Raw genomic sequence first — 123,549 nt, 5'->3', positions numbered from 1 at the left:
ACCCGTTCCAGCAGCTCTACATCCTTCTTCAAATGAGGCCTCCGGACCTGTATACAGTACTCAAGATGTGGCCTAACCATTACCTTATACAAGGGAATAATCACCTCCTTATCCCTGCTAGAAAAATTCCTGTATATCATTGACAAGACACCATGAGCTACTCTTGCAGCTCGTCTGCACTGCTCAGAGAACTTCATATCTGCCTGCACAATTACCCCCAGATCCTTTTCATTCTCCACCACTGTCAGTGTAGTACCGCAGAGTTGATACGTTGCTCTGGGGTTACTGTTTCCCATATGTAGTACTTTACATTTGTCAATATTAAACTTCATTTGCCACCTCTCACCCCATCTGTTCAACCTTTCCAGATCTGTTGCAGCAGCATAGCGTCAGTAGTGTCCTTAACGACCCTGCCAACCTTTCTATCATCTGCAAACTTGGACATTAAACTTGATATCCCATCATCAATATCATTCATAAACACCGAAAACAACAACGGACCCAACACTGAACCTTGAGGAACTCCACTAATAACATTAGTCCACGTTGAGCAGTGTCCATTGATTACCACTCTCTGTCTTCTGCCACTCAACCAACCCCTTATCCATAGCAGCAATTTGCCTGCAATGCCACACTGCTCCAATTTGTGCAGCAGTCTTCCATGTGCAACAGTATCAAAAGCCTTTCTAAGATCCAAATATATAATATCAAAGTTATTCCCTACATCCAGTTCTTTTGTGACTACATCATAGTATCCAATCAAATTGGTCAGGCAAGACCTGCCCTTAACAAAACCATGCTGCGTCTGAGCTATAACTGAATTCTTGTCTAGATGATCCTGCAGTGCTTCTTTAACCAGTGCCTCCATTAATTTACCTGGAACAGAAGTTAAACTAACAGGTCTATAATTACTTGTGTCAGCATTTGATCCTCCTTTGTGGATTGGGGTTACATTTGCACATCTCCAGTCTATGGGTACCTCCCCTGAGTCCAAAGAAGCTCTCATAATTATGGCTAGGGGTTTGCATACTTCCTTTGCTGCCTCCTTTAATATAACTGGATAGATCCCATCCACCCCAGGTGCCTTTTTTATGTTTATCCTCAACAATCTCTCCTCCACTTCCCTCTCAGTTATTACAAAATCATCCAGATCACTGCCAATGTTTACTTTACCTACATCATTCTCCTTCCTGAATAACTCCTCATGTGTGAATGTAGATGCAAAATACTCGTTTAGATTGTTAGCCACCTGAGCAGGATCCTCAACTGTTGAACCATCAATATCCAGTGGATCAATCTGATTCATCCATTTCCTTCTCGAGTTCAAATATGTAAAGAACTCTTTTCTGTTTTTCTTTGCATCCTTTGCCAAGGATTTTTCGTAGTCTGCCTTTGCCTGCCTAATCTCCTTTGTGACTTGGTTACAGACCAACTTATATCTATCATTGGATTCCATGTCACCCATTCATTTGTATGTATCCCATGCATTTTTCTTCTCTGCCACATGTCTCATTAATTCATCTGACAACCATTTAGGCCTAAACCTTGAACAATATTTCTTAGTTGGTATGTAAAGCCTGGTAGCCTCCAAGATTAGTTCCTTGAATGCTTCCCATTTTGAGTTTGCTGTTGGTAACATCATCAGTTGGTCCCACTGTATAGAATTTAAAAACTGTCTCAGACCATCATAGTCGCCTTTACGAAAACAAAAACCCTTCCCTTTACCTCTGATGGTAGTTACCTCCTTGAGTAAATCCCACTTCAACACACCGTGATCACTGCCACCTAGTGGTTCATTTATCTGCAGATTCTTAATGCATGAAGAATCACTACTGATAATCAGATCAAGAGTATTGCTCCCTCTTGTTGCCTCACGAACATGCTGATGTAGAAAACAATCATCCAATAAAACCACAAAAGCCTTGCTAGTGTGCGAGTGACCAAACCACAAATTCCAGTCAATATCTGGGAAATTAAAATCCCCCATTATAAGACTCTCTGATTTACTGGCCCACTCTATTTCCCTGTACAATATCTTATTATACTCATCAGAGTCATTAGGCCTATAGCACACTCCTACTCTCAATTTTGATTTCCCTATGCTTATGTCACACCAAACTGACTCGACACTGCCCTGTCCATCGATGTCGACTGGCTTCACTTCCTTGGACATTATGTGTTTCTTAATTAATTCTCTGTACTCGTTCCAGCATCTCTACATCCTTCTTAAAATTAGGCCTCCAGACCTGTATACAGTACTCTAGGTGCGGTCTAACCATTGCCTTATACAAGGGAATAATCACCTCCTTATCCCTGCTAGAAAAATTCCTATATATCATTGCAATACACCATGAGCTACCCTTGCAGCCCGTCTGCACTGCTCAGAAAACTTCATATCTGCCTGCACAACCACTCCCAGGTCCCTTTCATTCTCTACCACTGTCAGTGTAGTACCACAGAGTTGATACGTTGCTCTGGGGTTGCTGTTTCTCATATGTAGTACTTTACATTTGTCAATGTTAAACTTCATTTGCCACCTCTCAGCCCATCTGCTCAACCTTTCCAAATCCTGTTGCAGTAGCATAGTGTCAGTAGTGTCCTTGACAACCCTGCCAACCTTCGTATCGTCTGCAAACTTGGACATTAAGCTTGATATACCACCATTAATATCATTTATAAATACAGAAAACAATAATGGACCTAATACTGAACCCTGAGGGACTCCACTAATACTCAAAGAGGTAACTACCATTAGGGGTAAAGGGAAGGGTTATTGCTTTCGTAAAGGCGACTACTATGGACTGAGAAAGTATTTAAATTCTATACAGTGGGACCAACTGATGATGTTACCAACAGCAGCAAATTCAAAATGGGAAGCATTCAAAGAACTTATCTTGCATCCAGTTCCTTTGTAACCACATCAAAATATTCTATCAAATTTGTCAGACAAGACTTTCCCTTAACAAACCCATGCTGTGTCTGAATTATTACTGCAGTCTTGTCTAGATGATCCTGTAATGAATCTTTAACCAGTGACTCTATTATTTTACCTGGAACAGAAGTTAAACTAACTGGTCTGTAATTACTCGTGTCACCTTTCAATCCCCCTTTGTGAATTGGGGATACATTTGCACATCTCCAGGCCGTGGGGACCTCCCCTGAGTCCAAGGATGCGCTGATAATTATGGCTAAGGGTTTGCTTAGTTGCTTTGCTGCCTCCTTTAATATAACTGGATAGATTCCATCCACCCCATCTGCCTTTCTTATGTTTAACTTCAACAACTTCTCCTCCACTTTGCTCTCAGTTATTACAAAATCATTAAGCACCCCTCTACAATTTGATAACCTTCTGCCATTTTCAAACCTTAATAACTGCTCATGTGTGAATGTAGATGCAAAATACTCATTCAGTGTTTTGCTATGTGTTTGCTATCAGTCCAACCATCGATATCAAGTGGACCAATCAGATTTACTCCCTTCCTTTTAGTGTTTATATAAGTAAAGAAATCCTTGCTGTTTTTCTTAGCATCTTTTGCCAAAGATTTTTCGTAAAATGCCTTCGCCTGCCTAACCTCTTTTGTGGCCTGATTATAGACTAGCTTATATCTTATGGCTTATACCATCTGACTTCGTTTCTGTTTTTTTTTTTTTTTTTTGCCTTACTCAGGGAGATAGCCACATCTCAGGTACTCAGGATGGCAAGTCATCGTCGTTTAGATAATTCTTCAAGCAGGTGAGCTGTTGGCCGACTTGAAGCCGGACACTCACAGGGTGAAATGACACGTTAGCTTAATATGTTACGCAGTCTCGTCTCGGCACTATGGAAGCAGTTTCAGGAGACAGGAACCATTACAAGAAGAGCTGGCCAAGGTCGCCTGATGGCAACGTCAACCAGAACAGCCTGCAATCTGGCTCTAACAGCATGAGAGAACTGTACGATGTCCTGTCGCTTGAGGTTACGGTAGGCCACAGGTGACACACTGTCCAGTTGAAAACATTTCCAACTGGACAGTGTTCCGAAGGCACAATTCAAGTGGACTCTTCAAGGAAGCCAGTGGTTTGTATCGCATTAACTTCAAACCACAAACATTCGTCGAAACAGATGCCATGAACATGTGACATTGAGCCCTGGCAAATGGGGAACAGTTCTATTCTCTGATGAGTTCCATTTTAGACTACAAACAGATTCTAGACATTATTGGAACTGGAGACAACGATCAAAGCGGGTAGCATCCCTCCAACATCAGAGAAAGGGCCACTTACAGTGCAGGTTGTGTTCTCGAGTGGGCAGAATAATGATCAATACGGCTGCACCTATCTTGATGGTTTTCATAGGGATATCATAACTGCGAGAACAGATCCTCGGACCTAATATGAGATTTTTTTTAGGGGATGGATTGGCCTAGATTTTCATTTTATGCTCAACCAAGGTATTTATATGTCCCAGATAGAGAGATTTTTCAGCTCCTCCTTTACTAAGGATATATATATTTTTTCTTTTATTTTTATTATTATTATTTTTTCCATTTGAAAAATTTGGCGTCCTGGGAAAGGGCCCTTCTAGTTCGTGCCTTAATCGGGCACTGTGCTCAAATGGTGAAAGAATATCTTGAAACTGAAAATATCCAACGACTGCCGTGGCCAGCACGATCAGCGGACTTAAATCCGAACGAACAGGTGTGGGACGGATTGCACTGCACGCCGACAGCCGTCCCTTTGGTAACTTGGTGAGCTAAGGGCTGCGCTGGTTAAAGAATGCAATTTGTTGCCACAGAATCTTATGGACACCCTTGTAGCAAGCATGGTTCATCACTGCCAGGGATCTTAAGCAGTACTGATATCATGTGACCATAATTCGAGCATCTTGTATCGACTTCAGTAATGTGACCTTTTTGTTAATTCTTATCTGCATCACGAAGTATGGAGATACAAAATCTAATAGGACGAATTGTGGCAGTACATCGAAGCTGACTGAAAATGACTGTCACCTAAAAATATAAAACTAGTACCAATAGAATTTAGTGCATCTCAAGCAGTCCAGTTGTAACCGAACAGTTCGGCGAGAACTTCATCAAGCTGAAATGTATGGCAAAGCCGCTATTGCCAAGCCACTCCATAGCATTAGTAGGCGTATGATGCAAGAAGGCAAGCATATGAAGCATCAGCCCAAAAAAAAAAAAAAAAAAAATCCCATTTCACTCATCCATTCTCTCCAAACGTTTGTCCAGTTCTTCGTTCAATTTATGAAATCCATCAACTACCACAGCAACAGATAGAAGTTTGCTCCAGAAATCAACCACCCAATGGAAAAAGGCAAGTTTCTGCACATCTATTCTAAAACTCCCCTTTCTCAATTTGAATTTATACCCACCTCAGGAGAGTGTGTTTAGTGTCAAACGGCATCAGAGGTTTCTCCCATCCGAAGAAGAGGAAGAATCCCAGCAGCGTGTGTGTGGTATGGTAGTTTATTGGTGCATTAGCTGCTATTGCTGTAGTGCGCCTATTCGAAGGAATATTAGAAAATAATTAATAATGAAGCCAATTTAAATTAATTTCAGTTCTGAAACCTATTCATAAAAGATGATACACACCAATTTGTTTTAAAAAAGCAGAAAAGTTCGTTAACATTTGCGTCCTCTCCAATGATATGATGTAGTGTCAATGGTTCTCGACGATTAGCCAGATTTTGAAATATTACAGCTCGATGTTGTTGATACTGTGAACAGTCAATCAGAATGTGTTTGACTGTTAGATGTTCTAAGCAGTGTGGACACTGAGGAAGATCATCGCCCATTAGTAGATGGAGGTGAGTCAGATGGGTGTGTCCTATTCTCATTCGTGTGAGTACCACTTCTTCCCACCGCACTGTCTGATTGCTCGAGTGCCAGAACTTTGGGTCTTGTTTCAACTGGAAAAGTTTGTTATTCGTTTGGTTATGCCATAACTCTGCCCACTGTGCATGGCATGCTGCTTGAATTAAGATATTATAATCGGGTGCTGGAATAGGGAAAGAGGTTAGATTTAAACTTGGACTTTTTGCAGATATATCGACCTTGCTACCTACGCCTGAATGTGCTGGAATTCAGCAAAACTTCACTAGATATGAGAGCAGAGGGGAAACACTGCTGCTGCTGCTTCAACAGTTGAAAGAGATTTGGAACCATCCGTATATATCGGCAAGAAGTCAGCACAGGTTTGAATATGGCTAGCATGGAGTTGTTGCACAGTCAGTGCCGGTAGACGATTCTTTCCCCATTGAAGAAAATAGGTATCACAGGTCCGTTGAGGAAAGGTGGTCCAATGTGGATGAGAGTAATTCTTTATCTGTTGCCTATTGTGGAGAGGAACATTCCAATTCGTGTGATATTTCAAGGAGCCGTAGGCCAGCTGGTCGTATTTTACTTGGTTTATTTCTGTAGGGATTGATTAGTGGCTGAATAGGATGCGAAGAGCAAGTCTGTATTTAAGTAATAACAATTTTCTACGAAGATGCAAAGGGGGGGGGGGGGGCTCATGGGCTTCAATGTATAGACTCTGAGTTGTAAATGCCCTGTATGCACCAATTGCAATCTGCAGTGCATTATGCTGAATAGGATCCAGCCAGCGTAGCACACTCCTTCGGGCAGAATCGTAAACTGGAGCATCATAATCTAAACGGGATCTAATCAGTGCTCTATATAAGAGCAGCAAAGTTGTACGATCTGCTCCCCAAGAGAGGGCAGATAAAGCTCTTAGCATGTTGATCTTATTAAGACAAGCAGTACCGAAGTTGAGCTTACTGTCCAGGATTAGTCCCAAGAATTTCATATTGCCGGTAATCGGAATGGTGGAATTTGAAATCCGAAGTTCAGGATCTGTATGCAATTTGCGTTGACTACAAAAGTGGATCGCAACTGTTTTCTGTTTGGAAAGACGATATCCATTGAGCTCAGCCCACTTTTGTACTTTATTGAGGGTCATCTGCAATTGCCTTTCGATAGTCTCATGTTCTGAGAATGGCAAGAAATAGAGAGATCGTCAGCGTAAAGGTAGGCCTCCACAGTATTTCGGAGTTCTTTTGTGATTCAATTCTAAGGGCAAACAGGGTTGCACTCAAAACTGATCCTTGCGGTACTCCTACTTCCTGCGAGAATGTAGCAGAAAGGGAATTTTGATATCTGACCTGAAAAAAAAATTAAATTATTATTATTTGATTATTTTAGGGTTGCCCATAATTAAATACATTAACCCGTATTTGTGTCTGTAAATTGCGTATGTTTGAGGGCCTCCGTAGCCGAGTGGTCAGGAGCGGGAGTGCAGTAGCACACACTCTTTGAGTAGACCGGGGTTCAAGCCCCTGACTGCTGAATACGGTCGATCTGCCAACTCGCTCTGGACAAGCGTGGCAGATTATGGTCCGTTTCCCTCAGCATGAATTGTTGAGACGGCTTCCATCCTGCAGTGGGTTGATAATGGCTGCACTTTACTTTTTTTTTTTATGGTCGATTAGCCTGTTTTGCTGGACGAAAAAACCCCAGTGACTGGGGAGAAAAACCTTGCTACCTACGCCTGAGACCGACTAACTCAGCCACGGAGTGAAAAAAGCCCATTAAAGTTCCTCGCGTCATCGACGGGATACGAACTCAGGCCTTTTCCACCCGGTGTGGGGAGGACGGTGACGAACCACTGTGCTACCGCGCAGACTTCTGACCTGGAAAGATCAGCTCATGAGGAAGTTCCTAATAAATATGGACAGGTTGCCTCGTAGACCAAGATTATATAGGTCACTGAGCATGCCATACCGCCAGGTAGTATCAAATGCCTTCTATATATCAATGGAGACCACGACAAGGTGTTCGTTTTTCACAAAGGCATTGCGAATTTCAGATTCCGCCTTGATCATCAGATCTAGGGAGGACCTGTTTTTGCGAAAACCATGTTGACAATTACTCAGTAGATGATGAGTTTCAATGATCCAGGTGAGTCGACTGTGGATCATTTTTTCAAGAATTTTACCAAGGCAACATGAAAAAGATATTGGTCTGTAACTATTAGGACTGGAGAGATCTTTTCCAGATTTCAAAAACTCCAAAACTGTAGCATGGTGCCAAGAGGTTGGATAAATATTTTCCAGGAAGATCCGGTTAAAAAAGACTAGAAGCAGTTGTAAGTTTTTGTCATCGAGATGCTGCAGCATGACATAATATATGCCATATGGCCCATAGGCACTGTTTCGTGTTGTTCTGATGGCCTGTATAAGTTCACAATATTACAGAGGTTGATTATATGGAAGTGATAGTGAGGTTCGAAAGTTGATAGGTCTCTGTTCGGTGGCGGCCTTAATTTTCTGGAATTTTGGAGTGTAGTTTGAGGCAGCCGATATTTGAGCAAAGGTTTTGCCCAAGGCATTGGCTATATCTAGAGGAGCAGAGAGTTCTTGCCCATTGCAGGAGAGAATTGGGGAAGGAACAGTTGGAAACTTCCCAGAAAGCTAATTCTTTTCCATATTAGTCTGGAGTCAGTGTTTCTGTTGATAGTTGATGCAAACCTAGTCCAAGAATCTTTCTTGGCACCCTTTTGAATGTAACACGCCTTTGCCCTTAGCTTCTTGTAGCTAATTAGATTATCTGCGGTTGGAGATCGACGGAATAAATTAAATGCTTTATTTTTTTTTCCTTCTTTGCTTTTGTGCACTCTTCGTTCCACCAGTAGTTGAAATGCCGTCGGGACGGGGGATTTGATAATGGAGTTGGTACTTAGCTGCAACTAAAAGGCGGGATGTAATATTATCAGTAACTTCATCTAGGGGCAGTAGTTGAATAGTTTTTTTGTCAAGAATGATTGCGGACTGAAATTTGGCCCAATTGGCCTTAGAGAATTTCCATTTCCGGCAGGGCTGTTGTAATGGTGGTTGTGTAGTCAACAGATTACAAACAATTGGAAAATGATCACTGCCCATGGGATCATCCAGAGCGGACCATTGCATGACTGAAAACAGTATCGGGGAGCAGATCGATAGGTCAACTGCGGAAGTCTGTCCAATAGGTAACTGTATATGTGCGTGCGGGAGTTACTATTAAGAAGTGTGAAGTTTTGTTTTTCTAGTAAAGTTTCAATCATTCGGCCATGTCTGTCTAATTTAGATGATCCCCATAGAGGATGGTGGCCATTGAAATCCCCTAGCAAGCAGACAGGGGAGGGTAGCTGTCTTAAAAGCTCTTCAAGGTCATTATAAGAGAAAGTATGATTTAATGCGATATAAACTGAAACAACAGATAAGAAGGGAGGAGGGGTTATGCTATCAATTAAGAAACACATAAAATTCAAGGAAGTGAAGCCAGTCGACATCGCTGGACAGTGCAGTGTCGACTCAGTTTGGTGTGACATAAGCATTGGGAGATCAAAATTGAGAGTACGAGTGTACTATAGGCCTAATGACTCTGATGAGTGTAATAAGATATTAGACAGGGAAATAGAGTGGGCCAGTAAATCAGAGAGTCTTATAATGGGGGATTTTAATTTCCCAGATATTGACTGGAATTTGTGGGTTGATCACTCACACACTACCAAGGCTTTTGTGGATTTATTGGATAATTGTTTTCTAAATCAACGTGTTCGGGAGGCAACTAGCGGGAGCAATACTCTTGATTTGATTATCAGTAGTGATTCTTCATGCATTAATAATCTGCAGATACAGGAACCACTAGGTGGCAGTGATCACAGTGTGCTGAAGAGGGATTTACTCAAGAAGGTAACTACCATCAGGGGTAAAGGGAAGGGTTATTGCTTTCGTAAAGGCGACTACGATGGTCTGAGACAGTATTTAAATTCTATACAGTTGGACCAACTGATGATGTTACCAACAGCAAACTCAAAATGGGAAGCATTCAAAGAACTTATCTTGGAAGCTACTAGGCTTTATATACCAACTAAGAAATATTGTTCAAGGTTCAGGCCTAAATGGATGTCAGATGAACTAATGAGATATATGGCAGAGAAGAAAAATGCATGGGATACATATAAATTAACATGTGACACAGAAGCCTATGATAGATACAAGTTGATCTGTAACCAAGTTACAAAGGAGGTTAGGCAGGCGAAGGCAGATTACGAGAGATCCTTGGCAAGGGATGCAAAGAAAAACAGCAAGGAGTTTTTTACTTATGTAAACTCTAGAAGGAAGGGGATGAATCAGATTGGTCTGCTTGATATCGATGGTTCAACTGTTCATGATCCTACTCAGGTAGCTAACAAACTAAACAATATTTTCCATCTACATTCACACATGAGGTGTTACTCAGGAAGGGGGGAATGCCATAGATGAAGTAAACACTGGCAATGAGCTAGACGATCTTGTAATGATTGAAAGTAAAGTGGAGGAGAAATTGTTGAAGATAAATACAAGAAAGGGGTGGATGGGATCTATCCAGTTATATTAAAGGAGGCAACAAAGGAAGCAAGCAATCCGTTAGCCATAATTATGAGAGCTTCCTTGGACTCAGGGGAGGTACCCACAGACTGGAGATGTGCAAATGCAACCCCAATTCACAAAGGAGGATCAAAGGCTGAAACAACTAATTATAGACTTGTTAGTCTAACTTCTGTTCCAGGAAAATTAATGGAGGCATGGTTAAAGAAGTACTGCAGGATCATCTTGCTATGATATACAGTTATAGCTCAGACACAGCATGGTTTTGTTAAGGGAAGGTCTTGCCTGACCAATTTGATTGGATACTATGATGCAGTCACAAAAGAATTGGATGCAGGGAATAACTTTGATATTATATATTTCGATCTTAGAATGGCTTTTGATACTGTTGCACATGGAAGACTGCTGCACAAATTGGAGCAGTGTGGCATTGGTGGCAAATTGTTGCTGTGGATAAGGGATGGTTGAGTGGCAGAAGACAGAGAGTGGTAATTAATGGACACTGTTCATCGTGGACTAATGTTGTTAGTGGAGTCCCTCAGGGTTCAGTGTTGAGTCCATTGTTGTTTTCTGTATTTATAAATAAAATTGATGATGGTATATCAAGCTTAATGTCCAAGTTTGCAGACGATACAAAGGTTGGCAGGCTTGGTAAGGATCCTACTGACACTATGCTGCTGCAACAGGATCTGGAAAGGTTGAGCAGATGGGCTGAGAGGTGGCAAATGAAGTTTAACATTGACAAATGTAAAGTACTACATATGGGAAACAGCAACCCCAGAGCAACGTATCAACGCTGTGGTACTACACTGACAGTGGTAGAGAATGAAAAGAACCTGGGGGTAATTGTGCAGGCAGATATGAAGTTCTCTGAGCTGACGGGCTGCAAGAGTAGCTCATGGTGTCTTATCAATGATATACAGAAATTTTTCTAGCAGGGATAGGGAGGTGATTATTCCCTTGTATAAGGCAATGGTCAGGCCGCACCTTGATTACTGTATACAGGTCTGGAGGCCTCATTTCAAGAAGGATGTAGAGCTGCTGGAACGAGTACAGAGAAGGGCAACAAGGTTAGTGAACGGAACGAAGGGTTACTCTTACGAAGAAAGGCTTAAATTTTGGAAATTACAGTGTCTGGAGACTACGCATCGGCGAGTTGATCTGATAGAGGTGTACAAAGCGTTGAATGGTTTGAGCATGCTCAATGCTGATGGGATACTGCCTCTTGCTCAGAATAATCACCCGAGAGGGCATAAATTCCAATTGTGGAAAGACAGATGTAGGATAGTTGTGTGGAAATTTGGCTTTAGCCAGCGGGTAGTTGGTTGGTGGAACAGACTTCCATCCCTTGTGGGAGTTGATAGCCTAAATAAATTTAAGGCTCAGCTGGACAGGTATTTCGAAGTAACGGAGGGGTGAAGTGGAAGGGTTTTTTTTTTTTTTTTTTTGGTTGATGCTGCGTAAGCTTGCTTTCTTGCATCATATGCCTCTATTAATGCTAATGCTAATTGTTAAAGCGATCTGAGTAATCAGACGCACAACAACGGCTTCGAAGAGCGATTTGTCTAGCCGGAATCTTTGAGCTAATCAAAATGGCTACACCACCACGAACAGAATCGGATGTTTTCCGATCTCTTCTATAGATTGAATAGTTTTTTATGGAAATGGAGGTTTGAGGAGTTGAATCCGTTTCTGGCAGGAAGAAACCAACTGGAGAGTAGCGATTAATTAAGTATTGAAAGTCGTCAATGTTGCCACGAAAGTCTGCAAAATGTAAGGCATTACTTGAATTTAGAAGCTGTACCTGACGTGGCTGTTTTATGGCATTCAGGCTTCAGTTTATCTCTTTTTGGAAAGTAAGGGCGACCGGTGTCCATCTCTTCTTCTGCAAAAATTTCCAGAATCAGATATTCCTGTTTGGATGGGTACTCTGCATCCACCAATGTGTCCTGAATAATCTTTTTTGAAGTCAAAACTAGCATTATTTGTAGTAGTGGCTTTCACTGGCGTAGATTAAGATTTTGCTGCTATTGTGAGAGGCTTATTATTATTATTTGCTTGGTCTGAGTGCTTAACGGCATGGACTGTTGCTGAGAGAGGACAACCAGAGCCCAGTGAGATTGAAGTGTTTGAAGGAACGATAACATCGGTTTGTATGGCAATGGTTTGATATTTTCTTGCAATATTGACATAGGTACGGTTAGGTGTACTGGATGCAATTAATTTTCTTGCCTCCGTGAATCACTCGGCTTCCAGCAAGACCGCACAATACCATGTGAATCCAGAAAACCCTGGGTTTCGAATGATCTTCTAGCAGTTAAATTAGGACAAAAATCTAGTGTTCTAAATTTACTCTGGGAAGTAAAGAGCAAATTGCAACATCTAGACGCACTGTGATTTTCACCCAGAGAACCTCTTAGATAAGGGGGCCCCGGAGTGACCGCATTTAATGGTTCTTCTACAAGTTTGTTTAGTGAATTGCATGTAACTAGAAGGAATGGTCAAGACACAAAATAGTAACAAACAAAACAAGGTTTATTAAACATATAAGTATACAAATGAGCACAATAGAGCTGGTACATAGTTTGAATTAAACAGTATGTGATTGTTAGGTAAATGAACTGAATACAAGCATTATCTTGCTGTTAGCAATATTATTCATGTGGCTTTTCCACTAATTCTCTAGCAAGTACAAAATGATTGGTGTTTGTCAACACACATAACTGTTCAAAATGAGAACAGGGAATTATATTAACTTAATAGTGTAATTAGTATTTTGACAACTAAATTAATAAGTCGCATTATCTATTAAAACTAAGTACTAAGAAAATGATACAACAATTATCTGGATATATATATATGTGTACATGTGAGGAAAGATGTCTTATAAATGCATTAAAACGTATGCAAATGGTAGGTTCGGCTTTTGGGTAATTTAATACAGTTTGTTCTTAAACAAGAAGGGTTGACTTACCCGAAAATATTCTGCACCGCCTAGGTGGGGGGGGGGATTATCTGGATCTGGATCAGACGTCAATATGGTTCTTTTTTCATCTTTTTCTAGTAATTATTATTTTACTTCTTCACACAATGACAAAAATCGGCCAAAACTCTCACTGCTCTCCTCTTCCTGTCATGAACCCATGAACTTATTATTCGTTCTTTCCCTCTCCAATATATACCTCCGCATCCCCTCTCTGAGCTCCCTAAGAATTGTTCTGATCTCACAAGTCAACTGTGTGTGGGGGAAATAAATGGATATTGTACCATGCACGGAGTGTCGAAGTGACAGCTAATATGTTTATAAAGGTCTCGTTACGCAAGACCTTTATGTGAGCAGGTGACGTTACTAGTATTATTACGGCGACCGCACCCATGGGGTGATTGAAAACGAAAGTAAAAGTTTAAGCTCCGTCGTAGTGACACTTAAGTATATAGGGCTGTGGCAAAAGTAAAGGGCGTCTTGAGGTACTGAATACCTCTTAAGGGAAAAAAAAAAACTAACAATGAAAATGTTTTTTCATAGATAACTAACTCTGTTTTCAACATTATATTTCACATTTTTTTCCTCCATTTTCCACTTCTCACATGTCTTAGAGTAGGCAGGATGGTTGCCTTTGCAGTTGGGGCATATCATTTCTTTCACCAAACAATCACTTTGAATGTGATCTGAGAATCCACAGTTGGGACAAACTGGGTTCCCTCTGCATGTCGTTTGAGAGTGGTGATACGTTTGGCATTTATCACATCTACACTGATTTGGTATGAAAGGATGAGTGAGGCAAAGTAGATATCCAGCTTTTACTGGTGAGGGCAGGCTTGGACTGTTAAAGGTGAGAATATTTCTGGTAGGTGTGAGAATATTGTCTCTTTTTATCATAATTCTTTTTACAGCAATTACATTTTGTTCCTGAAGCTCTTCTTTAATTTCTTCCTCCATCACATTCATCAGGTCCCAACTAGATATTACAGCCTTTGATGTATTTAAGGTTGCATGTGGAGTTACTTTCACTGGAATACCAGCGAAAGTTGTCTTTTTTTTCGTAATTTTTCAGTGCCTGCAATTTAGAGTTTGAGTAATTTAATACAGTTTGTTCTTAAACAATAAGGGTTGACTTACCCAAAAATATTCTGCACCGCCTAGGTGGGGGGGGATCTGTATCAGACGTTAATATGGTTCTTTTTTCATCTTTTCCTAGTAATTATTATTTTACTTCTTCACATTTAGTAAGTCCCTTCGCATTCAATAAGTAAGTCCCTTCGCATTCAATAAGTAAGTCCCCTGATTGCAGTCTCTTAACCGTTTTGGGAGACCCTGCAATACTTTCCAGGTGTTTTTGAATTAGAAAGGGGGATAGCTTACTGAGAGGCTGTTCAGATAGTGAATGCATTATTAAGAATGCAGGTAAGTCTGTCGCCGAGGGATTGGTTTTCAACTTCTTTGCTTGTGACGAATCATGGTAATTTTCTGTGTTTGGCCGACAGCTCTAAAGTTGGAAACATATTTTGTTCCATGTTGGCTCCTTTTAGCCCCTGGCAGATGAATCTACCCAAATTCGACCCACGAGTGAACAATCTGCTCGTTTTAGATACCAGGCAAATGAGAGCTCTCTAGTGGCCGAAATATTCATAAAACATTCAACAAAGAAATCTGAGTGTTATTATGCTCACTCAAAATTTGTTCTGTCAAGGTTCTCAATCAATTCAGAACTATCAGCTTGAATTATATTTGGTTTACCCCCCCTCCCCCCAAGTCTCTCATCAAATCACACATTTAGCCATGCAGGTGTTCCCAGGCCGATCACGTCCTGGAAGATATAAAGATGCAACACTACCACTCATATCTGCTTTTTGACTTCTGTCAGAACAGACACCAGATTACGCCTCCATACACGTTACCAAACGAAGGAGACAATTGCTTACATACCTTCATAGCTAGATTAATGCATCACACTAATTTCATCAAGTATCTGTGTGCTCATCCCAAACAATTCCCCTATTGAAGAATTCAACTCCAAGCCAGATAATCTGCTGTGAAATTTGATCCATGGAACCGTTCATCACTCCCCAAGAAGAGCACAAGCTTGAGCGAAAGCTGCGAACCCTCATAGATAAAAGGTTGCGTTTAAAACCCAACAGAAATACACCAGCAAGGCAGTGTTGTTTCCTCTTTTCGGCAGTCTCATACCTTTAATTACAAGCTTATTAAAGAAATGAACGACTCTCTCCACCAATTTCTACTAGTCACAGCTCCACTGGAACAGCACTCTTATCTTTAGATGAGATGTCATCAATTTGAAGGGCAGGATCTGCTTGCAGAATCCAAATTTAAGGTGTATCAGCACTTTTCATACTTACGCTTCAAAACAAATCGCCTCGATGCCCAACATTCAGCATGAAGAGCTATTGTAGTGCCGGAGATAGAGAGAGAGAGAGAGAGAGAGAGGGAGAGAGAGAAAGAAAGAAGGGGGGGGGGGGGAAACGGAAGCAGAAATTTGCAGCACTCACTTTGTCGGGCCGCCTAAGAAGCAAGCGTAATTGGATTGGAATGTATGATTTTCAATAAAGAGACTGTTTTTTACATATTTTTATTTGTGTTGTAAATGTTGAATTACATTGTTTGCAGACATGCCTCTACAAATTTAGAAAAATATACACTGTATTTCCACTTTATTAGGTACACTTACCTAGTAGCATGTTGAGCCTCCTTCAGCCTGAATTCGTATAAGCATGGATTGAACAAGGTGCTAAAAACGTGCAGGAATTGAGTGCCATGAAGACATGAGTGAAACGCAGTTCCTTGAGATTCTACGGAGGTGTAGGCCTGCAGCAAATAGCCTTTCCTGCTCATCCCAAAGATGTTCAATAAGATTGAGATCCAGGGACTAAGCGGGCCATTGCAACAAAGAGTCAAAGTCACGTTCCTGGAACCATTCCATAGGTGATTCGGACTTTGTGTGCACCGGTACATTATCCTGCTGGAAGTAACCATCTGACTGAGGATAAACTGTCAATATGAACGGATGCACTTGGTCAGCAACGATGTTGTGGCATTCAGACGTGAAACATTCATCACATGATGCACCAGGAACTTTGACTTGTCAGACCAAGCAACTGTTTTCCAATCCTCGATAGTCCAGTGCTGCTGTCGCTGTGCCCACAGGTGTGCTCTCTTGTTCTTCATTGATAACAAAGGTACGCAATGTGGCTGTCGTAGCCCATTCGTGACAAAGTGCAACTAGTGGTCCATTGTGATATTTTGTTCTACCCACCATTGTGGCCTGTCTGTTTGCTTGCACAATTCCAGCCATCCTCCTCTGACCTCTCTCATCAACACGCAATTTTCTTCCACAGGAGTGCCATTGAGAGGGTTTTCTGTTCATTGAACCATTCTTGATACACCCTTGAAATTGTGGTGCATGAAAAGTTCAGAACTGCCATATCAGAGATACTTTGTCCAGCACGTATTGCACCTACTACCATGCCATGTTCTAAGTCCATTCAATCACCCCTTTTCCCCATTCTTGCTAGTTTGTACGTTAACTGATACTAGAAAGGTTGTTCTGGTGCATTTACATCCACAACTGTGGTCATGTGACTTGCAACATTGTGGGACAAACCATTTCTGTGCACAGCTGGGATGCACCTAATAAAGTGGCAGAGCAGTGTATAGCGAAGGCCAGGGATTCTGGATATTGAATTAACACTTTGTTATAAGTCCATTTCTTGTTTGGTAAGAAAGAAAGCAATATCCACTGGTGGTAGTCGGGCAACACTGTCAAAGTGGCTTTCAGTTTTTCTGAGAAATATACACACCCAGTGTGCCTTGCAGTATAAAAAATCAGTGTTCACGACAGGGTGTTCAAATTCGGAATGTAACGTGTTGTTCTCAGGAAGGTGATGCAAATTTCATTCGAATACGCACACATAGATCTCACATACTCGGTGACAGCGTTCTAATCTGGAGTTAAATCGAATGCATAAAGCACATTGTCTTCTGTATAATCCAAGTATGAAATATCATTCCGTGTCGAGGTTTCACTTGTTTTAAGCTGTAAAAAGCACAGGTAGTATCTTGTGTCCATGCTTGAAATTCAGCATTAGCGGGAGGGAAGGATACTGAACACCATTGGCTGTCAGAAGCAAGTAACAAGTGTGAAAAATTATTAAATGGGTTAGTTTTAAATGTGCCATTGAAGCTTTCGCTGGACACAATACCCATGATCTGACTCAAATATTCTCGGGTAAAATCGCTCCGGGAACGGAAAAATAAGTAAAATTAACCCTATTAATCAGGCAAACAAGTGGAGGATTTCCTAGAACATACATGTGGGCAAGCTGAATCTTGTGTATTTTTGCCATAGAGTCGAGCGGTAGAAGAAAAAATTTGGAGGAACTGAGAACCATTCTCAGGTGGAGTGATAAGTTGTCAATGATGTATTTCGGTTGATGGCACAAATCTAGTCTGAGAAACCAGTAGACTTTGACAAGAACTTCACCCACATCAGTCTTGAAAAATGTCCTACATCACATTGTCTTTAACAAACAGCTCTGTACTGAGTTGAGTTTTTAGCTCCATCGTCAAAGTTCAAAAGCGTTTCTAAATGAGCACGATATGTGTCTCAGGCTGAATTGACGAGTTTAACTTGCACTAAAAGATCAAAGTGACTAAACAAGGAGTAGAAGAAATTTTAACTAAAAATAAAAACTTTACTGCTTAATTTAAAAGTTAAAACGTTTACAAATGGAAATTATAAACTTTTAAGTATTTTTGGAAAACATTCTTATTTGCTAATTTAAATACACTTTATTTCCTGGGAAGGATTCAAAACACAAATTTGTACAAGTCAGATTTTTTTTCAACTTACGACCATTAATAACAGATGGAGCCACAGACAAACACTAATTATTGTAAAAATTCTAAGTTTAATGGCCACAAACAAGTCTGGTTTTTGTTTCAGCTTTCAATCAACAGATGGAGCCCCAGAAGTACTTTGTTTTTGTGAAAATTCCAAGTTTAATGCCTACAAACAAGATGGTAGCAGAGGTGGCCTCCCCACCATCTGCTTTGCAGATGGGCAGTGGCAGCCCCACGCAGTAACTTTTAAAAAAACAAATCCCACAATTCACAGGTGAGCCTAATTAAACATAAAACATTTTGCTTTTGACATCACAACTGCTACACTCAAATGTCACCTGTAACCCGAAACTATAGGGGGGGGCCCATCAGCTCTGAGGGAAAAAAATTGAAAAATACTAACACCATCTAGCAAGAAAATAAAACTAATAACAAGTCATCTAGTGAGCAAAATAAAATGCGTGCCACCTAACAGTAGAAAATGCAATTTCCCCCCCACACATCAGTTCATATCCTATCCCATTACTAAATACTGTAATATATTAATTTCTGAGAACAGAACTTGATCCAATTTTAGCAGATTCTAGGCGCTATTTTATCAAGAAACGCCTGACCCTAAATACTATGCCACTTGTACTAGATTTGGTTTCTTAATTCCCAATTTCCACTGTATACAGGTTAGTAGTATAAGGGTGGGGTATAAACTGACTTCGGCTCTATGAATTTGCCGACAATTTCCGTTCGGTTGCGGACGCCACCGTAGCCAGGTGGGAAGGAGCAGCAGTGATTAGACTGGGGTTCAAACCCGTCACCACCAAATAGGGAGGATACGGAAAGGTCAGGGAATGACCACCGCATATTCCCGGAGCAATATGGCCTTAGTTGCTAATGCTCGTAAAAAAAAAACCAAATAACAACCGTTCGGTTGCTGCCGCTGAGGTCGCCTGTTTTGCAGCATTGGTTTTCGAGCGATCGCAGGCGAGGCTTAGCTGAGCCGGGGGAGGAAAATTTTATTAGTTCTTGTTTCGCTCACTAGATGGCGCCACTTATTTCCGATTTTAATTTGCTACTTTTTATTTTTCCAAAGTTCGAACCCATGTCATCGTTACTGGCGAACTGGTACTTATCCCCACAGCTACAATAAAAAGTGTAAATGTGCCTATTATACTTGAGTGTGTGTGACGTCAAGAGATCTGTATTTTGCAAATGAGCGTTGTTCTGATTGGTTGAGGGGTATAAACCGGCTTCGGCTCTATGAATTTGGCAGCAGTTTCTAGTCGGGTTGATGTAGAAATAGTCTATTTTTGCTGCATTGGCTTTCATGCAAGCATCGATGATATGAAAGAGGACTGCTGTTTGGTTGAGGATTGAACGAGTGCGCTGATTGGTTGAGGTGTATGAACGAGCAGTTTTTGAGGATTAAATGTATATTTTGGCCCGATATGGTGGTGCCATCTATAGATCCTTTCTGTAAATTGAAAAGTGAGAATCTGAAATTAAGGATTTTATTTAATTCTATGTTTTGATGATTAAATATATAGTCATACCTCAGTTAATACGTCTGAGAATGAAGCCTCGATATAACGAAATCCGCAATGTGAAGCCTCCATTTAACAAAAAAAAATTCCAATTTAAGGCCAATGCCCAACAATCATCTGATTGGTGACTGACGGTACGGCAGCTCGTTACGTATTCCCGAGCTGCAGCTGTGTCTGTTATAAGTTTTGCTCGTCATTCGCTAATTTAGTTGTTTACACTTAATAGGGTGTGGCGCATTGCAACAATCCGTATGTCAGTTTTCTTGGTATGCCAGATCGTGATTTTTAACTGTCCCCCATTTCCTGTACATGACTGACGTTTCAGTGTGGCACATTGCAACAATCCACCTAGGTTCTTTGATAGCATATTTTGTAAATTTAAATAGAAATAATTTTGTTTTAGTTAAAAGGTCAGAATAAAAAAAAAGCAATTTCTTTGGAAAAGAAAACTAAACTAAATATTGTACATGTTGAAAGCGGCGGAAGAAAATCCGATGTGGCACAAATCATTCTTTAGGATTACTGCAATCAACTTCAACAACCATACTAAGTCAATCAGAAAAAAGAAAACAGTATGCTCAGAATTGTAGATATTACAGCAACCAAATTAACTCACTTAAGGAATCCAATTTTAGAAAAAATGGAGAAAATGCTAAATAGGTTTCAAAAATGTAGATGAAGAGGATGTTAGAAATTTATTGAATGCAGAAGGAACTTTTTCAGTGGAAGATTTAGAAAACCCTGTTAGCAAAAAAGACAATGAACACCGAGTTAAAGAAGTTCCTGCAGAAAAAGTGTTAACAACCAAAGATTTAAAAAAGGTGCTTAAATGACGTTGAAAACATTTTAAATTTTTAGTGAAAATGATCCTGATTTAGGAAGTGCTATTGTTAAGCGATCAGTGTTAAATGCAACAACTCCGTATAGGCAATTGTTAAATGAAAGAGAAAAAAAACAAGCATAAACAATCAACTTTAGACTCATATTTTAAAATGTGATTTCACTTTGTATGCAAGTTGACTGTTTATTTAATAAAACTTTTTTGTTCGAAAAAAAGCTTTTCATTCTTTACGTAGGAACGTATCCCTATTCTGGCCATAGTATTTTTACCTCTGAAAATGAAGTAATTTCGTGGAACGCATCCTATTCGTAAATCGAGGTATGCCTGTATATAATTTTTACCCATAGCTATGTATGGTTGTATGGTCGTTCCATCTGATGGTCCTATCTGCAAGTTGAAAACTGAGAATCTGAAATTAGGATCAACAGATGGTGGCAACATCTGTTGATCCTATCTGCAAGCTGAAAACTGAGAATCCGAAATTAAGGATATTATTTAATTGTTTTGATGGTTAAATATATCCCACCAACTAACCATGGTATAGTGGCTCCATCTGCTGACACTATCTGCAAGCTGAAAATCTGAAATTAATGATTTCAGTTAATGTTTTTGGTTATATATATATATATATATATATATATTTACCCATAGCTATGTATGATGGCTCCATATACCTCTACAAGTTGAATTTGTTTCCCAATGTTTAAAGACACATTGTCTTTGAAAAACCTGAAAAGTAAATGCCTTGTGTATACTTATTTATTTACCGTCTTCGTGAAACGCTGGCACCATCCAAGCTGCAACTTGAATTTTTACTCTGTATTTGAAATAATTTAATGCCTTTTACATTTCTAAAAGTAACTTCCCCCAAAAAAAAAAAAAAAAAAGTTCTAATTTTTCCATTAATCAATAACCTTATTTTCTAGTATCTAAGAAAAAAAAAGAGACAACTTGACAGCAGCATCAACAGCTCGCATATGGCGCAGAGAAAACCACCAGCACTCCTGGCCGTTTTGTAAGTAAAGAGTCTCCATCTGGAAAACAACAAAAAAAAAAAAAATGTTAGAAGATTACAATGATCCTCGTATTGTGGGAAGCTTCGTGGTGTTAATGCATTACAAAAACATACAAAACTACCCAGGCATGTCGTGAATGAATACTTGTCATCACAGCCTGCTTATGTGAGACACAAACCTCAAAGAGTTAATTTTCCTAGAAATCAGATAATAGTTTCAGGACTACACCATACGTTTCAATGTGACTTAGCAGAAGTTTCCAATCTGTCTAAAGATAATGGAGTGTGCTATTTGCTTGTTTGTATAGATGCCTTTTCAAGATACACCTGGGTGAGAACACTTAGAAATAAAACATCAAAGCAAATAGTAATGGCATTCAAATCAATTTTCAAAGAAGAAATGCCATTCAGTCTTAACAGCGACCAAGGCAAAGAATTCACAAATAAGGATGTGAGAGCATTATTTAAGTCTCTTAACATTAATTTCTATACTACTAGATCAGAAAAAAGGCTGCCATAGCTGAACTCTGAAAGAAAAAATATTTAAATGGATAACTTATTCTGAAAGTAAGAAACGTGCACGTTCTTCCCGACATTGTAGCTACTTATAATCGAATGCCACATCGAACTATAGAATGCCACCAGCCGACGTCACTTTGCATAATGAAGAAACATCTACATGAAATTGTACTTGAAAAAACCCAAAGAACAGATTCCTAAATTTAAACTAGGGGATCGTGTAGTTCTAAGTACAGGTTCTCATCTTTTACGCAAAGGATTCTGGGGTAGTTGGAGTCATGAGATTTTTACTATATCCCAAGTATTGAAACGAAGACAGTTGTGCACAGAATCAGACATAACGATCAAAGGCACCTTTTATGAACAACCACAACTTGTTAACATCCACAACACATTGCCTGTCGACGTCTATCTTATTGAAAAAGTACTTAAAGAACGCCGTGTGGGTGGAGAGCATCAATTACGTGTTAAGTGGTTAGGATATCCCCGCGTCCTACAACAGTTGGGTTTCGGCTAAAGATGTTCTTAACCCTACCAAGTAATGCACGCATGGATTTCCATCCCCAGAATACACAGTCTAATTTTACTATTGTCTTACCCGATGCTATTGCTCTCAAAGGCAAGTGGGAAGTTGCACTGGCTGAAATACTTGTTTCTAAGTCCTGGGACAATATTTCTGAACGATGGGCTGAATTTGCAACTCTGCAGAAAGAACCGCCAGCCAGAAACCCAGAGGTTTACATATTGGATGGCGAGTACGAAAATTCGACTAAATTGATTGACCGTACGTGTAGTCGTAATGCCAATTTAGAGCTTAAAGTAGTAGAGACAGAATTCAGGGCGAGATTCGCAATTAAAGTTAAGAACGGCTATGAGATGCGTATGGCTCTCTGAACTTCCGAAATTCTAGGACTGGCCCATAAAGCTAAAACCAGGAGTGATGTTATTGACAAACATAGAACTTTCAAAGGCGAGTACACCAGAAAGTGGATACATAAAAGGTAAAATTATGTTACACCCAATAAAGACTGAGTGTTGATAGGAAGCCTGTGTTCATAGAACCTTCAACTCATGATGTTCACAAGTATAAAATTCCTTATGGTCATTACAATAGCATCTCCAAAATCCTACAGGCTATGACAGAAATTGCCCCCGAAATTAAGGGGACTGTAAATACCCATGGCTTTGTTTCTTTCGAAATAGAAAGCGGTGTGCATCTTTGTTTCCCTGAGACAGGACTAGGCGGGCTGCGCAGTTTTGACTGTCTGCATGGTGATTTCGAAGGAACTGTGAGATTTCCGTGCGATTTATAGTAACGTGACCGAAGATCAGATCGTGGGTGACACCAAAGCACCTCTTTTGCGAGTAGTAATGTTCGGAAGCAGAGGTGAATTCTCGCATTTGGATTATTACCCTGTGCTTATCTCAAGCATTCATTCCGTGACTATTCAAATGCACACAGACAGCGGTCAGATTTTTCCATTCAGAGGAGGGAAAACTAATTAAGCTGCATTTTCGACCCCCAATGAACGCTTTACGTGGAATACACTGTGCAGGCAGGGGGGGTCCCTATTTTGCAGGAGCAGCGATCCAGAAAGTTCAGGGGGCTAGGCAGTATATTCAGATCTGCATTTACATTTCTCTCTCCACTTCTGAAGCCTGTGGCTAAGTTAATCGGTTGCCAGGTGCTGTCCGCAGGTCGTAATATGATCGATGATGTCATTTCGGGAGCACCCGTGAAACGATCATTTATAAATCGAGCTTCCGAAGTGGGACAGGCCATAAAGCAAAAAGTCTGTAATCAGAACGGAGGCAAACATCAAAAAAAATCAGAACATCTTTCAATGATGAGGATGTCAGAATTAGATTTGTTCGCACAGCCTGCCACTAATCTGTGGGTCAAACGACTTTCGTACGTTACTTTCTTGCCTTTAGCATTAGTAGACACACCGGGGCCAATAGAATTTTCCATTCGGGGAACGTCGGAAGAATATCTGGACCTGTGAAAAATTTATTTGCGACTCAAAGTACAGTTAACCCAAAGCGATGGTAAAGAACTGCCGTCGAATGTGAGTGTTGTCAACTTTTTCCACTCCGTGTTTTGTTCAAGATAAACTAATCAATCCAAGCAGTTACACCTACGCCTATAGAGCTTATTTAGAAACGCTTTTGAATTTTGAGCATGGAACAAAAAGATCCCAACTCAGTACAGAACTGTTCGTAAAAGACAATGTTTGCGATGTGTCACAAATGTTTTCTCAACTCGACGTATGTAGTTCTTTTTGAAAACCAATGTATGAATATACGAAGTATAATCTTTTCAAAACCAATGTATGAATATACGAAGTATAATCTTTTCAAAACCAATGTATGTACGAAGTATGAATCAACGTATGTAGTTCTTTTCGAAAAACAAAACTGTGGAACTTCTGGGTCGTCTCAGACTAGATTTGTGCCACCAGGCCAAATATATTATTAACATGTCACTCCGTCTGAGAATGGTTCACAGCTCACCCGAGTTCTGTCTGTTGTCTCTCGACAATACAGCAAAGGTTCACATATGTGAAGCCTGTCTTTTTGTGCGTAAAGTTAAACTTAATCCCAACATACAGCTAGCCCACACGAGTGTTCTTGAAAAGCACCCACTTGTTTACCCCATTAACAGAGTTAACGTTAATTACTTCTCAGTTCCCAAAGGTATGTCCGACTCTACCAGAGACAATATATATCTAGGCCAGATCCACGCCCGTCTAATCATCAGTATTGTGTCCAGTGATAGTTTCAACAGCTCCTTCAAAACCAACCTATTTAATTTTACCCATAACCTGTGCTATTTACTTCTGACGGCTGATGGGGTCCAATATCCTTCCATACCGCTCACACCCGATTAAAAGAACGGACATTATACCAGATCATACCTGTCTCTTTTTACATCCCTAAACAAGTGGAATTCAGATTAGAAATGACATATCACTTTTGGATTATACAGGATTATATGTGCTTTATGCCTTCGATTTAACCCCAGATCAAAATGCAGTAGCTGAACACATAAGCTCAACACGTCCAGGCGGTGCTCACCTTGAAATTAAATTCGCAGCACCTCTTCCCGAAAACATAACAATAATCTTGTATGCCGAATTCGAAAACATTCTTACTGTAACTAAAGGCCATGCAGTTCTCATAGACTATGAACACTGAACAGATTTTGAGTTTTAGAAGCAGACAGTGAATCGAGAAAACTTTTGATCGGTGTCTGTGCACTGAGAAAAATTACCATCAAGAATAGAGAGAAAACTGGCCCTACCCGCCATCAATACTGACTTCCACACTTACCAGGCATTGGGTGTGTATTTACCTAGGGAAAAAAGGAAGTCAATATTTCGATAGCTTTGCAAGACCGACACAGGACATTGCTTAACCAGAAGAGTAAGAAATGGACTTATAACAAAGTGTTAATTCAACATCCAGAATCTATAGCGTGTGGACTACCACTGTATTTTTTTCCTAACTCATAAATGTAAAGGCATTTCTATGCAAAATATTGTAAACAAATATTATTGTAAAGATTTGTGGACAAGTGATGCAATTGCCACATTAGATGTAATTAAACACTTACTTCCAAAATAAATTTATTTTTTAAAATGTTTTATAAAAAAAAAAAAAAAAATCCACTTGTGCTTGTTCCTCAAACGACAAGGAGACATCAAGGTTGTATAACTTTGTTTGACCAGTTTGCGGTGTTTTATGACTTTACCCTCGGGCTTTTGTTGCTGTGCTTCAGAGGGAATGCTGGGTAACGATGCAGTGGAGCTTGGTACAGTGGCCTCACTTTCGCTTCATGCCGTAGAAGTCGATTGTTTTGCCACGTTAGTTTTCAAGCCGAAATATGACTGCAGAATCTGAAGATACATTTTAACTTTAGACTCGGGCGGCAAATCGTGCCTTTTTAAGATGGCAGACATTTGCAGAAAGATTCTCATTGTCTGATCAAGCTTGTAATGAGCGGTGTGATGATACATGCTAACAGGGCGAACGAGGCACCTCCTTGCTGATGAATTAATTTCCGCTTGTTTTAAACATTTTTAACATTATTTAAAACAAGTTTTAAACTTGTTTTAAACATTATCGGCTAGTGTTTTAAAAAACACTAGCCGATATATATATATATATATATATATATATATATATATATATATATATATATATCGGCTAGTGTTTTTTGTGCTGTAACCTGGTTTTCACTCTGTGAAAGGAATGTTGCCTCTGATTACGTTTTTGCAGATCTCACAGAGTGAATTGATTTGGGTGGGGTTTGAGGCTTTCAAAAATGGCAGTGGCCTGTTTGGTTGAACTCCCAACAGATACTTTATGAAGTTAGTGTTGCGTTTTAGACATCCAGCCATTTGGCTACATAAATGACAGTAGATCCCTTGTTTGGTAGCATGCGTGTGTGCACAGCCTCACTCTATCATCGGTATCCTGACAAAAATCAAACAGTAGATATGAATGCGGATCGTGTGTGGCATCTTTATATGTCAACGAGAACACGTGACCTACCGGGGAACACTTGACTTGCTAGATTTGAGATTTGTCTAAAGTCGCGGGGTTTTTTAAAAACAATCAGTTAGTACGAATTCAAACTAATAGTGTGGAACTGAGTACCTTGAGAGAACAAGTTTTGCGTTGTCTAAAAGCTGTAAATTGTTTACTCTTGGATCGAATTCGGGGATGTTTAAACCTTCTACGAACTCTATTTGCGGGTAACACCGAAACTTATCTTGAGGCTCTGAATAGCAATAGACGATTCTTTCAGGTGGCGAAATTAAATTTCCACTATTTTCTAACAGTGACAACACAAATGTCTTTCCACTCTGTGTTGCTCCTGAGACTATAGCTGTAAAGGGGTGTTTCATCATTGTGTAAGTGATTGTGCACGAGTCTGGACCTTGTATTTGTGTTCGCTCGCATGTGTACAGATGCAAGAGGCAGGACTAGCAACGGTAAAGATAGAAGGTGACGCCTCCAGAAAAACGAAGCATTGTCCCCTTAAAAAAAAAAAAAAAAAAGAAAGCTGCGAGAATTGCTATGAAAAAGATGTTTTTTTTTTTCAGGAAACTGTCTTTCCAAAGAACCCAATCGGGACAACAAGAAAAAGGGTTGTGTGCATTCCCATACATATAAGCACACCCGTCACTTCGTGACAGGTGGGAGGGGTGCCGCGATTCCCAAGTCCCATCACGAACATGACATCAGAGGGAATAGGATGGGGAAGTGCGTGCCCAATGGACCTCACCAACATGCTGAAAAAAAAAGATGCCACCAGGGGTAGCCACTGAAAACTGCTTAGTGTCAAAAACATGAGGATTTCACTGGGATTTTTTTTGTAACGTTGACAGTTTGATTTCTAGGTGGTTAGCTTTCACTGCATCTTGGAAATCCATAAGGGTAAGTGAGTGTGTCGTCTCCAACCACACGTTTAGCAAAAGTAAATCCAAACCTTTTTTGTGACAGGACTCAAAGAGACAAGAAGTACGTTCGTCCCTCCGGACAGAAAACGGTACTTCGACAGAAACATGTTGGCCTTTTGCTGCAGCTGTCATAACATTCAGGTTGACTTACCTTCACGTTTTTGGCATTAAGGGTCACACCCTTGCATTTGGTCACCGTTTTACCCCCTCGGGTGCAGAAGGAGTAAGATTTGGGACCCGTCGAGCCAAACTCGACAATATGATCTCCAGACAATTCGTTTGTGAGCTGTCCAAACGAGTGACCGATAAGTGGACGTTCGTCGACTGGTTTCTGGGTGTACATTATACTATCAGTATCACAATAAATTAGGCGATGGCTTAGAGGGGCATTCCTTGTAGAGCTTCATTCAGCCAGAGGAAGCGACGAAAGAGCCAATGACTGCATTTCCCTGATGGTAGGGTTCATCCGTTCTCTTGATCGGTGCGAATGCAACTTGCATTATTTCCTCCGACACTAACATGGCGTTGTCTGATTTTGGTATCATCCATGAAAAGCTCTACAATGCTTTCGTGTTACATACTTTTGTGCTCACCCTATTGGTTCTCATTGCGAGCTGGCCCCATAGAGAATCAAGGCACAATTGTTCAAGCACTCGTTTAGCGGAGTTCACCTTTATTTCATGCCTATCCATAGAGATACCTTCTCTAGTTTTAAAGTCAGATGTACATGTCAGGTTCACCCCCCTCGGGCCAACCAGACGCCTCTTGTTTGATTTTCAAGGTGTCTATGTAGTCACCAAATAACGACTTATGGCTCTCTTCGAAATGCCAAACTTCATAGATGCTATTAATTTATAACCGCTCACAACAGCCAGGTGAAACTCAGGCGTGCACCAGATCCCCAAAAAAAGCTCCGATCCTCGTGATTACAAGTGGGCGCCATCTACTTGGCAAAAGCACCGCATAGTGGGAACACTATGCTTGCCATTGGAGCTTATTGGGAGGACGGATAAGAACTCCTTTTCAGGCACGGTCACCCATGCGTGGATGATACCTAAGTAAGCATTGTGACTATAGTCAAAGTTGCTTAGAATGACTTTAGGGTGACTGCGGGGAAATACCCATGGATACAATGAACAGAAATCCACATAGTGAATCTCCTCGTTATCCGCCACCTGGTGGTAAAGTTTAAAACAATCAACCCTACCACCTCTGAGAGCACTACGTGGAGTAATCGATTCGTGCGTTATGAACGCTGCAACAAAATTTGGGTCGTTTTTCTGTTGGGTGTCAAACTGGCATTCCCATACGGAAACCACATCATATCCTTAAGACCTAATGAATGCCTCACGGTCCATGGTTTCAGCTTATAGAATGCACATTTTCTTGTTTCTGTCTGTAGTGTTAGACCGAAAACACTTCTTGCACCGTGATAGTGACAGCCGTAAAACTCCCATGCAGTGTTACAACAAACCGTCTAATAAAAAAGTACCTACCCTGTGATCGGCTGCCATCAGTGGTACGTACACCAGCTAGATTCGCTGCAACCTATAGCATTGCATCAGATGTGCACGTACCACAAATTAGTCCTTTGGAAGACCTTGATATCAGCTGCTTCACCCACGCTGTTTGCTTGAACGACAGTTTGTTACTGAGGCCAGCCGATATACGTTATCTGAGTGCTATTTGCTATGTAAATACAGGGTGATTCACTACCAGTGCAACAAACTTGCAGGTGTAGGGGGCACAAAGACGAATAGGAATCACATAGCATTGCAGGGTCCGAAATGCCTTCGTCGTGCGGTAGAGGACGTTGAACAGGAGGTCGCGTGAACAGCGATCCCGCTGGAAGTCAGCATTGGCGAACCATTTCTGTCGAAGATACCAAGTAGCAAAAGTCCTCTGGAGTGGATAATCCGCAGGCTCCAATGATTGGACGCGTTGCAGATGGTATGAACTCATTTGATTTGTTGACAGCATCTTCCATACAGTGGATTGGGAAATACCCAATCAGTTGGCCTATCGCTCGAGTACTCTTACTCTGATTGCCTTCTGTAAGATGCAGGACATTCTCCTCATTGTCTGGCATCCTCGTAATTCACTCTCGATTCATGGAATCTCTCATGAAACCTTCTGTGCACACGTGCAAAAATAGTATGAGGCTTTGGGCGATGTTCTGCTGGGATACCCTGGGTCCAGTCATCCATGTGCCGGGCTCGTTGACGTCTACCACCTACCTAAACATCATTGCTGACCAGCATGCCTGTGCGTGAAACATTCCTGGTACAAGCGCAGAGCGGCGTGCCCGTTACAGTCTGCCACTCCATACAGGAGGTGCATGTCGGCCAGTTCAATGTTTGAATACTCATCCGTCCAACTGCCTCGGGAACCGGTTCTCAAATGTTGACTTCCAGCGGGATCGCTGTTCACGCAACCCCCCTGTTCAACGTCCTCTACCGCATGACGAAGGCATTTCGGACCCTACAATGCTATGTGATTCCGATTCGTCTTTGTGCCCCCTACACCTCATGCAAGTTTGTCGCACTGGTAGTGAATCATCCTGTGTATATATATATATATATATATATATATATATACATACTTACATCCTCATCAATAACTTCAACATCATCTAATATAGATGGGCTCTTTGGATCCAAATTTTCAGCTTCATGTTTCCCCGAACCTTCCATGAGCAAGACCTCTTGAACACCCCACCTGATTTTCGGTACATGGGGCATTAGCCTGCTCGGCACCAAAGAACTCCGCATTCTGAAAGAGTAATGGTTAGAAATACAATTACAAAACAATAACTGTATAAAGCAATTTTTTAAAAATCTAAATTAAAAATTTTTCAATAATGAAAAAAAAAACACACTTGCATACTCCAAACTTCTGCAGAATTCAAGCTCAGCCTCTATCATCCGTGCTTCCTCATAGTCCTTGAGCTTAATCACTGCCTCTAACAACTCTGAATCAGCATCAACAGCAAAGAAAACATCTTGGCTAGCCATCTTTGGACAGTTAGACTATGAAAAAAAAAAAAAAAAACCATGTGAGAATTGTGACCATATTGACCTCTTTTAAAGCAAACTCGTGGATTGAAACAACAGTTCACGACAACCAATCAATGTTTAGAATCAAGGGTTTGTGAACATCACAACCAATAGGAAACTACCATGCCAGGAGAGTGAAAGTGTCATCAAAACGATCAACAGGAAACTCTTTTTGGTACATCACACGAACGGCAAATTCAAACACGTGTCATAAGTTTGACACTTTGAAAGTAAAAACAACTTGCAGAAAGGATCAATTGTAGACTTGGTGTTGTTAATGACATCATTAAGAGTTGGGCGCGATATCGGAAATGTTTTGTTTACTCTACAGTTAAAGCATGGATTGATACTATGGCACTATCACTGAGTTCAAACATCATGTGATCATAAAACAGTCACTTTCTTTGAAGTTAAACTAGCCTTTGTTTTATCACTCTACAATTAAAGCAAGTCTTGGGATTGATACTGACATGATCGACGAGTCCAAGCATCACGTGATCATAAAGCGGTCACCTTTGAAGTAAAACTTTGTTTTATTGCCCGATGTGCACATTGTTAGTTCCTGGTACGTCACAAGTGATTGCGTTTGTAACCGCGTGACTAGATTCGGTGCACATGAAGCGGTAACATTTGGACTTCATTTGCAGTTTAAAACTTTCTCTGTGCGGTTGTAATTTTTCCACTGCTGTAATTTTTCCAAAATGTCTTGTTCTGAAAAGTTTGACGAAGAAAACAGAATGTTGTTTTCTATAGACGTTTGAGCCATAGCAGCACAGTGTATGTTTCTTGTTACAAACTCGAACCACGTTACGGTTGAGACAGCAAATGCACACATGTGGTTATCGAGAAGACAGTGGACTGAATTCAAAGATAAAATGTCCGATATCTTGCTTTCCGTTAGAGCTAAAGCTAAAATGCAACTGCATCGGCTCCGAATCAATACAGAAGACGGTACTTGCGACTTCTATTGGAAATATTTCTCGCTAGAGCCTGAGGTATGCTTAACCCTACATCTTTCTGAACTTGTCTATTAGAATCATAGACAGATTCTTTTCTTCAACGCCTAGCAAACGAAAAGCCTGCAATTCTGTTAATGCAAACAGTTATAATGGAGCACCTTGACAATGTTAGAGAATGTATAAAGAACGATGTGTTTTTAACTTCTTACGATGTTACTTTTAACGATGTGTATGCTTATTACATAAGAACTGCCGAACCATATACAAGTGTTAAAATTATTTCTGCTAAGTGTTTGAAAGAAGGAGTAGTCACAGAGTTCAACGTTTATGGTTTGTACAATGCTGTAATTTCAATGATCGAAGAACTTCAAACTGCCTATACGTTGAAATATACAATGTATGTTCAGATAAAAAGAAATGTACCTATGCAAGTGTTCGTGTTAATTTTTTTTTTTTGATTTGTAACTAGTTCTGTAAAACTTATCAATAAAATATATCAATTTGTAAAATAGTCTTGTCTTTTTAGCCTAGCAAACGAAAAGCCTGCAATTCTGTTAATGCAAACAGTTATAATGGAGCACCTTGACAATGTTAGAGAATGTATAAAGAACGATGTGTTTTTAACTTCTTACGATGTTACTTTTAACGATGTGTATGCTTATTACATAAGAACTGCCGAACCATATACAAGTGTTAAAATTATTTCTGCTAAGTGTTATCAATTTTTAAAATAGTCTTGTCTTTTTTTTTCTTAGATACTAGAAAGAATCTAATTTTTCCATTAATCAATAACCTTGATTTTTTTTTTTTTTTGGGAAGTTACTTTTCGAAATGTAAAAGACATTAAATTATTTCAAATAGAGTAAAAATTCAAGTTGCAGCTTGGACCAATAGATGGTGCCAGCGTTTCACGAAGATGGCAAATAAATAAATATACAGGGTGATTCACTACCAGTGGAACAAATTTGCAGGTGTAGGGAGCACAAAGATGAATAGGAATCACAGAGCATTGCAGGTTCCGAAATGCCTTCATCATGCGGTAGAGGACATTGAACGGGAGGTCGCGTGAACAATGATCCTGTTAGAAGTCAGCATTTACAAACCGTTTCTGTTGAAGAAACAAAGTAGCAAAGTCCTCCGAATTGAATAATCCGCAGGCTCCAATGATTGGATGCATTGCAGATGGTATGAACTCATTTGGTTTGTTAACAGTATCCTCCGTACAGTGGACTGGGAAATACCCAATCGTTGGCCTATCGCTCGAGTACTCTTACTCGGATTGCCTTCTGCAAGACGTAGGACATTCTCCTCATTGCCTGGCGTCCTCGTTGTTCGCTCTCGATTTATGGTACCTCTCGTGAAACAACCAGTCTCATGTGATCTTCTGTGCACACGTGCAAAAATCGTATGATGAGGAGCATGCCTGTGCGGCACGCCCGTTACAGTCCATAGCTCCATAAGCGAGGTGCATGTCGGCCAGTTCAACGTTTGAATACTTGTCCATCCTACTGTCTCGGGAACTGGTTCGCAAATGCTGAGTTCCAGCGGGATCGCTGTTCACGCAACCTCCCATTCAATGTCCTCTATCGATGACGAAGGCATTTCAGACCCTGCAATGCTATGTGATTCCAATTCGTCTTTGTGCCCCCTACACCTCCTGCAAGTTTGTCGCACTGGTAGTGAATCACCCTGTACACATCAAGGCATTTACTTTTCAGGTTTTTCAAAGACGAAATATGTCTCAACATTGGGAGACAAATTCAACTTACAGAGGTATATGGAGCCATCATACATAGCTATAGGTAAATATATATATATATATATATATATATATATATATATATAACCATCAACCATCAAAAACACATAAAATTAAACATCCTTAATTTCAGATTCAGTTTTCAGCTTGCAGATAGGTTCAACAGATGGTGCCACCATACTACTTTGCATAGCTGTGGGTAAATATATATATTTAAGCATCAAAGCGCACAAAATGAAATAAAATCTCATTAATTTCAGATTCAGTTTTCAACTTGCAAAGAGGACCAGCAGATGGAACCACCATACAAACATACATAGGTGTTGTATGGTTATATATATATATATATATATATATATATATATTTAATCATCAAAACACAAAATTAAATAAAATCCTTAATTTCAGATTCTCACTTTTCAACTTACAGAAAGGATCGATAGAAAGTACCACCATATCGGGCCAAAATATACATTTAATCTTCAAAAACACAAGAGTGCTTGTTCATACCCCTCAACCAAACAGCAGTCCTCTTTCATATCATCGATGCTCGCATGAAAGCCAACGTGGCAAAAACAGACGATTTCTACGGCACCGACCCGACCAGAAACTGCCGGCAAATTCATAGGGGCGAAGTCGGTTTATATCCCTCAACCAATCAGAACAAAGCTCATTTGCAAAATACAGATCTCTCGATGTCACACACACACACTCTTAACTATAACAGGCACATCTACATGTATTATTATAACTAAACGGGTAGCCATGGGGATAAGTACCAGTCCGCCAGTAACGATGACATGGGTTCGAGCCTTGGAAAAATAAAAATTAGCAAATTAAAATCAAAAAATAAGTGGCCCCCTCTAGCGAGCGAAATAAGAACTAAAAATTTTTCCTCCAGCAACTCAACAGCTAAGCCTCGCCGGTGATTGCTCGAAAACCAAAGCTGCAAAACAGGCGACCTTGGCGGCAGCAACCAAATGGAAATGGCCGGCAAATTCATAGAGCCAAAGTCGGTTTATACCCCAACCTTATACCACTCAGGGCGTCTCAAAAATACATGGCATAACTTCAGGAATGAGTTCCTAATATGTAGACAATAAAAATTTTTTATCAACATAGTTCTGGAAATGCTTGGTTCCAGAGTTATTAACAGGAATGTCTTATCTCCCGCAGGTGAATTCCTTCATCACAAGGTACTGACAGAATCCGGTGGTTTTCCATTCCAACCATGTACTCAAATCAGGAGCAAGCGGATATGCACTTTATGTAGTTTGGCAAACGGCAATGCTCTGGAGGTTTGTCATTTGTACCACAAAAAGTTCCCAGAACGAAGATGTACAGACAGGAAAACGTTTGACGGTATCCATCGCCGCCTTTGTACCTTTACCAGAGGCAGGATTCGAACCCACAACCGTTGGGCTGCCAGGCAGGCACTTTACCCACCTGGCTAGCCCAAGTTAGACTATTTGGAGAGTGTTGCAAGAACACCAACTGTATCTTTACCATCTGTACATGCCTCGTTACCCTGCGAGAGTAATGTTCTGTCAGTGGTTCATGCAGCAGTGTGGTACAACTCCTCACTGTCCTGCCATAGTGATATTCACAGATGAAACAGTTCACACGAGACAGAATCCAAAACTTTCACAATCAGCATGTATGGGTCGAGGAAAACCCATCTTCCATCACACCACCACCAACGGTTCAGCCTCAACATCTGGGCAAGTGTTTTTGGTGGTGTAACAGTTATTTGCACCTCATGTACTTCCAAACTCACACGGCAGGCATACAGAAACTTTCAGGAAAACAACATACCGTATTTCCCCATGTATAAGACACACCTTTGGGGCCTGAAATTTGAAAAAAAAAAAAAAAAAAAAAAAGTATTACATAAAGTTATTGAACTCAAGTTTTATTCATCATAAAATTCATACAACTCATCACTGTCAAAACTCCCATCCATTAGCTTGTCCTCATCTGTATCTGATGACGAATCCCTCTTCATATATTTCCGTCCTCATTTCCATCTATGGCATTTGAAATGCCACACTTCTTAAATGACTTGACAATGATCTCAATCTTGATATTATCCCAGGATCTTTTCACCCAGGTACAAACTTCTCCTATAGTTGGTTTCTTCACTCTTCCTGCTGGTGTCAAATTGTCCCCAGAAGACTTCATCCATTGGTTCCATACGTCTCTCATGGCAGCTTTGAAGGGTTTGTTAATGCTGACATCAAGTGGTTGGACCGGGATGTCAAGCCTCTAGGTATGACGGCAAGTTTTGTTTTTTGCTCTGCAGCAGTCTTCTTTGTATTTTTTATGTGTGCCCTGAACTGATCAAGCACCAATAGGGCTGGTTTGCATAAGAGCCCACCTGGTCTCCTGCTCCAAACCAGATCTTCATCCTATCCTGATTCATCCAACCCTTGTCACAAATGTGGACAATCACTCCTTGAGGAATGTCTTCTTTTGGCATTGTTTTGCGTTTGAAAATCAGCATAGGAGGCAGCTTGGTTCCGTCGGCACAAGCTAGAACAACTGTATATTGGCTCTTTTCATGTCCACTTGTCTTCACAGTTAGTTTTCACCCCCTTCTTAAGTGCCATTAAACTCCCATAAACCCTTCTTATCAACAGTTGTTACTTGGACGTCAAATTGAAGGGGGACTTTGTCCATATTTGCAATCTGTCCCAACTCAAACTGATGTGTCTTCCAACATTGAATGACAAAACGATGAAATTCAAGGACCGTCTGTTCATAGCTTTCAGGCATCTTTTGGGCAAGTCTGGTGCGTGCTTAGTCCATTCCGTTTCATGAATCTGAAGCACCAATTGTCCTCCTTTGAAATCAGTAACTTCTTTTTCATCAGCAATTCTTCTTGCCTCATGCTGAACCATCTTTGTGGACACAGGAATTCAAATTGCCCTTTGCTCCTCAATCCATATCTTCAATTCCCTCTCTAAATTAGGCCATTTTGCTGACTTGCCTCTAATGGCCTTCTGCCGTGGCGTTTTCAGTAGGGTTTCTTCTTCCTGTAGCCAGTCTCGGATTGTTTTCTCAGTTGGAGGAGGACCAAACTTACGTTCAGCAGCACGATTTCCATTCACTTTTGCAAACTGGATCACTTTTAACTTGAATTCAGTACTGTACGAAATCTTTTCTGAGCTATTTCTGGGCCTAATATACCGGTAACAAGTGTGAACAATGAGCACAAAGACAACAAGCGCGAAAAAACGGGAAATGCAAGTAAAAAAAATCTACAATCACTGTATAAGATGCACCCCATTTTTAGAAAAAAAAGGTGCATCTTATATATGGGGAAATACGGTACCTGATGTCTTGGACGACATGCCACTGATCATTCGTCAACAAGCACACATTCAGATCTAGGGGTCAAATTTAAATTATAGGGGGGATTGAGGTTTAGAATAGATTGTAGGAAGTTTTCTGGAACAAGTTGCCCTGAAGTAGTTGAGCCTGACAGTTTGAATAAATTCAAAGGTCAGCTGGATACTTACCTGTGTGAGGAAGGAAGCATTTTTGTTTCGTTATCTACTTTTTTTCCAGTGTAGCAAAAGCCTGTGGCTTCCTTGCACTATAATGCAAATACTATTACTATAATTACACACAATGAACTAGGTAACACAGGGATGCTGTGTGCGTGTGTGCAGCATCTCTGTGTAGAGGCCATGGTAATCTACACCAGTACAAGTATCATTGAAAATTCAATCCTGATGTCTATAGACTAGTCCAATTATCAAATTACATCTAGGTGGTCCTGTGGCTGAAAACAGTTGAAAGGGGCATTTCACAATTCACAGCTTTCTTTTCATGGATTATAACTAATGAACCAATTATACCAATTGCAACACCAGTGAATGAAAAGGCTACCATTCCTGTCAGCAAAAGTTACAGTGAACTCAGAAATACAAAGTGGGCCCTGGAAAAATATTGCTTGGCCTGATGAATTCTAGTTCCTGCTGTTTTGCACTAAGAGGACTAGAATATAGCAAAACAGCCCAACATGCCATGTTTCAACAATGCAGGCCAGTGGTGTAACAGTGAGAAGCATGTGGTGCACCTGGGCCCCTTGATACAACCAAAACATGGATGCCATGTTTTATACATTTTTTTCTGACCAGGCAAGACTTTCATTACTGCAGTGCTTTGTGAATAGGCTCTTCTCAAAGCCAGTGAAATGAGTGAATTCAGCCTACTGCAATGGCCTCCCTACATCTATCTGAATCCAAATTAACAATTATGGGATCAAGCAGAATGGCTTTTCAGAGCAGATTTGCACCCATCCATTTTATAACTGTGGAAAGCAAATGAGTCAATATGAACCAGAATCCCCATTGTATATTTTATGCAAATCCAGACTGCTTTAAGGGTTAAAGGAACCAACTAGCTATTACGTTTACCTAATAAAGTGGCCACTAAATGTATGTATTGTGTGACTAGTTTTCAAACACTTCAGCTGCAATATTATTTACTTTGTACTTATAAAGTAAATAACATTCCAGAAATCAGCAGCACTACAGCAAAAACCTATAACATACCTACATTCTATGCAGGAACAAAAATTCCTGATACAGAAGCTTTCCAAGAATCAACATTAACCATACAACCTGAGTCCAATATACTATAATACAGTGCTCCTGAAACTCTACCTAATTGTTGATTCATGTAGAAGACTAAAGAAAATATTACGTGAAAAGAAAGGTACCTACCATGGCAGAATCCATAATTCAAAAATGCCCACCCATGTCCTTTCCTGCAGGGGCACTAGGGACCAGCACTTTAATACTTTTGACAGGTTCATCACACTCCAGAAGAACATCTAAGGAAGCCTACTTCCTAAAATCTTTCCAAAACTCAGCAATAAAAAATAAAAAAAAAAAAAAGGTCACCTTCCACAGCACCTATTATAATCTACCACATGCAGAAATCCTGCAAAGGTCACAAGATTCCAACAACCTTAAACAACTAAATCCATAGATTTATTCTCCTACTGTAACCTCATCACTTGCCCACCTAGTTATAAGCAAAATCCCCAGTAATAGTGATATATCCCGGTGCCCAAAATCTGTCTCAGAATAATCTCATTGGCTACACAAAAAAAAAAAAAAAAAAAAATCAATGCCCATACACAAACTCATTTCAAAAAACTCCACTCCAGGATTGCATAAGTAGGTAAGCTTTTCTAACTTAGTTTAATTAACTCAGTGTTTCTCAACCTTTTCGTTGTTGCAACTCTTTTAAAGACACTAAAAATTTTTGCAGCACACTACAATCAGAATTATACTCATATAACATATATATTTTAAATATCTATAAATATTATTAATAAAATTTGTAAATAAAAACAAACAGATTATAATATATATATAGTTTTACAAACTAGAAATTATAAATATACCTGTTGGGTATATTTAATAATACATTTATTATTTGTTTTAAATGTTTTAATGTTTTTTTTGAACATACTTGAATTGCATGAAATTTAAAAGAAAATATATAAAAAATTAACATAATTATATAAAAACAAACAAATATACAATTATAACATTTTAATCAGTGAGACAGTTAGGTTTGATGGGAAGCACAAATATTTTTAATATGAGTATTTATTGTGGATAGGATTACTCTCAGCATCTTCTACAGACTTTTTTTTGTTTAATCTCGTTTAAAGCAGAAAACCCTGTTTCACACAAGTAGGAAGTGGAAAATGGCATTAAAATTCCAATTGCTTTTTTTTTGGAAATTTGTGGATATTCAAAATGAATATCCACGACTGCAGGGTGCCTGGGAGAGACCCTCAAGTTTGGTCTTCGTAAAGTGTAATTATTGTAAATTGGATACTGTATATTGTGATTAGAACTATGTCAAATGTTATCAAATTTCCCATAATTATTCTAACCCAAAGTTGAAACCAAGCAACTGTAACCTCACTGGCAACTTCTACAACTTTAATTAACACAATTAGTTTAATAATAGAATTTTGTAAAACTTTCTAGAAAATTGTACCTCAAACAAATGTACCTCCACAGGCCTGAAGACAGGAAACATTGAATTTCCAAAATGCAGCCATAATTGTTTAAGTGTTTGGCATTGAGGTGTTTCAACAATAAATTACTTAAATTTACCACTTGATATAAGAGAGTAGTCTCAATTAATTATCTCGCAAACTGATTAGTGGCAGTTTTAAGTCAGGAGAAAACTCAGCAATGTTTGTAGATGGTTTGCTCATTTGAAAAGAATTATCACTAACATCTGTGACCATCCAAGAAGAAGAAGACCAAAGCCTATGTACACTGAAGAAAACAGCAGATTTTGGAATGATTCAAGACAGAAACAATTCACACATATGCAATAATTCTAAGAAAAGTGAAATAACCAATTTAGATATTACATTATAGGAAAATATGCTGAAAATGGATACCCAACCTCTTAAGAGAAATGATATTCTCCAGTTGGGAGATCTGCCAAGGCCTGTTTCAGGAGTGAAATAAATTTCAAGATCCTGGTAACAGGAGGATGATACCTAGATCTTTAATTATAACCCTTTTTAATTATAAAAAGTTATGGTCACAGTTTTGGGCCAGAGAAGGCCCAATTTTGCATGGATTTTTTGAGACTATAAATAAAGATACCGCCAAATAAGTGGTAAGCTTAATAGAGCTGTAAAACAAAAAAAGGAATGCTCTAACATGCCAAATCACACTGCATCATGATCAAGTCAGGCCAGACACTGCCCATATGACAGATAATTTCAGAGCTAGGGTGGAGTTTTGCCTTATCCTGCATGATGACAGTCTGATTTTTTCCTATTTGAGCATATGAAGAAATAGCTTTATGAAAAAAAAAAAAAAAAAAGTTATGAAGAGGTGAAAAACAGCTGAAAAATCCCATGCTGTTCACAGCCTGACTTTAACAGCAGGGTCCATCCTTTAAGTGGCAAAATGTATTAATAAACAAGGTGGATTACACAGAATAATGTATACATGCTTCCCAGCATTTGTTGAAAATATATAAATTGACTTTGTTGTCTGTATACTTTTATGGCTAAAGCATCTTACAGACTGACCCTTGTACATAAATATTAAAATTAATAAAGAAAATTATTCTAGTCAGTAATGGAAATATTCAAAAAAGGCTTTTTTTAACAAATGAATATTATCATCTAAATACAAAAAATAAATAAATAAATAAGAGCCAATATAAGTGTTGTTTTAAAGTTGTGCTCAAGCATTCTAGATGTATTCTTGGTTCAAAAATAAAAAAATAAACTGTCAGAAATGTGTTTCTGAACACTTACAGAGCTAGGGCTTTTTAAATTTTGAGAGTTGACTGGGTTTTTGAATGACAAAAAAAAATCAGATTTGTACCTAGTAAAATACCTATTCATACCAAGTAGATGTTTGCTAATTCTTGTTTATTTTATTTTTTACCTCAAATCCACTGCATTTTAGACTACTCCGGCTATGATCATTCAAAATTTATAAGAAAAGTTTCAGCACTTCTTAAATTTTCTTGCTGAAAACACAACAGTATAAAAGTATGTTATTTTTATTCCTAAAAGATGGCAGATCGTCTTTCAAAACATAAGCTAAACTTTTATGCTAACAGAGCTGTTATTCTTGATTGCATGTGACAGTTCCATTATATTAGTGCAACCAGTGCTGACATAATGGTCAGCAGTTAAATGCCATGCATCTGACAAAACAGGGTGTGAATTCCAAAATATTTAAAGTATGACACAGAAAAACTTTAGATCACAGAAAACAAATGCTATGCACAATATAAAAAATTTTTGAGTGCCAGGAATTTATTGTGCTCAGGTTTTACAAGGGTATGTAAAATTACAAGGGTATTTTGAGCTTTAAGGCTCAAAAACATCAGAAATACATCACATCACATCTTTTCAGAATTACATCCCAAGACTCCATTTGCTAAGCAAACCTTTTAAAATAATATTATCCGCTCCACTTTAAAAATATCAGGTTACTGTTCAAATTGCTTCATTTTGAAATACCAGGATGATGAATTGCCAATTCCCATCTGAAAATACAGCAGTGTTTTCAGCAGTAGCAGTAATAATGATAGTGATTTGAATTTAAAAAATTAACTTGGAAACCTACTCAAAGTTTATCAGCTGAAATGTCTTGATAACATATCAAAAGTTGGATCTAAAATGCCAGTCTGATAGGAAATAGGTTTGTGTTTAATTTTAACTTCAGGGAACCAACCAAACCATTTAAAACCACATAAATAATGTGCAGTCAAATGTATTCTTTTTTTTTTTTTAATTTTTGGGTATTCATCCCACTTAATAAAGAAGGAAAAAGCAGAAAAATCTTTAGAACAATGAAAAAATAGAGCAAAATTATAAAAATTTTAGATGCAGTAAAATTTTCTTTCAAAGGTGATTTCAGAAACAGATTAGTCTTTTCAGAATTACATCCCAATAAATATTCATCATTTATCATGCAAACCTTTAAAAACATTGTGCAAAAAAGTGTATGTGAATCCATTACAAATAAATCCCTTTCCCCAAAACTTATTGTACAAGTCAGGGATGATGAGATACAAGTTCCCATCCGAAGTAATAATAATGGAGTCAAGTGTATAATTTTTTAAAATTTGGGTATTTATCCCACATATTCTTTAGCATAAAATTTGCATGCTTCACATGAGAAGGCAAAAAAACTAGAACAATACTGAACAATTATAAAAATTTTAGATGCACATCAATAAAATTTTATTACTTCAAAAGAATAAACTTAGGCACTAAGACATCAGAAATGCATTCTATCACTTTTTCAGAATTACGTCCCAATAATTATTCATCATTTGCTAAGCAGGCCTTTAAAAACAAATGTATAAAAAAAGTACCACACAAATCAAAAATAATGATATTCCACCCTCCCTAAAAAAAAAAAAAAAAAAAACCACAACACCACCCACTTTTACTCATACTTTTAAAAAATAAGCTTTAAGATATCAGAAATATATCACATCTGTTCAGAATTATGTCCCAATAAATATTCAACTTTTGCCAAGCAAATGTTTTAAAAATATACACAAATGATGGTATTCCATCCTCCCTCAAAAAAAAAAAAAAAAAAAAAAAAAAAAAAATCCATTTGGACAATAGTATTATTGCTCAGATGCTGCAGAACAGTATTACCTTGCAAAATGCAAAGTACACAATGGGTAGCAGTAACCACGCAGTAACATTGCAACTGTGTGGTTGTGGAAAATGAAAAGGAACTGGGGTAATTATGCAGTTGGATATGAAATTTGCCAAGCTCATGGTATTTTGTCAATATACAGGAATTTTGCTAAAAGGGAAAAGGGGTGATTATCCCATTGTATAAGACAATAGTCAGGCCACATCCTGAGTATTGCATACAGGACTGGAGGACTCACTTTAGGAAGGATAGAGCCCTGCTGGAATGAGTACAGAGGGCAATGAGATTGGTGAGGGGAACAAAGGAGTGCTCTTACCAAGAAAGGCTTCAATTCCGAAAATTAGTGTGTGGAGACTAGGTACCTGCATGGTGATCTGATTGAGGTGCTGAAGACTGAATGGATTAAGCAACTCAATGCTGATGGGAATCTTCCTCTTGCTCAGACTACACGCGAGAGGACACAAATTCAAATCAAGGATGGTTGCAGAATAAATAAGTTTTCTTTTGCCAGTAGATGATTAATTGCTGGAACAAACTTCCATCGGTTGTCATGGAAGTTATAGCTTAAATAAATTCAAGGAAGAACTAGAACAAACTATTGGAGGGATTGAATAGGTGAAGTGGGAGGTGTCATGTTTTCTGGATGCTATATAAGCATGCTTTTTTGCATCATTTGCCACTACTAACCCTAATAATACATTTTTGTTTCATGTGTGAAGAAAGAAGAGAAAAAATTTAATGCAAAAAAAAAAAAAAAAAAAAAAAAAAAAAACTTCTGAGATGACCTACATTTTAAAAGAGTAAACTTTTCATAATATTAAAGAATAAACTTTAATTAAGGCTTTAAGACATCAGAAATATATCACATCATCTGTTCAGAATTACGTCCCAATAAATATTCATCATCTGCCAAAACAAGCCATTAAATGTATTAAGATATATAAAGAAAAGTAGGTAATCCTATAGTTTTAGCATTGGGAGTCACAGTCAGCTTGCAAGTCTCCGCCAGCTCCAACTTGACTGAGCATGTGTGACACTCACTGTATCTGCTGGTCTATATACTGGCAATTATTTTGCATGAAGCAATGGGACTTGCTTAGGATCCACTATTGAATGGTCAGTGCTTTTGCACCATGTTTTATTTGTAGTGAACTGTTTAAGTCAATAATTGGCATTGGTTTTAATTGTATCTCATATTGTGAATCAACCTTCACAAGTTGCCGAGGTATTGCATTGCTTCACCAGTGGAGAAGATTAATGATACTTATTCACAGCGGATACCACCATCCAGACGTGCCAGCACCGTTTTGAAGCTTGTTGGCTTACTTGGTGGGCAATTACCCTGTTGTTGTATTAGTAACAATCCAGGTCCACAATACACCGATAAGCCAAAACATTATGACCATCTACATATGTTGGTTCTCCATGTGCAGCCAAACAATTATGACCGCCTACATAATATGATGTTGGTCCATGTGCAGCCAAAACATTATGACCACCTACATAATATGATGTTAGTCCTCCATGTGCAGCCAAAACAGCTCGTAACTGGCGAGGCACGGACGCTACAAGATTTCTAAATGTGTCTTGTGGTATCTGGTACCAATACATAACTAGCAGATCCTTTAACTCCTGTAAGGTCTGTGGTACCAGCTCACCAGTGGTACGTGGGTTTCCCTCCTCAGACAACTTTCAGTAGGTACTAACCACGGCTGACCGTGAGCACTCCATTAGTGGCTGAGACACCATAGATCGATGGGACTGATGTCTGGGGAATTTGGAGGCCAGGGCAATACCTATATGTCCTCATGTTCCGCAAATCAGTCTCGAACAATCCGGGCAGTGTGGCATAGTGCATTATCCTGCTGAAAGACGGCACCACCAGAGGGGAATATTGTTGCTATGAAAGGGTGGTCAGCAATGATGTTTAGGCCGGTGGTAGATGTCAGAGTGCACGGCACATGAATGACTGTACCCAGGATATCCCAGCAGAACATCGACCAAAGCATGACACTGCCACCGCCTGCTTGTTTTTGTCCCATGGTGCATCCAGGTGCCATCACTTCCCCAGGTAAACGACGCACATGTACCCAGCCATCCACGTGGTGCAACAGGAAACATGAATAATCGGACCAGACGACCTTCTTCCAATCACTCAAGGTCCAGTTTCGATGCTCGTGTGCCCATTGTAGGCACTGTTGCCCATGCTAACCACGGTGAACCGTGGTTAGCATGGGCCCTGCTGGAAATGGGGGCCACACAGCCCCCATTTCCAGCAGGGTTCGATGTACAGTGTGTTGTGACACATTTACTCCAGTCACCAGCATTCCAATTACCAGCAAGTTGCACCACAGTCACCCTTCTGCTGCCACGTACCATCCAAGAGATGCTTTACTCACCTCAGGTATCTATGAGCCATGGTTGTTCGACAGCTCACCAGTGGTACGTGGGTTTTCCTTCCTCAGACAACTTTCAGTAGGTACTAACCACGGCTGACCGTAAGCACTCCATTAGCCAAAAAATAAAAAATTCACACAACCATTCCCTCTAAATGCTTATCCAGTTCCTCCTTAAATTTATTTAACCTATCAACTTCCACAACGACAGATGGAAGTTTGTTCCAACAATTAACCACTCGCTGGCTAAAGGCAAATTTCCACACATCTATTCTACAGCTGTCTTTCCTCAATTTGAATTTAAGCCCCCTTTGGTTCGTAAGGGGCTTAGAGAGGAACAGGTATCCTGTGTGTTATCAGACACTCAGCCCAAAACACTGATGGATCCAATATCTCTCTATTACAGAAGATTTAGGAGAAGTCCGGTTGGCCTGCCTCCCTAAAATCCACTCATGCACACCTTCTCGATGGTAAGCCCTGTTACGTCACTTAGGTGGCAACGAACGTGTAGAGTGGTTCTCTTCAAGACGCCTGGTCAGCGTGAAGAGGAAAAGACCAAACCCTCCAGCAATGAGAGCACAACAATACAAATGGCCCTCAGTCCCCAGCAGCTTTCACTCTCCCTCTTACGGCAGCGAGAGGATCAGAGTGGAAGCAGAGGGTGCTAAGAATCTCTGGGTACGACCAGGCTGCCATGCACAGAAATTGAACTTGGCCTGTTATAACATACGATCACTCATCGGTGAAGACAGGATATTAGAGCTGGAAAAGGAATTAGAAAATGTGAATTGGAATATCATCGGTTTGGCTGAAACAAGAAGAAGAAATGAATCACTTATAAGTTTATCAAGTGGAAATCTGCTGTACACCAATGGAAACAGTGAAAGGAGTGAAGGTGGAGTTGGGTTTCTGGTCCATAAAGATTTTAAAAATAACATTTTGGAATTCAAAAGTACATCACCAAGGGTGTCAAGACTAACACTCAAGATTTCTAAGAGGTACAAGCTAAAGATTATAATGATTTATGCACCAACATCGAGCCATGATGATGAAGAGGTTGAAGAAATGTACACTGAAATTGAGAGTCTTGTAGATGAGCAGAAAACCCACTACACTATTATTATGGGGGACTTCAATGCTAAGGTTGGAAAAAGGCAAAACAGCGCAGAAAGAGGAACTATAGGAAATTTTGGAATTGGTGAAAGAAATAAAAGAGGTGAAAGACTTGTGGAATTTGCAGAATCTCAAGGAATGTCAGTAATGAACACTTTTTTCAAGAAAAGGGTGAACAGAAAGTGGACATGGAAGAGTCCAAATGGATTAACAACTAATGAAATCGACTTCATCCTCACTAACAGAAGATATATTGTGAATGAATAAGGTAAATGTTGGAAGTGATCACAGAATGGTAAGATGTACACTTGATATAGATGTAGGAAAGGAAAGGAAAAAACTGACTCGAGTAAATAATACAAAGGTCTTTGAAATAACAGAGGAGGAGAAAAAGCAGTATGTACTGGAACTTAAGAACAAGTTTGAGCTTCTGCAGACTGCTCAGGACCAAGATATCGACGAGGAATATTACAACTTTCTGAAAGTGATAAAGCCCAAGAAACCTATAGGGAAACAGAAATCCAAAGAAGAAAAAATTAGTCAAGAAACACTTGTCATGATGAACCAAAGACGACAAATGAAGAGCAAGAAAAACACTGACAGGGAGAAAATTGAGTATAACTGAGTTATGCAAAGCCATTAGAAAGAGACTCAGAGAGGACATAAGAAGATTTAACACAAGAAAAGTAGAACAAGCATTAAGGGAAAACAAAGGATTTAAATCAGCAGCCATGAGCAGTAATACAGAAAGACAAATGATACTGAAACTGAAGAATAGCGATGGTGTACTTATAAACAGCAGAGAAGGCATAATTCAAATAGCAGAAGACTACTATAGAGAATTATACAAGGAGCGAGGGAATGATACCAGCAGTGGGGAAGATGGATTGCAAAGTAGCAACACATACGACATACCCGATATTCTTCCTGATGAGGTAGAACATTCATTGAAGAAAATGAAGAATCGGAAAGCCCCGGGGGAAGATGAAGTTACTGTAGAGTTGTTAAAATTGGGAGGAAGAGACATAACACAAAAACTGGCAAGGCTCTTCACAAAGTGAATTAGAAAAGGTGTGATGCCTAAGCAGTGGAATAATGCAATCATAGTTTTGCTGCATAAGAAAGGAGATAAATCAGAAATCGGAAATTATAGACCAGTTAGCTTGTTATCCCATATCTACAAGTTGTTCACAAGGGTCATTACTAACAGATTAGAAAGAATACTTGATGAGAATCAACCGAAAGAGCAAGCTGGCTTTAGGACAGGATTCTCAACTATGGATCACCTTCACGTAATATCACAGCTAATGGAGAAAGCAAATGAATATAAAACACCATTATGCCTGGCATTTGTGGATTATGAAAAGGCATTTGACTCCATACAGCATAAGGCAATGTTTCGGGCACTGGAAAGACAAGGCATAGGTACTCCATATATTATGATTTTGAAGAAAATATATGAGAGTGCTACATCCTTTATTAGACTAGACAAAGACAGTAGCAAATTTAAAATTGAGAAAGGAGTTCGACAAGGAGACACAATATCTCCGAAGCTGTTTACTGCTGCCCTTGAGGAAGCTTTCAGAAGATTAGACTGGTCGCAGAAAGGAGTCAATGTGAACGGAGAGTACCTAAACCATTTACGATTTGCAAATGACATTGTGGTCATAAGCCACGATCCCAAAGAATTAGAGGAAAATCTTAATCAGTTATGCACAGTTAGTAAGGATTTTGGACTAAAGATGAATATGGCTAAAACAAAAGTAATGATGAACAAGTATGCCACGGAAAGGGAAATAATGATTGAAGGAGCAGTAATTGAAAAGGTGGAGTCATATACTTATCTGGGACAAGTTATTAGCTGTAATAATGATAAATGGCTGGAAGTCAAGAGAAGAATAAATTTTGGATGGATGGCATTCAGGAAATATAGTCACATACTGAGGAGCAATATCCCAGTTTGTCTGAAACGTAAAATAATGAATCAATGTATACTCCCCACCATGACTTATGGAAGTGAAACTTGGGCACTCACCAAAAGAATGGAAGAGAAGCTGAGAACTACACAGCGAAGAATGGAACGAATCATATTGGGAATCAGACTGTTAGATAAGAAGAGAAACACATGGATTAGGCAGCAAACTCAAGTAAAGGACATTCTTATCAAAACTAAAGAACTAAAATGGTCTTGGGCAGGACACATAGCTCGAAGACATGATGACAGATGGACTAAGAAAATAACAGAATGGTACCCAAGAGGAGCTAGAAGAAAACCTGGAAGACAAAGGCGGAGATGGATAGATGAAATTCATGAGTTTGAGTAGTAAATGGATGGCCAGTGCTCAAAACAGAAGGAACTGGAAAGTTGCTGGAGAGGCCTTCATCCTGCAGTGGATTGAAAATGGCTGATGATGATGATTGGTTCGTAATCTGAACAACTGGAAGAATCCCATCAGAATTCAGCATGCTCAACCCATTCAAGGCCTTATACACCTCAATCAGATCACCTCGCTGGTGCCTAGTCTCCAGCTGCTGCAATTTGCAGAACTTAAGCCTCTTGGTAAGAGGGATCCCTTCATTCCCCTCAATCTTGTTGCCCTTCTCTGTACACTCAAGCAAATCTATATCCTTCTGAAAATGAGGCCTCCAGAGACCTGTACACAGTACTCAAGGCATGGCCTGACCATTGCCTTATGGAGTCGATACCAGGGGTGGCCAACTTAATTTGTGATGCAATCTACTTTTTTCCTTCAAAATGTGCCACGATTTACCATCTCAAAAATTTCATTGCACAACGTTAAAAAAGTTAAACACATTGAAAAATGTTGTTTATAAATTTTAAAAATTCAATACAATTCAGAATTCTTATTTTAAATTCATATACTGCAGGTCCCCGTTATAATGCGGTTCACTACAACACTGTTCTTATATTATAACCTGTATCCGACTATAACGCACTTTTACAGATTGCATTTTTGGTATATTTAACGAAATTGTTTCATTTGATGGAGTCATAGCTTGAAAATGAATAACAAAACAGCATTAAAACGTTTCCCACGGCGACTTGAGAAATTCATTTGTCGACACTAGTATTATTGTTATTATTATAGTAATATTCCTTAGATGTGACAGTAACAGTTACTGCTCAGATGTCACAGCGAAAGTAATAACACATTTTTTTTGTTACGTGTGTGAAGAGAAAAAATTGAATGCAAAAAAAAAAAAAAAAAAAAAAACCAACTTTTAGATGCCCAATTTTACATGAGTAAAATTTTCATTACTTTTAAAATCTATACTTTAATTAAGGCTTTAAGACATCAGAAATGTATCACATCATCTCTTCAGAATTACGTCCCAATAATTATTCATCACTTGCCAAGCAAGCCTTTGAAATGTAAAATGCCCAAAAAAGAGGGCACATAAAAACCATCACATAAAATAACTCATCCCAAACGTCAATAAAATATAGTGCAATTACATCCATGTTAGTGTTCTCTTTAATTCATTTCTCAGTATCAGGGTGAAATGCAAAATTCCCACTTCGGCCTCTCAGTAATAATACAAAAAATATCAGTCCAGCAAAAGTTCAACTATTATACATTATCAAAAAGTACTGTTGAATATATATTTGTTCACCATAGTCGTTTCAAGTTTTGCATCAACAAAGATAAGTCATACATCATTCAGTCTCAAACAGGAATTGAATTGACATTAATCAGAATTCAACGAATTATTTTTTTAAAAAAAGAAATGTGTTGCAACTGCACAACTGATTAAAGTTGCCAAAAAAAAAAAAAAAGGCCAAAAGTTTTTAAAATTAAGATATATGCACAAAATTGCACCAGCAATGTAATAACTAAAAAAGTTGCATGTATTACTTGAAGAATATGTAATCAAATCCAGAAGCAAGCATTTCTCCTCCCCATAGCTAGTGCTTCATTCTTTTGGCAGAAAAGTTGAACAATGTGAGATAGATATATATATATATACAGGCATACCTCGAATAACGAATAGGATGCGTTCCACGAAATTACTTCGTTAAGCGAAACTTCGTTTTCAGAGGTAAAAATACTATGGCCAGAATAGGGATACGTTCTTACGTAAAGAAAATGAAAAGATTTTTTTTCGGACAAAGAAAAGTTTTATTAAATAAACAGTCAACTTACATACAAAGTGAAATCACATTTTAAAATACGAGTCTAAAGTTGATTGTTTATGCTCTTTTTCTCTTTCATTTAACAATTGCCTATACGGAGTTATTGCATTTAACACTGATAGCTTAACAATAATACTTCTTCCTAAATCAGGATCATTTTCACTAAAAAAAATTAACGTTTTCAATGTCATTTAAGCACCTTTTTAAATCTTTGGTTGTTAACACTTTTTCGGCAGGAACTTCTTTAACTTCGTCTTCGTTGCTAACAAGGTTTTCTAAATCTTCCACTGAAAAACCATCTTCTGCATTCAATAAATTTCTAACATCCTCTTCATCGACATTTTCGAAACCTATTGATTGAGCCATCTGGATAACTTCATTTCCAATTTCTTGGATGTTATTTTCTTCTTCTAGTACAACTTCTGGCCATATTTTGCGCCAAACTCCATTTAAGCATTTCTTAGTGACTTCTTTCCAAGAACTATCAATGTTTTCAATTGCGTTTTTAATGGTGTAGTTTTTCCAAAAAGTTTTAACTGTCATTTCCTCTTTATCCTCTAGTTCAGTTAAACTGCTTAATGTTCGGCGCAGATAATAAGCTTTAAATTATGCTTTTCCTTCCTGATCCAATGGTTGAATCAGGGAAGTCGTGTTTGCTGGAAGAAACACAACTTTGACAGGAATGCATGTGTCCAACGTGTTAAGATCAGTAGGATGTCCCGGAGCATTGTCTAACAGCAAAAGAGCTTTTTCTTCAAAGTTGTTTTTTTGACAATACCGTTTTACTTCGGGACAAAAGTGGTTAACAAACCAATCAGTAAATAACTCCTTGGTAACCCACGCTTTTCTATTTGCTTTCCATATTACAGGTAAATTCATTTTTATGTTACCTTTTAACGCCCTCGGCTTTTCTGAATGGTAAACTAATAACAATTTTAATTTATAATCGCCAGAGGCATTTGATCCAAAGAGTAACGTTAAACGGTCTTTGGCTGCTTTATCCTCTAGCTGATTTTTCTTCAATAGATATGAAGCTTTTTGTTGGTAGCCGTTTCCAGAACAAACCGCCTTCGTCAACATTGAACACCAAATTTGGAAAATTTTCACGTTCAATTATTTCCTTTAGTTTTTCTGGAAACTTATTTGCAGCTTCTCCTGTTAATTTTACACTATGAATCCTGGCCCGTTTTTTAAATTTCTCGAACCAACCACGAGAAGCCCCAAAGGTTTCCGTAATTTCTTCAGTTTGTTTAGATTTCAGGTGATTAAACTGGAATATATTTTTTTTATGTTAAATGGGGCTTGAAATTGCCGACTTCGTTATATCGAAGCTTCGTTATCAGAGGTAACGTTAACCGAGGTATGCCTGTATATATATATCCAATATTTTAAATTAAATAAAACATAAGCCAGTAGTATGGCAAAAACTATAGAGCGAAAATTAACATAAAAATAACCCAAATAAACAAACGATCGAAAAAAGAAATACACATAATAGTAGCCCGATAACCCTTATGTAATTTCGAGTTTTAAATCCAATTAATAAAAACTATACAAATTTTTAGAATAATGCCAATTATATAATAATTTAGCGGTACCCCCCAGAGGTACCAGTTCCGAAAGACGTGAAATATCACCAAAAGAGGGTTAAAGGAACTACCAAACGATAACAAAATCAAAATAAATTAAAGTAAAATATAGACTGACCATTATGCCCCATATCGACAGAGGACCACGAGGCCAATAATGGTCATGGAATCGCTGCATTTCAATCGCTATACAAATCGTCGCCTTGGTGAAAAGATCGATCCACCAGTGCAGAGGATTTGCACGGCGGTGGTCCTTATGCAGCGAAAAATAAACTATAGAACAGATAGCACTCTGGAGCAGAGCCACACCACTGACATACTGTAAGCTGAATCAGCTTATATAGAAGAAAAAGGAAAATAGATGGCGACACAGGCATTGCTAAATTAGCATATCGACCCATTACTATTGAATTATATTAACTGTTGACGAAGTTTAAATTATAATAAAATGAATAAATAATCAAGCATTCATTAGAGGCAGCAACTTGCAATTCCTCCATATGAAGCCGAAATATATACTATCATTGATTTGTATTAAATATTAACATAAATTAATTTATAATAAAGAGAATAAATAAATAAATAATTAAGCATTCATTAGAGGCAGCGACATGATCCGGGATATGCGGTGGTCATTCCCTGACCTTTCCGCATCCTCCGTATTTGGTGGTGATGGGCTCTAACGCCGGTCTAATCAAGAAGCGTGTGCTACGCACTGCTGCTCCTTCCCACCTGGCTAAGGAGGCACGATAAATAAAGTGACAAATAAATAAAAATAATGGTAGCTAGCATCAGATAAGTGTGGATAAATTTGGCTATACTCAAAAGCTAGCATCAGATAAGGGTGGATAAATTTGGCTATACTCAAAAGGGGTAGAGTAAATATGCAATAAAAAGTCTGATGTTAGCAAAAGTAAAAATTGACACATGATCAGGTACACCTAATTCTGTTTTTACACAATAGATACGTTTCGGAAAAATATGTGTAAAAAAAGACATTGTATTTATGGAAGAAAAGGAGATTGGTTCCGGATCTTAAAAAAAAAAAAAAAAAAAAAAAAAACATCAGTAAAAATAATTAAAAAAACACAAAAATATTCGATCGAATTTAAGTCTGTGGATCGCGCTGGCCACGGCGGTCATTGGATATCTTTAGTTTCAAAATATTTTTTATAAATTATCTCTTATATAAATATCTCTTTATATAAGTTTTAAGCTTATTATTTTATTTCAACAAAATACACATGTAATAATATGCAATGAAAATGTATTAAAGTAAATTTGTATGCATATGAAATGAAAAAAAAAATTCTTCGTGAACAAAAAAAAAAAAAAACTGTTTTACACAAAAAAGATTTTATTCATTTTCACTTTCTGATAATAAACGGTGCATATGTTTGCGTACGACTGGAATATCACTGCTTCACTAGAAATGTTGTGGACATTGTCTTCTTCCTCTATTTTAATGAAATTCTTTCTGTGATCTCTTGAGCAAAATCAGCTTGTTTCACCGGTTTTACGAACGAATTCAGTTATTAATCGTTGTGTTTGTGTTAGGCCGTTATATAATTCTCTGTAAGAGGCTGTCAACAACTTCAGTTCACGTTGAAACTTCCCAGCGCATTCCTCATTAGGGTCATGTTTGACAAAATGATTACCTAATTTTCTGGCTAGTTCCAGACCTTCTTTTATTAAATCTGCATTTAGAACAGGATCATTTTCTTCATTATCACTACATTCTGTGGGATAAGGAGTCCCAAGGACAACCTCTAATATTTCATCTTCGCTTAGGGCTTTGTCGGTTAACAATTCATCAATATCTTCAAACGATAGATAATCTAATCCTTCTCCACCAATTTTGTGTGCCATTGTAATGATTTTGGGAAATTCAGTCATATTAGGGATGATGGGATTTTTGCTTTTTACACATTGTGATCAAACCGCTTTCCAACACTCATTTAAAGTTGCTGGTTTTAATTCAGTTAACGCTAATCTAACTTGATTGATACAATCCATAATTGAGAATTTTTTCCACACATCAATGACTGTTAGTGTTTCGTCATTCAGTTTGTCCAAAACATGTTGGAATGTTCGTTTTACGTAGTATGTTTTAATTGTCCCAATTATACCTTGGTCTAGTGGCTGTATCAAAGATGTAGTATTAGGTGTCAGAAATAAAATTTGTACGTTTGGGTGTTCCAAGATGGGTGCATTGTCGAGAATCAGAAGAACTTTAAATTCGAGACCTTTCAAATTCATATAACGTCTGACTTCTGGGACGAAACATTTGTTGAACCATTCTGTAAAGATAGCAGTGGTCACCCAGGCCTTCTTGTTTGCCATCCAGTGAACAGGCAGTTTATTGATATCTACACCTTTCATTGAACGTGGGTTTAGGGCTCGATTTACCAGCAGTGGTTTCAACAATCGATCTCCTGAAGCGTCGGAAGAAAATAATTAGGTCACACGATCCTTAGCTACCTTAAAACCACCAGCAGTTTTCTGCGATTTGGCTACATACGTTCTGTTCGGCATTCGTTTCCAGAAGAAACCAGTTTCATCTGCATTCCACACTTGATCAGGAGTGTATCCTCCATCTTCAATAATTTTTGCAAGTTCCTGCGGGAATACTTGAGCAGCCGATTCATCTACAGATGCAGTTTCACCTTTAATTTTTATATTATGAAGAGCATTCCTTTTAAGAAACCTTGTCATCCAACCTGTACTCGCAGAAAATTCATACTTTCTGTTTAACTGAGATGAAGTGTTTGGCTCCTTTTCTTTAATCTGTCTGTAAATTCTTAGTGCTATTTGCTTGATGGCATTTCCATCTACGTGTACTCTTTTTTTGGTGACTGATCTTCTATCCATATTACCAGAGCCTTTTCCATTTTTTCCTTGACAATATCTCTTGTATATGATGATGAATTAACACTTACTTTTGTTACAGAACATACCGACTTCCTAATTGCAGTTTCATTTTTCGTAATAGTTCTTACAGTAGCTTCATGTACACCAAAATGCTTTCCTACAGACGTAGCCCCTTGTCCAGTTGCAAGACGATCTAAAATTTGAATTTTAAGTTCCAAAGAAATCGCTTTCCTTTTCATTTTGGTAATAGGCAAATTATTCGACATTATATCAGGGCTACCGAAAAATATCTGTTATAATTAATAAAAAAAAAAGTATGAAAAATTTGTAAACTTCCAATTTATTGACTATCGGCAAAATTAATAAATTTATATGTGCACAAATTTCACTAAAGATTCTTTCACTTTGAAATAGAGCTTACTACTAAATGTCTTCCGAAGATACAATGCATGAATACCATAATGTGCACCAAATTCAATAAAAACGTTGATAATTCATAGATACATTGGTAAACAAAAGCACACGTTTCAAAATGCATACACTAGCTGTTATCCAATCTATTGGTGCGTGTAATATAGAAATGATACTAATATGCCACAAATAAAAAAAAAAAAATTTCATAGAATTTAGGCAAAAAAAAAAAAATTCATAGAAATCGTGTTAAACCAAATTCGTGTAAAAAAAAGTTCATGCAAAAACAGAATTAGGTGTATTTCTTCAGTCTGGGGGGCTACACCTGATCATGCATCAAGGACTGTTTCTGTACTTGCCTGTAAATGTGAAAGAGAAGAAATTTAATAAATCAAGTGGGATCAAAACTCTCACAAAGTACGAACAGCAACCCCAACCATAACTTTTTAGCATTTTGATATATAGATGACATCCTTGTTTTGAACACTTAACTTTGAACCTATAGCTAAAATGATATATCCCAGTGAACTTCAGTTAAATAAAGAAACACAGCCAACTTCCTTTACCTTAATACAACACTGATCTTCCACTAGTATTGACTTATTTGATAAAAGAAATAAATTAAACTTCAATATCATATACCTTACTAATAGTAATTCCAATATTTCTAAAAAAGTGCATAAGAATATTATGTGCTCAAGTCATCAGGCTAGCTTACATTTGCAGTAACCACTTATTGTTCACTAAAGCTATGCAATTACTTTACAATAAGCTCATTAATAACCATATGCCTATTTTTTTTTTTTTTTTTTTTTATCAAATACAGTTTTAACATTGTAGCTCAATTTATCAGACATAAGTTTGGTTATATTATACTTTAATCAGGTCAGTTTTAGTGAGTATTTGTACAGTTGTAATATTTTATGGTGGTATTTCCACTAATTAGAAAGTAATAATTTCACATGATTTCCTATGGAATGATTTTCTGGTTCCTTTACTCTAAGTGTTTCAATTACACTTTTCTATAAACATTTACCTTTGTTTAATAAAATCCATCAAAAACCACCAGTTATTTATAATTCATATTCAGTTGTTAGGTACTTATGCAAATCAATGGATATGTTTCTTGGATCTTTCAAGTACTTCTATTCCATTGTTTTGAATAACTATCTGCTTTGGGTTTTGACAGCAATGTCATCTAAGAATTTATGATGTACAGGAATTTGTACTTCCCAACTTGTATACAGTTTATCACTACTGGACCACAGAAGGATTTATTCGCCTATAAGTCGCCATTGGATTTATTCTCCTTTGGAATCATCTTCTGAACTTATCCATTTCCAATTTAGATGAATGGCTGCATCCCAAATGTTTAGTGGAATTTTTACTTACTACAGTTTGCCCTTACTTATACTGCCGCTTTATCCTATTCAAGCAAAAAATTACATATTACTATGGAACTTGGATTTCCAAAATTTATATAAGTAATTAAATAAGGCTCTACTCGTACAACCTTAAAACCTTTCACCTTAGCATATTATATATGTACAATCCTTCAATCAACTTGTACACTGAATATATTTATTATTGCTGGTTTTTATATAGCTGTTCACCTCCAATTGATTTAATGTCTAAAATCTTCAACAAATATTGTATTGAGGCCTCCCTTATACAATGTAACTTCTCCAATTGGATTACAGTTTTTTGACCTATATTCTTCCTTTAGGATATTTTACCAGCTAAGTATTTCGATTTCGGTCCAACCAAGGATTTCATATTTCGTTGCTCAGTGCAGTTCACGGACTTACTTTGATGTATGTGTAATGTTATAAAGCATTGCTTATATATACTCTATTCTTTTTTTGATGGACTATTAACATGCAATTTAGCCTTGGATATATGCATTTGACCCACATTCATTTTATATACTCCTTTTACATGTTTGGACACTTAGTCATTTTATTACTTCTTTAAATGCTGTTTTTTCAAATACTGTTTCCAGTACCTTTGAAATTGCTATTTTATTTACACTCATTTTTGGAGTATTACATTCCTGTCTTCCATTCATTTATCTGTCTGCAAAATTTGTTTATTATATATATCTGCATCAAGGTTTGCCGATATAGATATGCTTTCTCCTTGTCAATGCTTCATTAGTGGTATCTCTATATACTTATCAAAAACAACTATAGAAGTCATTATCAATTTTTCACAGCTCTTTCAAGTCAGCTTCATCACTACAAATTAATGAGCTCTAAGAACTGTCCATATATACTACTGCTTTAGTTACAGCTATCATCTCAACCATATATATTCGCCTGTCGCTTCCCACTTCTTTTCGCTACTACCCACTGCTTGAATATTCCAGGTATCATTTTGTATGCTTTTCTGCACTTATTTTCAATTTATCACTACACATGCAATTGGTAGCTGTCTGTTTTTCAGTGTAATATTCACATAGCCAGGGTGGTTACTAAAATATGATGGGCTTTACGACCCCAGCTTATCCAGTACTTATAATTTCTTTTCTTAACACTTTCTACCTATTTTTTCCCCGTTCATAAACTATTAGTGCAATATGAGGGCGATATGAATATTCCTACTATCCTCAATCTCTTGCTGTTTTTGCCTTTATCTCATTCATATATACTTTTACTCCTTTCCTATCCTCAATTCACTCCCCAACCTTATAGAATTTATAGCTTGCAAATGATATTAACTAAATTCTACAAATTATATTTGCACCAATTCCAAACTTCACCTTTTGCACCAATTCCAAACTTCACCACAAATTATATTTGCACCTTTCACCAATTCCAAACTTCTATTTGCATTTGCTACCTGAATCTGAATTTGTACCTGCACTATGCAACTAGGTTTAATTTTAAACTTGATTATTTTATACAACGTACACTGCACTGGGACTACCTTGTGCATACTTCATGAGTCAAAATACTTTCAATCCCACTCAATTTATTCTCTTTCACATTTATGGAAAAGTATAGAAACAGTCCTTGATGCATGATCAGGTGTAGTCCCCTTGAAGAAATACCTGATCATGTATCAAATCAATTTTTTACTTTTGCTAACATAAGACTTCAGTGCATATTTGTTCTACCCACTTTTGAATATAGCCAAATTTATCCACCCTTATCTGATGCTAGCTACCATTACTTTTATTTATTTGTCACTTTAAATTATTTAGCATTTTTTTACTTTACAGGTCACTCCTCTCTAATTAACTTTATAATTCAGCCTATAATTTTGCATTATTCATCATAACTTATAAGATATTCACATTCTTTTCCCCTTTTAACACCTACATTTGTTCATATTTCTGCTATCCATTTCCTTCTAACATCTTGTCTAACTTTCACTCACATTCTTAACCCTACTTTCACATTTATTAATACATACAGATATTTATTTTAATTTCGACTGATCACGTCACGACGAATTTTAAATATACATAAAAAATTGATTAGTCAAAATCTAAATATTATTATGCACCCCACTGCATACGCTTATTACAAATCCATCAAATCACTACTCTTGTTGCTGTGCAGTCGTTAGGCTTGTCTAGTGAAAATTCATGCAGTTACGTTGTGGAAAGCAATGTATGTGTCGAATTCTTATTTAGCTTACTTATTATTATTATCCATATGGCACAAGGAACCCTGATGCTTATGCTGCACAGACCAGAAAAAAAAAAAAAAAAAATTTGAGAGAAGTAGAAAGGAATCACCAAGAAAGAGAAGAATAATAATATCCAGCTCGGGACCCTGGGTGTGCCAAGCCCATACTCACCAGATGTGAGCCCCTGGGGCAAATATTAATAACTGGACAGTAAGTATACATTGATTTAATACCCTTTGATTTAAAATGAATACTACGAAAATGAGTAAAACTTATTTTCATCGAGTAGGAATAGAATACTTTTTTGTGATAAAAAAACTGTTGCCTGATTTGCAATGCTTCCGTGGCTTAAAAGTGCTCTTCAAGATCTCCAATTATCTCAAAATACTGTGATGCAATTTATCAAAAGTGAGTAAAAATCTGAGCAAACAATTGCGTGCTCATATTGCTAATTGTGTGTTCTTTTCTTTACAACTGGATGAATCACCAGACATCAGATATAGCTCAATTGCTCGTTTTTATTCATATGGGTGATGATTCTGCCACCAGAAAAGAACTGCTGGGCATGGTTTCATTAAAAGAAAGAACTAGAGGTCTTGATATATCTAACACATTCAAAAATTTTATTGAATGTGTTAGAATTATCACTATTTATGCTCTAAATTACCGCTATTTAAGCTCTTATCGATAACAACAGACGGAACTAAAGCAATGACTGTACATCATCACATCGGATTCATCACATTGTGACAAAAGGATGACGAATTCCGAGATTTGAGTTACCACTGAATCATCCACCAACAAGTGTTAACCAGCAAAAGATTAAGTACTAGAAGTGTTATGGACATAGCTTTCAAAATCGTGAATTCCATCAGAGGACAATCTCTTCAAAGGGAGACTTTTTAAAATGCAACTCAATGAAAATGAACTACATCTGATCTTACACACAGATGTGAGGTGGCTGAGTTGGAGTAAGTTTCTACAGATTTCGAAATTTGCTGAATGAAATTTAAAAAAAAAAAAAAAAAAAAAACATTTTGATCGAAGGGGAGATTATTATCAGCAGCTATGGAGTGGTTGGGTGATCTAGCTTTTTTCTCAGATTTCACCAGTAAATTAAAGTGATCTGAATTTGGAAAATATAAAATGTGTGTGACATGATTAGTAGTATTTCTGCATATAAACATTAATTTTTGGCAATGGCTAAGGATCTCAAAAAAAATTATCATTTTGCAAATATGCAAGATCATTTGCAAAAATATTATTTTTTATTAGCCATATGCTGCACAGCAAAAAAAAAAAAAGTAATTCCTCAGTTACCCTGAGAGATAGAAGTAGAAGGAAATCACCAAGAAAGAGAAGAGTGATGATATATCCTGGGTATGCCAACTCATCCTCACCAGATGTGAAAAAAGTTGGACGATTTTGAAACCAGATTCGGTGATTTTAAAACAATTGAAGACATTGTTCAATATATTTTTATCCATTTAATGTCAACTTAGATACGAAACAAAATGCAGAAAAAAAAAAATAAATAAATAAAAAATAAATAAATAAAAAAAACTGATTTTCACATAGAGAAAATATTACTGAAAATGAAATTATTACATTGCAAAACAATATCTTCCTAAAAGACAAATCATCAGAAAGACTTTTGGAAGAATGTTTGCTGAGAGAAGTACCCAAATGTAAAAAAATGCAGTGAACATTTAAATTCCTGTTTTGGTTCCACATATCTACATGAATTGGGCTTTTTGTATTTTAAACAAACAAAGGAGAAGAATCGTTGTACTTGTGTAGACTTACATACAGAAGATTCTTTATGATTAGTGTGGCCTTATCACAGTATATCCCCGATTTTGAAAGCTTGGCAGATGACATGAAGACAAACTTCGCATAACTTAAAAATTTATGTATATGTTAATTTAAAATAAGAATTCTGAATTGTATTTAATTTTAAAATTTATAAAGAACAATTTTCAATATGTGTTGATTAACTTTTTTTAACCACCTGAAATGAAATTCTTGAGACGATAGATCGCAGTACATTTTGAAGGAAAAAAAGTAGATCGTATCACAAATTAAGTTGGCCACCCCCACTATACTTCGTATATATATTGTTGCCAGGAAGGGATTTACTGATTGAATAAATTGCCAAACATTAAATAGTAATCTTTATTCTATATTCAAAATTAGAAACAAAAAAAAAAAAAAAAAAAAAACACCTGACCTAACTCCAATGCACTCCCCGATCCACTTGGATAATAAATATCACGAGAAAACTATTTCCTGGTAGAATTACTACTCTGCATGTGTTGTAGAAATGTATTAAATGTACAATCAATGATATACAGGAATAAGGAGGTGATTATCCCCTTGTATAAGGCAGTGGTCAGGCCACACCATGGCACACAGGTCTGGAGACCTCATTTTAGGAAAGATGTAGTTGCTAGAATGAGTACAGAGTAGGGCAACAAATGGATGCTTTTAAGAAGAAAGGCTAAGTTCTGCAAATTGCAGCATCTGTAGAATAGGCAGCTGCGAGGCGATCTGATTGATGTGTACAAGGCTTTGAATAGTTTGAGCAGGCTCAATGCTGATGGGATTCTTCCTCTTGCTCAGATCACAAACCTGAGGGGGCATAAACTCAAATTGGAAAGACAATTGTAGAGAGAATAGAGGTGCAGAAATTTGCTTTTAGCCAGCAGGTAGTTGATTGCTGGAACAAACTTCCATCTGTCACTGTGGAAGTTGATATCTTAAATAAATTCAAGGAAGATGTTGACAAACGTTTGGAGTGAATGGATGAGTGAAACGGGAAGGGTTTTTTTTTTTTTTTGGCTGATGGTGCATAAGCTTTCTTTCTTGCATCATATGCTAATTCTCAATTAACGTTAATAACATGCTTCACTTATCCATGAATACAGTCATCATTTTCAAAAATGCTTATTACAGTACCAAATTAAATCGACATAACACAGTACTTTAACGGGTTTTAAATAAAGTTAACAGAATACATAACTGATATAAACTGGAAAGATACTGTCACAAAACATAATAAGAAAATAAAAATTTATCATCCAATATCTTCCCTATTACTTTCATCGTATAAAACACTATTTGTGATAACGCAGGCTCTAATTATTATTGTTAATGAAGACACTACTCGGAGTGCATTCATTGAAAATTTAATTTAATAAAATTAACTATTATTTTTAATAGCTTAATTACGTACTGGTTCTTATTTATGAGGAGCCTACATAGGAACGGTTCTCATCTACGTATGTAACTAAACTAAATGAATACATCATCAAATCAATTATTACCTTATCAAGCAACAGCTACAAAACAAAGAAAGGAAATACGGTTCTTATCTCTGGGTAAATAACATAGAAAAGCTAACTATCTACATATGTAACTAAACCAATCACAAAAGCCACAACCTTACCATCCAACCGCTACAAAAGAAAGAAAGAAACACGGTACATGCAGTACTGTATATCACATAGTAGTAACATACCTTACTTCTCTGTGCTGTTCATCATACACCTAACGGAAACGATCATCATATGAAATTAATTTAAGGCGATAAAATTATAAACAGACATTAACGTTAAAAATTTATAATCTATAAATATAATGATATAAATTATATTCAAAAAATATATATAGTTTTCTTTGTGTGTCCAGTGAAACTGATTTTTACAGACACATTTTTACCTAATAAAGATGGTTAATGGTAGGGTTACCATCGGTCCTCTTTTAACCGGATTTGTGCGAATTTTTTCTCTAAAATTTTTGTCCGGGTAAATTTTTATAAATTTGTCTAAATGTCCGGATTTTTATATTATACGCCATTTTTTTTTTTTTTTTTTTTTTTTTTTATGCAAGCTCGACGAAAACTACCTAGTTACGTTATACAGAATCTTTTTCGGAATAGGAGACAATTCTTCAATTCGAATTTCCGTGTTGACAAATAAGCGGAAGACCGCGACGACGCTCAGTTTACTGCATTGAGATTGTTACCAACACACGCCTGTTTCATATAAATTTTATATTATGTGTCTACGCGCATGCGCGAAGACACATAATCACTATTTAAGTTGCAGGTTTAGTCTGATTCGGTAATTTTCATTCCTGTGATCACGACAGTCGGTCGAAAAGCATTGTCAGCTTCAGGAAGGAAAATCGTTTTGAATTTTTTCGTTAGATTCTTTTAATTGCGTTAATTTGATTTTTAATTGTTTTGAATTGATTTTGAATTGTGTTAAATTGATTATTTAATTATTTATATTTTACTTTAATGTACCGGTAAGTTGTCGATTTTTTCGTTTTTTCCGTTTTAATTTCTGGAGGGTATCATACGGAAGTGTTCCACGTACTATATTGAGGTAAACTCCTCTTATTAATTTACTTATTAATTTACAAGGCTTTATACACCTCAATCAGATCATCTTGCAGGTGCCTAGTCTCCAGACACTAATCTGAAAATGTGCCTTTCTTCGTAAGTAAAACCCTTCGTTCCATTCACTAATCTTGTTGCCCTTCTCTGTATGCGTTCGAACAGCTCTACATCCTTCTTAAAATTAGGCCTCCAGACCTGTATACAGTACTCAAGGTGTGGCCTGACCATTGCCTTATACAAGGGAATAATCACCTCCTTATCCCTGCTAGAAAGATTCCTGTCTATCATTGACAAGACATCATGAGGTACTCTTCCAGATCGCCTGCACTGATCAGAAACCATATCTGCCTGCACAACAATCCCCAGGTCCTTTTTATTCTCTACCACTGTCAGTGTAATATCCCAGAGTTGATACGTTACTCTGGGGGTACTGCTTCCCAGAAGTAGTACTTTAAATTTGTCAATGTTAAACTTCATTTGCCACCTCTCAGCCCATCTGCCCAACTTTTCTAGATTCTGTTGCAGAAGAATACTGTGATTAGTGTCCTTAACAACCATGCCAACCTTCGTATTGTCTGCAAACTTGGACATTAAGATTGATATACCATCATCAGTATCATGTATAAAAACAGAAAACAACAATGGACCCAACACTGAAACTTGAGGAACTCCACTAATAACATTAGTCCACGAAGAGCAGTGTCCATTGATTACCACTCTCTGTCTTTCCCACTCAACCATCCCTTTATCAATAGCAGCAATTTGCCTCCAATGCACACTGCTCCAATTTGTTCAGCAGTCTTCCATGTGCAACAGTATCAAAAGCCTTTCTAAGATCCAAATATATGATACCAAAGTTCTTCCCTGCATCTAGTTCCTTTGTAACCACAACATAATATTCAATCAAATTGGTGGGACAACACTTTCCTTAACAAAACCATGCTGTGGCCGATCTATAACTGAAGCCTTGTGTAGATGATCCTGCAGTGCTTCTTTAACTTCATAAAATCTGTTTTTAAAAAAATCATTCCTTTTAGCAGCGTGCAAAGAAAGATTGAATTTGCCAAAAAGCAAGTACATTAAGTGTCTAGGTTTCGATTTGCATAAAAACCATTGTTTCTTAAACATAAAAAAGAAGGTCAACGTTATCTAAATCTTTCTTTTCCTCATACTGGATGATTTCTTCATAGAATTGTACTTCACTGGTCAACAAAAATAACAGAACACGTAGAAAACCTTCTGTAACTTGTGAAGCTTGGGATGAAGCGGGACAAAATTTGGTATGGTAGTGTATCATAATAACATTTGCATAGTAACATTTGAGAGTTGTATAAGAATTACCAAAAAGGTCACATTACGGCTAAACAAGCCTGACAGCGGTGAACCATGCACGATATAAGGGTGTCTATAAGATTTTGTGGCAACAAATCCCCATTCTTCCACTAGGTCAGACCTTAGCTCTGCAAGTGATCGAGGAGTTGGCTGTCGCTGTGCTGTGTCGCTGCCCAAGGGCGTCAAACAAATATTCGATCGGGTCTAAGTCTGTTGATCATACTGGCCACAGTAGGTGTTGGATATCTTCAGTTTCAAGAAATTCCTCCAATAAACTTCTCTTTGTGCAGTGGCGTTGTCATACATGAAAAGAAAATCTGGGCCAACCATACCCCTAAAAAGTCGTATATAGCGTTTGCGGATCTGTTCTCGGTGCCTCTGCTCAGTTCTGATACCCCTATCAAAAACATGATGGGTGCGGCGGTTAAACATTATTCCGCGCCACATGAGAACACCGCCTGCACTCTAAGTGTCCCTCTCTCTGATGTTGTATAGATCACAATGATACTCCCTGTCTTCACTGCCCTCACAATGCCATAAGGGATCCTCGATGATTCCAAGTGCTTGCATTTTTGCGTTGGTTGATGGGCCCATTCCCAGTCAGGAGGAAAGTGACCTGTAGACGAGGCGAGAATCATTTCGGAGGTTCCGGTTAAAATTTAGCATTAGCATTTAGCATTAGCAGAGGCATATGATGCAAGAAAGCAAGCTTATTCAGCATCAGCCAAAAAAAAAAAACACACAACTCCCATATCACCCCTCCGTTCGCTCGAAATACCTGTCCAGTTGAGCCTTAAATTTGTTTAGGCTATCAACTTCAACAACAAGTGATGGAAGTCGGTTCCACCAACCAACCACACGCTGGCCAAAGGCAAATTTCCGCACATCTATCCGACATCCGTCCTTCCTCAATTTGAATTTATGCCCTCTGAGCTGATTATTCTGAGCAAGATGAAGAATCCCATTGGCATTGAGCATGCTCAAACCATTCAAAGCCTTATACACCTCTATCAGATCACCTCGTCGGTGCGGCGCCTCCGTAGCCAGGTGGGAAGGAGCAGTAGTGCGTAGCACACGCTTCTTGATTAGACCGGGGTTCGAGCCCGTCACCACCAAATACGGAGGATGTGGAAAGGTCAGGGAATGACCACCGCATATCCCGGAGCAATATGGCCTTAGTTGCTAATGCTCCTAAAAACCAAACAACAACAACCTCGTCGTTGCCTAGTCTCCAGACTGTAATTTGCAAAACTTAAGCCTTTCTTCGTAAGAGCAACCCTTTGTTCCAGTCACTAATCTTGTTGCCCTGCTCTGTACCCGTTCCAGCAGCTCTACATCCTTCTTGAAATGAGGCCTCCAGACCTGTATACAGTACTCAAGATGTGGCCTAACCATTGCCTTATACAAGGGAATAATCACCTCCTTATCCCTGCTAGAAAAATTCCTGTATATCATTGACAAGACACCATGAGCTACCCTTGCAGCTCGTCTGCACTGCTCAGAGAACTTCATATCTGCCTGCACAATTACCCCCAAGTCCTTTTCATTCTCCACCACTGTCAGTGTAGTACCGCAGAGTTGATACGTTGCTCTGGGGTTATTGTTTCCCATATGTAGTACTTTACATTTGTCAATGTTTAACTTCATTTGCCACCTCTCAGCCCATCTGTTCAACCTTTCCAGATCCTGTTGCAGCAGCATAGCATCAGTGGTGTCCTTAACAACCCTGCCAACCTTTGTATCATCTGCAAATTTGGACATTAAACTTGATATCCCATCATCAATATCATTCATAAACACCGAAAACAACAACGGACCCAACACTGAACCCTGAGGAACTCCACTAATAACATTAGTCCACGTTGAGCAGTGTCCATTGATTACCACTCTCTGTCTTCTGCCACTCAACCATCCCCTCATCCATAGCAGCAATTTGCCTGCAATGCCACACTGCTCCATTTTGTGCAGCAGTCTTCCATGTGCAACAGTATCAAAAGCCTTTCTAAGATCCAAATATATAATATCAAAGTTATTCCCTGCATCCAGTTCTTTTGTGACTACATCATAGTATCCAATCAAATTGGTCAGGCAAGACCTGCCCTTAACAAAACCATGCTGCGTCTGAGCTATAACTGAATTCTTGTCTAGATGATCCTGCAGTGCTTCTTTAACCAGTACCTCCATTAATTTACCTGGAACAGAAGGTAAACTAACAGGTCTATAATTACTTGTGTCAGCCTTTGTGAATTGGGGTTACATTTGCACATCTCCAGTCTAAGGGTACCTCCCCTGAGTCCAAAGAAGCTCTCATAATTATGGCTAGGGGTTTGCTTACCTCCTTTGCTGCCTCCTTTAATATAACTGGATAGATCCCATCCACCCCAGGTGCCTTTTTTATGTTTATCCTCAACAATCTCTCCTCCACTTTCCTCTCAGTTATTACAAAATCATCCAGTTCACTGGCAATGTTTACTTTACCCACATCATTCTCCTTCCTGAATAACTCCTCATGCGTGAATGTAGATGCAAAATACTCGTTTAGATTGTTAGCCACCTGAGCAGGATCCTCAACTGTTGAACCATCAATATCCAGTGGACCAATCTGATTCATCCCTTTCCTTCTTGAGTTTAAATAGGTAAAGAACTCTTTTCTGTTTTTCTTTGCATCCTTTGCCAAGGATTTTTCGTAGTCTGCCTTTGCCTGTCTAATCTCCTTTGTGACTTGGTTACAGACCAACTTATATCTATCATAGGCTTCCATGTCACCCATTAATTTGTATGTATCCCATGCATTTTTCTTCTCTGCCACATGTCTCATTAGTTCATCTGACAACCATTTAGGCCTAAACCTTGAACAATATTTCTTAGTTGGTATGTTAAGCCTGGTAGCCTCCAAGATTAGTTCCTTGAATGCTTCCCATTTTGAGTTTGCTGTTGGTAACATCATCAGTTGGTCCCACTGTATAGAATTTAAATACTGTCTCAGACCATCATAGTCGCCTTTGCGAAAACAAAAACCCTTCCCTTTACCTCTGATGGTAGTTACCTTCTTGAGTAAATCCCACTTCAACACACTGTGATCACTGCCACCTAGTGGTTCATTTATGTGCAGATTCTTAATGCATGAAGAATCACTACTGATAATCAGATCAAGAGTATTGCTCCCTCTTGTTGCCTCACAAACATGCTGATGTAGAAAACAATCATCCAATAAATCCACAAAAGCCTTGCTAGTGTGCGAGTGACCAACCCACAAATTCCAGTCAATATCTGGGAAATTAAAATCCCCCATTATAAGACTCTCTGATTTACTGGCCCACTCTATTTCCCTGTCTAATATCTTATTACACTCATCAGAGTCATTAGGCCTATAGCACACTCCTACTCACAATTTTGATTTCCCTATGCTTATGTCACACCAAACTGTGACACCCTGTCCATCGATGTCGACTGGCTTCACTTCCTTGGACTTTATGTGTTTCTTAACTAATAGCATAACCCCTCCTCCCCTCCTGTCCTGTCTATCCTTTCTATACACATTGTATTCCCCAAATTCCAGTTCCGCATTCCATATATCTGTGTGACACCACTTCTCTGATATCCCAACAATATCTGCCTTTGATGTTTTGAGCAATACCTCAAATTCATCAAATTTATTTACCAAACTCCTAGCATTGGTGTACACGCAGGTATACATGCACCTGTTTCTATTCTTGGCTACCCTAACACAACCCATGTGTTTACTTGTACCGCAATGACTCCCAGCAGTCTCTGAAATATCCTGCATTTTGTTTTTCAGGCTTCTGCTCATTTCAATAGAAGCAGTGCAAGAATCACTTCCACCTCTGCCAGTGGCTACTGTTATTCTGTTATTCCTTGCATCCCTCCCCAACTAGCAGTTTTCCGACCCACCTAACCCTGCCTCGACAGCATCAGCAAAAATTCTTGCACCCTTTCTATTTAAGTGTATCCCATCCCTGTAGAAGCAATCTCTCCTGTTAACAAGTACAGTCCAGGCTGAAAAAAATTCTACCCCTTGAGCCTTGCACAATCCCTCCAGGGCCGAATTGATCGATAAGGCTCTCATCATATACTCCCTCCTATCGTGTCTGGGCAGAATTGCAGACACTTTTAAATTCAACCGTAATTCACGGCTTTTTTCAACAGTGACCTGTACTTGCTAAGTAATTCCGCCGGTCTCCTACTCTTAATATCATTAGTGCCAATCAATTTTGCAGATCGAAGTGGAGAACTTCTTTGTTATGTCTCCCTTGGAGGAGTAGGACCACCTGCTTTGACAGTACTGTTGAAGGTGCAAGGAGAACCTGTTTTCCTCTGCCTTTGAGTGTTATATGGATTTGTGAAGTTTAGGCAATAAACAATTCTGCCCTTGGATAATTGGTAGAGGAGCCCGTTTCTAACAATTTCAAGGTCCAGAGGGAGTGTCCCAGCCAGCATCTGCAAAGCGTGGGTGTTGAAAGTACAATGGAGAGAAGAATTATCCGTTTGTGCGTTTCAAGTTTTCTTTGTTTGACAGCAGTGATTTGCTTTGTGTACCGTATTCCTGAGCCGTAACTAATAATTGGCATAAAGCTTTGTAGTATAGTGTCAGGGAGCGTCTTTTAAAGCCCAGTGTCGGTGAGCTATTCTGTTGACAGGAATCGAGAAGTTTCGTACCTTCTTTTGAAGATATCCCAGGTGTGGGGTGAAAGAAAGGTTCCTGTCTAGGATAACCCCTAGTTTGTGCGGTAGCACAGTGATATCGTCGTCGTCCTCCCCACACCTGGTGGAAAAGGCCCGGGTTCGAATTGCGTCGATGACGCGAGGAACTTCAAAGGGCATCGATTAATTCCGTGGAGGAGTTACTCGGTCTCAGGCGTAGATAGCAAGGCTGTTTCCCCAGAAACTGGGGATTTTCGTCCAGCAAAATAGAAAAATTAACAATAGAACACACGCAATTAACAGACATAAGACATGTAGCACGGCATAGCATATGAATTTAAATATTCGGGTGACCTAATATAATAGTTTGGTTTTGTTTTTCGGATTACCCTTAGATGTTTATGTTGGTTTTCCAGTTTTATGGTTCTACCTTGGATCTTTAGCTGTGGAGGACGGACAAGGTTAAGAATTTTTTTAAGAAGAACAGAGTTGGTCTTTCAGGTGAATTTTGAAGGTAGTAGTAGTAGTGGCATGTGATGCAAGAAAGCAAGTGTATGAGCTTATGTAGCATCAGCCGAAAAAAAAAAAAAAAAAAAAAAAAACACCATTCCCTCCAAATGTCTGTCTAGTTTTCAGAGGCCCAGTGTTACAATATGATTAGTGCTCGGTCTCCAATGGATTCCAAGGTAGAACCATTGTCTGCTGTCAGCAGCGACGGTGAGAATTAAGTCGTCTCCGTCGGCTTGACTGTTAACATTGATAATGTTGAGGAAGTGGTCTAAGACGACATTCCAGAATAGGGGACGGAGCTGAAGCCCTTGGGGCAGCTTCTGTTAACCGGTCAGGTGACCTGCCTTTATGATGTGTTGACCGTGACTTTTCTTTGTGTCAGGTAACTTTGAACGCAGAAGGATTAATTGGAAGTTGGGCTGCTCGAAGCCTGCCGAGGACGCTTGCCCACCAGAGCGAGTCAAACGCCATGGAAAAGTCAATTGAAATCACAAGGAAGTATTTCTTTCCAGTGCTCAATTTTTTTTTTTTTTTTTTATCAGAACCCCAAACACGAGAGGTATTAGAACCTATAGTACTTAGTACAGTGCTTGGGTTGGAGTTTAAGACGACGAAAGAAGGTATTTGTTGACATTGGACTTGAACTTCTGTAGATTGTAATTTTCAGGAAATACCTATAAAGGAAGGTTGTTCCAGAAAACGGCAGTTGAATGAATAAACAAGGAAGATGAAAAGTTGGTTCTGTGAGTTTGACTTTGTACTGTAAATGGATGTTGGCTGGTGACGGCACGTGTTCGGACTATTTTGAAAGAGAAAGAGCGGGAATTATAGAAACCAATTCAGAAGAACAGTGCCCATGGAAGTATCTGTAGAAAAGGCTTGCAGCAGAAACAGTACGACTATCAGACAGCGAGTGGTGGGACTCTGTTAGTGATGAGTCATTAATTAACCTAACTGCCCTCTTCTCAATGGAATCTAGAAGCCTGAGAGAAGTTTTGGGGGCAGAGTACAGTGTCGAACGGCACCAGGGCTTTCTTCTCCGTCTCCGCATAGTATACATTGTGGGTGTGAAACAGAACACTGTCAATGCAGAAGTTTAAAGGTATAAGGATTTTGTTTATGTGTAGTGTCGTGTACCGTTGTTCCTCTGGTCATTTAGCAGCTGGGGTCCCTAATGGGTTCTAACGTTGTCCACACTCCGCCCCAGATGTGTGAACAATATTCCATGGTAAGGCGGATTTGCGATTTTTTCAGAGTAAACAGCTGTTTAGAAGAAAAGTAATGACGAGAGGGAAGGAGAAAACCAAGTTTTTTAGATTCAGAGGAAGCAATATTTGTAATGTGCTTGTGCCAAGAGAGATTAGAAGTCAGGTTAATCCCGAAAACAGATATATATCATCTTAGAAATCGAAGTGTCACCAAAGATAAGCAGAGGAGCAGAAGAATCGTTTTTGCGAGATATAAGACAAGACTGAGTTTTAGAAGGATTGAAATCAACTAAGTTGTCTTTGCTCTACTGGAGAATTACCTGGAGATCGGCATTTAAGGAATTGGTAGCGAATATTCGAGAAGTTGGGGAGATTCCGTTGGATTGGAAAAGTGTCAATGTCTCTCTCATACTTAAGGGTGGTTTTAAGAGTGAAGTGGGAAATAATCGACCTGTCAGTCTGATTTCAGTGGTAGGGAAAATCATGGAGGCAATGATCAAGGGTGGAATTCAGGATCATTTGGATAGAATTGAAATTCTCAAGGATACTCAGCATGGTTTTGTAAAGGGAAAATCATGTTTAACAAATCTGGTTCGCTATTTTGAAAGGGTCACTCATGAGTTGGATTTAGGGAATAATTACGACATTGTTTATTGAGATTTCAGCAAAGCTTTTGACTCAGTCCCACATGAGCGGTTGCTTTATAAGCTGGAACAGCTTAGAATCATTGGAAAAATCCTTAGATAGATATCAGGATGGCTTAAGGGTAGGAAACAGAGGGTTGTGATAAATGGCTATTCCTCAGATTAGGTTGATGTATGAAGTGGGGTTCCCCGAGGATCAGTATTAAGACCACCGTTGTTTTTAATTTTCATAAACGAAATTGATGAAGGGATAGAGGGCGTGATGCTAAATTTGCAGATGATGTTAAAATTAGTATAGTAGTTAATGATCACTGTCAAGCTGAGCTTCTTCATAGAGACCTAGATAGACTTCAGGAATGGTCAGAAAAATTGCAGCTATGCTTTAATCTAACAAAGTGCAAGGTATTACACCGGGGAAACAGTAATCCCAAAATAACATATTCACTTGGTGGAGTTTCAACTAAACACAGTACTGAAGGAAAGGGACTTTAGTGTTACGATAGGGTCAGACATGAAATTCTCTGAGCATTGTAAACAGGCTGCAAGGAAGGCCAACGGTGTCCTATCGATGATCTATCGAACTTTTACAAGCAGAGATAGGGACGTGATAATTAGCATTAGCATTAGCATTAGCAGAGGCATATGATGCAAGAAAGCAAGCTTACTCAGCATCAGCCAAAAAAAAAAAAAAAAAAAAAACACCCACTCCCATTTCACCCCTCCGTTCGTTCGAAATACCTGTCCAGTTGAGCTTTAAATTTGTTTAGGCTATCAACTTCAACAACAAGTGATGGAAGTCGGTTCCACCAACCAACCACCCGCTGGCCAAAGGCAAATTTCCGCACATCTATCCGACATCCGTCCTTCCTCAATTTGAATTTATGCCCTCTGAGGTGATTATTCTGAGAAAGATGAAGAATCCCATTGGCATTGAGCATGCTCAAACCATTCAAAGCCTTATACACCTCTATCAGATCACCTCGCCGGTGCCTAGTCCCCAGACTCTGTAATTTGCAAAACTTAAGCCTTTCTTCGTAAGAGCAACCCTTTGTTCCATTTACTAATCTTGTTGCCCTTCTCTGTACCCGTTCCAGCAGCTCTACATCCTTCTTGAAATGAGGCCTCCAGACCTGTATACAGTACTCAAGATGTGGCCTTACCATTGCCTTATACAAGGGAATAATCACCTCCTTATCCCTGCTAGAAAAATTCCTGTATATCATTGACAAGACACCATGCGCTACTCTTGCAGCTCGTCTGCACTGCTCAGAGAACTTCATATCTGCCTGCACAATTACCCCCAGGTCCTTTTCATTCTCCACCACTGTCAGTGTAGTACCGCAGAGTTGATACGTTGCTCTGGGGTTACTGTTTCCCATATGCAGCACTTTACATTTGTCGATGTTAAACCTCATTTGCCACCTCTCAGCCCATCTGTTCAACCTTTCCAGATCCTGTTGCAGCAGCATAGCGTCAGTATTGTCCTTAACGACCCTGCCAACCTTTGTATCATCTGCAAACTTGGACATTAAACTTGATATCCCATCATCAATATCATTCATAAACACCGAAAACAACAACGGACCCAACACTGAACCTTGAGGAACTCCACTAATAACATTAGTCCACGTTGAGCAGTGTCCATTGATTACCACTCTCTGTCTTCTGCCACTCAACCATCCCCTTATCCATAGCAGCAATTTGCCTCCAATGCCACACTGCTCCAATTTGTGCAGCAGTCTTCCATGTGCAACAGTATCAAAAGCCTTTCTAAGATCCAAATATATAATATCAAAGTTATTCCCTGCATCCAGTTCTTTTGTGACTACATCATAGTATCCAATCAAATTGGTCAGGCAAGACCTGCCCTTAACAAAACCATGCTGCGTCTGAGCTATAACTGAATTCTTGTCTAGATGATCCTGCAGTGCTTCTTTAACCAGTGCCTCCATTAATTTACCTGGAACAGAAGTTAAACTAACAGGTCTATAATTACTTGTGTCAGCCTTTGATCCTCCTTTGTGAATTGGGGTTACATTTGCACATCTCCAGTCTATGGGCACCTCCCCTGAGTCCAAAGAAGCTCTCATAATTATGGCTAGGGGTTTGCATACTTCCTTTGCTGCCTCCTTTAATATAACTGGATAGATCCCATCCACCCCAGGTGCCTTTTTTATGTTTATCCTCAACAATCTCTCCTCCACTTTCCTCTCAGTTATTACAAAATCATCCAGCTCACTGGCAATGTTTACTTTACCCACATCATTCTCCTTCCTGAATAACTCCTCATGCGTGAATGTAGATGCAAAATACTCGTTTAGATTGTTAGCCACCTGAGCAGGATCCTCAACTGTTGAACCATCAATATCCAGTGGACCAATCTGATTCATCCCTTTCCTTTTCGAGTTCAAGTATGTAAAAAACTCTTTTCTGTTTTTCTTTGCATCCTTTGCCAAGGATTTTTCATAGTCTGCCTTTGCCTGCCTAATCTCCTTTGTGACTTGGTTACAGACCAACTTATATCTATCATAGGCTTCCATGTCACCCATTAATTTGTATGTATCCCATGCATTTTTCTTCTCTGCCACATGTCTCATTAGCTCATCTGACAACCATTTAGGCCTAAACCTTGAACAATATTTCTTAGTTGGTATGTAAAGCCTGGTAGCCTCCAAGATTAGTTCCTTGAATGCTTCCCATTTTGAGTTTGCTGTTGGTAACATCATCAGTTGGTCCCACTGTATAGAATTTAAATACTGTCTCAGACCATCATAGTCGCCTTTACGAAAACAAAAACCCTTCCCTTTACCTCTGATGGTAGTTACCTCCTTGAGTAAATCCCACTTCAACACACTGTGATCACTGCCACCTAGTGGTTCATTTATCTGCAGGTTCTTAATGCATGAAGAATCACTACTGATAATCAGATCAAGAGTATTGCTCCCTCTTGTTGCCTCACGAACATGCTGATGTAGAAAACAATCATCCAATAAATCCACAAAAGCCTTGCTAGTGTGCGAGTGACCAACCCACAAATTCCAGTCAATATCTGGGAAATTAAAGTCCCCCATTATAAGACTCTCAGATTTACTGGCCCACTCTATTTCCCTGTACAATATCTTATTATACTCATCAGAGTCATTAGGCCTATAGCACACTCCTACTCTCAATTTTGATTTCCCTATGCTTATGTCGCACCAAACTGACTCGACACTGCCCTGTCCATCGATGTCGACTGGCTTCACTTCCTTGGACTTTATGTGTTTCTTAATTAATAGCATAACCCCTCCTCCCCTCCTGTCCTGTCTATCCTTTCTATACACATTGTATTCCCCAAATTCCAGTTCCGCATTACTTATATCTGTGTGACACCACGTCTCTGATATCCCAACAATATCTGCCTTTGATGTTTTGAGCAATACCTCAAATTCATCAAATTTATTTACCAAACTCCTAGCATTGGTGTACACGCAGGTATACATGCACCTGTTTCTATTCTTAGCTACCCTAACACAACCCATGTGTTTACTTGTACCGCAATGACTACCAGCAGTCTCTGAAATATCCTGCATCTTGTTTTTCAGACTTCTGCTCATTTGAATAGAAGCAGTGCAAGAATCACTTCCACCTCTGCCAGTGGCTACTGTTAATCTATTAGTCCTTGTATCCCCCCCAACTAGCAGTTTTCCGACCCACCTAACACTGCCTCGACAGCATCAGCAAAAATTCTTGCACCCTTTCTATTTAAGTGTATCCCATCCCTGTAGAAGCAATCTCTCCTGTTAACAAGTACAGTCCAGGCTGAAAAAAATTCTACCCCTTGAGCCTTGCACAATCCCTCCAGGGCCGAATTGATCGACAAGGCTCTCATCATATACTCCCTCCTATCGTGTCTGGGCAGAATTGCAGACACTTTCAAGTTCAACCCTAATTCACGGCTTTTTTTCAACAGTGACCTGTACTTGCTAAGTAATTCCGCCGGTCTCCTACTCTTAATATCATTAGTGCCAACGTGTACAACTATATCACCTTTTGTGCCCTTAAAAGATGATATCCGCTCTACAACGTCATCAACCTTTGCCCCTGGCAGACATACCCTGGTCCTATTCCACCTATCGTTTTTACAAAGTATGTTCCCCGTTTCCCTGACAATAGAGTCACCAACAACTACTAGTTCCTGTGGGACCAGCGCATTCTGCCTAGGGGGCTGCTTCTGTGTTGCCTGATGACCAAGTGCAAGCTCTGGCGTTGATGTGGGCAGCTGAGAGCTTGATGGGCCCCTCAATTTATTTCCTTCGAGGGCATCCACCCTGTCCTTCAAGCTCTCATAAAGGCCCATAACAACGCTGAGTTGTCGCCTGATTTCCTTGCACTCCTTACATCGTGCACACACAAAGACATCCCCCTTGGCAGTATCATGTCCCGTACCCGACTGCTCCGCAAACATCAAGCAAACAGTGCATTTTAATAGACTGTGATTCAGAGGGCAACTGCCCCCCTCAGTTCTCCCCTGAACCACAGCACTCCCATTAGCTTGAGCCTTTTGCTTTGCTGCTCTGGTCAGAGTCATGATTCCGATTTAATTCAATAAAATTCAAAACAAAAATTAAATCCTTAAGTTATATCCCAAAACAGTTATGTTATATATATATTTTTTTCGGTATCTAGTGTTTTCTACGAGTTCCCTTTATACAACTTCCGTATCACGTGTACCACTATAGTTATGTATTAATTATTTGTTACGATTAAGTCGTTATATATATATATATATATATAGAGTTAAAAGTACAATTTAATTGACAATAAAGTTTATCAAGATTAATAGATTTACTGATTAATTGACAATATTATATTATGCACTATACGACACTAAGCTTATGCTATCGTGTAAAAATGGCGGGAATCACGAACGGTATTTCTACGGACTCGTAAGTATTGATTAGCTTCCAAATCTCGCTATCTCAATTTAGAATAAACTAAGGATCCTGACTAGGTCTATAATCTACTTATAGATGATAATTTGATATAACAGTTGGTTAATAAATCGACTAAATTTGGTTAAAAAAAAATTTGGTTTGTGACACGTGGATTTGATACCGTTACCGATACTAAGTAATATCTACGAAATCTCTGTCTAAGTTAAACTTTAAACTAAGTATCGTAACTAGGAATATAAAGCTACTCTAGAAAATAAGTTAATATGACAATTTAAACTAATAAAGCAGAAAATAAATCAGGAAAAACTTCTCTGTTTGAAGAGCTTTAAGGAGCAATGTCCGCACAGGCTAACCTCGCACCCAGACCCTAACCTCGCACTCATATAATCCCATTATATGAGGCTTTTGTTAGACCGCACTTCGAATACTGTGTTCAAGTATGGAGAACGCACCTAAAGAAAGACATCGAGCTTCTTGAAAGGGTGCAAAGACGGGTAACTCGCCTGGTGAGTTCGGCAAAAGGGCGTCCTGATGAAGAAAGAATTCGAATGTGTGAGTTGCAGAATTTGGAAATTAGAAACCTTAGAGGAGATTTGACTGAGGTGTTTAAGGCTCTGAGAGGCATCAGTAAAATGAATGATGACGAAATTTTCAAGATACGCATAGGATGATAGGTTTAATTTCCTTTTCTTTTATTAATTATTAGTTTTGTTTTTGTTTATAATTATTTTATTCGGTTTTTTTTTTTTTTGGCTGGTGCAGCATAAGCCAAAGGCTTTCTTGCACCATGCGGCCATTACTAATACGAAGAAAAAAAAAAAAAAAAAAAACTAAATACTAAAGTTGAAGTTGATTGAGCAGGGAAAGGTTTTTCAAAATGGAAAGTGAAATGCAATGTGCTATTATCGGCAAAGCTGTGGATAGGATTTCCAATCAATGGAAGAAGGTTATTAATATATAAGAGGAAAAGAGTAGGGGAAAGAACTGAACCTTGGTGGACACCAGCCTTAGTGAAAAAGTTAGAAGACAGAACCATCTACCATCGCCTTCAGTGAGCGATCAGGGAGAAAACTGGATAACCCATTATAAAAAACAGCTGGAAAACCATAAGATGGTCTCTTGTTTAGGAGACCTTTATGCCAAACACGATCGAAAGCCTTTGAGATGTCAAGAGCAACTACTTGTGTTTCCCCAAACTTTTCCATTGAATTTATCCATAAATGGGTAACATAAGCCAGAATATCACCAGTGGATCGATACTGACCGAATCCATACTCGCGATCATTGATCAGACGGGTTTCTAGGTAGTTTAAGAGTTGGCGGTTAATTGATTTCTCCATTACTTTAGAAAGAGTAGAAATAATTGCAATGGGACGATAACTGGATGGGAGGGATATGTCACCCTTATAGGAACTGGCTGGATATAGCAAATTTCCAAGCAGAAGGAAAAACACCTTAGGAAAAAGAAAGTGAAAAAAGGCAAAGAACAGGAGTAAGTTCACGAGTACAGGTTTTGAGAATTTGTTTTGCTTTGTTATTTGGACCATTAGCAACTAAGGCAATATTGCTCGGGGATACGCGGTGGTCATTCCCTGACCTTTCCGCATCCTCCATATTTGGTGGTCACGGACTCGAACCTCGGTCTAATCAAGAAGCATGTGCTACGCACTGCTGCTGCTGCCCACCTGGCTACGGAGGCGCCACAGGTTTTGAGAACAAGTGGAGAAATACTCTCTGGATTGGGACTTGGAGCTTTCTTAGCAACAAGATTCGTCAAAAAATTTCTGACATACTTTTGACAGAAGACCACAGAAGGCATTGATTGAGCGTGTTAGGAATGGTGGGAGAAAAATGGGAGAGTTGGAAGAAAAATGGGATGCTAGCAGGTCATCTTTATCCTTGGCTGAAGTGACAACAGAACTATCTGGTTTGGACAGAGGTGGGAGCCGAGATGGGAAAAGGTTGCAGCCAATAGCTTTGGCAAGACCAGAATGCTCAGCTACCATTAGGGCAAGAGGTAAGTTTGCTACTCTTGGAGCCTGTTCAAAATCTAGTTTGGACTGATTAATAACTGCTTTACAATTGTTGCTAGCTTTGGTGTAGGCAGAAAATGAATCTGAAGAGTTGGAAACAAGGAAATTATGATATGCAACGTTCTTCTATTGAACAGCCTTAGCACATTTATGTGTAAACCAAAGTTTAGATAAAAGATGAGATTTTAAAGTGGAATGTGGAATAAAGGATTCCATTCCTACAAGAATAATTTCACTGACACGATCTGAGCAAGCGTTGACATCAGAAGTTTTGAAACAGTAAACCGACCAAGGAAAAGGAGAAGAGAAATAGCGCAGGTCATCTCACTTTGCAGTCTTGTAATGCCAAAGAATACGAGGTTGGGTATAGTCATAAGACGAACACTCCATTGGAGAAGAGACAATCACAAAGTTTTGATCTGAGGTGCCTAAACGACCACTCACTTCGACCATGTACTTAGGGTTGTTTGTGAGAAAGAGATGAAGTGTGTTGACTGCATGGTTAGGATCGTACGGTATTCTTGTAGGTAAATGAACAATCTGTGCAAAATCATTAGTAATTGCAAAAGCCTTAGCATCTTGACCAGATGGGTCAGTGTGACTAGAAAATGGAAGCCAGCTGGAGTTGTGAACATTAAATTACCTCACTGTTAGAAAAGTTGGAGTGGAGAAAGTCAAAGAGCTACAAGTGATTAGTGGAGTTGGGAGAATGGTAGAAACAACCAATGAATTTTATGAATATGACATGAGGTAGAGAGATTTTAAGCCAGAGAAGATCGAAAAGAGGAGATTCCAAATTACAAAGTCTTTGACAGGGATTATCGGAATGGACATATGCACAAGTACCACCTTTGAGGTGAAAGGAATAATTTGGGCAACTGAGATGATCAGTGGTTGAATCAACTTATAACTGAAATTCTCTCAGAAAAAGTAAATGGAGTTTGGCAGACTGCAAGAGGAAATGGACATCGTTGAGATTAGAATTGAGACTGTGTATATTTGTGAAATGAACTATAAAGTGTTTGGGAAATTTTTGGATATGGCATACACATGGTAAGAATATACCCAGATCCTTGTCATAACCTGGCTGCGACAATGCCCCCGCCAACACTACTTGGACCCCCTGCAGTCACTATCTGGCAGAATAGAGATACAAGATTATACACTAGCTGATCCAGAAGCCTCCTAAAGAGTTACCAATACGTTCAGTCTGGTGTACTAAAAAGCGGCCGGCCTGTGTATACTGTTTTAGAGCTGTACCCTCGAAATGTCAGGAAGATTGGATCTCACCACGATGTTCATCGTAACCTCAAAAATCATCAGTCATACTGCATGATGGAAGAGATGGGGAAGGGTTGACAAGAACTTAGTTCTGGAGACTAAACATGGAGTCCACCACTTCAAGCCTCCAATAAGCAAAGTGGTGGTATTTCACCGGTTGATGAGTCAGCTACCACCTAGTATTGCCTGGTAACACAGAGCGGTGGCATTGCTCCATGTGGTGTGGGTGCCACACTTCGACCCATGCTTACATTGCTTCACACCTGGGTGGTCACCCACAGTGTGCATGTGCATGGAGGTTATACTCAGGGTTACTATGTCCCACCATCGTGAAGGTGGAAGCAGAGGATTTGGCTGTCACACTGTCCGGACTTTGCCAAAATTGGGTCCATTTGACTTGGACGTCACCCGAATATCATTTCCATCAACGTTTTAGACTCCCAGGTAGCAAGTACAGGTTGTCTGGCCTATCTGAGAGAATGTCTCTGTCAACTTCAACGACTAAATTTCGATTTTGTGTTTCGATTGCTATCGCTGCCAATGGAGTTTCACTATCTTTCTAAACTAACTTGTGGGAGAGCGGGATATCCTCTTACTTCGTCGCTGTTTACAGCTCCTGTAACAATATTTCATCACTGTTTGCCTCCTCAGCCTTCAGTTTAACCTGGTCAGCCACTGCACGACCCCTCTATGCATTAATTTGGAGAAATCTAATCACCTTTCTATTAAAAGATTTATGACGAGTACCCATAATTGGTTCGTTTGATATATGCTTTTGCGTTATAAGTATATGGGACATTTATTGTCCCGGATTGAATGATCATGTTGCAAGAAGCACAGATGGGATTGGTGGCTTTATTGGGACAGTTCTTGTATTCACGTTCCTTCTCCAGGCAGCATCAGCAGGTTGACACTACCTGGATGCAGGCATGTGTTGTGTGCCCAAAACGGCATTTAAAGCACTTGGGGACAGCCATGTGCTCTGCTCTTTGAAGCGGTAGCTTCCCCATTTTATGAAAACTGTTTTGTGTAATTATTTCCTGACAGACTGTTGGAGGCAGTTACACAAACCAGGTAGTAGCTTCTCCATTCCTTGTGTTGGTTTGATATTTGGGTAAAATTAATTCATATATGTCAATGTCCAGGAAGTCTTCTAGATTTTTGTGGTAGAGTTGATCTTTTTTTAAGTTTTGCAGGTGTGAAATCATTTTGAACATCAAAGATGATTATCACAAGACCTCCTCTTGTTTGGTTTTTCTATTACTAAGCCTAAAGACAGGATTTTACCATTAAGGGTTTTTGTCCCTCCTTCCATCTCCGTTTTGATCACCGTTTCTGGTTTTGTGTATGAATTTCATTTTTGTCGTTCTCAGGTCTTGATTTAGTTTGTTCATTATAGTTGTGTTTATTGTGTATGAGGAGACAATTCACTGGGTAAGATTATTATAAATTATTATATTAGGTCACCCGTAATTCATTACATAAACTCGTAACATGTGTTTGTAAATTGCATGTGTTCTCTGGTCGATCTGCCTATTTTGCTAGAAGAAAAAACCTTGCTATTTATGCCCGAGACTGATTAATTCAGCCACGGAGTGAATAAAGCCTATCAAAGTTCTTTGGATCGTCAACGGGATTCAAACCCAGACTTTTCCACCCGATATGTGAGGATGGTGACAATACCACTGTGCTCCTCGTGCAGACGAGTTCATTGGGTATGAGGAGACTGTGATGCACATGAAAATATCCCCTAGTCTTGGTACCACCACTGTGCAGTATTCACCTGTTTGCTGTTGAATACCCACACACCCATTGGGTTTTTAGGAGCATCGGTGATAAGGCCATGTTGCTCCACATATGGTATCTGAAATTGCATGTTCTTAGGTGGATTTTCTGTTTTACCAGACAAAAAACCCGATTTTCAGAGAAAAAAACCCATGATACTCTTGGCTGAGACTGACTAACTCAGTCACGTGAAAAAGGCCCATAAAAATCCCCCAATGTCGTCAATGTGACTCACACTTGGGTCTGTTCCACCCAGTGTGGGAGGACGGTGATCCTACTAACTGTACTACCCACAAGGGCTGCCCATTGGCATGATGGAGATGGAATCTTGATTCATCAGACTAGGTAACTCTTTTTGAGTCCTTCAATGTTTGGAAAGTGTTCCCCATGTCCACTGCAGGTGGAGGGAGGTGTTGATGACAGTCGTCAACATGAAACATTTACAGTATATTATGTAAGGTGACTCCAGCAAGTTAGTTCAACCCTGCTCTGGTTCAATGTGGTGATACAGAACTCTGTAAAATGAGAAAATGTGTAGGGTTACATATGCTGGCCAAAAAAATACGAACCTTTGTACTGACAGTCAGAGACAGAAGAAATGCAAATAGATGCATAGAAAACTGACATGCAATGGTGATGTGTTGCCTCATTGAGTATAAAGACTGTATAGGCTGTTCAGCTGCAGTAATCTGAAACCAGATTGGGGAAAACGCATGATCTATCAGACTTTGAAAAAAAGTCATATCATGGGTGCAACTTGAGCAGAAACCACAACTCAAGTAACGAAAGGCATAACTGGTTTCTCAAAAGCATCCATCTCATAGCTTTTTATTGACTGGTTTTTCTACATCTCAAAGGAGTAAATTTGGCAGAAAATACTTCAAGAGTGAAGCAGTTGTAATCTAAGGAGGATTATACGGAAGAACAGGACATCCAGTGTGCAGCAAATAACATGTGAATTCAACCAAGCCCAGAACTGCTCTATTTCAACAGGGACAATGTGCAGGGAATTGAAGAAATTTGGTATTTCTTCAATTCCCTGTTTGGAAGCTACTTGTTTCACAGAAAAATTCAATTGCAGTGGTGGCGTGAGCATCGTGATTGGACAGTGAAATAGTGGAAGAAAGTCATGTAGTTAGATAAATCACAATATACATTTTGTTTTGCACTGATGGTTGCGAGAACCACACAAAGCAATGGGTCCAGCTTGCCTGCCTTGTTGGGACAGACTGGATCCATTGATACCAGTGGAAGGTTGAATATCATCTAGGGAGTACCTGAATTTTGTGTTAGATCTATAGCACTCTACAATGTTATACCGTTATCCGAAAAGTGATGGCCACTTTGCGGATGACAGTGCAACAGTATATCGTGCTAGAATGGTTCAGAGAATATGACATAGATTTCTACCATCTTCCCTGCTGTCCCCCAAAGCATTCATCTGATTTCAATCCTATTGAGAATGTGTGGAATATGCTGGAGAGAGCTATTAGGCAAAGAAGCACTCTTCCTTCAACTTTGCCGCAGCTGAGCAATATTTTATTAGGGAATTGTCATTAAAGACCTGTTACCTGAAGACAAGTCAGTAAGTCTTTAAACAATTTGTCATAGTGTCCCTTATGTCTTTCAAACAAATAGTAAACAAAGTGATCTGTTATGAGCATTAATGCTCTGTTAATGAGCATTAAGATAGAGGTAAAAAATTGGTAGAAAGAAATGAGAAACACCTTTCTACAGGTGCAAAATACATCTCATGTCTGTGTAAAATACCCAGTTTAAACTGAAGAGGCCATTTATTAGACAATTTAAACTTTGCTAGCCTAAAACACAAGAAGATAAGGAAGTCCACGTACCTTTGATAAAAATAGATAAGGTGCAACTGGCTGTGGCCAATGAACAGTCAAAGTGAAGGACGTGATTGCTCCTCCCCTTCTTGTATCAGATGATGAGTTACAGAGAAAGGCCACGTGAGGAATAGGTCATGTGACAGACCTGAACTGAGAAAAATTGTTGCAATTAGAAGGAAAAAAACACTTATAGGGAAAGGCGATATTTTTAATAAACTTTCATTTTTGTCTAGCGAAAAAAGGTTACGTTTGATTAGCAAAAGAAGTGTGGGTTTTTAATAGACTTGCTTTTGTCTAGTGAAAAAGGTTGGGTTAGTTTACGCCACTAATTCAGGACGGGTTTTTAATACAAGCCAGCAAGAGAGGACAGTGGTTCAGGGCATCCAAATGATCAGGTGAGTGTTGTTTGTTTTTTGGTAGTGATGTGATAACTTGATGATTTGAATTGTTTAGCAGCAGTAATTGTACAACTTGTTAGTTTGAAATATTAGCAGAGGCCCCAAAAAAAAATTGTATTTATTTATTTTTTTAACTTATTGCCTTTTCGTTTTGTCCTTCACTGTTTTTTTTTTGCTTCTAATTGCAGCCATTTTCTCAGTTCAGGTCTATCATGTGATTTTCTGTTCATTACAGTCTTTCCTCTTATCATGTGATAAGAGGAGCAATCACATCATTCACTTCAATCATTCATTGGTCACGCCCAGTGGTACCCTAATCTAAAATTTTACCATAAAATAATGTTTTATAATAACAATAATGATTACCATTCCATTATTGAAATTACACACTACTTACTTTTGGCACCTGGCATCGCTTTTATTTTGAATAATGCAATAGTAACCCCAAGGGCTTACATCTCTGGTGAGTAAGGATTGGCACACCCAGGGTCCTGAGCTGGATATCATCATTCTTCTCTTTCTTAGTGACTCCTTTACCTCTCTCTCTCTCTCTCTCTCTCTCTCGGGAATTTTTTTTTTGGCTGGTGCAGCATAAGCCTCAGGCTTCCTTGCACCATATGATGGATAATAATAATAATAACATGCACATTTTTTTTTTTTTTCTTTTGTGTGGGTGTGTTTTACGTTTTGTTGTAGACTATTGAACAGTAGGCATATTTTCATGTTTGCGATTTGTCCCCTTGTATACTTCTAGTTAAATAAAGAAGCATGATACTATTTAAATGCAGGTATTGAAATATTTGGAGAAAATGCAGTGCACTGTGTTATGTTTTTCTGTTGTAACTACCTAGAGACACCTCTCTCCAATGCCACACACTTTTCTCTCCAGTGGCACAGCTTGGGCTTCTGCTCTTTAGATACAACTACATTTATCCACAAATCGACGTAAAGTATTTTTAACTGAATAACATCATCCAGTAGGTGAATCCATTATTCATTAAAAACTCAAAGACTGTTGCGACTGGTGATGAACCTAACTGGAACACTCAGGCAGTGCTTCCGAGTTTTTAATGAATAACGGATTCACTTACTGGTTCATGTTATTTGATTAAAAACAATATTATTTACTTTAGGTCAACTTGTGGATAAATGTAGTCATTTATAAATAGCCTACATCCAAGTTTTGCCAGTGTCACTGGAGGGACAAAAAGTGTCCTTAGAAAACCATGACAGAAAAACATAACACAGTGCGGCATTAATTTTTCAAAGTATTTAAATACAATACTTGCATTTTAATAGTATTGTGCTTCTTTACTAAACTAGAAGTATACAAGGGAACAAATCACACCAAACATGGAAATATCCCTATGTTTATTAGTCTACAACAAAACCTAAAGCGCGCACGACACACACACGCGCACACACACACGCACGCACGCACGCACACACACACACACACACACACACACACACACACACACACACACACACACACACACACACACACAAATCATGTGCATGTTATGTGCTGTATTCTGTACTGAAGATGAACAGTGCTGTGTTTTGACATTTGGCAGTTTGAAACCCCATACTGATAAATTTGGTAAGTCAATTTTCTAAAAAAGCAGCACATATACATATTCGAAACTCATAACAGAAATTCAATAAACCTGAAAGCATAAACTTTAAGACATTCCATGAAAATCTTGCAAAATTGATATATGTACGTAAACTTTATATTAATTATGAATTGAAATGCTATTCAGTAAATACACAAGAAAAGTATGTTTTTTAATGCAGGTCTGCGATGCCAATTCATTTATTAATACAGAGTAGATACTGTGTGTACAATAATACTGTGTACAGAGAGATATATCACAGCATTTATCTATATACTTTTTTACAAGTTCAAGCATTCAGCTTAATGGTGGATGAGAGTTGTTAAAGAAATTGCATAGGAACATTTGCTGCAATGATTGCACATGTGTCTGCAGTCAGGCATTCACTGCTAGTACAGTTAGAACTTTATTTTTCAAAACAAACCAATATTTAAATAACAACACAAAATGAACATTTAACTTATGAAATCAGCAACTTTTTAATTTTTGAAGATTGCGATAAAATGCTACTCCATAAAAGAAAAGCAATTATTTTACTGCAATATTTCTATCCAAAACATTGTGCTAATATTTCTTTTTAATATTTTAAAAGAAATTAAGTTTTTTGGTAAAATAAACAATTTTCACAGAAGCAAATAAGAAACTGATTGAGTGACTACAACAAAATCATATTTTAAAACAACATACTATTTATTTATATTCTACGTATGAATATAATGTTATTACAATCTGAAAGAATCATCTTTTTGTAAGTGTAAAATCCTAAAAACCTTATCCTAAAAATAGTTGCTGAGAAATATGCAACTAATCACCAGTACAGAAAAGAAAGGATGGAAAGTTTTTTCAAAACAACTAGATGGCAATAGGCTACATAGTAAAGCAAGCTTGAATCATAATCCAATAAAAAATGCAGATGGGAGCAACAAGCTAAGGAAGCAAACAACTTGACAGCTGCATTCCTAATCAATACATGAAGAAATAAGAAAGTAACAGCTAATTCAAAAGTGGACTACAGTTATAAACAGAATAGATATTTTGAAATGAAAGTTAACATAATAAAATACAAAAAAAAAAAAAAAATAATAAATAGTTTAACCATAAAAAGGTCATAATAAAATTAATAAGTAAAAGCTGTCCTAATCATAACCACCTTCTAACCTATATGTCACATTGAACAGATAGATTTATAAATCGAATGAAATAAATAAAGCCCATCTGCAATCAGGCATCACATTAAGACATAAAAATCAAAACAATGAACCAAAAAAAAAAAAAAAAAACATATCAAGAATATATTTATTTCTTAATATACTGCAATAAATATGTACAAACAGTTCAGAAGAATACTGTTATCAAATGCCAATATGACAGTGACGTCACACAGACATTTAGCACAGCAAAACTTTAACATGTTAGGTAATGTACACATTGCATTACATTTCAGGCATGTTCAATTAGCAAATGACATACTTAAAATTTCCTATACTGTACTCAAGAAGTGTTTACAAAATCTTCACTAAGCGATATTCAAAATTTAGCATTAGCAATAGTAGAGGTATACGATGCAAGAAAGCAAGTTTATGCAGCACCAGCCGAAAAAAAAAAAAAAAAGAAAAACCACTCCCATTTCATCTGTCTTTCCTCAATTTGAATTTATGCTCTCTCAGGTGATTATTCTCAGCAAGAAGAAGAATCCCAGCAGCATTGAGCATGCTCTGACCATTCAAGGCTTTATACACCTCTATCAGATCACCTCGCCAATGCCTAGTCTCCAGACACTGTAATTTGCAAAAGTTAAGGCTTTCTTCGTAAGAGCAACTTGTTTCCCTTTTCTGTACTCGTTCCAGCAGCTCTACATCTTTCTTGAAATGAGGCCTCCAGACCTCCTTGAGTACGGTATACAGTACTCAAGGTGTGGCCGGACCATTGCCTTATACAAGGGAATAATCACCTCCTTATCCCTGATAGAAAAATTCCTGTATATCATTTCTTTTGTGACCATCCAGTTCTTTTGCTTTTGTGACTGCATCATAGTATCCAATCAAATTGGTCAGGCAAGACTTTCCCTGAAAAAAACCATGCTGTGTCCGAGCCATAACTGAAGTCTTGTTTAGATGATCCTGCAGTGCTTCTTTAACCAGTGCCTCCATTAATTTTCCTGGAACAGAAGTTAAACTCACAAGTCTATAATTACTTGTGTCAGCCTTTGATCCTCCTTTGTGAATTGGGGTCACATTTGCACTTCACCAGTCTATGGGTACCTCCCCTGATTCCAAAGAAGCTCTCATAATTATGGCCAAGGGTTTGCTTACTTCCTTTGCTGCCTCCTTTAATATAACTGGATAGATCCCATCCACCCCGGGTGCCTTTTTTTATGTTTATCCTCAACAATTTCGCCTCCACTTTCCTCTCAGTTATTACAAAATCATCTAGCTCACTGCCAGAGTTTACTTCACCTCTGGCATTCCCCTTCCTGAATAACTCCTCATGTGTGAATGCAGATGCAAAATACTCGTTTAGTTTGTTAGCCACCTGAGTAGGATCATCAACAATTGAACCATCAATATCCAGTGGACCAATCTGACTCATCCCTTTCCTTCTAGAGTTTACATAGGTAAAGAACTCTTTTCTGTTTTTCTTTTCATTCTTTGCCAAATATTTCTCATAATCTGCCTTTGCCTGCCTAATCTCCTTTGTGACTTGGTTACAGACTACAGACCAGCTTATATCTATCATAGGCTTCCATGTCACCCATTAATTAATATGTATTCCATGCATTTTTCTTCTCTGCCATATGTCTGCCAGGGGCAAAGGTTGATGATGTTGTAGAGTGGATATCATCTTTTAAGGGCACTAAAGGTGATATAGTTGTACACGTTGGCAACGATATCAAGAGTAGAAGACCGGCAGAATTACTAAACAAGTACAGGTCACTATTGAAAAAAAGCTGATGTAGGGTTGAAATTGAAAGTGTCTGCAATTCTGCCCAGACACGATAGGAGGGAGTATATGATGGGAGCCTTGTCGGTCAATTCGGCCCTGGAGGGATTGTGCAGGGCTCAAGAGGTAGAATTTTTTTCAGCCTGGACTGTACTTGTTAACAGAAGAGACTGCTTCTACAGGGATGAGATACACTTAAATAGAAAGGGTGCAAGAATATTTGCTGATGCTATCGAGGCAGTGTTAGGTGGGTCTGAAAACTGCTAGTTTGGGGGGGAGACAAAGAATAATAGATTGACAGTAGCCACTGGCAGAGGTGAAAGAGATTCTTGCACTGCTTCTATTGGAATGTACAGAAGCCTGAAAAACAAGATGCAGGATATTTCAGAGACTGCTGGGAGTCATTGCGGTACAAGTAAACACATGGGTGTGTTAGGGTAGCTAAGAATAGAAACAGGTGCATGTATACTTGCGTGTACACCAATGCTAGGAGTTCAGTAAATAAATTTGATGAATTTGAGGTATTGCTCAAAATATCAAAGGCAGATACTGTTGGGATATAGGAGACGCGTGTCACACAGATATAAGGAATGCAGAACTGGAATTTGGGGAGTACAACGTCTACAGAAAGGATGGACAGGATAGGAAGGGAGGAGGGGTTATGCTATTAGTTAAGAAACACAAAATCCAAGGAAGCGAAGCCAGTCGACATCGCTGGACAGTGCAGTGTCGAGTCTTTTGGTGTGACATAAGCATTGAGAGATCAAAATTGAGAGTAGGAGTGTGCTATAGGCCTAATGACTCTGATGAGCATAATAAGAAACTGTACAGAGAAATAGAGTGGGCCAGTAAATCAGAGAGTCTTATAATGGGGGATTTTATTTTCCCAGATTTTGACTGGAATTTGGGAGCTGGTCACTCACACACTAGCAAGGCTTTTATGGATTTATTGGATGACTGTTTTCTACATCAGCATGTTCGGGAGGCAACTAGAGGGAGTAATACTCTTGATTTGATCATCAGTAGTGATTCTTCATGCATTAAGAATCTGCAGATAAATGAACCACTAGGTGGCAGTGATCACAGTGTGCTGAAGTGGGATTTAGTCAAAGAGGTGACTACCATTAGGGGTAAAGGGAAGGGTTATTCCTTTCGTAAAGGCGACTACAATGGACTGAGACAGTATTTAAATTCTATACAGTGGGACCAACTGATGATGTTACCAACAGCAAATTCAAAATGGGAAGCATTCAAAGAACTTATCTTGGAAGCTACTAGGCTTTACATACCAACTTAGAAATATTGTTCAAAATTTAGGCCTAAATGGATGTCAGACGAACCAATGAGACATATGGCAGAGAAGAAAAATGCATGGGATACATACAAATTAACACGTGACACAGAAGCCTATGATAGATACAAATTGATCTGTAACCAAGTTACAAAGGAGGTTAGGCAGGCGAAGGCAGATTACGAGAAATCTTTGGCAAGGCATGCAAAGAAAAACAGCAAAGAGTTCTTTACTTTTATAAACTCTAGAAGGAAAGGGATGAAGCAGATTGGTCCACTTGATATCGATGGGTCAACTATTGATGATCCTGCTTAGGTAGCTAACAAACTAAATGAATATTTTGCATTGACATTCACACATGAGGAGTTATTCAGGGAGGGAATGCCAGAGGTGTATTCAACTCTGGCAGTAAGCTGGAGAGTCTTGTAATAACTGAGAGTAAAGTGGAGTAGAAATTGTTGAGGATAAACATAAAAAAGGCACCTGGGGTGCCTTTTTTATGTTTATTCTCATCATGTTTATCCTGGGGTGGATGGGATCTATCCAGTTATATTAAAGGAGGCAGCAAAGGAAGTAAGCAAACCCTTAGCCATAATTATGAGAGCTTCCTTGGACTCAAGGGAGGTACACACAGACTGGAGATGTGCAAATGTGACCCCAATTCACAAAGGATCAAAAATTGACACAAGTAATTATAGACCTGTGAGTTTAACTTCTGTTCTATGAAAATTAATGGAGGCACTGGTTAAAGAAGCACTGCAGGATCATCTAGACAAGACTTCAGTTACAGCTCGGACACAGCATGGTTTTGTTAAGGGGAAGTCTTCCCTGACCAATCTGATTGGATATTATGATGCAGTCACAAAAGAACTGGATGCAGGGAATAACTTTGATATTATATATTTCGATCTTAGAATGGCTTTTGATACTGTTGCACATGGAAGACTGCTGCACAAATTGGAGCAGTGTGACATTGGAGGCAAATTGCTGCTATGAATAAAGGGGTGGTTGAGGGAGGGAAGACAGAGAATGGTAATCAATGGACACTGCTCATCGTGGACTAATGTTATCAGTGGAGTCCCTTAGGGTTCAGTGTTGGGTCCATTATTGTTTTCTGTATTTATAAATGATACTGATGATAGTATATCAAGCTTAATGTCCAAGTTTGAGACGATACGAAGGTTGGCAGGGTTGTCAAGGACACTATTGACACTCTGCTGCTGCAACAGGATCTGGAAAGTTTGAGCAGATGGGCTGAGAGGTGGCAAATGAAGTTTAACATTGATAAATGTAAAGTACTACATATGGGAAACAGCAATCCCAGAGAAAAGTATCAACTCTGTGGTACTACACTGACGGTGGTAGAGAATGAAAGGGACCTGGGGGTGGTTGTGCAGGCAGATATGAAGTTCTCTGAGCAGTGCAGACGGGCGGCAAAAGTAGCTCATGGTGTATTGTCAATGATATATAGGAATTTTTCTACCATGGATAAGGAGGTGATTATTCCCTTGTATAAGGCAATGGTTAGGCCACACCTAGAGTACTGTATACAGGTCTGGAGGCCTCATTTCAAGAAGGATGTAGAGCTGCTGGAACGAGTACAGAGAAGGGCAACAAGATTAGTGAATGGAACAAAGGTGTGCTCTTACGAAGAAAGGCTTAAGTTTTGCAAATTACAGTGTCTGGAGACTAGGCACCAGCGAGGTGATCTGGTAGAGGTGTATAAAGCCTTGAATGGTTTCAGCATGCTCAATGCTGATGGGATTCTTCCTCTTGCTCAGAATAATCACCTGAGGGGGCATAAATTCAAATTGAGGAAGGACAGGTGTAGGATGGATGTGCGGAAATTTGCATTTAGCAAGCGGGTGGTTGGTTGGTGGAACAGACTTCCATCCCTTGTCATGGAAGTTGATAGCCTAAATAAGTTTAAGGCCCAGCTGGACAGGTATTTCGAACTAACAGAGGGGTGAAATGGAAGTGTTTTTTTTTTTTTTTTTTTTTGGCTGATGCTGCATAAGCTTGCTTTCTTGCATCAAATGCCTCTACTAATGCTAATGTCTCATCTGACATCCATTTAGGCCTAACAATATTTCTTGTTGTTGAACAACATTTCTTAGTTGGTATGTAGAGCCTAGTAGCTTCCAAGATTGATTCTTTGAATGCTTCCCATTTTGAATTTGCTGTTGGTAGCATCATTAGTTGGTCCCACTGTATAGAATTTAAATACCATCTGAGACCATCATAGTCGCCTTTATGAAAGCAAAAACCCTTCCCTCTACCCATGATGGTAGTTACCTCTTTGAGTAAATCCCACTGCAGCACACTGCGATCACTGCCACTTAATGGTTCCTTTATCTGCAGATTCTTAATGCATGAAAAATCACTACTGATAATCAGATCAAGAGTATTACTCCCTCTATTTGCCTCCCGAACATGCTGATGTAGAAAACAGTCATCCAATAATTCCACAAAAGCCTTGCTAGTGTGTGAGTAACCAACCACAAATTCCAGTCAATATCCAGGAAATTAAAATACCCCATTATAAGACTCTCTGATTTACTGGCCCACTCTATTTCCCTGTACAGTTTCTTATTATACTCATTAGGCCTATAGCACACTCCTACTCTCAATTTTGATCTCCCAATGCTTATGTCACACCAAACTGACTCGGCGCTGCACTGTCTAGCGATGTCATCCGGCTTCGCTTCCTTGGATTTTGTGTGTTTCTTAACTAATAGCATAACCCCTCCTCCCTTCCTGTCCTGTCTATCCTTTCTGTACACGTTGTACTCCCCAAATTCCAGTTCTGCATTCCTTATATCTGTGTGACACCACGTATCTGATATCCCAACAATATCTGCCTTTGATGTTTTGAGCAATACCTCAAATTCATCAAATTTATTTACCAAACTCCTTGCATTGGTGTACACGCAAGTGAACATGCACCTGTTCCTATTCTTACCTACCTTAACACAACCCACGTGTTTACTTGTACCGCAATGACTCCCAGCAGTCTCTGAAATACCCTGCATTTTGTTTTCCAGGCTACTGCTCATTCCAATAGAAGCAGTGCAAGAATCACTTTCACCTCTGCCAGTGGCTTCTGTTAATCTATTAGTCCTTGTATCCTCCCAAGCTAGCAGTTTTCCTACCCATCTAAAACTGCCTCGATAGCATCAGCAAATATTCTTGCACGTTTCTATTTAAGTGTATCCCATCCCTGTAGAAGCAGTCTCTCCTGTTAACAAGTACAGACCAGGATGAAAAAAATTCTACCCCTTGAGCCTTGCACAATCTTTCCAGGGCCGAATCGATCGACAAGGGTCTCATCATATACTCCCTAATTCGTGTCTGGGCAGAATTGCAGACACTTTAAAATTCAACCTTAATTCACAGCTTTTTTTCAACAGTGACCTGTACTTGCACCGGTCTCCTACTCTTAATATCATTAGTGCCAACATGTACAAGAATATATCACCTTTTCTGCCCTTAAAAGATGATATCTACTCTTCAACGTCATCAACCTTTGCACTTGACAGACATACCCTGGTCCTGTTCCACCTATCTTTTTCATACCGTGTTCACCATTTCCCTGACAATAGAGTCACCAACAACTACTAGTTCCTGTGGGACCAGTGCATTCTGCCTTGGGGGTTACTGCTGTGTTGTGTGAAGATCAAGTACAAAATCTGGCATTGATGTGGGCAGCTGAGAGCTTGATGGGCCCCTCAATTTAGATCCTTCACAAGGCATCCACCCAATGGAAAACAACAACAAAAAAAAAGGTTAAAAAAGAAATGACAGTGGAGTGGATTATAAAAACTAAGGCTTAGGCAATGCTACTTGCCTAATTCCCCTCCTCATTTTCCATGTGTGTTTGTGAGAGCACACATTTCCTTCAACAGCTGGATTTTTGATTATAAATTTCCTTAATTATTAGAAGTACAAAATCAATTATGGAAATGTCATATTCAATTATTTTGATTATACCCATCACTAATTCATAACAAGTTGACCAGGAGTGAGGCAAGATATGTGTAGTGATTTTGAGTGGGCTGCATAGGTATTCCCCACTCCAAAAACTGATTAACATGATATTTGGTAAGAATCTCTTAAAGAATAGACTAAAGTCCTGAAATGGATCTGAGTTTCTGTTCTAAATTTATTGCAGTGTTTTTGTAGGATTGACTGGGGATGATAATGCTGTTGATCCAGAATTAGGCCTAAAACCTCCCCAGGGACAGACAAAACATGACCAAAAATCTGGTGTCAATCCAACTTTTCCTTCAAGAAATTTCATTATATACATAGGTTTGTGTGTGTGTGTGTGTGTGTGTGTGTGTGTGTGTGTGTGTGTGTGTGTGTGTGTGTGTGTGTGTGTGTGTGTGTGTGTGTGTGGACGAGGAACTGAGAGACTATGCAGCTCTAATTGGTCTTGATAGCAAACCAGGGACAAACACACATGTTGAAAATTAGGTGTTGGCCTGATTTTTCTTTAATGCTTATTTATCCAAATGAATATACATTTATGTGAGGGAGTAGATTGGGAAGTGATCCCAAAATCTTCCCAGAGACTAATAGAACATATTATGAAATAATGGTGTTGATCTGAATTTTCCTTATTGAGTAATGCCCAAACATCCAAAATATACTTCATTTATGCAAAGAGAAATTTAAAAATTTACTACAAAAAATTTGGTCTGATGGACAACTTCTAAAAGACTGAATTATAAATCCACTGGGAGTCAGATTATTACATGCGGAGAGATGGATGGACATGGCAAGCACAATACACACTTTATACATTTGTGAATGTGCTTAATACTTCAAAACTGGAAACAAGTAATTAAATATATAATATACTAATACTCTTGAGCAAAGCAATTTAAATGGCTGACAATGTGGGTAGCTGCCAAGGGCATAAGGAAATATTCACGGAAGGGAGGAGGTAAGGGGCTGAACAAAAGGTTTGATGGGGCCCACTGAAGCTGCCATTAATTCTTTCGATATGAAAAAGAAACTTAAAGCTTTTGTTAGGTAAATATTAGGAAAATAAATATTCAACATAATGTGCAAATACATTTATTATTCTTTGTGCAATGAAAGCCAAAGAAAGTCGAAGGCTGGGGAGCATATTCAGGTATTTTGCCTGCATTAAATTTTTCTCTCAAATTAGTCTTGCTTTTAAGACAGCAAAATATCTATGATTTAAATAACTACGAACTAAGAACTGAATATAACCTAACATAATAAATAAATCTATTTTAAATGGTTATCTTACAATATATATGGAATGTTTTCACCTCTTAATATAGAAATGAATAAAGAGATGTTTACTAACTTAAAACTGAATTTCATAACCATCTTTACAGAAATCTGGAAAGCCAAGACTTAATAGAATCAAGACCTTTGCCAGTTATACAACTAGTTTCAATTACATCCACATCCTGGGAAGCATATTTACAGGTATCATCTAGTCTCATAATGTTCTTCATTTCTCTAATACTTACAGCACCCTTTACATCAATTTTATTTAACACAATCAGCATTTTACAATCTTGTAAATGTTTATGACTTAACACTTCTAGCAGCTGAATGCAAGAACAGCTGACCTGCTGCAAGTTAGCAATATCAATTACAAAAATAAGGCCCGTACAGTCTTTATAATACCTATCCCAGATAGGTGCAATGGCACCACCTAATTCATGGACATCGATTGAAGAGTTTTCAAACTTAATATTCATGATATTTGTACCAACTGTGGGAATGGTCACAAGTGAAGTAAACATTTTTGAATTGTTCTGTAACATTTTTAACAACAATGTTTTCCCAGAATTAACTGGGCCAACACAAATAATCATTGCTTCTGTTAACTACAGTAACAAAAATTAATATATAAAAATAAAAATTATGATATGCTCCTTAAAAAATGCGTGCAGCTTCCCTTATCATTTTCCCATTAAAAGACTCTGATTAAATTTCTACAGGAACAGCACCTTTTTTTTCACATTTTGAAAGAGGCAATTTTATAATGCATATACCTGTTGAGGGGGGAGGCTGAAATTCTTAAATTAATTTCCCCACGAAGATAACTTGATGACAAAATGTGACAAGACTTTCCACTTTTCTAAAAACAAACAAAAAAAAAAAAATAATAAGAATAAAAAATCCAAGAAAATCATCATTTAATAACATCAAATATGCATAAAAACAGTAGGCTTAAATGTTAAAAACATGTAGTCTGTGACTAAGGATGTAATACAGATACAGCTGAACACAACAGCTGTATCTGTATTACATCCTTATGGGAATGGATGCACAAAACTGAGTGACAATTCCCTTATAATTCTGTTGTATTCAACTGAATCTATTCTGTTCTGTCTGTCTAATCTGACAAGTCACTATGAGGAGGTTGTTGCAAAAATATTTGAATGCAAAGAATAGTTATTTTATTTTATTTATTTAGACTTTGGAAAGCTTTTGAGACAGTCTCAAGGGTAGCTTCTGGTGGAGGAGTTACCCTTTAGATTATTCCAAAATCATGTTCTTGCATGTTATTCTTCTGATATCTGAAGGAGTGGTACAGATAAAGGCTTGTAAGTCTTTCATTTACTATAATAGGGTCGAATTCTATGGAACTTGAGAAATCACTAGATTCCAAGAATTTGGTTAGTGGTATCATCGGCAGAAGTTAAGACAATGATCAACTAATGGCAGGTATCCTGGTGAAGGCCAAAAAAAAAATAGAGAAACATTCAGGTGGATATTATTATTATTATTATCAGCCATATGGTACAAAGAAGCCTGAGGCTTATGCTGCACCAGCAAAAAAAAATAGAGAAACATTCAGGTGGATATTATTATTATCAGCCATATAGTACAAAGAAGCCTGACGCTTATGCTGCACCAGCAAAAAAAAAAAAAAAAAAGAGAAACATTCAGGTGGATATTATTATTATCAGCCATATGGTACAAAGAAGCCTGAGGCTTATGTTACACCAGCAAAAAAAAAAAAAAAAAAAAAATTCCCACATAACCCTGAGAGAGAGAAAAGTAGAAGAAAATCACCAAGAAAGCAAGAAAGAAAAGAATGATGATATCCAGCTCAGGACCCTGGGTTTGCCAAGCCCATATTCACCAGATGTGAGCCCCTGGGGTTAATATGAATAGTCTGGAAATCTGAGATTAATTGAAGGGGAGGATAAAGTAAATGAAAGCCCTGTATATGAGGGGGGAGGCTCAAGAGAAAGGGGAGTTAGTTGTTCACAAGGTGTAGTATAGAAGGGCTGTGGAAAGCGTTTGTCTCTGGAGAAGTTTAGTAGTTGTGCAGAGTGAAGTTGGAATCTGAGTAGTTTTTAGTGGCTCAGTAGTGCAGTGGTGAGCGAGAAGAAAAAGGGTAAACAAAGAGTTGTGAGGGCCACGGAAATTCTGGGAGTTCAGATGAAGTGCTAAGATTGAAAAGGGTAGGAGCAGAGAAAGGGCCAGATTTAAGGAGGAAAGGCGCGTCATCCGAATAATAGGAAATTCCAGAATCTTTGGACCGGAATAGTTATTCCAAGAAGGGAAAAGAGGAGCCTAGACCTTCCTGAACCGTGAGTAAAGAACCCTAAACTTATTTCATTACAAAGAAAATGAACTAATGGACATATTACACTATAATTTATAATAGCTGTTTCCCAAGGCTATTCGGTCTTCCTACTGAAGTAAAACCAGGACTGTACTAATTGTCTATGGCTCAGGTTTTAACCCCTTTGACTAAAAATTGTAAATGTTTGAGATATGACTGATGTTAATTAGCTACTGTTTCAAAGTTATAGATTTGTGTGATGGAGAATTAAGGTAATATGAGATAAAGGTTGAGTAACAATTGATTTGTTAAAGGTGATCTAGTCTGATGATTGTTTCATTTAATTATAAGAAGTGGTATTATAAGGAAACTTTCCTATATGTTTGTTAGAATAACCCATTGTTAAGAAATGGTTACATTAAAGCTTACTTTTGTTAAGTTATGTATGATGTGTAATTTGTTTCACTCTGCTCACATTTTCTCAGAATTTAGGAATCTGTTAGTGGTCAGAGGCCCTATAAAATATATAAACATGTACCATGACTTTTTATACATATCAATTAAGGATTGAAACTTAATTTAGAATAAAGTAGGAGACAAACCACCTCCCTGAATCTAGCAGGATAGCACAATTGGTTTTAACCAATACAACAAAGAAACACTTACAGGCTAAAGAGTTTATAGCCCCTCTGGAAATCAGATTAATTGATGGAGAGAATAAGTTGCCTGTCTGGCAACTCTTATCCTCTCCATCAAAGTTTAATGACTCTTGGGAACTGCTTTAGCCTTCAATTTTCATATATAGTACTACGAGTTGTTGAACAGTTATACTTTCCAAACATTATGGATACACTGCACAGCAGTGTGGGTGTATATAGGTTGTACACTGCACAAAAGCATATAATGAAACAGGGTGTTATATAAAGTTTAACAGTTCACAAATATTGAAAATTAAACTGAATAAAAATTAAAAAGAATGATGAGTCTCAGTTTGTTTATACATTACTATAAACATTATTATAAAGTTATCAGCCCATTGCCCTGTAACCTAAAATTTCTTTTCGGCCATAAATTATAAAAAAACAGAATGATAAACATTGTGATAAAACATTTTTTGTTATTAACTGTAAAAACATAGTTGCAGTTTTTTTTTTAAATTCCAAAATGAATTTTGTTATGTGATCATTATGAAATATTAAAATAAATGTCTGCAATTATGTATTATTTGGGGGGTATAAAACTTTGCACAAAGGTGTCTCATAAGCATGTGGCATTTCTGCCACAGAGAAATAGCAGATAATTGTCACCTCCAAACAGTCACCTCCAGTGACAACACATGCAACTGAGAGTTGTGCATAATCATTTGTTGCTAAAGTTGCAGGATCCTTGGTGCTAACTACCTTGGTCTTTGGGCACTAGTTCATATGGAACTAAATACAAACTTTATGTATTGAATTTGAATGTTGTGCAAATTTTCTCACTGCTTGAAATCTGTGCTAAATAAGACACCGGCTTTTTTTGCTTGTTTTCTACCCTTCTCCCAATTTCTGGCTTTTTGTCTGGCAACTCTTATCCTCTCCCAAAAAAAGCAATTTTACAAACAATAATTTGCCTCCTTTTCAGAGTAGGTGGAAGGTTATGGTTGCTGGATGAGTGGTTTCATACACTCCAACTAATTCCAACACAAGGTGGATGTAGTTGCTTATGTTCGTATTAGCAGTGGCAGAATGATGCAAGGGAGCAAGGTTATAGAGCAGAGGTTCCCAAATTATGGGGCAAGCCTTCCTGGAGGGTGGGAACTTGTTGCTTATTTGAGAGGGGGGCATTTGTTATTTGTACGAAGCACTTTTTTAATGAAATATGGACAAACCTTTTTTTTTTTCTTTTGATTCCTTTGCTCAGTACTATTGAAGTCAAACAGAGTCTCAACAGTTCATGGCTCCTTCATTTCATATTGGATATAAGTCTAGATTAATTCCCTGGTACAAAACTGGGAAATGACAATGCTGTTTTCTGATGCACCAGTCGTCTTCTGAGCTGACTTACCAACAGTAGCACAGTGTTACAAGCTTCAACTGGATTTACACTATATGGAATGGAAATTATATTTGTATTATTTCCATGACAAACTCTAGGATGTAATAACAGTGATTTTATCTTTGAGTGAAGTCCTTTCTGTCTATCTTTCCTTCTTGAAAATCTGCCTTGGTCATCTTCTTTTGTTGCCTATGAAACCTTATTTACCTAGATCCCACACATCAATTATATCCTTCAAAATATTTCAAGTTTAAAAATTATCCTCTTGTGGGATTCATTCTTTGTGGACTGATAACCAATTAATAACTCTGAATCACTTTGGTTTCTCTGCAAGACTAGGAACTGAAGAAGCATTGGTGGAATTCTTCTGCCTCATCCATCTTATTGATTACAAATATATATTGATTATTTATATGTACTTTAAGAGAGCTTTTGAATCACTTTGGTGGGGAAGCACCCTAAAATGTCTAATAATTATGAATAATTATGAATGGCACAACATTTTTGGTGCCATTCATAATTATTTTATAGACAGTTTGTTACTGTGAAGTCTAAATATTTCTCTGTTACCTGAAAGGTTTTTTTGTGTTTTATTATTATTATTAGCCATAAGGTGCAAGGAAGCTTGAGGGTTTTGGCACCAGCCAAAAAAAAAAAAAAAAAAAAAACCCACATTACCCTGAGAGAGAGAATAAGAAATAGAAGGGAATCAGCAAGAAAGCAAGAAAGAGAAGAATGATGATATCCAGCTCAGGACTCTGGGTTTGCCAAGCCCATACTCACCAGATTGTCTGAAGGTATCAGTTATTATTATTATTATTATTATTAGCCATATAGTGCAAGGAAGTCTGAGGCTTATGCTGCAACAGCCAAAAACAAAATTAACACAACCATTCCCTCTAAATGTTTGTCCCGTTCCTCCTTAAATTTATTTAACCTATTAACTTGCACAATGACAGATTGAAGTTTGTTCCAGCAATTAACCACCTGCTGGCTAAAGGCAAATTTCCGCACATCTATTCTACAGCTGTTTTTCCTCATTTTGAATTTATGCTGCCTTAGGTTCATAATCTGAACAAGTGGAAGAATCCCATCAGAATTCAGCGTGCTCAACCCATTCAAGGCCTTATACACCTCAATCAGATCACCTCGCAGGTGCCTAGTCTCCAGCCACTGCAATTTGCAGAACTTAAGCCTCTCTTGGTAAGAGGATCCCTTCATTCCCCTCACCAATCTTGTTGCCCTTCTCTGTACACGCTCAAGCAAATCTACATCCTTCCTAAAATGAGGCCTCCAGACCTGTACGCAGTACTCAAGGTGTGGCCTGACCATTGCCTTATACAGAAGGACAATCACCTCCTTTTCCCTGCTAGCAAAATTCCTGTATATCATTGACAACATCTCATGACCTGTTCTGGCAGCCGGTCTGCTTTGCTCAGAAAACTTCATATCTGACTGCACAATTACTCTCAGGTCTTTTTCATTTTCTACCACCTTAAGTACCACACAGTTGGTACGTTCCTCTGGGGTTACTTCTACCCATATCCAGTACTTTGCATTTGTCAAAGTTAAACTTCAGTTGTCACTTCTCAGCCCATCTTCCCAAATTTTTTAGATCTTGTTACAGTAGCACACTGCCATTACAATCATTAACAACCCTGCCAACCTTTGTATCACTGCAAACTTTGACACCAAACCTAATACAGTGAAACTTCCCTTTAACGGACAGCCATGGAGAACGAAAATGTGTCCGTTAGAGAGAAGTGTCCGCTAACAAGAAGTCTGAGGGAGAAAAAAAAAAAAAAGAAAGAAAAATCGTTAAACGTTTAATGTAAAATTAAATTAAATTATATGCAGATTTTTCACAATATTTTTGTAAATAATATACATACAATTGTGCTATGCATATTATGACTTTAGCTTAAGAAAAATAGATACAGTAATCACTTATTTTCTTCTGCACCTTCTTCCGGCTGATAATTTTGTTTTCAACATTTGTTTGGAGTGAAGAAACCATCGAAAGTCCTTCAGTATCTTCTTCAGTGGCGAAAAACATTTTTAAACGATTGATTTGTATCAGCGCTTCTTCTATTTTCATCGGTGGTTCGTCGTTAATATGTTCTTCGACAGAATGACCTCCTTCCATTTCTTCGTCCTCATGAGGAACTTCTTGAAAAATATCGATGATAATGTTGTTGATATCTATAGCACCATCTTCTGTAGTGAGGTTCGAGTCTATACCTTTGCAGCCTGGGTCACTTTGTAGCTGAAGTATCGTACATTATCAATAGGTGTTGAAGTTCTTGTTCTTCTTGGTGCTCCACATTGCTGTTCACAACTTCAATTTTTGCGTTTGAGAAGCCAGACTTTATAAAACAGTTCACGACAGTTTGTTTTCTAATTGCGTTTACTGAAGAGGAAATCCATTGAATCGCATCTAGGATGCTGATTTTCTTTGCAAGGTCACTCGCACATGTTCAATCGTTCATGTTTGCAATGAGATGTCTTAAAACACGTTTTCTGTAGTGAAGTTTAAAATTTTTTATTATCCCTTGATCCAAGGGCTGACACTCTGGAGATGTGTTTGGTGCCAGAAAAACGATTTGAATGTTGGACAATTCAATGTGCGGGTGAGATGCAGCATTATCCATGAAAAGAATAATTTTTCTGTTTTGACGAATCATGTTTTGGTTAAAGTGACTTATCCATTCGCTCATGATATCTCGTGTCATCCACGCTTTTTTATTAGACTTCCAGTCAACATTCAAAAGATCCAACTTTATGCCCTTGAAACAACGAGGATTTTGTGGTTTTCCTATAACAAGTGGTTGTTCCAAGTCTCCCATCATATTTGTACACAACAGTACAGTCAAGCGTTCCTTAGAAATTTTTCCGCCTTGGCACTTTTCGTTTTTTAGACTCATTGTTTTTTCAGGAAGAGCTTTAAAAACCAACTCTGTTTCGTCACAGTTGTAAATATCCCTCGCTTCAAAATCACGACATAAATCTTCCAATTTGACGGTCCACTCTGTTACAACCCCAGTATCAACAGATCCACCTTCACCACTTATGGTTTTCCAAGAAATTTTATGCCGAGTTTTGAACTTGTCTAGCCATCCCACAGAAGCTTTGAACTCATTTACTCCCATAGATTTTGCAACCTCCAAAGCCTTTTCCCTAATAATAGGCCCATTAATGGGAATTTTTTTAGCACGTTCACGACAAAACCACTCATACGTAACATTGTCAATTTGAAGTCCAACAGTTTTCGGGAATGATTTTTGTACCCGATTATTTCCGTGTTGCCAAAATTGTTTGAGCAGTTCATTTTTTTTCTTTAGGATGTCACTTACCTGCGTCTTCCCGATTTTGAATTTTGCAGCGAGATTGCGAACACTATTTTTTTGACGATCATACGCATTAATGAGTTCGACTTTATCTTTTAAAGTTAAATGTTTACGAGAAGACATGGTGCACTTCATACGACACTGAACAAAACTGAAAACTGAAACTGAAAAGACGAAAGGCCGACAAAATCCCCCCCCCCATGCACACACTGAATTCATCAGAAGTTTTACATGTACCTTAAAATTCTTGAAAAAGGGTTTAGAACTGCGACGTAAACCTTGATAAAATTCAGAAAATTGGAAATAGAAAATAAGCAAACGATTGAGGCAATACGTGGAAGAAAAGTTCCTAGAAAAAGGACCGTGAGCTCTCCCACAGTCCGTTGTGGGGAGATCAAATTAAGTGCTAATCTAAACGAAACAGTGCAGATTGCCTGTCCGCGTCTGTTACAGAGAATGTCCGCTAGACAGAAGCTGCAAACACGTTAAAACCAATAGAGGTGAGTTGGGGAATTTGAAAATGTCCGTTGTAGAGAGATGTCCGTTAGGAGAAATTTCACTATATACCTTCATCAATATCATTGATAAATATACAAAACAACAGTGGACCCAACACCAAACCCTGTGGAACTCCACTAATAACATTAGTCCATGAAGAGCAGCACCCATTCATTACCACCCTCTTGTCTTCTCCCACTCAACCATCCTTTTATCCATTGTAGCAACTTACCCTTAATACTATTATGCTCTAATTTGTACAATAGTCTCCTATGCGCAACAGTGTAAAAAGCTTTCCTAAAACCCAAGTACTGCATATGATATAAAAATTATTTTTTGCATCCAGTTCCTTTGTAACCACATCATAATATCCAATCAAATTTGTCAGACAAGCCTTTCCTTTAACAAACCCATGCTGTGTCTTAACTATTACTGCAGTCTTGTCTAGATGATCCTGCAATGCTTTTTAACCAGTGATTCCATTACTTTCCCCGGAACACAAGTTAAACTAACAGGTCTATAGTTACTTGTGTCACCTTTTGAACCCCCTTTGTGAACTGGTGATACAGTTGCACACCTCCAGTCCATGGGGGGACCTCCCCTGAGTCTAAGAAAGCTCTTATAATGATGGCTAATGGTTTGCTTACTTCCTTTGCCACCTCCTTAATTATAACTGGATAGAGCCGATCAGGATAGCCGGGTAGGTAAAGTGCCTGCCTGGCAATCCAAAGGTCGCAGGTTGGAATCCTGCCTCGGGCTTGGATACCACGATGGTGCCGCACTATTCCGTTGGATCTCACAGCCACAATACACAAAGGAAGCAGGAAAAAACTGGTTCCTTCGTGTATTGCTCACATCATACGATAAAAAAAAAAAAAACTGGACAGGTCCCATCCACCCCAGGAGCCTTCCTTATATTTAACTTCAACAATTTCTCCTCCATTTTGTTCTCAGTTATTACAAAATCATTAAGCACCCTGCTACAATTTGATAACCTTCTGACATTTTCCTCCCTTAATAACTCCATGTGTGAATGTAGATGCAAAATACTCATTCAGTTTGTTTGCTATCTGAGCAGGATTATCAACAGTTGAACCATCAATATCAAGTGGACCAATCTGATATATCCCCTTCATTTTAGTGTTTATATAAGTAAAGAAATCCTTGCTGTTTTTCTTAGCATCCTTTACCAAAGATTTCTCGTAATCTGCCTTCGCCTGCCTAACCTCCTATGTGACTTGATTACAGACTAGCTTATATCTGCCATAGACTTCTGTGTCCCTGATAATTTATATGCATCCCATGCATTTTTCTTCTCTGCCACGAGTCTCATTAGTTCATTTGACAACTATTTAGGCCTAAACTTTGAACAATATTTCTTAATAGGTACGAAATGTTTAGTAGCTTCCACGATTAATTCCTTGAATGCTTCCCACTTAGAACTTGCTGTTGGTAACATCATCAGTTGATCTCACTGTACAGAATTTAAAAACTGTCTGAGACCACTCTAGTAACCTGTAGGGAAGCAAAAACCCTTTCATTTACCCCTGATGGTAATTATATCTTTAAGTAAATCCCACATCAGTACACTGTGTCACTGCCACCTAATGGTTCTTTTATCTGCAAATTCTTAATATATGAATAATCACTGCTCATAACCAGATCAAGAGTATTACCCTCTCTGGTTGCCTCTCGAACATGCTGCAGAAAACAATCATCCAATAAATCCACAAAAGTCTTACTGGTGTGCGAGTGACCAACCCACAAGTTCCAGTGAATATCTGGTAAGTTAAAATCCCCTATTATAAGACTTTATATTATAAGGCTTTATACACCTCAATCAGATCGCAGGTGCCTAGTCTCCAGAAACTGTAATTAAAAAACTTGTCTTTCTTCGTAAGAGCAACCCTTTGTTCCATTCACTAATCTTGTTGCCCTTCTCTGTACTCATTCCAAGAGCTCTACATCCTTCTGAAAATGAGGCTTCCAGACCTGTATACAGTATTCAAGGTGTGGCCTAACCATTGCTTCATACAAGGGTATAATCACCTCCTTATCCCTGCTAGAAAAATTCTTATATATCACTGACAAGACACCATGAGCTACTCTTGCAGACTATCTGCACTGCTCAGAAAACTTCATATCTGCCTACACAGTTACCCCCAGGTCCTTTTCATTCTCTACCACTGTTAGTGTAGTACCACAGAGTTGATACATTACTCTGAGGGCACTTAATTACAAGAGGAAAATGGGACACAAATTGAAAGAGAAGAGGCTGAGAATGAAAGAGGCTGAGAAAGGAAAAATGAGAGTAGGTGTGTGTTATAGGTCTAATGAATCTGATGAGAATAATGAGCAATTGTGCAGAGAAATAGAGTGGGCCAGTAAATCAGAATGTCTTATAATGGGAGATTTTAACTTTCCAATATTGACTGGAACCAGGCTGTTCCGATTAAAACCAGACACCTGGTCACTGTTACAAGACTGAAACTACCATACTGCCAGGCTAGCCACTGCTGAGAGGGGAGGTTAGAGGAGTAAGATCCTGATGGCTAGTGGTTAAAACATTAATCTGAAGGAGGAGGGCATCCAGAATCTTACAATTCTGCCTGTATCATCACTGTAATCTGTGTCACCAAATTCATCTATGTCATCACAGTTTCCCCATAGGACTCCCTTCAGTTGGGTTCATTGAATCTTGGTCACTTTGGGCAGTTGGTAACACTATACAAGGGTTCACTTTAAGATGTTCTATTTATATAAAAAAAAAAGGTAAACTGCAGCCATTATCAATCCACTGCAGGATGGAAGCCTCCTCAACAATTTATGCTGAGGGAAATGGACCATAATCTGCCACGCTGATCCAGTGTGGGTTGGCAGATCGACCTTATTTAGCAGTCAGGGGCTTGAACCTGGTCTACTCAAAGAGCGTGTGCTACTGCACCCCCGCTCCTGACCACTCGGCTATGGGGGCCTTCTATTTATATAGTGGTCTACTATTAATATCCAGACACTCCCTGGAAAACCTCCAAAGCTGATGGAACATGACCAGAGTCTTGCAAAGAATCATCTACTTGGAATGCAGATTGAAGTCGTCACAGCAAACAGCCTTTAGTCAGGCAAATGGAACTCATGCCAGCACCATAGAGTGCACAGGATGCTGCATGGTGTGGGTTACCACACTGCATGATATCCACAAGCCACTAATTAACGCAACTAAGGCCAGATGCATTCTAGCTTGGTGTAAGGCCCACTGTTCTTGGACCATAGATCAATGAAAAGTTGTGTTTTCTTTGGAGTGATGTCATGGTACAAGGCTTACCAGTTAGAAAGTCATGCTTGGGTGTGGTAAATACACAGAGAAAGCTTGCAACCTCTATACTGTATTGTCCAGATAATAATGAAGTTTGGCAGAAGCAACACGATAGTATGGGGCTATTTTTCATAGTTTTGCCTGAGACCATTAATTGTTTTGGACAAAACCATGAATGCTGAGGTCTATCTAGAAGTCCTGGACAATAACGCATTACCTACATTATAGCAGCATGTCAGAGAAGGCCCACACCTATATCAGCAGATAATACTCCATTTGAGTGCCGTCTGAGGAAATTAGTTTCAATACATTGGGCTGGCCTATGGGAACCTCTAGGAATTGATTTTATTGGGTGTGTGTGTGTGTGAGACGACACTACCCAAAAAATTACAGCTGAACTAGTCAATGCTTTGAATGCAAATGGTGGAAAATATGGCAGGTCATATACAAAAAAAAAAAAAAAAATGGTGGAAACTGTTCCACTGAGACAAGAGGCTGTCATAAAGATGAGAAGGTTCAACACACGTTATTTTATTTTTCCTGTAAATAAAGGTTATTTGTATATACATATGCAGGTGTCTGGATATTGATGGTAATGCAGTGTAGTCGGTATCACCAACCCAATATTGCCAGCATGATACGGATAGCACACAGGAAGATTTTTAAAATGGATATATATATTTCTTTTATTTCAGTACAACAGTTCAAGTTGCATGTGTAAAAATATTTTATAGTTCTAATGAACAAAAATGGCATTCAGATGGGAAAAAATTACTGAACCCTCATACATACTACAGTCTTCCTCATTAGAGCATTTTCTTGTTGATGTTGCTAACAAGGCAAGCGCATTATTATCCATATGGTACAGGGAAGCCTGAGACTTTTGTTGCACTAGACAAAAAAAATAAATTTCTGAGTTACCCTAAGGGGGGGGGGGAGAGAGAGAGAGAGTTAGAAGTAGAAGGGAATCGCCAATTATGAGAAAAATTATGATATCCGGCTCAGGACCCTGGGGTGTCATGCCCATACTCATCTCATGTGAGCCCCTGGGGTGGTAGCATAAACGGTTGCTCAGATGCTCCAATACTATGAAAACAATATAAATGAATGCATTACTAAAAGGATTTAAATTCTTTAAGTAATCCTTCCATTATTAGTTTAAACTTATAAATAAATATATAATGAATATTAATAAATATGTATATACCATATAATTGTATATATTCAGTAATCTATCTTTCCACTATCTTGCCGGCACTCATTCTCTCGTTTACCACCAAAGGCACGCCAGCGACACACCCACAAAGAGCGTATTAATTCCTATATAACTGCAAAAAGCCTTATCAACTAGTACAATTGGTGGCATGTGGACAGAATGCAGATTTCAGTAATCATCATATTATTGTTTTAACTAAATGGAGCTGGTAATTACTGTATTAATTAATAATAATAATTATGTTACAAATAGTTAGCATTTTCTGTATATGTACCTCCTGTAGGCATCCAACAACCATTACATAAACAGAAAATCATAATAATTATTGCGGTCTAGTAGTAGTAGTAGTAGGGACATGTGATACAAGAAACAAGCTTATGTAGCATCAGCCGAAAAAAAAAAAAAAAAACCCTTTCCCACATTCATTCCATTTAAACGTTTGTCCAGTTCCTTTTCTTTGTATTTATTTAAGCTGTCAACTTCCACAACGGCAGGGGAAACTTCGTTCCACAAATTAACTACACGCTGGCTAAAGACTAATTTCCCCACATCTATTCCAAGAGTAGTAACTTATCTCTGTATATCTTACTTCTCTGTGATCTATCCTATAACTGTCCTTCATCACTTTGAATTTATGTCCCTTCGGGTTCAAACTATTATTTTTAGACTACCCGAATAATTAAATTCATCTGCCGTGCTGTTTGTCATATGTCTGTTAATTGCCTGGATTCTATGGTCGATTTGTCTGTTTTGCTGGACAAAAAACCCCAGATTCTGGAGGGAAAACCTTGCTAACTACGCCTAAGACCGACTAACTCAGCCACGGAGTGAAAAAAGCCCATTAAAGTTCCACGCGTCATCATTCAAGGATGATGAATATAAGACCCATTCAAGGTCTTATACACCTCAATCAGATCACTTCGCAGGTGACTAGGCACTGCAATTTGCAGAACTTACTCCTTTCTTGGTAAGAGCACCCCTTTGTTCCCCTCACCAACCTTGTTGCCCTTCTTTATACTCGTTATAGCAACTCTACATCCTTCCTGAAATGAGATCTGCAGAACTGTAAGCAATACTCAAGGTGTGACCTGCCAATTGCCTTATACAAAAGGATAATCACTTCTTCTCCTCTACTAGCAAAATACCTGTATAATATTGACAAAACGTAATTACCTGCTCTGGCAGTTTTCTGTACTGCTGAGAAAATTTCATACCTTACTGCGCAATTACTCCCAGCCCTTTTTCATTTTCTACCACCCTACGTGTAGTACCACACAGCTGGTACGTTTCTCTGGAGTTACTTCTAATCATATGCAGTGCTCTACATTTGTCAACGTTAAACTTCAGTTCCGACTTCTCAGCCCTTTTTCCCAAATTTTCTAGATTGTTACAGTCGCACACTATCATAACTGCCATTAACAACTCTGCCAACATTTCTATTATCTGCAAATTGGCCATAAAGACTGAAATACCTTCATCAATATCATTGATAAGTATAAAAAACTACAATAGGCCCAAATCCGAACCCCAGGGGCTACACTAATAACGTTATTCCACAAAGAACAGCGTCAATTGATTACCACGCCTGTCTTCTCCCACTCATACACCCTTTTATCCATTATAGTAACTCACACTAAATGCCATACTGCTCAAATTTGTACAGTAATCTTTGATGCGCAATTGCTTAAACAAAAATCAGAAATAAAAAAGAAACAAACCAAAAGCTTTCCTGATATCCAAGTATATGATATCAAAATTATTTTTTGCATCCAGTTTCTTTCTAATCACATCATAGAATCCAATCAAATTGGTCAGATGAGACCTCCCTTTCACAAACCCATGCTGTGTCTTAACTATTACTCCAGTATTTCTAGATGATCCTCCAATGATCTTTTACCAGACACTCCATCATTTTCTAAAGAATAGAAGTTAAACTAACAGGTCTGTAATAATTCGTGTCACTCTTAGATACCCCTATGTGAATTGTGGATACATTTGCACAACTCCAGTCCGTCGGTACTTCCCCTGAGACCAAGAATGCCCTTATAATTTTGGTTAAGGGTTTGCTTACTTCCTTTTGCCACCTCCTTTAATATAACTTGATAGATCCCATCAACCCACGGTGCCTTTCTTTTGTTTAACTGCAGTAATTTCTCCTCCACTTTGCTCTCAGTTATTACAAAATCATTAAGCTCCATGTTAGAATTTTATAAACTTCAGGCATTTTCTTCCCATAGTAACTCCTCATGTGTGAATGTAGATGCAAAATACTCATTCAGATTGTCAGCTATCTGAGCAGGATCATCAACAGTCGAACCATCGATATCAAGTGGACTAATCTGAATCATCCTCTTTCTTTTAGAGTTTATATAAGTAAAGAAGTATTTGCTGTTATTCTTTGCATCCATTGCCAAAGTTTTCTCATAATCTGCCTTCGCTTACCTAACCTCCTTTCTGACTTGATAAGAGACTAGATTATATATACCATAGGTTTCTGTGTCGCCTGATAATTTTTTATATGCATCCCATGCATTTTTCTTCTCTGCCAAGAGTCAACATTACTTCATCTGACATCCATTTAGATGTAAACCTTGAAGAGTATTACTTATTCGATATGAAAAGTCTAGTAGCTTCCACGGGTACTTACTTGAATGCTTCCAATTTAGAATTTGCTGCTGGTAACATCATCAGTTAGTCCCACTGTATACAATTTAAAAACTGTCTCAGACCACTATAGTCACCTATACGAAAGTAAAAATCCTTCCTTTTACCCCTGCTGCTAGTTACATTTTAATTTAATCTCACATCAGTGCACTGTAATCATTATTGCCTAGTGGTTCCTTTATCTGCAAATTCGTAATGCACAAATAATCACTGCTGATAACCAGATCAAGAGAATTATTCTCTCTTGTTGCCGCTTTAACATTTTGTTGTAGAAAACAACCATCCAATAAATCCACAAAAGTGTTGCTAGTGTGCAAGTGACCAAGCGAAGTGATCTAAAGCAAATTCAAATGGGAAGCATTCAAAGAACTTATCTTGGAAGCTACTAGGCTTTCCATACCAACTAAGAAATATTTTTTAAGGTTTAGGCCTAAATGGATGTCAGATGAACTAATGAGACATATGGCAGAAAAGAAAAATGCATGGGATACATACAAATTAACACGTGACACAGAAGCCTATGATAGATACAAGTTGATCTGTAACCAAGTTACAAAGAAAGTTAGGCAGGCGAAGGCAGATTACGAGAAATCTTTGGCAAGGGAAGCAAAGAAAAAAAGCAAAGAGTTCCTTACTTATGAAAACTCTAGAAGGAAGGGGATGAATCAGATTGGTTCACTTGATATCGATGGGTCAACTGTTGATAATCCTGCTCAGGTAGCTAACAAACTAAATGAATATTTGCATCGACATTCAACATGAGGAGTTACTCAGCGAGAGGAATGCCAGAGGTGTATTCAACTCTAGCAGTAAGCTAAAGAATCTTGTAATAACTGAGAGTAAAGTGGAGGAGAAATTGTTGAAGATAAATACAAGAAAGTCACCTGGGGTGGATGGGATCTATCCAGTTATATTAAGGGAGGCAGCAAAGGAAGTAAGCAAACCCTTAGCCATAATTATGAGAGCTTCCTTGGACTAAGGGGGAGGTACCCACAGACTGGAGATGTGCAAATGTGACCCCAATTCACAAAGGAGGATCAAAGGCTGACACCAATAATTATAGACCTGTGAGTTTAACTTCTGTTCCAGGAAAATTAATGGAGGCACTGATTAAAGAAGCACTGCAGGATCATCTAGACAAGACTTCAGTTATAGCTCGGACAGAGCATGGTTTTGTTAAGGGGAAATTGCCTGACCAACTTGATTTGATACTATGATGCAGTCACAAAAGAACTGGATGCAGGGAATAACTTTGATATTATACAAATTTGTATACTTGGATCTTAGAAAGGCTTTTGATACTGTTGCGCATGGAAGACTGCTGCACAAATTGGAGCGGTGTGGCATTGGAGGCAAATTGCTGCTACGGATAAAGGAGTGGTTGAGGTGGAGAAGATAGAGAGTGGTAATCAATGGACACTGCTCATCGTGGATTATTGTTATTAGTGGAGTTCCTCAGGGTTCATTGTTGGGTCCATTATTGTTTTCAGTATTTATAAATGATATTGATGATGGTATATCAAGCTTAATGTCAAAGTTTGCAGACGATACGAAGGTTGGCAGGGTTGTCAAGGACAATACTGACACTATGCTGCTGCAGCAGGATCTGGAAAGGTTGAGCAAATTGGCTGAGAGGCGGCAAATGAAGTTTAACATTGACAAATGTAAAGTACTACATATGGGAAACAGCAACCCCAGAGCAACGTATCAACTCTGTGGTACTACACTGACAGTGGTAGAGAATGAAAGGGACCTGGGGGTGATTGTGCAGGCAGATATGAAGTTTTCTGCGCAGTGCAGACGGGTTGCAAGAGTAGCTCATGGTGTATTGTCAATGATATATAGGAATTTTTCTAGCAGGGATAAGGAGGTGATTATTCCCTTGTATAAGGCAATGGTCAGGCCACACCTTGAGTACTGCATACAGGTCTGGAGGCCTCATTTCAAGAAGGATGTAGAGATGCTGGAACGAGTACAGAGAAGGGCAACAAGATTAGTGAATGGAACAAAGGGGTGCTCTTACGAAGAAGGGCTTAAGTTTTGCAAATTACAGTGTCTGGAGACTAGGCACCAGCGAGGTGTTCTGATAGAGGTGTATAAAGCCTTGAATGGTTTGAGCATGCTCAATGCTGATGGTCTTCTTCCTCTTGCTCAGAATAATCACCTGAGAAGGCATACATTCAAATTGTGGAAAGACAGATGGAGGACAGATGTGCGGAAATTTGCCTTTAGCCAGCGGGGAGTTTGTTGGTGGAACAGACTTCCATCCCTTGTTGTGGAAGTTGATAGGCCAAATAAATTTAAGGCTGAGCTGCACAGGTATTTCGAAGAACGGAGGGGTGAAATGGAAGTGTTTTTTTTTTTTGTTTGTTTGTTTGTTTTGCTGAGGCTCCATAAACTGGCTTTCTTGCATCATATGCTTCTACTAATGCTAATTGTTATATCGGTCTCTAGCCTGGTTATTTCATAATATGTTCGCATGACATATGTACGTATTATTTCAATACTCCACTTCATGCGTTGGCATTTTCTTTCTTCCTGGGTGGTCACTAGCGTATTTGCGCAGGAAGCACTTCCAGTTGGTGGGTTTTGCCCTTCTCTTGTGCTAGCTTATGGAGGACAGCGCCTCTTGCTGCACTGTCTTGCTCCGGAGACTCTCTCCAACATTGCTAACCGACCCCTGTGCCTAATGCCTGAACGCAAGTTACTTTATCCTGCGCCACGTTCGATGCAGTATGAATAATATTTATTTGCGATATCATCCATCTGTGGAGGTGGACTTGTTTATCTTCGGCTTATGTCCAGTGGTTATTTATTTAGTTTTCACGAGTGTTACCAGATGGCCCCACTATCTGTCTCAGCCGTCACTCCGACATGGGGAAGGTAAGTCGAATGCCGTACCTTTCTCGATGTCTTTTTTTTATCACTATTTATTGTTATTATGATTATATCGGTCTCCCAGTGTAATAGAGCCGCGTTCGCTTCCACCAAGGCGGTATTCGAGCCCTGGTCCATCAGGCTGGTAGTCCAGTGTCTTAACCAGTAGGCCATCGCCGCCCCCCCTTTTTTATTATTATTATTATCATCAGCCATATGGTGCAAGGAAGCATGAGGCTTATGCTGCACCATCCGAAAATTTTTCTGAATTACCCTGAGAGAGAGAGAGAGAGAGAGAGAGAGAGAGAGAGAGAGCGAGAGAGAGAGAGAGAATCACCATGAAAGAGAATGATGATAATGATGATATACAGCGCTCAGGACCCTGGGTGTGCCAAGCCCATACTCACCAGATGCGAGTGCAAGAATCACTTTCACCTCTGCCTGCAGCTACTATTAATCTTTTAATCTGTGAATCTCCCCAGCTATCAGTTCTCCGACCCACCTAATACGATAGCATCAGTAAATATTCCTACAGTCTTTCTATTTAAGTGTAACGCCTCTCTGTAGAAGCAGTCTCTCCTGTTAAAAAGCAAAGACCATTTTGAGAAAAAATTCTCCCCCATGAGCCTTGCACAATCTCTCCAAAGCCGAATTGATTGACAAGGCTCTCATCGTATACTCCCCCCATTCGTGTCTGGGCAGAATTGCAGACTCTTTCAAATTTAGCCCTAACTCACGACTTTTTATCAACATTGACCTATACTTTTTAAATAAGTCTGCAGATCTCCAACTCTTGTCATTAATGCCAATGTGTACAATATTACGTATTGTGTCCTTAAAAGATGACATCTCCTCTGTAATGTCATCAACTTTTGCCCTCGGCAGACCTACCCTGGTCCTATTTTACCTCACATTTTACGCAATATATAACGGTGTCGGTGACAATGGAGTCACCAACAATTACTATCTCATGAGGGACCAGCGTATTCTGCCTTTGAGAGTTCGGCTGTGTAGCCCGATGAACGAGACGGAATTCTGGCGTTGAGTTGGGCTGCTGAGAACTTGATGGTGCCCCACTTTAATACCATCGAGGGCATCTACTCGAATCTTCAAATCTCATAGACGCCCATCAGAACGCTGAGTTGGTGCCTAATTTCTTGACACTCTCTGCACCTAGCCACAAAAAGACATCATCTTTGGCTAGATCATGTCCTGTCTAGATTATTTAATTTAATGTATTTAATTACAGAGTTTAGAATCCGGAAAATCTTACCAAAAAAAAAAAAAAAAACTATTACAATGCCGAAATATTACAAAAGCAATTCGGCACTTGTACGAACAATCATTAGTCTTTAAAGAATCTATTGATAAAAAGGGTGATACAGTATTGCTTTTTCTTCTTTGTTTAAATTTTTTTATAAGATGCTCGTAGAGGCATTGCAAAAGTAGTTTGTTCTGATTCATTTCTAACAGCTCTTAATTCTTTAAATCCTTCTGGTCTCAAAAACAGATGAAACAAGATAATCATAAGATAATCATACAAGATAATCATACAAGATAATCATAAACAAGATAATTATATAAATAAATTCTGCTTGCACTTAATATTCATTGAAATGTGATTCTCCGAAACCTCTCAACTCTTAGGTATACCTCTCTAAAATCCAGTTCCTCTCAGCCCACGAAGGTGTCAGATTTTAAAGAGTTCATTGTATTAACTGCTTATCCTACGCATAAGTATGATATATATTTGGTTTGTTTGTTATCGATTTGTATTTATAAACGATGTTATCAAGGATTAAATATTATATAACGTACTCAATTAAATGTAATATAATGTACTCCTAAAACGAATAACGCAGCTCTCTCTCAAAGCGTAGATGAGCGATTTCCAATCATTTATATTCGTGGCTCAGCTAAGAGTGATTATTATTCAACTCAGTGGAATTTTCTTTAATCTTGGAACAGTGAAAAACATCGCGGCACATTGATTGGATATACGCGGTTTCTGTAATAGCAAATGATCCACACTTTGGAACTTTTCTCTTAAACCCGACAGAAAAATAAATGTACCAGAGAAAGATAAATGTGCCAGAGCAAGACTAGCTCCAGTTTTTAGTCTGGTTTGCTTTTATTGTATTTAATCGCAATGAATAAGTTAAATTATATTTTAGATCATAAGATGTACGTTTTTTTTTTATTTTTATGGAAAATGTTGCCTAAATTTCTCGTGGTGTTTACAATTTGAAGATGCACTTGGGTTATATATATAAAATAAGTTGCCCCATTCAGGAGACCCTAGTGTCAAAACGGTTAGAGATAGCGCTGTGAAAATCGGTGGGTATGTCATTTAGGGTATGGGGAAGCGATTTGTGGAAGGGGAAAAAAAAAAGTTGAAATTTACGCCGCCAGGGGAGAAATTGGCACTGTAAACATGAGATGGAATACTTATCTTAGGATTAGATTTTAATGTCAGAACTTAGAAATCTACGGGTATTGTTCAATGTGCTTTTTTTCACTTGAGATGACATTCTGAAAACGGAGAACTGCGTGCGACACAGTTTCGCATAGCATCTCATTGGAGATGTAGGTTACATGCTGTTTAATGCTTACTTTCAAAATCAACAAGTGTCTGTATGCTGCCACAGTAAACTCTGTCTTTCAGGTATCCCCATAGCCAGAAATCACAGGGATTGAGTTCTAGTGATCAGGCTAGCCAGAACTGCGGAATGTCTCTAGAAATGATGGGATCATTTCCGAATGTTGAACGGAGCAGTTCCTTCACTTGTCGACCAACGTGGGGAGGAGCACCATCTTGCATGGACACTATGGTCTCCAAGCATTGCCTTTCTTGCAGAACGGGAATAATGTGATCTCTAGAAGAGCGCAGTTCCGTGCACTAGTTACTGTATACTTACAGAGGCATGAGGTGTAGACTCTTCAAAGAAAATGGTTCGATTATAAACTCTGCTGTGAATACACACCATACTGTAACGTATGAACTTTGTAGTGGTCTTTCATGCACAGCAGATGGACGAGAAGTTCCCCATATTCGGCAGTTTTGTGCATTTATAGCCCCATGAAGAGTGAAATGTGCCTCATCAGACCATAACATCATTCGAGCCCATGTATCGTCAAGTTCCATATGAGCCAGAAATTGCAAATTCTCGAATCCATGGGTGCAGTAGCGCTGCGTTCCTATGTGCCGCCAGTAAGCAAAAATAATTTTTGCTGCCCGAAATGTTGAAGACCGATAAGCGTTAACCAATCAGAACACAAATTTCAGAGCCCTCGTGAACTGTCGCCCGTAAGAACACTTTCCTTGCCTACCCACTTACGACGGACCTGCATAGGTGGTCCAATTAACACGAATTAAGAGTTAAAGGGATTAATTCTCAATTCAGTGGTGTCTGTACATGCACAACCGCCTCCACATATTGTACCGAGAAGTCGCGCTTGTTATAACCACACCACAACGGCCACAGTCACACTACTTGTACGAATATGTATAGTAGCCGCTAGCAGCAACCTGGTGGTGGTGCAGCTTTTATCAAACAAACTCTAACAGCATTGATGCGACTACTATACAGTCAAACAAAACATTTCCAAACGACTAGACTCATATATTATTGTGGATAAAGATCCATGTTTTTCTTATGATTTTGGTGCATTTAGTTTTCATATGGGGTTTAGTTTTCATATGGACAACACATAGAATATTTTAGAGGTCAGAGTGTAATATTGAAAATCACATTGGCCTCTGGCCTCCAGGCCACCAAAAGGAAAAAAAAAAAAAAAAAACCTATTTTATTTAGGCCACCCGAATAATTAAATTCATCTGCCATGCTATGTGTCTTATATCTGTTAATTGCTTGTGTTCAATAGTCGATTTGTTTGTTTTGCTGGACGAAAAACTCTAGTTTCTGGGGGAAATACCTTGCTATCTACGCCTGAGACCGACAAACTCAGCCACGGAGTGAAAAAAAAAAGCCTATTAAAGTTCCTGGCGTCATCGACGGGATTCGAACCAGGGCCTTTTCCACCCGGTGTGGGGAGGACGGCCTCCGGTCCCCCTGGGTTTACATAAGTCTTATGACCACTCCGCCTCTGTGACCTCCAGTGTCCATCCATCATGTTGTTGACACCATAGCATTCGCCGTCGACAATTATCAGCAGTGAAGGGAGAGGGTGTCTCTTGAGTCGTCATCTATGGAACCCATACGTCTGAGTGTGCAGAGCATCATCATTTGGGTTATTCTTCTTGAATTTCACCCTATTGAATTGCGATGTTACTGTCACAAAGTGACTTTCAACTGAGCTCGATAACGCACTGCACCCTTCGCTAACCCCGAGCATCCCCCTGGCCTAATCTTTTACAGGTCTGTCGATAGGACGCGACTTGACCAGTTTGACACTGTACTTTGTATTCATTAACCACAGTAAGCCGTGAGCAACCAACAAGAAAGAAGTACTTTGTGTATTTCCTATATGGGAGCACCCGACGCACGAGCTCCCACAGTCATGCCCTTTTGAAACTCCGTGATATCTTTGATAAGTCCCATAACCTCTACTTTATCACTTTGACTTGAAGGACCAGATGAAAATTACCGCTATCTAGCTTAAAGTTTTTTGTCTTTTTATACTGCGTGTTATGCTGCATAATTCATTACGGATGGGGATGTCACAAATTCATGATCTCTGAAATATTCAATCCGAAATTGTCAATGCAGTTGGCAGAGTGGTTAACCAACTGATCAACTCATTTCCATTGGCAATGCAGTCGAGGAAATTAGGATTTTCTTGAAAAGCCTAGAGAAAGTCCTTGCATCAGTGCACTCGTTTGTTTCTGCTGATCCGTGAGCTGTGCAGCAAAATTTTACAAAGACAGACCTTCGTTTCCCTAAACCTTCATGCAGAATTTGAGGAATCGTCTCCTTATTCGTATCCAGCTCTTCAGCTATCATTGTGATGGCCAAATGATGATCTATTGCCACAGTTTTCCCTAACCTTTGCAACTTTTTCTTTGTTTCGACAGGTTAACAGACGCCCTTTTCTTGGGTAATCGCGAACACCCTCACATCCGTGTTTGAACAGCTTATACAAACACACTGGTAGGACTTAACGTTTGCAAAGTGTGACACGGAACGTTAAAGCTACTAAAAACAATGGTTGTTACTTAGAATTTCTCTGCCTAGTAGAGAACCTCTGCACTACCGTCAGATGAAGGAAGTTTGAAGTACAATATACCACTTCCTTTTATGTTCAAACTCATTGATCATGACTGCAACAGCGCCCTCCGGAAACATTACTGCCACACCTCAAAGGTAGTTCATGATTGGCCCTATTATAACAGTTAAAAAAATCCCGTGTTGTGTACATAAGTTCAAACAGGATTTCCCCAGAATAAGATCAGAGGAGTTTTCCATGTAAGGAGAGTTGAAATTTGCGGTTTAAATGATTAGCTATATAGTTTAAAGAAAGCACAATTCTCTTCTCGTTTTCATTCCAACACGTAGCACAGAGTGTAAAGTGTTTTTAGTGTCAATACGGCACCACTGGTTTTCCCCATCTCCTCTTAGTATACATTGTGGGTGTGAAACAGAACATTCTCAATGCTGGAGGTTGAAAGGTATATGGATTTTGTATACATGCTGTACATTATTTTTTTTTTATTTATTAACACACAACTGTATATACATTCTCAAGTTATCTTAATCAATTTACATACAATATTAATCAATTTATATACAATATTTATATACAGATTTATATACATGCTCTTATATATACTGTAGTCTTTCTGTACATTGATTGTGTGTGTCCTGATATGAAGGGTGGCTCCTAGACACAAGCCCATCTCCACCTTTTACTCCTGAGAAAGCTCAGAACGTCTGCAAGACAGGCCTGAAAAAAAGAGCATTATGTCAGGCCATTTTGCCACCAGGGATTAACTAACACCTGGATCCACCATTCTCTATGTGTGCTGTAATGCACAAATCCTGCACCTGTACAGCGTTGTGTACCGTTGTTCCTCTGGTCATCTAGCCGCTGGTCCCCTAATGGGACCCAACATAGCACAGTAGTTATAACCACCTTCGCAAAAAAAAACTGCCAAATTAAGACCACCCAAATAATAGCTAATTTACACATACCCATGTGTATTATGTCCATGCCATTCTCTCTTGAGACCGATTATCTCAGCCACGTTATGAAAAAGGCTCATAAAAATCCCTTTCTTCATTGACTGGATTTGGACTCCAGTTTTTTTTCCAGTTGGAGCAGACTCTCATTATAACTACTATGCTAACTACACAGACAGACAATCAAGGAACGTGGAGGAATGGACTGAGCTCATTAATATAGAGCTTATAAGATTTTCTGAGAAAAGAGAAGAATTGATACCGTTGGGCCTTGGCATCCAAATTGGTGGTGACAGCACATAATATATAGCAGGAGTGGTCAACTTAATATGTGATGCGATCTACTTTTTTCCTTCAAAATGCGCCGCGATCTACCATCTCAAAAATTTCATTGCACAAGGTGTACAAATAGAAGAATGCCTGTATATTTAAAATTTGTCGTGATCGACCGAAATTAAATCCGCGATCAACTCGTTGGACACCCCCTGATATATATAGAAACGAGATTTCCACGATCAGTTTATTAAATTAATAGAGTTATATGTTTTAGGAATGCTATTTCTCAATGTATTATATATATTCCTTAATTGCTTAAGCGCTCGTGGGTAACAGAGTTGGTATAATCACAATACTCCTCACACCGGGTGGAAAAGACTTCAATTCAAATCCCGTCATTGACGGGATTCAAATTCAAACAATTTTATGGGTGTTTTTCATGTGATTGACTGGGTTAGTTGGTCTGAGGCATGGCTTTTTCCTCGGTCAACTCAGGTTTTTCGTCCAGTAAAACAGCAGATCAAGCACAGAACACATAACTTACAGACAAAACAGTTGAGTGGTTAATTATTTAAGATTAATTATCTCCAATTGGCTCCCCTAATGTTTAAAGAAAGTCTAATTCTAAACAAAATTTCTTCAATTTGAATTCCTAATGTAACCTGAAATGGTTTCCTTCATTTTTACTTTGTTATTATACCTACAGGCATCTCCTCTATCACCAGAGCAGACATTATCATCATCAGCCATTTTCAATCCACTGCAGGATGAAGGCCTTTCCAGCAACTTTCTAGTTCCTTCTGTTTTGAGCACTGGCCATCCATTTACTACCCACAAACTCATGAATTTCATCTATCCATCTCCGCCTTTGTTTTCTACGTTTTCTTCTAGCTCCTTTCTTGGATACCATTCTGTTATTTTCTTAGTCCATCTGTCATCGTGTGTTCGAGATATGTGTCCTGCCCAAGACCATTTTAGTTCTTTAGTTTTGATAAAAATGTCCTTTACTTGAGTTTGCTGCCTAATCCATGTTTTTCTCCTCTTATCTAACAGTCTGATTCCCAATATAATTCGTTCCATTCTTCAATGTGTAGTTCTCAGTTTCCCTTCCATTCTTTTGGTGAATGCCCAAGTTTCACTTCCATAAGTCATGATGGGGAGTATACATTGGTTCATTATTTTACGTTTCAGACAAACTGGGATATTGCTCTTCAGTATGTGACTATATTTCCTGAATGCTATCCATCCAAAATTTATTCTTCTCTTGACTTCCAGCCATTTATCATTATTACAGCTAATAACTTGTCCCAGATAAGTAGCCTCTAATTCTTTGGGATCGTGGCTTATAACCACAATGTCATCTGCAAATAGTAAATGGTTTAGGTACTCTCCGTTTACATTGACTCCTTTCTGCGACCAGTCTAATCTTCTGAAAGCTTCTTCAAGGGCAGCAGTAAACAGCTTCGGAGATATTGTGTCTCCTTGTCGAACTCCTTTCTCAATGTTAAATTTCCTACTGTCTTTGTCTAGTCTAATAAAGGAGTTAGCACTCTCATACATTTTCTTCAAAATCATAATATATGTGGTATCTATGCCTTGTCTTTGCAGTGCCCGAAACATTGCCTTATGCTGTATGGAGTCAAATGCATTTTCATAATCCACAAATGCCAGGCATAATGGTATTTTATATTCATTTGCTATTCATTTTATTCATTCATAAATGAAAGTATTCATTTATATTCATTTATATAAAATATAAATGAATGTGTTCATTTATATTCATTTGTTTTATATTCATAGACACATAACTATTACTACTACAACGTACAGACATGATATTATATACTTTGATCTTAGAAAGGCTTTTGATACTGTTGCACATGGAAGACTGCTACACAAATTGGAGCAGTGTGACATTGGAGGAAAATTGCTGCTATAGATAAAGGGGTGGTTGAGGAGGAGAAGACAGAGAGTGGTAATCAATGGACACTGCTCATCGTGGACTAATGTTATTAGTGGAGTCCCTCAGGGCTCAGTGTTGGGTCCATTATTGTTTTCTGTATTTATAAATTATATTGATGATGGTATATCACGCTTAATGTCCAAGTTTTCAGACAATACAAAGGTTGGCAGGGTTGTCAAGGACACTACTGACACTATGCTACTGACACTATGCTACTGCAACAGGATCTGCAAAGGTTGAGCAGGTGGGCTGAGAGGTGGCAAATGAAGTTTAGCATTGACAAATGTAAAGTACTACACATGAGAAACAGCAACCCCAGAGCAACGTATCAGCTCTGTGGTACTACATTGACAGTGGTAGAGAATGAAAGGGACTTGGGGGTGGTTGTGCAGGCAGATATGCAGTTCTCTGAGCAGTGCAGACGGGCTGCAAGAGTAGCTCATGGAGTATTGTCAATGATATACAGGAATTTTTCCAGCAGGGATAAGGAAGTGATTATTCCCTTGTATAAGGCAATGGTCAGGCCCAGGTCTGGAGGCCTCAGTTCAAGAAGGATGTAGAGCTGCTGGAACGAGTACAGAGAAGGGCACCAAGATTAGTGAATGGAACAAAGGGGTGCTCTTACGAAGAAAGGCTTACGTTTTGCAAATTACAGTGTCTGGAGACTAGGCACCAGCGAGGTGATCTGATAGAGGTGTATAAAGCCTTGAATGGTTTGGGCATGCTCAATGCTGATGGGATTAGCATTAGCATTAGTAGAGGCATTTGATGCAAGAAAGCAAGCTTATGCAGCATCAGCCAAAAAAAAAAAAAAAAACCCACTTCCACTTCACCCCTCTGTTCGTTCAAAATACCTATCCAGCTGAGCCTTAAACTTATTTAGGCTGTCAACCTCCACCACAAGGGATGGAAGTCTGTTCCACCAACCAACCACCCGCTGGCTAAAGGCAAATTTTCGCACGTCTATCGTACATCTGTCTTTCCTCAATTTGAATTTATGCCCTCTCAGGTGATTTTTCTGAGCTAGAGGAAAAATCCCATTTAAGAGGCCCCAGGCGCGCGCCTCGTGCGCCTGTGCGGAAATCCGCCACTGTTTACAATCACTGTCCTCCCCACATCGGCTGGAACATCCCAGGTCCGAGTTCTGTCACGACGCCAGACACTTTTTCTTTTCTTTTTTTTATATCCGTGGCTGAGTTCGTCGGTCTCAGAACAGGAATTCGACTGGCTAACACAAGTAATATGACATAATACGTGGGTAGTAGTAATAGTAGTAGTAGTAGTAGTAGTAGTAGTAGTAGTAGCAGAAGTAGTAGTAGTGGCATTTGATGCAGGAAAGCAAATGTATGAGCTTATGCAGCATCAGCCAAAAAAAAAAAAAAAAATCACACCATTCCCTCCAAATGCCTGTCCAGTTCCTCCTTAAATTTATTCAACCTATCAACTTCCACAACGACAGATGGAAGTTTGTTCCAGCAATTAACCACCCGCTAGCTAAAGGCAAATTTCTGCACATCTATTCTACATCTGTCTTTTCTTAATTTGAATTTATGCCCCCTTAGGTTCGTAATCTGAACAAGTGGAAGGATCCCATCAGAATTCAGTGTGCTCAATCCATTCAAGGCCTTATACACCTCAATCAGATCACCGTGCAGGTGCCTAGTCTCCAGCCACTGCAATTTGCAGAACTTAAGCCTCTCTTGGTAAGAGGATCCCTTCATTCCCCTAACCAATCTTGTTGCCCTTCTCTGTACACGCTCAAGTAAATCTACATCCTTCCTAAAATGAGGCCTCCCAGACCTGTACGCAGTACTCAAGGCGTGGCCTGACCATTGCCTTATACAGAGGGATAATCACATCCTTTTCCCTGCTAGCAAAATTCCTATATATCATTGACAAAACCCCATGACCTGCCCTGGCATCCTGTCTACATTGCTCAGAGAACTTCATATCTGCCTGCACAATTACT

General features: G+C 38.7%; 1 protein-coding gene and 1 long non-coding RNA gene across 2 annotated transcripts; both read right to left on the bottom strand.

The window, feature by feature from the left end:
• Positions 1-21,566: 21,566 nt before the first annotated feature.
• Positions 21,567-62,266, bottom strand: LOC150088548 (uncharacterized). Its single transcript, XR_016546794.1, has 4 exons — positions 62,239-62,266; positions 30,526-30,676; positions 30,254-30,419; positions 21,567-21,679 (listed from the first exon to the last, which is right to left on the bottom strand). It is a non-coding gene; the product is annotated as an uncharacterized LOC150088548 (long non-coding RNA).
• A 32,413-nt stretch (positions 62,267-94,679) lies between these two features.
• On the bottom strand, positions 94,680-95,543 carry LOC150088547 (ADP-ribosylation factor-like protein 16). Its single transcript, XM_090370799.1, has one exon. The coding sequence runs from the start codon at positions 95,541-95,543 to the stop codon at positions 95,049-95,051; it is 495 nt and encodes a 164-aa protein (XP_090226925.1). The 3' UTR covers positions 94,680-95,048.
• Between the last annotated feature and the right edge of the window lie 28,006 nt (positions 95,544-123,549).

This window comes from Mastigoproctus giganteus, chromosome 3 (genome assembly GCF_048544385.1).
Source record: "Mastigoproctus giganteus isolate SK-2022 chromosome 3, ASM4854438v1, whole genome shotgun sequence".
Lineage (NCBI taxonomy): Eukaryota > Metazoa > Arthropoda > Arachnida > Uropygi > Thelyphonidae > Mastigoproctus > Mastigoproctus giganteus.
This window is presented reverse-complemented; position numbering and strand designations above follow the sequence as displayed.

What these genes read in the sequence shown, in the direction of transcription:
- LOC150088547 (XM_090370799.1), bottom strand. Translation starts at nt 95,543, where the DNA reads ATGATTATTTGTGTTGGCCCAGTTAATTCTGGGAAAACATTGTTGTTA.